We start from the raw sequence: 132,069 nt of genomic DNA, 5'->3' as shown, positions 1-132,069 counted from the left end.
GCGAGATGCGCCCATGGTTCTGGGAGCCTACCATGATGGAGCCGGACACTTCGGATGGAGGAAGCTGGAGAAGCTGCTCCGAGGGAGGTTCTATTGGATTGGCATGAAGAGAACCATTGAGAAGTGGTGTCGGGAGTGTGGTCCATGTAGTCTGCGCAGGAAGGACCGTGACAGTCAACGGGCTCCCCTGCGGCCTATCATCACCAAACGGCCGCTCGAACTGGTCGCGCTGGATCATGTGAAGCTGACACCTAGCCGGTCGGGCTATATCTACGCCCTTACCATCGTGGACCACTACTCCAGGTTTTTGGTGGTGCCTGTCAAGGATCTAACAGCTAGGACTGCCGCCAGGGCCTTCCAGCAGCACTTTTGTAGGCCCCATGGCTACCCAGAGAAACTACTGACCGATCAGGGGCCTGCATTCGAAGCGGAAGTGTTCCAAGAATTCTGCCAGTTGTACGGGTGTAAGAAGATCAGAACTACACCGTACCACCCTCAAACCAACGGGATGTGCGAGAAGATGAACCAGGTAGTAATCGATTTATTGAAGACCTTGCCTGTGGAGGAACGGAACCTGTGGCCGACAAAGTTGCCTGACTTGGTGGATATGTACAACCACATCCCAGTAAGTTCCACCAACTGTACTCCAGCGTACCTGATGCGAGGAAGGTCTAGTCGGTTACCCGTTGATCTGGACATGGGGGTCCTAGTACCCGAAGATACCTCGCCGGATGCAGATTGGGATGCAGAAAGGCAGCGAAGGTACCGCGAAGTACAGGAGTGTGTAGAGAGAAGTCTCGCCCAGGCTAGGCAGAAGCAAGAAAGGGACTACAACCAACACGCTCCTGCGATTCCCCTGTCACCTGGTGAGCAAGTACTTAAACGAAAGAGGAGATTACACAAGCTCGATGACCAATGGGAAGCAGAACCGTATACCATCCTGCCATCCGACTTCGACAACACAAAGGTCTGTCTCATCAGCAAGGACAGAGGGGAGACCTCGACAGCGGTATCCAGGGATCACCTTAAGGTCTGCCCCGATAAGTTAAAAGAGAGGGGCACGGCCCCAGAAATCTCCCCGCCGGTGGAAAAGGAGAAGATGTTCCATACTGTCCTTGGTGACTTTCCCCAGTCCTGGACTCAGATAAACCAAGCCGTCGTGGTACCTGTCATAATGTTTCAACAGCCGGACCCGCCAGAAACGATGGTGGTACCAGATCATCTGGCCCCGCTACCTCAACAAGCCTTACCTGATGAAGCCATGCCAACCATTGAGCCGGCAAATCCTCCCTCTGCTATCAGTGAATCTGCTGTACCCACTGTTGATAACCGCAGCTCTGAGAGCCCCAACCTGCCAGTGCTACCCAGACTCACTAGAAGTGTAGTTAGAAGACAGTGCACTACACCAGCGGTAACAAGCATAGCGGGCCCTGTTAGGCCAATAGCAACCCCTGCGCTGCGAAGGTCCACACGCAGCACTCAAAATCAAACTCCCCTCCGCTACAAAACTTGGAGGTATTGATAAGGGCTGCTATTTAATTGAAAATGTTTGTATGCATATCTTTTTGTTACAGGTTTTTAAATGGACACTAGAGTAATGGACGGTGAATTGCTCAAAAACTTTCATAAGGGGGACCCCTTTGTTTACCCGGGGTCCCCGCTGTTTCAACCACTGAACTGAGAGTCATAAACTGTGCATGACCTAACTTTTGCAACGTTCAAGAATCCTCACCTCCCGTAAAGGGAAGCATAGTTATGTTCAATTGTTATGCTATTTCAAAAATTTGTGTGTTTCCTGTTAACATGTATTATTGTTCTTGTTTTCCCAGTCCCGGAGTACTGGATTTAACCGGGGGGGAGTGCAGCACCCCAGAGTCCTGGTTGTTGCAGTACTGTGGCTCCGCCACTATGGGGAGCTATGGTACGTCTGATTGCACTAAGGAGTTTCTCTGACCAGGTACACTCACACCACACTTCACACTCCGGCCACCAGGGGGGGTGGTCCTATCTAGTAGGCCACTCCTCACAACTCTGGTAAAACTGGGGGTTGGACAGGAAGACAGGGAGAAGTAGCTGGGAAGAGCTAGTGAGAGGACCTGTCAGGGATGGGATCCTGGCAGACTCCTCAGAGCAGAACAAACCAGTGAACAACGGGAATACAGTAAAGAGGAATTAGAACCAGAAGGAGTCGTGCTGTTAGACCGAGGCAACATCCTTCTGAGGCGCAAACAGTCGGTGGCCGGAACGCCGAGCAAGTAAGAGACTTTAAGTACTACTGCAAACCACGGCCGGACAGCTAATTACAGGTTGGCTGTCTCACTTAACACCTAAGCAGACAACGGAGGCAGCTGTGGGAGAGGGGCGACTCTAGGGTCCCGGAAGAACTCCAGGCCTACCCCGTCATACGGGTGCGTCCTACCATATCATCTGGGGGACGGAGAGAGCGAACATCAGAGACAGACAGAAACAGTTGTGAGGACTATCCCGGGAGCTCAGCAGGGAAGAACTACAACACATAGCGCTAGAAGGTAGACACTGATTCCCACCTGTAAAGAGAACTCCTGATGTGCCTTTGGACCGGCCGGTCTCTGACAACCCAGTTAACAGCGCTCTGGACTGAGGTCTCCAAAACCTTCAGTAAAGAGGTAAAGAGACTGCAACCTGGTGTCCTCATTATTTACCGCGACCTGCACCCCACAACTGCACCGTTACAACACCACTTATTGCACCGGACGTCCCCCACTGACAGACAGGGCCACGGACCGGGTCTAGCCACCGTGACAACCCCAGAACTGAGACTCAGAGGCCCGGCTCCGGGTACCCCTCGGCCCTGCGGCGGTGTGGGGGCGCTCCATAATAACCTGCAAATATTTTTATGTCGTAAAGCTGTGGGCGTATTGAGACATTCAAGGTGAATATTTCTAAAGATTGGCCAATGTTTCAGCAGCAGCACCCATTGCAGGTCAGCTTGTCATATTTACTACACACACAGTTGGTCACATTGTATTGGGCATTACTCTTTTATTCCTAGCAGCTTAGCAGGGGGATCACTGTCTGCAAACATCTCTGAAAACTATTGAGCAGTACACCTGCTTTATACATAACTTAAATAGATTTTATCAATTTCAATATTATCCCTATGGAGTGTAAAACACGAGTGTAACTATAGTGTGAAAAAGAGTTTCTTCAGAGCCTAGAGCGTACCAAAATGTCTCTCCTCAGGTAAGGAGGGGGCACTACCCAGGACTCTAACACCGGCATCTAACAACTCATCACTCCAGTCAGGGCACCTGGGCGCACCCTATGGAAGGATGGCCTCATCCCAGTTTGGAGAGGGCAACTAGATAGAGGGTGTGGGTGGAGCCAGTAGTTAGGGGAGGAGCTAATTAGGATGGAAAGTGAGCAGTCTGTGAGAGGAAGTAGATGGAGTGAGACATGCAGAAAGGAGCTCCCTGTTAGAGGGAGCTAGAGAAAGAAGAGTGAGGAGAGGGAAGCTCCAGAAAAGAAAGAAGGGGTCCTAGGAGCACGGGTAGTGAGCAATCCACCCGTGGGGCCCGTATCCATGCCGGCTCTAGTTGGCTGGAGGGACCAGGTTGCAGTGGCGAACTGGCCCCCCAAGACTAGTGGAGAACTACAAGACTCAGCTAGCAAGCCGGAGGCTGTGGTATATGTATGTGCCGGAGCCACATCCACACACATTCGCTGAAAAGGCAGCCATATAGGAGCAAGGGGACTCAGAGGACGTCACCCGACAAGGTCCGCGGCTGCTGGTTTGGACCACTGTGTGTGAAGGTGCAGGGCAGGAGAGGTGGGAACCAGCACAGTGAGACGGCCAGGAAAGGAACATAAGAGAGAAGTCCTGGAGAAGTGTACCCCAAATCATCTGGGGGTTTGCTGGACCACAGACCCGGAGGATACAGCACAAGGCTTGAGACAGTAATCTGCAGAACTGTGAGTAAAGTGTTGAAAACTGCACCCAGCTGTGTCCTCTGAATTATTCCTGCATCACTTGCCCTACATTACAACTACCACAACCACCATCATCACAATTAACACCTATATCTGCCCTGGGGACTAGGTTTGCCCATGGAGAGCTGAACCATCTTAGCTGTGTCACCAACTGCCCCAGTGGATCTGAACTGCAGCGTTGGTCATATTGACCAAACACCACGGGTGGCGTCATGAACTATCCCCCATAAACTTTATTTTTCCTTTTACTCATTTTCATTGGACGCCCAGGGCCACAGACCGGGTCACTGCTGCCGTGAGATCCCTTTAAGAACTGGCCCGATATCGAGTATCCCCACGGCCCTGGCAGGCGCTCCACATACAAGAAGGCATTAAAGGGGTACTCCGATAATGAGCTGAAATAGCATCCCTGATACAATTCAAACAGCAGCCTGTCCTAGTCATGTGTCTGTACAGGCTGCAGACTGAAGACATGCAGCTCCAGAGACCCAGGTCTCAACTGACAAAAGCTGTATAGCAAATATCACAGTTGGCAATCAGGAGCACGGCTGTCATATATGATAAAATATAGCTATTCCCCAATGTTTATTTGTTTTCCAGTTGGGCGTAGTCAGTCTCTGTGCACTGCTATACACCATGCTTCAAATTGTTATGCAAATTACATTTTTCTCGGATTTTCCTAAATGGTTGGTGCAAATGACAGTCAGTCTAATAAAAGTCATCACTGGTTAGATTATACATCAAATTTTATTGAAGAAACCTCCCAATGATAACAGTTTATCAACAACTTTCTTCCGTGGTCAAGAATTTGGTGCAGAATTTGCACTGGAAATAATAACAAATTACAGTACATATATAGGTGTGCAAAAATAGCACACACTAACATGATAGTAATAAAATAAAGACTTTTAAGCCCCACCACCTGGACCACCTAGGAAATAGCCTTTAAATGGCCACTTACAAGCATTTAGGCCCTGATCCATTAAGAATGGTTATTTGTATGTCAGTATTAATGGAGTGTCTGCTGTAGTAAGATGTGCCAAATTCGTTAAGAGGCACATCTTTTAAGTACTGTGCGGCACCGCCAAAAATATATGTCAGTGGAAGAATGCAGTACGCTTGTCTTACTTTATGGCGCTTTTGTTAAGTAAATTATGATGAATTTGATGGGGGAAAGCTTGGCTACTCTCCTTCACGCCCAAGCTCTAACCACTTTTCAAAAAGTTAACAGAACTGGCCAAAGCAGGATTGTCCTGGCAAAAACAGAAAAAAACAGGACTCCTGGCAAGTACGACAGTAGAAAGAGTCATAGAGGGCCTTATCATTACTGCAAAACGCGGAACAGTGACCCACAGCAACAAAAGGAATAACCATTTCAGGTATCTGATTGGTACCTGTTGGAAAATGCTGCTCTGTTGATGTGAGGATAAATGAAGCAGAGGAATCGCCAACAGATGTCAGTAACCGCCCTGTGCCGACACAGATTGGTGTTGGGACGAACAGGCAGGTAGTTAGCATGGTTCTTAGCCCCATAGCAAAAAATAAACAAATTCTTGGATAACCCCCTTTAATTCTGAAACTTGCAGAAAACTCATGAAAGATGGAAAACATTTTATACAAATAAGGTAAAGTTTGGCTACAAAATCAGTGTCAATTTATTGGCAATTTTCAAAGCATCTTTGACCCAGTACAATGCAGTGTGAAATCTGCAACAAGATCCTGCCTATAAAACATGTAAATGCCAAGCGTTCCTGTGTTCTCTATGAGAAACCTGCTGCCAGACTCCTCCGACAGAGGCTTATCTCACAGAACAAAAGCACTTACAGTCCAAAATCGGACATGTACGGTCTTCATCTCCCTGATATCACCTGTCAGGGGAGAGTTGGGTGGCCCCATAAACATTCCTGACATCATTTGTCACGGTGGGGCGAGTCAGGTGGCCCCCCATGTTGGCTGAGACCACCGATTCCTTAAGTCTAATGTGTATGGGGGCCTTTAGGGGAACTCTAGTGGACGATAGACTTTTGCATGGATGCACGTTTTAACCTCACAACAAACACTTGCAAAGCAACTGCCAGCAGCTCTATTGTATGAAGGGGAAAGAAGCAAAGCAGTTCTCCTGGGGAGCCCTATTCTCCTGTGAGGAAACAACTTGCCTCTGACATAATACCCATTACTGAAGCCGGGCTGCAAAGTGACCAAGGGAGAGAAAGTCATACTCTTGGGTAAAAAGTGTAAGGGGATATTCTCAGTAAGGGGTGTCCAGCTCTGGAGCAGCAGTTCTAGATGTCTGACATACAGTATACACCCCATAATTTAGGGCTTAGAGGAAGTAGATTAGATAACATGCATCGCTATTCTATTTTATCATAAAGCCACATCTACTATATAATTGTCTAAGGGTCACTTCCGTCTGTCTGTCTGTCTCGGATATTTATTGGTCGCGGCCTCTGTCTGTCATGGACTTAAAGATAGAGCAGCTGACCGACAGCACAACAGATGGGTGGATGCACGTCCTAGTTCCACTGGACCCCCATGGAAAATAACATACCGCATAAGAAAGGAAGGACAGCATCCAATCCAGGTGAAAGTGTTCAAAAGCAAGTTCCTTTATTAGCACCGTGGCTAATAAAGGAACTTGCTTTTGAACACTTTCACCTGGATTGGATGCTGTCCTTCCTTTCTTATGCGGTCTGTCTGTCATGGAATCCAAGTCGCTGATTGGTCGTGGCAAAACGCCCACGATCATTGCCACGACCAATCAGTGACGCGCACAGTCCGGAAGAAAATGGCCGCTCCTTACTCCCCGCACTCAGTGCCTGGCTCCCGCATACTCCCCTCCGGTCACCGCTCACACAGGGTTAATGCCGGCGGTAACGGACCGCGTTATGCCGCGGGTAACACACTCCGTAACCGCTGCTATTAACCCTGTGTGTCCCCAATTTTTTACTATTGATGCAGCCTATGCGGCATCAATAGTAAAAAAATGTAATGTTAAAAATAATAAAAAAACAAAAAACCTGCTATACTCACACGCCGTAGTCCGCTGAGCCACTCGCGGCGGCCGCCATCTTCCGTTCCCGGCGATGCATTGCGAAATTACCCAGAAGACTTAGCGGTCTCGCGAGACCGCTAAGTCATCTGGGTAATTTCGCAATCGCAATGCATCCTGGGAACGGAAGATGGCGGCCGGCACGAGTGGCTCGGCGGAGCTTCGGTGGATCCCAAGCGTCGGTAACCGCTTCCTGGATCCAGGCGCCAACGGAAGGTGAGTATATAACTATTTTTTATTTTAATTCTTTTTTTTAAAAAAAGGATATCATGCCCACATTGCTATATACGTGGGCTGCGCAATATACTACATGGGCTGCGCACTATACGTGGGCTGCGCAATATACTACGTGGGCTGCGCAATATACAATGTGGGCTGCGCAATATACTACGTTGCTGCGCAATATACAACGTGGGCTGCGCAATATACTACATGGGCTGCGCAATATACAATTTGGGCTGCGCAATATACTACGTGGGCTGCGCAATATACAATGTGGGCTGCGCAATATACATGGGCTGCGCAATATACAACGTGGGCTGCGCAGTGTACAACGTGGGCTGCACAATATACTACGTGGGCTGCGCAATATACAACGTGGGCTGCGCAATATACAACGTGGGCTGCGCAATATACTATGTGGGCTGTGCAATATACAACGTGGGCTGCGCAATGTACAACGTGGGCTGCGCAATGTACAACGTGGGCTGCGCAATATACTACATGGACTGCGCAATATACAATGTGGGCTGCGCAATATACTACGTGGGCTGCGCAATATACTACGTGGGCTGCGCAATATACAATGTGGGCTGCGCAATATACTACGTGGGCTGCGCAATATACAATGTGGGCTGCGCAATATACAACGTGGGCTGCACAATATACAATGTGGGCTGCGCAATATACAACGTGGGCTGCGCAATATACAACGTGGGCTGCACAATATACATGGGCTGCGCAATGTACAACGTGGGCTGCGCAATGTACGTTGGCTGTGCAATATACTACGTGGACTGCGCAATATACTACGTGGGCTGCGCAATATAAAACGTGGGCTGCGCAATATACAACGTGGGCTGCGCAATGTACAACGTGGGCTGCGCAATGTACAACGTTGGCTGTGCAATATACTACATGGACTGCGCAATATACTACGTGGGCTACGCAATATAAAACGTGGGTTGCACAATATACTACGTGGGCTGCGCAATATACTACGTGGGCTGTTATGATCTGGTGGCCTAAGAGCAGCATGAGACGTACTCTGGAGAAGGTCATACCTGTACTGACCGCAGACCCTGAACTTAACACCGCAACTAGAAGTAGCCGTGGAATGTACCTATCACTCCCTAGACATCTCAACACAGCCGGAGGACTAATTACCCCTAGAGATAGAAAAGGGAAAACTATCTTGCCTCAGAGAAAATCCCCAAAGGATAGACAGCCCCCCACAAATATTGACTGTGAGAGGAGAGGGAAAAAACATACACAGACTGAAATCAGAATTTAGCAAAGGAGGCCACTTCTAGCTAAATAGAAAGGATAGGACAGAGTACTATGCGGTCAGTATTAAAACACTAGAAAATATCCACCACAGAAAATACAAAATCTCCACAGCTAACTAAAGATATGGAGGGTATATCTGCATCTCCAGAGATACCAGCTTGGCTAAACAAATCCTTATACAGACCAAGCTGGACAAGACAAAAACATGGAAAAGAGCTGAACAATAAGGCCACAGCATGTGGAAAGCAAAAAATCAAGGCCAGAACTTATCTTTGTTGAAATGAACAGCAAAGCAGGAGAGGGCAGGCAGGGATGTGAATCCTCCAGGAACAATGGACAACTGGCACTGACTAAAGGGTCAAGCAAGGCTAAATAGCCCAGTCAGGATTGCAAAAACTTGACACACCTGATGGTTGCTGCGATCCAGAGACAGCAGCACTACCACTTATAACCACCGGAGGGAGCCCAAGAGCAGAATTCACAACAGTACCCCCCCCCTTGAGGAGGGGTCACTGAACCCTCACCAGAGCCCCCAGGCCGATCCGGACGAGCCAAATGAAAGGCACGAACCAAATCCTCAGCATGAACATCGGAGGCAACAACCCAAGAATTATCCTCCTGGCCATAACCCTTCCATTTGACAAGATACTGAAGCTTCCGCCTCGAAAAACGAGAATCCAAAATCTTCTCAACCACATACTCCAACTCCCCATCAATCAACAACGGGGCGGGAGGATCAACAGAGGGAACAACGGGCACCACATATTTCCGCAACAAAGATCTATGAAAAACATTATGGATGGAAAAAGAGGCTGGAAGGGCCAAACGAAAAGACACTGGATTGATAATCTCAGAAATCCTATAAGGGCCAATAAACCGAGGCTTAAACTTAGGGGAAGAAACCTTCATAGGAACATGACGGGAAGACAACCAGACCAAATCCCCAACCCGAAGCCGGGAACCAACACACCGACGACGGTTAGCAAAACGCTGAGCCCCCTCCTGAGACAACACCAAATTGTCAACAACATGAGCCCAAATTTGCTGCAACCTGTCAACCACAGAGTCCACCCCAGGACAATCAGAAGGCTCAACCTGCCCCGAAGAAAAACGAGGATGAAAACCAGAGTTACAAAAGAAGGGTGAAACCAAGGTAGCAGAACTAGCCCGATTATTAAGGGCAAACTCGGCCAATGGCTAGAAAGCCACCCAATCATCCTGATCAGCAGACACAAAGCATCTTAAATAAGTTTCCAAAGTCTGATTAGTTCGCTCGGTTTGGCCATTTGTCTGAGGATGAAACGCGGAAGAAAAAGACAAATCAATGCCCAGCCTAGCACAAAAGGCCCGCCAAAACCTAGAAACAAACTGGGAACCTCTATCGGACACAATATTCTCCGGAATGCCATGCAAACGAACCACATGCTGAAAAAACAACGGAACCAAATCAGAAGAGGAAGGCAACTTAGGCAAAGGTACCAAATGAACCATCTTAGAAAACCGGTCACAAACCACCCAGATAACCGACATCCTCTGGGAAACCAGAAGATCCGAAATAAAATCCATAGAAATATGCGTCCAAGGCCTCTCAGGGACCGGCAAAGGCAAAAGCAACCCACTAGCGCGGGAACAGCAAGGCTTGGCCCGCGCACAAGTCCCACAGGACTGCACAAAAGAATGCACATCCCGTGACAAAGAAGGCCACCAAAAGGACCTACCAACCAAATCTCTGGTACCAAAAATCCCAGGATGACCAGCCAACACAGAACAATGAACCTCCGAAATCACTTTACTAGTCCATCTGTCAGGAACAAACAGTTTCCCCATTGGACAGCGGTCAGGTTTATCAGCCTGAAATTCCTGAAGAACCCGTCGTAAATCAGGGGAGATGGCAGAAAGAATCACCCCTTCCTTCAGAATGCCGACCGGCTCAAGGACCCCAGGAGAATCAGGCAAAAAGCTCCTAGAGAGGGCATCAGCCTTAACATTCTTAGAACCCGGAAGATACGAGACCACAAAATCAAAATGGGAGAAAAACAGGGACCATCGGGCCTGTCTAGGATTCAGCCGTTTGGCAGACTCGAGGTAAATCAGATTCTTATGATCGGTCAAGACCACAATACGGTGCTTGGCCCCCTCAAGCCAATGTCGCCACTCCTCAAATGCCCACTTCATAGCCAACAACTCACGATTGCCGACATCATAATTGCGTTCCGCAGGCGAAAACTTTCGAGAAAAGAAGGCACGCGGTTTCATCAAGGAACCATCAGAATTCCTCTGAGACAAAACGGCCCCTGCCCCAATCTCAGAAGCGTCAACCTCAACCTGAAAAGGAAGAGAAACATCCGGCTGACGCAACACAGGGGCAGAAGTAAATCGGCGTTTAAGCTCCTGAAAGGCAGAAACAGCCGCAGAGGGCCAATTCGTCACATCAGCGCCTTTCTTCGTCAAATCGGTCAGGGGTTTAACCACACTGGAGAAGTTGGCAATGAAACGGCGATAAAAATTAGCAAAGCCCAAAAATTTCTGAAGGCTCTTCACGGATGTGGGCTGGATCCAATCATGAATGGCCTGAACCTTAACCGGATCCATTTCTATAGATGAGGGAGAAAAAATGAAGCCCAAAAAGGAAATCTTCTGTACTCCAAAGAGGCACTTAGACCCCTTCACAAACAAGGCATTATCACAAAGGATCTGAAATACCATCCTGACTTGTTTCACATGAGACTCCCAATCATCTGAAAAAATCAAAATATCATCCAAATATACAATCATGAATTTATCAAGATAATTCCGAAATATATCATGCATGAAGGACTGAAACACAGATGGAGCATTAGAGAGTCCGAATGGCATCACAAGGTATTCAAAAGGCCTTCGGGCGTATTAAACGCAGTTTTCCATTCGTCACCCTGCTTAATACGAACAAGATTATATGCCCCTCGAAGGTCAATCTTAGTAAACCAACTAGCCCCCTTAATCCTAGCAAACAGATCAGAAAGCAAAGGCAAAGGGTATTGGAATTTGACCGTGATCTTATTCAAGAGGCGATAATCAATACAGGGTCTCAAGGAGCCATCTTTTTGGAAACAAAAAAAAAACCTGCTCCCAATGGTGAAGAAGATGGCCAAATATGCCCCTTCTCCAAGGACTCCTTAACATAGCTCCGCATGGCGGTATGTTCTGGCACAGACAGGTTGAAAAGTCGGCCCTTAGGGAACTTACAGCCTGGAATCAAGTCAATAGCACAATCAAAGTCCCTATGCGGTGGAAGGGAACTGGACTTGGGCTCATTGAATACATCCTGGAAATCTGACAAAAACTCAGGAATTTCAGAAGAGGGGGAGGAGGCAATTGACATCAAAGGAACGTCACCATGAACCCCCTGACAACCCCAACTAGTCACAGACATAGATTTCCAATCTAATACCGGATTATGCATCTGTAACCATGGGAAACCCAGCACGATAGCATCATGCAATTATGCAACACCAGGAAACGACAATCTTCCTGATGGGCTGGCGCCATGCACATGGTCAGCTGTGTCCAAAACTGAGGTTTATTTTTAGCCAACGGTGTAGCATCAATGCCCCTCAAAGGAATAGGAATCTGCAAAGGCTGCAAGGGGAAACCACAACGTCTGGCAAATTCTAAGTCCATTAAGTTTAGAGCGGCGCCTGAATCCACAAATGCCATGACAGAAAATGACGATAATGAGCAGATCAGGGTCACAGATAACAGAAATTTAGGTTGTACAGTACTGATGGTAACAGAACTAGCGATTCTCTTGGTACGCTTAGGGCAATCAGAAATAACATGAGCAGAATCGCCGCAGTAAAAACACAACCTATTCTGACGTCTGAATCCTTGTCGTTCAGCTCTAGACACAATCCTATCACACTGCATAGGCTCAGGACTCCGCTCGGAAGACAATGCCATAGTGTGCACAACTCTGCGCTCGCACAAGCGCCGATCAATCTGAATGGCCAGAGACATAGAATCACTCAGACCAGCAGGCGTGGGGAACCCCACCATAACATCTTTAACGGATTCAGAAAGACCCTTTCTGAAAATTGCCGCCAAGGCATCCTCATTCCATTTAGTCAGTACAGACCATTTTCTAAATTTCTGGCAATATGATTCTGCCGCTTCTTGACCCTGAAACAGGGCCAACAAGGTCTTCTCAGCATGATCCACTGAATTAGGTTCATCATACAATAACCCAAGCGCCTGAAAAAAGGTGTCTACATTAAGCAACGCCGGATTCCCAGGTTCCAGGGCAAATGCCCAATCCTGGGGGTCACCACGCAGCAGAGATATAACAATTTTAACCTGCTGGATGGGATCACCAGAGGAACGGGGTTTTAGAGCAAAAAACAGTTTACAGTTATTTTTAAAGCTCAAAAATTTTCTACCTGTCCCCAAGAAACAAATCAGGAGTTAGAATTCTAGGCTCTAAAACCGGAGTCTGAACGATATAATCGGAAATACCCTGTACTCTAGCAGCAAGTTGATCCACACGAGAAGCCAATCCCTGAACATCCATACCAGCGCCGAACTCCTGAGCCACCCAGAGGTAAAGAGGGGGAAAAAAAAAACACAACAGACTACAGAAAAAAAAATGGCTCAGCACTTTCCTTCCCTTCTTCTGAGATGCGGTTAACTTATTGTTGGCCAGTTGTACTGTTATGATCTGGTGGCCTAAGAGCAGCATGAGACGTACTCTGGAGAAGGTGGTACCTGTACTGACCGCAGACCCTGAACTTAACACCGCAACTAGAAGTAGCCGTGGAATGTACCTATCACTCCCTAGACATCTCGACACAGCCGGAGGACTAATTACCCCTAGAGATAGAAAAGGGAAAACTATCTTGCCTCAGAGAAAATTCCCAAAGGATAGACAGCCCCCCACAAATATTGACTGTGAGAGGAGAGGGAAAAAGCATACACAGACTGAAATCAGAATTTAGCAAAGGAGGCCACTTCTAGCTAAATAGAAAGGATAGGACAGAGTACTATGCGGTCAGTATTAAAACACTAGAAAATATCCACCACAGAAAATACAAAATCTCCACAGCTAACTAAAGATATGGAGGGTATATCTGCATCTCCAGAGATACCAGCTTGGCTAAACAAATCCTTATACAGACCAAGCTGGACAAGACAAAAACATGGAAAAGAGCTGAACAATAAGGCCACAGCATGTGGACAGCAAAAAATCAAGGCCAGAACTTATCTTTGTTGAAATGAACAGCAAAGCAGGAGAGAGCAGGCAGGGATGTGAATCCTCCAGGAACAATGGACAACTGGCATTGACTAAAGGGTCAAGCAAGGCTAAATAGCCCAGTCAGGATTGCAAAAACTTGACACACCTGATGAATGCTGCGATCCAGAGACAGCAGCACTACCACTTATAACCACCGGAGGGAGCCCAAGAGAATTCACAACAGTGGGCTGCCCAATGTACTACGTGGGCTGCGCAATGTACAACGTGGGCAGCCCAATGTACAACGTGGGCTGCGCAATGTACTACGTGGGCTGCGCAATGTACTGTGTGGGCTGTGCAATGTACTGTGTGGGCTGCGTAATGTGCTGCGTTGGCCGCGCAATGTACTGCGTTGGCTGCGCAATGTACTGTGTGGGCTGTGCTACACACTACGCATACATATCCTAGAATACCCGATGCATTAGAATCGGGCCACCATCTAGTTTGTAATATAACCTTTATTTATTTCTGTCAAATCAGCTTACAATGTTTTTATTCGTAAGGTGAGTGAACTTTATATCCTCCATTCATAGCATATGGACTGAAGGTGTAACCTTTATTATTGTTTCTTACTGACTGCTCTATAGTTACATTGTGGCCACATTGTGTGTTTATATGTGACTATTTATACTGTACATATGTTACCTTTGCTTTGGAGACGTTACAGACTGTGATGGTTGATACCTTGTGGCACAACAATGCCTAGTGGATGATAAATGATGATCTATTTAGGTGTCAGATAGAGGATGAGGTGCCGATAATGGAGTCTGCCTAAGAAGATCCTGGTGATGCTGGGAAAATGTTTGTAGTGGTCTTGGTGCTCTGTGCCACCATGCTGAAACAGATTTTTACTTCAGAGAAGTTTGTTAAATACTTCTATATTGATGTTGTATCCTTAGAATAAGGTCTAAAAGGTAATGTTTCTCCTTGACATACCAGCTATGGCATGCCAAGGTAAGGAGGCTTGTTCACCGTGCAATGCTCCTCTGGGAAATTTAATATGCAAATTGCCTCTTCAGAGAGGAAGAGGACTTGAACTCTACAGCACCACCTGTTGGATAAGTCATCAATAGAAGATCAGTGGGGGTCTGATATCCGGCACACCCACCAATCAGCTGTGATCACGTCCTGCAGTGTCCAGGTGGAAACAGCAAACAGACTGGAACAGCACAGCTCCATGCAATGTGTAGAATAGGAGCAGATCGGCATTAAACGACTGTCACACAGTGACAATATTCAGTACGGAAGGGGGGTCCTCAAACTGTCCCTGTAACTGGGGCCCTAACTATCCCTGTCCTGCAGGTACTCTTAAAGGTAGATAGTCTCAAGTCTCCGACCTAACTATGCTCCTGTTAGTATCCTAAGCTGTCCCCTCCCCCAGGACGCCTGGGACAGATATGTTAACCCCTTAATGACAGCCAATACGTCTTTTAACTGACCTGAGATATAAGAGAATAGCCTCCCCATACAGGTGACAATCCAGCAGCTGTTGACTGTACACTTATAGCTGACAACTTGCTGTATCAGCCACAATCAGTGTTTGCACCTTCCAAATCTGTTTAACCCCTTAGATGCTGCTATCAATAGTGACTACATCATTATAAATGGTTAACAGTGTGTTTGGGCTTCCTCTTTATCCAAATTGGTGCCCTCAGATCATGATTGTTTGGTCCTGATGTTTGCGATGACAATTCACGACCAAATAGCGGCCTTACAGTCTGACAGCTCTAGTAATCTGTTCAGAAGTTAGAGGCATTTAGGTGGTAAAAATACACATTTTCATTTCTGTCATACCACTTTTCATTAATTGCTGTAAAGCACCTGAAGGGTTAATAAACTACCTGACAGCAGTTTTCAATATGTTAGGGGGTGCTGTTTTTAAAATGGTATCATGTTTGGGGGTTTCCCAATATATGGGACCCCTAAAGTCACTTCCAACATGGATAAGTCCCTAAAAAAATAAATTTTGCAAATTTCCTTGAAAAAATTAAAAATTGCTGCTACATTTTTAAACCTCCTAAAATGCTAACAAAATAAAATAACATTTTACAAATGGTGCTAATGTAAAGCCGACATGTGGGAAATGTTATTTATTAATGGTTTGCTGTGGTATGACCATCTGGATTACAGGATTAATCATTAAAATTTTGAAAATTGCTATTTTTAAAACATTTTTCTCAAATTTTTTATATTTTTTATAAATAAACACAAAACATATTGACTTAAATTTACCATTATCATAAAGTATAATGTGTCACGAAAAAACAGTCTCAAAATCACTGGGATTTGTTGAAGCGTTGCAGAGTTATTACTACATAAAGTGACACTGGTCAGATTTCAAAAATTTGGCTCCGTCACTAAGGGGTTAATGTATATACACGTAAGACAAACAGGGATAACAAAAAGCAACTAACATACAAAAATATTCACCAAGGGTAAAAAGGAATAAAAGGAAGGATAAGAAGGTACAAACCAAATTGTAATAGGATAATGGAGAAAGCATACACCCAAAAACAGCAGACAACAATCTCCAGCAGCAACTAGGAACTCCAACTTCAGCACACCAACTCCAGCAAGCCAGGAAGCAAAACTTTCACAGGCATGGATGAGAAGGTCTGGCCAGGTTTTATAGAGAGAGAAAACAAGCAGGTCAAGAGCAGCTGTGATATGGAGCTGCATGTCTCTAACCAGCATACAAAAAGTCGTTAACCTCTTCAGCGCCAATGGAAACAAAACCCATTTAATGAAGAACAAAACACACAGGCTAAATGGAAGACCTGTGATTTACAGTACATAAAGATTGCCTAATCCCAGATCGACGTGATACACTCATTGTGACAATGGCTCCATACACTGTTTACATCCGGCCATAATAATAATCTTTATTTTTATATAGCGCTAACATATTCCGCAGTGCTTTATAGACATTATCATCGCTGTCCCCAATGGGGCTCACAATCTAAATTCCCTATCAGTATGTCTTTGGAATGTGGGAGGAAACCTATGCAAACACGGAGAGAACATACAAACTCCTTGCAGATGTTGTCCTTGGTGGGATTTGAACCCAAGACTCCAGTGCTGCAAGGCTGCAGTGCTAACCACTGAGCCACCGTGCTGCCCAGAGGTGATAACAGCTGATCGGTGGGGGGCTGTGTGTCAAACGCTCACCAATCTTAAATTGATCACCTATCCAATGGATAGGTCACCAACATAAAAGCAGTGGACAAACCCTTTAATCTGTAAATTGTTTTTCTTTGAAGGAAAAACATTAAAATAAATGCCACATTACGTATTTATTTATGCATGAAGTGAAGTAGTAAAGCAGGCCATAGACGTAGTTTTTAGGACCCATCACCTAACAATAAAAGTATTTAGTATCTATGTATTATTCAAAAAACTTAAATCAGCAAAACAATAACCCTCTACTTCCCCCCAACCTATTGATCATCACCTAAATTAGGATAAATTAGACATGCAAAGGATTAATCGAGTTAAAAAGCCTTGTTTTCTCTTTTTGGGAGCCTTTAAAGATGTTGGTCAGATCCTGTCTAAATTGGTGCTGATGAAAACTAACTTTTTACAGCCAGCATCAAAGTACTCCAACATTCGTGGAGTGGGGGATCTTCTCTTAGGAACAGCTGACAGATGTGTTAGGTATGGTCTTTTAGACTAGTGTCACACGACTGTATTTTCTCTCATCCGAGAAAATTGGTCTGATTATGTTAATCACACCCTGATCAGAGTTTGATCAGACTGCAATCCAATTTTCTCGGATGTGGAGATGTAAAAAACAAATTCTCCATCTTCTACATTCTGTCAGTCCTTGAAAATTGGACTACATTGAGATATCATCCGATTTTTTTGACGGACTCACTGACTTGTATGGCCAAGTGCGATCCGATTTCCGAATGCAAGTCATGCAATTTTTTTCTTCACACAGACTCAGTCTGAGGGAAAAAAATGACATGTGAACAGCCCAACAGAATTACATTTGTCCAAGCGTGATCCGATGTTTTGTCGCATTGCACTTGGACCAAAAAGACAGTTGTCTGCACCATCCCTTACTAAGGAAAATCACTTGCTATATGTTTAATCAAAGGGTGTCTTTATTAAACTTTTGACTCTCTTTCTTAATGAGCCCTGGTCCTCACAGATCCAGCTCCAGAAACTTCTGGGGAATCACCAATTGGCCCTGGTTAGTAGATAGGGATTCTATATGAAGGAAATACATAAGTGATAAGGAGGCAGTTGTAAATCTTGGAGGTGTTGGCCATGCTCATTAATATTTTCATTTTGATAGGACAATCCATTCTAGCTGCTCTTCAATGCGGTCATACAATAAGAAAAGGGCTGTTTGGGACCCTTGTTCTAATGGCTATTGGGCCCCCAGCAATCTGACACTTCTCTCCTTCTTTGTTGGAAAACCAATTCTCTCCAGAGTTTAGGAACATTGCCTGGTTCTTGGAATGAAGGGACGTCTTTTTTTGATGGTCAAGAGTTTTCCTTGTCTTGTTGTTGGGTGATGGTCTCCGTCTCTGGTCCTCTTTGTCTTTGCTGTGGAATCTCATTGGCTGGTGTCCATGGATCAGGTTTCCTCGAGCAGACAAAACAACAATGGCCATCTAGAAGTCTCCATATGTCCTTCCATCTAAGCAATGTAGTTCTGAGGATAAAATACTCAGTTCGGGACTGATGTGCAGAATGGTAAATCTTACAGTGCCATAGTGCCATGTCAGCTGTTTACTCCATTGTGCAGCTATCTGGCTTACATTATAAGGTGTCAGCTTTCAGCTTCTTGACTTCTTTGTTGGGCAGCACTCAGATGTCAGTACAATGCACTGCTTATTCCAGCAGATCCTGCACTGTACTCACTAGACATAGTGTAGATGAAGGTGAATGGCTTTTTGGTAGTCTCTGATGTGGTGAGATGGAGGTCCCATCATATGGTGAACTGGGGGTCTCCTCATGGATCTCCACTTCTACTCTGCACTGACTATATTCTCTCTGGTTACTATATGTATTTGTTCCATCACTTCTCTTTATCTCGCCGCCTGCTGATTGGCTGGATTCTGTTTCTAGCCCCTGTCGGCCAATCACATTCGAGCACTGTTTTTCTCAGAAGCTCCGCAATAAAAAGGACCCGAATAAAGAGCAATGAGAAAACAACTCGGTCGGGCCCGAGAAAGGCGAGAAGAGGCTGCGGCACCGGAACCGATCCGGTCCAAATAAGGAATAAAGGCAGCCCCGGGACCCGCACCTCCGGGATCAGCGAGAGAAAGGACTGCACTGTCCATGATCCCGGCCAGCATCCACTGTCATCAGAGTCCACTGCACCGGTGAGTACCGAGTCCTGCCGGGCATGACAGCTGATGCCCGGACCGTACACGGAGGGGCAGCGCTGCCGGGGCATCGGGGAGGCCGGAGAGATGGAGGCAGGCGGTGTGCGAGAGAAGACACAGTGTCCACTATCACTGCACGGTGCCCACTATCACTGCACAGTGCCCACTATCACTGCACGGTGCCCACTATCACTGCACGGTGCCCACTATCACTGCACGGTGCCCACTATCACTGCACGGTGCCCACTACCCGCGCGGGGTCCTGCCGGCAGCAGGATCGGAGTTGTGCTAGTGTGAACAGGCAGAAGACTGAGCTGTCAGTAATTGTGCAGGATAATTGGGAATAATCTGTGGGATAGTGGTGGTACTACCATGATATATATACTGCCCTGTATATACTGTGCTTATCTATGTACTGTACTTAGCTTTGTACTGCCCTATATATACTACCCACATCTATATCTTGTCTTCATCTATGTACTGCCCTGTATATACTGTGCTTATCTATGTACTGCCCTGTATACACTGCCCCCTGTATATATTGTTCTTACCTATGTACTGTCCCCCAGTATATACTGCCCTCACTTATACACTGCCCCCTGTATATACTGTGCTGATCTATGTTCTGTCCTGTATATACTGCTGTCCTCACTTATATACTGCCCCTGTATACACTGTCCCCCCCTGTATACACTGACTCCTATATACACTGTCCCCCCCTGTATACACTGCCCTCTGTACACACTGTCCCCTGTATACACTGTCTCCCCCTGTATACACTGTCTCCCATATACACTGCCCTCTGTATACACTGTCCTCTGTATACACTGTCTCCCCCTGTATACACTGTCTCCCATATACACTGTCCTCTGTATACACTGCCCTCTGTATACACTGTCCTCTGTATAAACTGTCCTCTGTATACACTGTCCCCCCCTGTATACACTGACTCCTATACACACTGTCCCCTGTATACACTGCCCCCCGTCCCCCTTGTTTTCTGCGCAGTGTAGTGCTGCTGGCACCATCCGGAGCCCGTGTCCCCTCTGTAGCCGCCATCACACGTCCCATCCTTGTGTTCTCTGTGCACTCTCTGACACACTGGACGTTTCCTTTGTCCGCGGCCTCCGCTCCTCGCACCGTGGCGCTTCCTATGTGCCCGTTTTTCGGTATGTCACGCCATGCCCCGGAGCCCGGTTTATTGCTCCGTCCTGTCCTTTCCTCTCACGCCTTTCCTTATCTTGTTCCTTTTGTCTCTCCCATTATCAGTATCGCCGCTGAGCTGACTGTACACCGGCAGCCCGTTCCCGTACGTCAGTACTGACACCTGTGCACTGTCCTGTCCACAATGTTCCGTACTATTTGTGTTACAGCTGCCCGCCGAGCTGTCGGTCCATGGCAGCGCCCCTGCCCCCTCTCCTTCCTCCCTCAGTCCCAGCACACACCCTCCCTCCTCCGCCGTGCCCAGCCGCGCTCTCCCGTCTCCCCTCACGAGCACTTCTTCCGCAGAACCGCAGCCTCGCGCCTGCCGGTTCAAACCGGCTGCTGTGACACCTGTCCCCCCTCCCCTTGCCCGGCTTCAACTGACCGACCAATCACAGGAAGCTCTCAAGTTTCGGTCGACCAATCGGTGTTCTGGAGGCGGAGCCTGTCCATCAGGAGCGCGCCTATTTGCTCTTTTTTAGCAAAGCCGGGCGCTCGTCCGGGAAGTCATCCGACACTGAGTGTGTCGTGTCCGCCACAGGTGACAGCAGGGTGGTCCTCGTCCTCCTGTGAGCGGCTGCGGCGCCGGCATCTCGTCACGTGTAGTAACAGGCTGCTTCGTGTGAAAAATCATTCCCCTCACACCGAGTGCACCAAAAAACTCCCCCAAACCAACAGAAAGCGTTGTTTGTAGATGTCTGCAATGTCAGTGCTGCCGTACAGTGTTAGTATTGCTGTACAATGTCAGTGATGCTATATGGTGTCAGGTCTGCTGTACAGTTAGAGCTGCTATACAGTGTCAGTGCTGCTGTAGTGTTAGAGCTGCTATACAGTGTCAGTGCTGCTGTAGTGTTAGAGCTGCTATACAGTGTCAGTGCTGCTGTAGTGTTAGAGCTGCTATACAGTGTCAGTGCTGCTGTAGTGTTAGAGCTGCTATACAGTGTCAGTGCTGCTGTAGTGTTAGGGCTGCTATACAGTTTTGCTGCTATTCATCGATAGTGCTGCAATTCAGTGGTGCTGCTATATGGTGTCAGGTCTGCTGTACAGTTAGAGCTGCTATACAGTGTTAGTGCTGCTATATGGTGTCAGTGCTGCTGTACAGTTATAGCTGCTGTACAGTGTCAGTGCTGCTGTAGTGTTAGTGTTACTGTACAGTGTCAGTGCTGCTATACAGTGTTAGTTCTGCTATACCGTACAGTGTTAGTTTTGCTGCACAGTGCTGCTGAATAGTGTCAGTGCTGATTTACAGTGTTAGTGTTGCTGTACAATGTCAGTGATGCTGTACAGACAGTGCTGCTGCAGTGTTAGTGCTGCTATAGTGATCAATCATTCAGCTGCCGGGATGAAAACTAAATCTCCGCGCAGTCATAAATACTCGGAGACCACATGAGCGTGCTCGGGAAAACCCGAGCAACGAGTACACTCGCTCATCACTAGTGCTATACAGTGTCAGTTCTGCTGTAGTACTAGTGCTGCTATACAGTGTTAGTGCTGCTCTACAGTGTCACTGCTGTTCATTGTTAGTGTTGCAATGCAGTGTCATTGCTGCTGTAGTGTTAGTGCTACTATACAGTGTCAGTGTTTTTGTATAGTTTGTGCTGATGTAGTGATATTGCTGCTGTAGTATTAGTGCTGCTGTACAGTGTTCTGCTGTTCAGTGTTAGTGCTGCTGTATAGTATTAGTGCTGCTATATAATGTCAGTGCTGTAGTGTTGGTGTTGCTGTACAGTGTTAGTGCTGCTGCTCCTTGTCAGTGCTGCTGTATAGTTTGTACTGTTGTAGTGATAGGGCTGCTGTACAGTGTCAGTGCTGCTGTAGTGTTAGTGCTGTTGTACAGTTTGTGCTAATGTAGTGTTAGGCTACTTTCACACTTCCGTCTTTAGGGATATGTTGCAATGCGTCGTTTTGGAGAAAAAACACATCCTGCAAAGTTGCGTGCAGGATGCGTTTTTTCTCCATAGACTTGCATTAGCGACACATTGCGATGTATGGCCACACATCGCATCCGTCATGCAACGGATGCGTCGTGTTTTGGCGGACCGTCGGCACAAAAAAAGTTCAATGTAACGTTTTTTTGTGCGTCGTGTCCGCCATTTTTGACCGTGCATGCGCGGCTGGAACTCCGCCCCCTCCTCCCCGGACATTACAATGGGGCAGCGGATGCGTTGAAAAACTGCATCCGCTGCCCACGTTGTGCTACATTTAGCACAATGTCCGTCGGGCCGACGGTTTGCGACAGCCCAGTACCGACGGATGTGTGAAGTAGCCTTAGTGCTGCTGTAGTGTTAGTGCTGTTGTACAGTTTGTGCTAATGTAGTGTTAGTGCTGCTATACAGTGTCAGTGCTGCTGTACAGTGTTAGTGCTGCTTTGCAGTGTCAGTGCTGCTGTACGGAGACTTGTCTGATGTTGATCCGAGTCTCAGATTAATATCACCAGAGCAAGTCTATGGGGCTGATACAATCAGACAGTATTCAGATGGCGGACTGTCCGTTTTTCAGAGACTGATAGGAGAAGCTGCAGAAACCATTGAGATTTAATTTTCATGAGAAAAACTGATGAAACGCTGATAATAAAAACTGACCAAACATTGATGAAAATCTGATCGAAAGCACAGATTAAAAAATCTAAGGACTCATTTAGACATTAGTTTTTTCACGTATGAGAAAATCAGACTGATACTAATCAGGATTTTATCACAGTGTGGTCCTAGTGCTAACCGGTTTTCTTTTACGTGGAGAAATTGTAAAAAAAAAATTCTCCACCTTCTCCATTCTGACAGTCCCTGAAAATCCAACCACAATTGGATATTATCCGAGTGCGTTCCGATTTTTTCACGTAGCCTTTGACTCACATTGCTGATTTTGTATCCACCCTTGGATCAGAATCGGACATATCTCCACTATTTTCCATTGACCTGTTGGTCCGAAAAAAAACATCAGACATTTGCGCAGCCCCATAGACTATCACAAATACGAGGGCTTGCTGTGAAAATCATGGACAGCACTCGTACGCAAATATCGGGCGTCTGAATGAGCCGCAACAGGGTGTAACGTAAACACCGTTAGAATCCGCCTTCTTGTCATTTTGAGCGGTTATAGAAGTGGATGAGAAGCACATGACATGGCGAAAATGTACAGTAAATCACATACTTCCAGCACACAATGCCTGCTTGAACTGGTAGCAGATACTAATGATATGTGCACACGACGTCTTTTGCACGGCCAGTGGTGTTTTTGCTGAAGTGGATTTTTTGGCATCTTTTCGCATTTTTTTTACTTGTACGTATAAAATAGTGAGATTTATTAAAGTATCATCCACTTTGCTCTTTCTGCCAGTGTAAGTGCACATACATCTTTTTAAGGCAGATTCTACCTATAAACTGCCTGAAAAGACGCCACAATAGAAGGAACATAATTCACAGCAATGTAAATTAATTGCTGTGCTCATGTTCAGTCTTTTTTACCTTCTCTTGGCTGCTTCGGGGATCGGAAACTGTGATGCGGTTGAAAGAGGTCACTTGTTTATTTTTCGGGTGTCTTCCATTTGGAAGCTCCCTGCTCGTTACAGTTGGAAGTATAGACTAAAGCCAGCGCCACAAATAACGATAGCAAAACCACTAGCGGAGCCTCTTCAGGTAACTACTGGCTTTTTCTGGAAGTGGCTCACCTTAGAAAGCTCGGCAGTTCCTAATACCGTGCAGATTTTTTTTTACCTGGAAAATCCATGTTGTTCCTCATGTGAACATACCCTTTTGGTTCAGACATTCACAATTTTGCTGAACATCTTCTGAAGCAGCAGACAGGCTTGAGATCAGGCACAAGGCTGAGCTCCAATGATTAAGTGGGATAGCTTTCTATATCTGATTAATAAGCAAGTGTACATAGGCCGTGTGTAGACATTGAGCCAGGAGCTGTGCCAAGAGGTTTTAGATATTAAAGGGGTAGTTAAGTCACCGATGTATCCTGAAGACATAGGAGCTGATCTGCAGTACCCAGCAGTGGCAACTACACCTTGAATGGAGCTCCTCAGTACTGCTCCGGATAATGTGTTTACATCCGGAGATAATTACAGCTGATCGGTGGGGGTGCTGGGTGTCGGACCCCCACCAATCTGATATTGATGACCTATTCTATGATGACAAATCCCTTTAGTCATTAGATATTTGGAATGCAGTTCTGGATCATAGCACAGGCTGCATTCACAAACATGACAATGGCATTGATAACATTTCTCAACACTTTATCAAAAGAAATCTTCATGATCTCAAAAGATAGACATGTGTTTTGAAAAGGTTCGTCCACCAAAATCTAATTTAGAAAATTAGTAGTCCTGAAGCTGAGCAAGACCCGAGTAATCTGATGACCTATTGCTAACAGACATGTACGGCTTTAGATGTTAGCCTTTACGTCAAGCAAGAAGTCTCACGGGATCGAGCTGTTTAACGAATCATGATTGGCACTATGCTGCCTGCAGAAAAGGAGCACCGCGCCAATTATTAGCAATCACATTCTCCATTATCCCCGACATTCTTAATCAGATTTTTCTAACCTGGAATTAGTTTAGAATATCTATTTAAAATGTGCATAAAGCAATGTCATATTTTCCTGGCCCTTTGTATTTTTATCATTCATTACCCTGGTAAAAAGCTTCAGTATATACAACCGTGGTGCCTGGTATATAAGACTTCCATGTCATGTCATCCCGTTTGATTTTTCCTGGCATGAAGTCTGTACCTTTGCTGAGCTGCTTGTTCTGGTAAATAAGTAAAACCTCTCCATTTTTTCTGGATTTGCTCTTAATAAACATCTTAGAGACACAGTGATTCAGCTTTTTAGTAACAGAGAATGGAAGTTTAATAAGTAGTTTAAAAATTCCATTGGAGGCGTAGGAGCTGTCATTTTATTATCGTGGTAGCAGCTAGATATTGTTTCTGGTGGAGGCCTATGTTGGGATTATGTTAAAACGTTTCTTATTTGTCTTTTTTCATGAAGTAAGCCATAAAGTTTTGGACAAATCTTTTGTAAAAATGAGTAGATTTGATTATATTTGCTTTTTTTTTTTTAAAACTACACAAGTAATACTATAAAATTTACATAAAAAGGGAGATTAAAATGATACCTAACGTATAAAATCTTACTATGAAGTGTACATATTTAATGAGAAATACCAGAACTGAAGATATGTGAAATAAAGTACTGATTATGGCACATATGTCAAACTCTGGCCCGCAGGGTGAGTATATCTGGCCTGCGACACCAGGCAGGTACCCTGAGTATATTTGGCCAGCGACATCACTTGTTCAACTATATTGACATCCTAGATGCTGATATAGTTGAAAATAATTATGGAGGATGGAGCATTAGCTGACGCTCCCTCTCCCATCTTTCCCTCTTTGAATCTGACGTCTCAGCTCAGTAAGCACGATAACATCATTACAACGTGACCGCTGGGGAACGGACAGAGGTGAGTATTTATTTATCTTTTTAATGTGAGGCCATTATACTGTCTGGAGGACTATGTGGGACTATTAGACTGTACGGAGCACTATGTCAGCCCATTATACTGTATGGAGCAATGTGTTGGGTCATTATACTGTACAGAGCACTATGTGGGGCCATTATACTGTATGGAGCACTATAGGAGGTTATTATACTGTATGGAGCACTATTTGGGCTTATTATACTGTATGGAGCACTATGTCAGCCCATTATACACTATGGAGCACTATGTTAGGTCATTATACTGTATGGAGCACTATGTGGGACCATTATATTGTATGGAGCACTATTTGGGGGCATTATACTGTATGGAGCACTATTTGGGGCCATTATACTGTATGGAGCACTATGTGGGGCCATTATACTGTATAGAGCACTATTTGGGGCCATTATACTGTATGGAGCACTATAGGAGGTTATTATACTGTATGGAGCACTATTTGGGCTTATACTGTATGGAGCACTATGCTGGGTCATTATACTGTATGGAGCACTATGTGGGGCCATTATACTGTATGGAGCACTATTTGGGGGCATTATACTGTATGGAGCACTATATGGGGGCATTATACTGTATGGAGCACTATTTGGGCTTATTATACTGTATGGAGCACTATGCTGGGTCATTATACTGTATGGAGCACTATGTGCGGTCATTATACTGTATGGAACACACTATGTGGGGCAATTATACTGTATGGAGCACTATATAGGGCTATTATATTATTATACTGTATGTAGCACTATGTCAGCCCATTATACTGTATGGAGCACTATTTGGGGCCATTATACTGTATGGAGCACTATGTGGAGTCATTATACTGTATGGAGCACTATTTGGGCTTATACTGTATGGAGCACTATGTCAGCCCATTATACTATGCACTATGGGGTCATTATGCTGTATGGAACACACTATGTTGGGCAATTATACTGTATGGAGCACTATTTGGGGCCATTATACTGTATAGAGCACTATATGGGGTCATTATACTGTATGGAGCACTATTTGGGGCCATTATACTGTATAGAGCACTATATGGGGCCATTATACTGTATGGAGCACTATATGGGGCCATTATACTATTATACTGTATGTAGCACTATGTGGGGCCATTATACTATATGGAGCCATTATACTGTATGTAGCACTATGTGGAGCCATTATACTATATGGAGCTGTTATACTGTATGAAGCACTATTTGGGGCCATTATACTATATGGAGCACTATTTGGGGGCATTATACTGTATGAAGCACTATTTGGGACCATTATACTATATGGAGCACTATTTGGGGGCATTATACTGTATGGAGCACTATTTTGGGCCATTATACTGTATGGAGCACTATGTGGGGTCATTATTCTGTATGGAGCACTTTGTTGGGCCATTATACTGAATGGATGACTGTGAGGCCCATTATACCGTATGGATGACTATGTGAGGTCCATTATACTGTATGGAGCACTATGATGGGTCATTATTCTGTATGGAGCACTATGTGGGGCCATTAAACTGTATGGAAGGCAATTCAGGGCCCCGTTATACTGTACGGATGACTATGTGGGGCCCACTATACTGTATGGTGCACTTTTTGTGGCCATTATACTGTATGGAGGGCTTTGTGGAGATTACAGTTGGAGAATCATACTGTGATGGGATCACCATTCTTTGCCAAGGGGATGGAGGGAGGAAGGGTCATCATACCATGCATGTGGAGGGAACTGTGGAGGAATTCACTGTGGGGGTATCATACTTTGTTTTGGGGCCCCTTTTTGAATCTTACTTTATTATTTATATTATCCAAGGTTTTTATCCTTTGTTATTCCATATATAAATTAGGCTGTTGGGCCATATGCTTTTTACCTCTCTTACATACACTGTAATATATTATAATATTCTAATATTTTATTCTAAGATCTATTAATATGTACTTTGTGGGACGAACCCTTTAAGTTTGTTTCCACGTGAAAAAAGTTACTTGTTATGTTTGATAAGGAAAACGTCTTCAATTGTAGAATTTTTTAAAATAAATATCAAGATAGGTCCGAGACTATGTCCAAGATGTATTTGAGTTTGACATCCCTGGATTATGGGATGATATTTTTGTAGACTTCCAGGCAGTAATCACATTGACAGACTCTACGCTCAATCTGAAATGGCTTCTTACAGGAAACCCACAACTTTGTAGCACAAGTAGATAAGATAGATTTAAAGGATACCCCTTCCACTGAGGACACATCCACAGGATATGCTATAAAAGTCTGTTAGATGCAGGTATCCCCTGACGGCTGGCAGCTGCCACATCCAGGAGGAGGATGATGGAGCGGTAATCATTCTTATTCTATGGGAGTTATGAGGACAGAGGCCACATCTGTCTGATATTTATGGCATATTCTTTGTCGCATCCAACAGGGAGTGATTGAAAAGGTGGCTTTGCATGTGTTTGGCTCTTTCTACTCAAGTATGGGAGTTAGAAGCATGTATGTGTCCAGCAAGCCTTTCTGCTTCTTCATGTGATGACCCCTTTGGCCAGAAAACAAGACTCCAAGGACCCCTGTTCTCCTGATAGATGGAGGTCAGACACGTGCGATCAGCCATAGCGCCATCTGGTCTCCCCATTGATCTTAGCGGTGTCTGGTTAATGAGATGTTCCTATAAATATGTTTAGGTGCTATTGGATGGGTCAAAGTATGTTTGTCACTTTTTTATATCATATTTGTAGAAAAAGAAAGAGATATCAGAATGGGAAGCAATTGCGCTTAGGTAAAGGATTCTTATCTGTAGCCAGGTTGTTTGTTGGCGAGGAGTCGGTTCTCTTATCTGGGATTTTCTTTTAGTTCCCACTCCTATAATCTTGAAACTTTGTGAAGGAATTAAAGCAATAGATCTTTGCCCCTCTTAATATCATGAAGGTGATAAGATTGAACTTGTTTACTTGCTAACTGCTTTCCTGCCTGTGCGTCGTGTGCCTCCTCTGATCGTTGTGTGCCTCCGCTGATCCATGTACATGGTCGTGTTGTATAAACAGGCGCTTAGGTGTTCACAGCTACCTGGCAGAGACTCGGCAGCGGGCACAGGTGAAGACTTTAGGTGGTAGAATTACTATTGGAGAAGGACTTTCAGTAACAGGTAATTATCAATTCAACCGAATTATACTATTCTACAGAATGATTATGTATGAAAGGGTGGAGATGTTTTGTAGATTCTTTGTCTTACTTCTCTAGTACCACTTTTTAGTCACATCACATCACATTGACTGTCCAGACAGTGTAGTAGATTCTGAATTTTGCACAAATCCTCGGTGAAGTGCAATGTATGAATTGGGTTTACAGTCAGGGGCAAAGTTGAAGGCGGATAAGAAATTGACCCCAAAGGCCCCTCTGCCACAAGAGAAGGCATTGGTTTTGTAACTAATACGTGGCAGGTAAGGGTCCCTGTTACAGATTTTGCATTGGTGCACAGCAGCTTTGACCTTATGATGACAGCTATACACTTAAAGGGGTTATCCAGATCTTTTATATTAGAACGTAGGATCAGTGATCAGTATCAGATCGGTGGGGATGACTTCAATGGGAGCAGAATGGCCACTGCGCAGAGTAGGAAGCCGAGGTGTCCTGTCTCCTTACACTATCAACAGCTGATCGGTGGAGGTGCTGGGTGTCCGACCCTCACCAGTCTGATATTGATGACTTGGTCACAGGTCAGGTAATGTAATACTAGGAGAATTGTGACCAGGAATCATAATAATCTCTGCTTGTGAATGGAGAAAATAACATAACTTACAGTAAATGGACTAGAACCGACAGAGAACTAAGTGTATACCCCTCCTTTCAAAAGGGAAGGGTCACTCACATCACATACCGGAATAATGAGTACGTCCAGCCATCAGCAGCAGAATAAGCAGCGGTGAATACATTGTCACATGCGCTACTAGGACATGTGGAGGGGGTCACTCTGACTTTTGGCTATGGAGGACCGGCATCCATAGAAACCACTGGAAATAAATTGATCTCATTGATTTGTGCAGGATTGTATTACAGCAGAAGAGAAACGAGCATTTTATAGTGTTTCTCTACTAATTGTATCTTGCTTCTTTCTTTATTTTACAGACTGACAATCACTAGAAGAAAAGAAAATGGCTCCTACATTGGCTACAGCGCACCGGCGTCGGTGGTGGATGGCATGTACTGCTGTGGTGGAAAATCTCTTCTTTTCTGCAGTACTCCTAGGCTGGGGATCCTTGCTGATCATGCTGAAATCTGAGGGATTCTACTCTTACTTGTGCAGCTATCCAGGTACGTCATCATTTAGGATTAGTTAAGCAGTGTTCTATGCTTTTATCATGACATCATTATTGTAATGATTTTTGGGGGGGCCTAAACAGTGATGGCCTTCGCTGCTTACCGGCTACGTATGTCTTGTACTGCAGCTCAGTATTATGAGCGCCCCCTCCTGCTGCTGCTTAACAGCAGAGGTCTCAGGGGTCTGACCACCACATATGACAAATGGCGTTTACTATGGATTGACCATTAGTTCGTCACCACTATAGATGTCATGTAAGTAAGGAGCAAGCCATCATTCTGTGAATATGAAGCGTGATGGCTTGCTGTTTGGATGGGATGTATGTAGAGCTCACCCACACAGTGTGACACATCTCTTCATTATGGCGCAGTTACTCAGGATATTTTCTAAGCCATTATTGATTTAATGAAGGATTTATAGTGACATCAGTTAGAGAATTGACTAAAATAGCAAATGTGGTGTTAACAGTTCTGCTTATTAGTAGCATCACTGGTTCATCGTAGAAGAAAACACTTATTTCATTCATTCATTTATTCGCTAACAGAGGCCTAATCGTATACACCGCCATGCAAATCCTCATGTAACCTAGCTAATATGCCATAAGGGAGTTATTTATTTTCCATTTTTGGATAAATTTGGGCCTTCATAGTAAGGACAAAAATATCCTCACTTTATGTTTTTTCTTTTTTTTCTATTTTGTGTTTTTCATTTTTTTGTGTTTTTTTTTCATGGGCAATGGGTGTAGTGGGACATATTTTCTACCATAGGGACATATAGGGACAGAAGGGCGAGTCGCCGTTGAGTGGGGGCGCCTACCGCTGAAAATTAGGGTGCCAACCTCCACTGTCAGGTAGGGCTTATTTGAGTATTTTCACAGGGCCCAATAGGACATATTGTGGTTATTTACCTGACTCCCCGTGGCAATTTTGTAGTTTTAAGGTACTTGTCTTCAAAATTTGGAATGTTTTTAAAACTTTATATATTAAAAGTTATATTTTAGGAGTCCTTTTTCTTGTGTTGGTTTTTCGGTTGATAAATTAGGATCCCCAGAGATTTGTTTGTGGTTGAGATACTAATCGTATACACCGCCATACAAATCCTCATGTAACCAGGAGATGCGCTGTCGATAACATGATCCTGTACGGGGGCAGAATGATCGCATCAATGATCGTTCTGTTCCCATCAGTTTTTGTTGGCCTGTTTAAACCCACAAGTAAAGGAACGCCAATTGACTTGTATGCAGCCCTTTGGCTCTAATTAATGGGCAGAGATAATGTAAATGCATTTTTACTGATATAGGAGCAGATTTGGTTGAATACTAACTCTCAGCAGGATGCATAAGCATTGGATGTACTCTACTTTTAAAGTCAGTATCACTGGTGGGCCCTTGGCACTCCAGTCCGACACTGGATGAGGGGTATGGTGTATATAGAGATTTCATCCATACAGTCAGCTCCATAGATCTCTGCCTACATATAGTGCCTTAGTAATACAAGGGGAATGTACATGGATAGGCTGGATCTACTAAATGAATGTACATGGATAGGCTGGATCTACTAAGGGAATGTACATGGATAGGCTGGATCTGCTAGGGGAATGTACATGGATAGGCTGGATCTACTAAGTGAATGTACATGGATAGGCTGGATCTACTAAGGGAATGTACATGGATAGGCTGGATCTACTAAGGGAATGTACATGGATAGGCTGGGTCTGCTAGGGGAATGTACATGGATAGGCTGGTTCTGCTAGGGGAATGTACATGATAGGCTGGATCTGCTAGGGGAATGTACATGGATAGGCTGGGTCTGCTAGGGGAATGTACATGGATAGGCTGGGTCTGCTAGGGGAATGTACATGGATAGGCTGGTTCTGCTAGGGGAATGTACATGATAGGCTGGATCTGCTAGGGGAATGTACATGGATAGGCTGGATCTACTAAGGGAATGTACATGGATAGGCTGGATCTGCTAGGGTAATGTACACGGATAGGCTGGATCTACTAGGGGAATGTACATGGATAGGCTGGGTCTGCTAGGGGAATGTACATGGATAGGCTGGATCTGCTAGGGGAATGTGCATGGATAGGCTGGATCAGCTAGGGGAATGTACATGGATAGGCTGGATCTGCTAGGGGAATGTATATGGATAGGCTGGATCTACTAGGGGAATGTACATGGATAGGCTGGATCTGCTAGGGGAATGTACATGGATAGGCTGGATCTGCTAGGGGAATGTACATGGATAGGCTGGATCTGCTAGGGGAATGTACATGGATAGGCTGGATCTGCTAGGGGAATGTACATGGATAGGCTGGATCTGCTAGGGGAATGTACATGGATAGGCTGGATCTGCTAGGGGAATGTACATGGATAGGCTGGATCTGCTAGGGGAATGTACATGGATAGGCTGGATCTGCTAGGGGAATGTACATGGATAGGCTGGGTCTGCTAGGGAAATGTACATGGATAGGCTGGGTCTGCTAGGGGAATGTACATGGATAGGCTGGGTCCACTAGAGTAAGAGTCACTATTTGTGAGGGGCTCTTTGCTGTGGGTAATAGTGGGGGATCTTGATATCTTTGTACCCTTTTGAGACATATGGAAAGGAGACTTGTCTAGTGAAAAAGAAATGTTTTTCTCTATATATGATTTTACATTTTTGTAATAATCTCAAATTTTATTTTGACCTAAAAATTATTGTTTGCCAGCAGGATATTCACTGGTTGTTAAGGCCCCAAAACACAGAATAAAGGCGGCAGTACCTGCTGATTTTGGGGAGACTGGCCAACCATTTAATGTGCATGGGTGAGTCAGGAGAGATAGATGCCAGCTTTAGTAATGGAAACAGAAAAAGGGGAGGAAAGCAATCAATCACACAAACATGACCGCTTTAAGAGTATGTGCACAAGACTTCTTGAGCTTCCATAGCTCTCATTACCCAGCAAAGCTCGTATTCTTGTGGTCGGTAAACACAGAGATGGAAAATCTTCCAATATGATGATGGCCATTCATCTTTCTATTGTGGATATAGGAGATTTTTGAGTCTGCTCAGTCTCTGGGATCAATACTGATTCTGTTAGTTTTAGATCTGCAAACACAAACTCCGAGGATGATTAACAGAACATTAGATGACTGGTTCTGCTCCGCCGTGCTCTGCTCATCACTAAGCATGCTCCATTAGATTTATTGTGCCGGCCATTCGCATCCATGTGTGACATGCAGAGTTTTATTGGTCTTGCCCAGTTCCTTTTGTGGCTACAAAGCATTTAAAGAGGATTTATACCTTTGATAAGTACGTTATATTTTCATATATTTTTTACCACACAGGAAAATGCTCCAGCTGTCGACTCCAACTATGCCAATAGCCTCTGGAGCAGAGGTCCCCAACCTTTCTGACCTTGAGAGCCACGTTATGCTCTGAGAGAGGGTCACGAGCCACATCCGGCTCCTGCCCCATCACAGTAGTGACACTCAGAGCCCCCTATTACTGGTATAACGACAGCCAAAGCTTTTCCACTGAAATCAGTATGCCAAGCTCCACGGTTTCCTATCTTACCCCCATTCATATCTGCTCTTCTGTGCAGGACTACTCAAAAGTCACCATCTAGAGACCTGCTCTTAATACCTGTTAGCTACACCTGGTGCTAATGCACAGAGCTGGTAGACTGCCGCGAGCTACACATCACGCGTGTGTGAGCCTCATACACATGTGGCTCTCAAGCTACAGGTTGGGGACCTCTGCCCTAGAGGAACGATGTGTCCTATTGACATATGGTCCCCAATTCATCATTGCCTTTGCTTATGATTTTTGTTTAGTTTGTATGTTTTGCCCCTTTTTTTTGGTTTGCACCCAATTCACTATTCTGTTTGCGCTTCTTACATGTGCTCGCCTTTTTTTGTTTGTATTCTTTTCCACTTTGTGGGCAGAGTCTAGCAATTCCAGATGTTTTTGACTGATTCATCGATTGCAACTTTTTAAAAAGTTGCAAAATGTTACACAATTTCACTCCAGTCCATCCGTGATGTATTTTTGAGTATGCCAAAATTTTGGCCCAATTTTTGTGACTTTTGACACCAAAAGTTGCAAATACAGTTCAAGACAGGAAGAAAGCTTATTTTTGACCTTGCACAAAATTAATGAATCATGTGCGCCATTTTGATGGATTTGACATAAAAAATATCAACTAACACCACATGGCAAAAAAAAAGAAAGTGACTTTAAATACCCCCACGAATGACGAATTGGGGCCATACTGTGTTTTGGTTAGACTAGGTGATGATGGGGATATCCCACCTCTCCCAGATGGTTTGTGTATTAGAAGGTCTGTTGATTGAACAAATGTTTGACCACCATATAAGCTTTAGTTGTGGTACAGATATAGTTAGAATCGTTTAGCCAGAGTTGCACATAATATACTGCAAGACAGCACGTCTTCTCCATCATTCATTTAGGGCTGTCTCATATATTACATAGACTCCAGTTAGTATGACCTCTTTATTCCATAGTCAGCAAATGTACTTGGAGCCAGGTAAGTGAAAAGCCTACTGAATGTCAGATCATGGAAGACCGGGGTAATTATACCTCCTGCTTGGTAATAGATTCAGTCAGGAGATTTGTGCCTCGTGAGTCAGGTACACACAGTGGATAAGTTAGTGTGAAAGCCGTGATCTTGAAACTGCGAAGTCTTTATGTCGGAGTCTTTTTACCTCTAACAATTCTAGCTAAATTTTCAGAATGAAAAGTCACTTACACAACCAAGTAATGCAGTAACTTACCTACGAAAACTTATATACAGGAAAACTCGTTATCACAGCTTTCATTTTTCCAAAAAACTGAGCTCTGTCTTTGGTAATTGCACACAGGTGACATAGATTTCACAGTCCATGTGTCCTCTCATTCTCACAGTGGAAATGATTATCTGTCAAAGACCATTTATTACAAGTGTTGGTGCAAATGTATACCCACGTCCCACTCCATCGGCCATGACTGTGATCTATGGCCACTGGACGGGCGAGGGAGTACCGCCTCTTTTTTTACAACGTCAGCGGCTCTTTTTTTGATTAGCCAGCCTGACCTGACGTATGTGTGATGTTACACCAGGTTAGCTAATCAAAAGAAGAGCTGCAAACATGGCTCCCTCTCCCATCCAGCGGCCACAGACCACTGTCATGGCTGATGTACTGGGACTGGGGAATTGATTTTCATCGACTCTATTTATTACCTATCCAAAGGACAGGTTATGAATGAATGATGGCTGGGTGTCTCAACTCTCAGACCCTCAACTATCATGATAATTAGGGGCATGTGTCCCTTTTGTTAATGCAGCGGTATGTGCAATTGATGCTTGTTCACTGTCTATGGGAGAGGAGATCATGCTTGTGCTCAACCGCACCCATACATTCCTAGAAGTGGATGGAGCAGTGGTTGTGAATGCAAACTACAGCTGCATTTGGCTAAGAGACGCAGGAATCCTGGCAGTACATTTATCGAGGATAATAGAAAAAATTGGAGTCCGGCTCAACAGGACTGGATTTTCCTTTTCTTTTTATTTTTCAAAAGAAATTATAGTACAACAGAAGAAAAATGTACATGGTCGACATGACTCCGTCGACGCGTTTCAACTGCACTAAGCAATCTTACTATGTCTCCTATGGATAGATGATTTATGCTTGTGGGGTAACTACTTAAATAAAATCAGGTTGTCTCCTGAAGACAACTCCTGTTCATGTGTCCTATTAAGATTATATTGATGTCATAAAGGGGGACTCTCTCCTCTATAAAGCAGCACAGAGCCCCTTTTGATACATGCAGCATTATATGAACGGAAATACGAGTCCTGCATACAAATCTGACCTCGGGTTATCATCCTCATGGATTTAGTATTCTCTATTCATTCTTGCATTTACTCCAATTTCCAATAAAAACCTGTGTGGTATTGTCTTATAAACTTTCTTGCATCCGTTCAATGCTAAAAGTATTATTTATTAGTACTCTTTTCTTGTTCTTGGATCTGTGGAATCATTTCTCATGTGCATTTTAATGCTACATTTTACCTTGATGTCTTTGGATAAAATTGTTCTAGTTGTAATATTTATGGCTCAAACCTTTACACTCTGTCCCCACGTCATATTATTTCATTAGCATTTGACTTTACCACACGGTCAGAGGGCAAGAACATTTCTCTGACATTAGCAATCCAGTAAGTAATTCAGACAACGCCTCAGCCATAACGTGCTCCAAAAGCTGCTGCCACAGGCAAGAAATTGAGTAGATGTAGCATAACAAAGGGTTATGAAAGGAGGACTCTGATCACATCTGCATGAAGTGTTGCTATCTTTACTCAGTCCAGAAAAAGCATCTCAGCACTCCTGGAGCCGCCCTTTGGACTGCAAAGTAAACCTCAGCTGTCAGTCCTTGGAGCTCCCGGATCTGCTGAGTCCTCCACTGAACTTTGGCCAGAAAGAAGTCCCTTTCATCCAAGTCTGTCAGTTCAGTGGAAACATGAATCAGCTCATTAGAGTTGCTCAGTCTCCTGATGCCACAGTATTAAGTGCACAAGAAAGCACAGTAAAGCTGTAAAGTGTACATGCCAGAGACACGCGGCATTGTGGCTACCTCACAGAATAGGGGATAACTTGTTTTCACTGGAGAACCTCTTTAAGGCTACGTTCACATTTGCGTTGTGCGCCGCAGCGTCGGTGACGCAACGCACAACGCAAATGTAAACGCATGCACAACGCAGCGTTTTGTGACGCATGCGTCTATTTTTGCATGGTTTTGGGCGCAGAAAAAACTGCAACTTGCTGCGTCCTCTGCGCCCTGACGCATGCACCACAGTGACGCATGCGTCACAAAACGCAAGTGCAACGCATGTCCATGCGCCCCCATGTTAAATATAGGGGCGCATGACGCATGCGGCGACGCTGCAGCGCCGAACGCTAATGTGAACGTAGCCTAAGCTGACTATACACAAGAAAAGTTAGATGTCCAAAAAGGGGACTGATATAGATCAATTTCTGCCGACCGAATGAGAATGAGACATTACATCCAAAGTCAAATATCTGTTGAAATACTACTGTGATGGATTTTGGGACTGCTATTAGATGCTGTAGTTAGAAGGCCATTAAGGGTGGTTTCACACTTGCGTTTTGATCTGCAGCGTTTTAGCGCTAAAAAACGCATGCGTTTTTTCCCTAAAAAACGCATGCGTTTTTTCCCTATACTTAACATTAAAAACGCTTGCGTTTTTTAGCATGCGTTTTGACGCGTTTTCGGCAACGCATGCGTTTTTTGACGCGTGCATTTAGTTGCAGAAATGCAACCTGTGGTAATTTCTAGCGGCGTTTTTTTGCCGCAAAAAAAACGCATGCGTTTATTCGCGGCAAAATTTTTTATTGCTGTCTATGTAAACGCATGCGTTTTTAAGCACATGCGTTTGCTTGCGTTAAAAACGCATGCGTTTTTACCGAAAAACACAAGAAAACACAAGAAAAAACAAGAAAACCCTAACCCTAAACACAAGAAAAAACAAGAAAACCCTAACCTTAACCCTAACCCTAAACACAAGAAAAAACAAGAAAACCCTAACCCTAACCCTAGGGTTACTAGGGATCCTAACCCTAACCCTAAGGTTAGGATCCCTAGTAACCCTAGGGATCCTAACCCTAGGGATCCTAACCCTAACCCTTAGGGTTAGGGTTAGGATCCTAACCCTTAGGGTTAGGGTTAGGATCCCTAGGGTTAGGGTTAGAGTTAGGGTTAGGGTTAGGATCCCTAGGGTTAGGGTTAGGATCCCTAGGGTTAGGGTTAGAGTTAGGGTTAGGGTTAGGATCCTTAGGGTTAAGGTTAGGATCCCTAGGGTTACTAGGGATCCTAATCATAACCCTAACCCTAGGGATCCTAACCCTAACCCTTAGGGTTAGGGTTAGGATCCTAACCCTTAGGGTTAGGGTTAGGATCCCTAGGGTTAGGGTTAGGATCCCTAGGGTTACTAGGGATCCTAACCCTAACCCTAACCCTAGCTATTTCTATTTATAGTGGGTTTTCTAGTTGATTTTGATGATTGGCAGCTGTCACACACTTCTCAGCATGCGTTTAAAAAACGCAAACGCAGGAAAAAACGCATGTAAACGCGGCAAAACGCCGCATTTTTTTCTGCATGCAAAAACGCATGCGTCTATAAAACGCGGCGTTTTGCCGCGTTTACATGCGTTTTTTCACCACATGCGTTTTTTTTAAAAACGCTGCAGATCAAAACGCAAGTGTGAAACCAGCCTAATCTCAACAAACAGACCTCCATCTCTACATAGATGGAAGCTCAGACCATGACACAGCTCATGGCAGAGATCAATTGTTGATGTGTTGTTTTAGCTTTGGCCAGAATTAAAACCTTCACAGAGAACCATGAAGGACAAATAACTCTGAAATCATGTGTATGGTCAGCCTAAGATATACGGTATGTTGGCAGAGCAATAAACATTACATTATTCCTGTGGGATCGCATGGTCCAACGGGGCAGAAGCTAGATGGCAGAGATGTGGCCACAATGGTGTAATCTCTGCAGTTGTGTATGTCTGGTGCTATGCTCGGACATATTCATGGAAAAGTATTCATAAATGATTGATAAATGTTAATGGCTGGGCAGTATTGCAGGTTACCTTGAATACCACATGGCCATTGACATTCAACATTCTCCATTATTATTAATGTTATTGGCGTAATTTGTCCCCGTCTCTGCCTCATTCTTTGGAAGTCTGATCTTCTGTGTCCTTCCTCAGCGATTCACACTTTTTTTTAGAATGGCTGTCCTATGTCATCCATGGCTTCCATCTTAGATAGGGCGAGTAATGGGGGTCCCATATTCTAGAGATCCTGGTTGCAGAAGTGGTGTCTTTAGTTAGTTAAAGCTTTACATGTGTTTTATATTCATGGCTATGATTAGGTGGAATGTACTATACTCTCCTATAAGTGATACAAGTCTGCTCAGACACGTAATGCCTTCATGCTCTGGCTTCATGCTCTGTGTGATTTTGTAGATATTGTTATCTAAAGCCAGACAGAATTCCTGATCCTGTGATAGAGTAATGAACTTCTGCACATAAAAGCTTTTGTTAGATGCACTTTGGTTTTAAAAGTGTGAAGGTAAAGTCAAACTGCAATGACAGCTCATACTTAGAGCACTTCATACTATTCTCCATGGTCTTCAAAGCCATACACATAAAAAAGGTGTCCAAACCCACCAGGTAGATTTCATCAATATATATAATGCATTGATTCCTTGGTGCATGGGGTTGATAATTATTGCTAACATGTGTTGACTGATTTTCCAAGTATTTTTTGGCAGGTTGAACTAAAGGCCCAATTAGACCGGCTGGTTTATGCACTTTAAGGGCACAAGTCAGACAGCCGAATAAATCAGACCGAGATCAGAACGCAGTGCATGAACTGGCTGGCAGCTCTCCCAACCTGAGTGTGACAGCTGCATAGAAATACATAAGGCTGTCACGCTCGGGTCAGGAGAGCCGCCAGCCAGTCCGTGTACTGTGTTCCGATCTCGGTCCAATTTATACAGCCATCTGACTGCACCCTAAAGAGGAGCAATTGACTTTATACAAATCGATTGGTGGATCCATTCGCATTGGGCTGATCAAACCGTAAGGAGACAGAGCAGTTGTTATTATGCTCTTTCTGTCCACATACAACATGCATGTTGTCGACAGCTTGTTGCGCAGGGCGATGTGCTGCCGGCAAGGATACTTAAATGCAGCCCAGCAGACCCTTGACTACAAGAAGGGGCATCCTATATATCAGCATGACAAATTCTTTTCCCCCTTATGGTATGTGCACAGAGTTTTCAGAAGTGCCTTCACTCCAAAAAAGACTGAAAAATAGCTCAAAAACTGCATGACTTATTCGTCCTATTCATTTCTGTGGTAAAACCACTTTTTCGTTCATATGTTCAGTGGTTTGAGCATTTTTTTTTACAATTCACTTTTTGAAAAACGCCTGGTGGGAGAAAAGAAAATGCTCGTCACTACTTTAAAGCAATTCCTGATGGAATCAGCATTAAACTATGCACTGTCACTATCAAAAGTCTGAAAAAACATGTCAGGAGAAAAAGAAAACTCCTCCAAAGAAGGAACGTTATGTCAGACTGTTTCCACTAAAAAACTCGTATTTTTTTACCGCTTCGAAAAAAATTCAATATGCACAAACCTAAAAATTATCCACCTTTATCGTTTTTTTCATCACTGGTGAAGTCGAGTCACAATAAACACGGTATAGTATATCTGCCTTTGTTTCCCTTTGTTAGTATTGACTTTGCTTTTTACCTCTCGTCAATACATTGCAAACATTTTTCCTTTGGGTTTCTTGCCTGGTTTTGAACAAATATTCCTGAGTTGAACTTATGAACCCAAGTACCCCAAGTCATCAAGGATCTAATCTTTACAAAAAGTACATTTTTGTCAGCATTTGTAACAGATGGAAACTGTTGAGTCACGTTGGAGCTGAAGGAACACTTCTTTATCGATGTCCATGAGAGCGAGTTTCAGCGGCTTTTCATTGTGCAGACAATACCAACATTATGCTTCTCATACTGCCCCCTAGTTATCAGGAATGTGTTCTTGAGAGCCAAGGTGATCGTCTCAAAATTTGGACACTGTTTTCTAGTGCTGAAAGATTGATTCCAGAAATTGGGGAAAGGGCAGTCGGTCGAGATCGTTTAGATTATATTTATACTCCTTATTAAATGAATGTTTAGAACCAGCCAACTGTCCGTAATAAACTTTATAGTAAATTTACAAGATCAATGCATTGGTGTGACATGTGCTGTCTCCTTAAAATTTAGGCTACAGCATAGATTGGGTTCACATAGCACTTGCCACTACATTCAGTGACCCCATTGGCGCCTGCGTCAGAACCATTGCAAAACCGGGTTGGGTCAAATGCCCCAATAGGGCTATTGGCTCTATTGATGGAGAGGAAGTCATGGGGAGCTCTATTGTGCATCATTTTTGGCCGTATACACCTAGTTGATGCTGGCAGCAAGATGCAGTTGACTATGTCTTGTTGCCCACCTCCGTGTACAGCTGAAAATGATGTGCAACAGAGCACACAGTGACGTCCTCAGCATCTTTACAGTGAATGGTCTCATCAGCGTGTACGCCCAAATCCCATTTTCTGTGGTTCGGATGTAAGCCCCAATGGGACCATTGATCAAACGCTATGTAACCCCTATGAACGCTATGTAAACCCTATGAACACTGTGTAACCCCTATGAACGCTATGTATTCCCTATGAACGCTGTGTAACCCCTATGAACGCTATGTAAACCCTATGAACACTGTGTAACCCCTATGAACGCTATGTATTCCCTATGAACGTTATGCAAACCCTATGAACGCTGTGTAACCCCTATGAATACTATGTAAACCCTATGAACGCTGTGTAACCCCTATGAATACTATGTAAACCCTGTGAACACTGTGTAACCCCTATGAACGCTATGTATTCCCTATGAACGTTATGTAAACCCTATGAACGCTGTGTAACCCCTATGAATACTATGTAAACCCTATGAACGCTGTGTAACCCCTATGAACGCTATGTAAACCCTATGAACACTGTGTAACCCCTATGAATACTATGTAAACCCTATGAATGCTATGTAACCCCTATGAACACTATGTAAACCCTATGAACACTGTGTAACCCCTATGAATGCTATGTAAACCCTATGAATGCTGTGTAACCCCTATGAATGCTATGTAACCCCTATGAACGCTATGTAACCCCTATGAACGCTATGTAACCCCTATGAACGCTATGTAACCCCTATGAACGCTATGTATTCCCCATGAACGCTATGTAACCCCTATGAACACTATGTAACCCCTATGAACGCTGTGTATCCCATATGAACGTTATGTAACCCCTATGAACGCTATGTAACCCCTATGAATGCTATGTAACCCCTATGAATGCTATGTAAACCGTCTGAACGCTGGGTAACCCCTATGAATGTTATGTAACCCCTATGAACGCTATGTATTCCCTATGAACGCTACGTAACCCCTATGAATGCTATGTAACCCCTATGAACGCTGTGTAACCCCTATGAACGCTATGTAAACCCTATGAACACTGTGTAACCCCTATGAACGCTATGTATTCCCTATGAACGTTATGTAAACCCTATGAACGCTGTGTAACCCCTATGAATACTATGTAAACCCTATGAATGCTATGTAACCCCTATGAACGTTATGTAAACCCTATGAACGCTGTGTAACTCCTATGAATACTATGTAACCCCTATGAACGCTATGTATTCCCTATGAACGTTATGTAAACCCTATGAACGCTGTGTAACCCCTATGAATACTATGTAAACCCTATGAATGCTATGTAACCCCTATGAACGCTATGTAAACCCTATGAACGCTATGTAACCCCTATGAACGCTATGTAAACCCTATGAACGCTGGGTAACCCCTATGAATGTTATGTAACCCCTATGAACGCTATGTATTCCCTATGAACGCTACGTAACCCCTATGAATGCTATGTAACCCCTATGAGCGCTGTGTAGCCCCTATGAACGCTATGTAAACCCTATGAACACTGTGTAACCCCTATGAACGCTATGTATTCCCTATGAACGTTATGTAAACCCTATGAACGCTGTGTAACCCCTATGAATACTATGTAAACCCTATGAACGCTGTGTAACCCCTATGAACGCTATGTATTCCCTATGAACGTTATGTAAACCCTATGAACGCTGTGTAACCCCTATGAATGCTATGTAACCCCTATGAACGCTATGTATTCCCTATGAACGTTATGTAAACCCTATGAACGCTGAGTAACCCCTATGAATACTATGTAAACCCTATGAATGCTATGTAACCCCTATGAACGCTATGTAAACCCTATGAACGCTATGTAACCCCTATGAACGCTATGTAAACCCTATGAACGCTGTGTAACCCCTATGAATGCTATGAAAACCCTATGAATGCTGTGTAACCCCTATGAACGCTATGTAACCCCTATGAACGCTGTGTATTCCCTATGAACGCTATGTAACCCCTATGAACGCTATGTAACCCCTATGAACGCTATGTAACCCCTATGAACGCTATGTAACCCCTATGAACGCTATGTATTCCCTATGAACGCTATGTAACCCCTATGAACGCTATGTAACCCCTATGAACGCTATGTAACCCCTATGAATGCTATGTAAACCCTATGAACGCTGGGTAACTCCTATGAATGTTATGTAACCCCTATAAATGCTATGTATTCACTATGAATGCTATGTAAAACCAACGAGTACTGTGTAAACCTATGAACGCTGTGTAAACCCTATAATCTTCATTGTTAAGAAAACTCATCTAGTAGAAATACCCTTGGCTGATGATTGCTAGGTATGCATTATAATTAAGTATTTGCCTCCAGGATATCCAGGAGAGTTGTATTGCATCTATACCCTTCACTCTTATCTCTGTGGGACCGGACATTTCACATGTAGAGTAGCAGGAGGCCTTCTCTCCGGAGAGTTGTCATTGCTTTTCCTTGTATATTCATTGCAAAGAATGAAAATGGGTCCTATTGTATATGGTTTCACTATAGTAAAGGTAGCCTTCCACCATCAGTGTCTCTATTGGAATGCAAACTAGTGGAAATGAGGAATCCATTAGAATCTAAAGAGCGACATTGGAATCCTATACGTGTACTGTTCCCACAAAGCAGTTTCCACTAATGGTGTGGATGTTATGTTCCTGACTAGTATTTGTCAGTTGAATCATGTTATAGTACTGGTGAACTGCATTCATTAAACTAATTTAAAGGGATTTTCTGGTTTTAGAAAAATGCTATCCCCAAGCTGTAGTTTGTTTTAAAAAGGAAAAATAAAACTTTTCTGTACTCATCTTCCCCAGGTCCAGCGCTGAGTCTCGGCTGCTTTTTCCAGATTCTGCTACTGCCTGCAGCATTGACGTCACGTGGACAGCGCTGCAGCCAGTAACTGTGCTGAGCAGCTCTGCCCGAGTCTATGGTACAATCTACTCAGAGCTGCTGAGCTCAGTGTTTGTCTGCAGCGCTGTCGACTTGACAAAAAATGGCTGAGATGTGAACCTTTAAAAATGAGTAACATCACTGTTTCCGCACATTATCTGTAACTAGATGCTCTACATTTACAGTATAAAGCAATGATTTGTTGTTGGCTATGCCTGGCAGGGGGTAAGCACCTAACAAGCAAACAGCATTAGTTCATTACGCAAAATGTTCTGGATAATGTGGTGAGGTTATTTGGAATAGAGATCATATATCCTCATGGGGAATCTGTATATTGGAATTATGTATATACTGTATATATACATTCTTACTGCACAGCCAGAGGAGTTCAAGGTACAGTAAATTACTAGTGTGGAATTTGCTCCTTTTTCTCTGTGATAATAAATTAAGGCTTGTAAAATGCACATATTTTACTCTCAGAACACTGAGAATCTAGTTTTACGTTTATAACATTATGATAATTACATCTAAGCAAATGGATCCATAACAAAATCAAACTTGTTCTGAATTTCTCAAAAGTTTTAGATTCTGGTAAATCCAAAATTTTGGGTATTCGGTTCATACTTATCCAGCAAAATTGCAGCCAGTCGGCCTTGGTGTCTTCTTTTATGGGCTAGGTGTGGGTAAAAATAATAAAATAAATTATACTCACCTGTCCTAGGCCACCTCGAATGCTGCTCTCCCCAGTCCTCCACGCCATTCTTCATTTTTTCCAGTGCTTCCTTCATTGGGCAAGAAGGGAGCCTCGGATGGGCCCAATACTGGCTTGGCGGACTAAGGAGCAGTGGAGGTGGTGTTAGGATAAGTGGGTATAATGTACTTCATTAATTTTGATGTCTTCTCTACCCTTAGTTTATTATGCTTTGGGGTCTGGAGAGTCCTCAAACTATAGGGGCACAGCTGACCAAATTGAGCTAATCTGCCCCTAAAATCATTTTGGGAAATTTGCTTATCTCCACTTATAATCTAAATAATCTAAGTAAAAAATCCTTTTTTTGACAACTCTTTCATACTTTTTCCATATTTCTGGATGGACCAAGAGATAAAATGTCCTGCAAGTATCAATGATCAGGGGCGGATTATAAGAGGGTCAATCTGGGCGGTAGCCCAGGGCCCAGTGGTGTGGGGGGCCCTGGGCTACCGCACAGATTGCCCGCCGCCATCAGGGCATTACTGCCCGTGCCTTGACTGGCGTATCATTTATGGGCCCGGTGGGCAGAGAGAGGGGGCCCGCATCGGGCCCCGTCTCATCTGCTCACCGGGCCCATACCGGCGCTGCGGCGGTTTCCTATTGACGTGCGGGCGCGCGCCTGCACGTCAATAGTTAACAACAGCCGCCAGCCAATTGGAGGCTGGCAGCTGAAGTTGGCCGCAGGCGCAGCTCACACGTCGCCGGCGTCTGACGTCATTGTCAGTCGCCGGCGAGTGTGCGCTGCTGGAGGGAGCTCGCCGCTGGAGCGCACAGGTCAGGTGAGGAGAACTCGTTTGTTTTTTTTTGTTTTTTGCGAACGGCAATCCGGGGGGCCCGGGGCAATATGCTGGACACACTGGGGCAGATTGCTGGAGACACTGGGGCAATGCTGGAGACACTGGGGCAGATTGCTGGACAAACTGGGGGCAATGCTGGAGGACACACTGGGGCAGATGATTGCTGGAGACACTGGGGGCAATGCTGGAGACACTGGGGGCAATGCTGGAGACACTGGGGGCAATGCTGGACACACTGGGGGCAATGCCGGACACACTGGGAGCAATGCTGGACACACTGGGGGCAATGCTGGACACACTGGGGCAGATGATTGCTGGACACACTGGAGGCAATGCTGGAGACACTGGGGGCAATGCTGGAGACACTGGGGGCAATGCTGGAGACACTGGGGGCAATGCTGAGGGACACACTGGGGCAGATGATTGCTGGACACACTGGGGCAATGCTGGAGACACTGGGGCAGATTGCTGGACACACTGGGGCTATGCTGGAGACACTGGGGCAGATTGCTGGACACACTGGGGCAGATTGCTGGAGACACTGGGGCAGATTGCTGGAGACACTGGGGCAGATTGCTGAAAACACTGGGGCAGATTGCTGGAGACACTGGGGCAGATTGCTGGGGACACTGCGGCAGATTGCTGGAGACACTGGGGGCAATGCTGGAGACACTGGGGGCAATGCTGGAGACACTGGGGGCAATGCTGGAGACACTGGGGCAATGCTGGAGACACTGGGGCAGATTGCTGGACACACTGGGGGCAATGCTGGAGGACACACTGGGGCAGATGATTGCTGGACACACTGGGGCAATGCTTGACATACTGGGGCAGATTGCTGGACACACTGGGGTTAATATGCTGGACACACTGGGGTTAATATGCTGGACACACTGGGGTAATATGCTGGACACACTGGGCAGATTGCTGGACACACTGTCTGGGGGCAGTGCTGGACACTCTGGGGCAATATGCTGGACATGGACATACTGGGGCAGATTGTTGAACACACTGTCTGGGGGCAATGCTGGACATAGGGGCTAATTAAGGGATATTATTACTGCAGTGATGTATTTATTTTATTTTTTGAGGACATTGTTTTAAATGGGCGGCGGTCCTGTTTCTGTGTAGAGTGACACTATGTCGCCTCTTTTTCTTCATGTGGTGTAATGTAGAAGTTGGGAAAAATTAAGTAATGTGTTCTGCAAGCGGAGCTCGAGATAACTGTGTTATTTCCTGCAGAGACAAGTCCTGGTTGGAAGAAGTTATGGCGGTCTGTGCTGGATGAAAGATGAAGGACTTCACCTAGAGACGTCACTGGTGAGTCAGTGTTACCTATACACTGACACTATACACTGTATACTGTATACAGAGCTCCTGTATATAATGTCACAAGTGATCACTGTATTACCTATACACTATATACAGAGGTCCTGTGTACAATGTCACCAGTGATCACTGTATTACCTTTACACAGACACTGCATACTAAGTACAGATCTCCTGTGAATACTGGCACTTATGGTGATAGTATTGTGTTTTTTTGTTTTTTTATTACTGATCAGTATTGTAGTATTCAGTCACTATGTGGTGGTAATATGTGGTCTGGAAATGGTGTTGTGGTATTTGTCCCTTGTATGTGCTATTTGGTCATCAAGTGGTGGTAATATGTGGTCTTGACATGGTGCGGTGGTATTTGTTCCTTGTATGTGATATTATTCGATCACTGTGGTTGTAATTTGTGGTCTGGTCATGGTGCGGTGGTATTTGTTCCTTGTATGTGATATTGGTCAAAATATACCTAAATTGTATTGCATATTTTAACAAATATTTAATAGGTTACAGTAGAGTAGGGCCCGACCATTTTTCTGGAATAATCTGGTTCAGTTATCACATGACCCCCCCGTCACATGACCGGGGGGGTGCCCCACAGTGTCTGAACAGCCCGGGGCCCTGGCTACCCTTAATCCACCCCTGTCAATGAGCATTCATTGCAATGTAAATCTTGTATGAATCGGTATCAGAACATGTACTCCCATCTGCACAGATATTTTTCACAGCATATTCATGAGTTCATGAGCCTTCTTTCCATTAATAGTTCTATCCGCTGCATAAATCTGAACTAGAGATACTGTGAACCCAGAGGCTGAGTGATTCCCAGCTATGGAGGATTGCAGGAGTTATGTAAATCTATAGCTATCCAGTGCATCTAAGCCAGAGCCTGACATGTCTAATGAGATCAATAGGAGTCTGCAGATCCAGATATTGGGGCCTATTAGGAACTAAGGCCAAAAATACTGGTTGCTGGGCAATAGCACTGCTCTGTGTGTTCTATTACTTCCAAGTAGTCAGATTTTATCAACCTCAAATTACACTTAATCTAAATTTAGATGGAGACAACAACGTCTGTTTCCTCTTCGGTGAACTGCCAACAAATGTATCCCTGGATCTGTACTTATAGGAGCGGACTAATGGTTCCTGACCATGACGCTCATGGAAATCTGCAGTAGTAGCAAGACAATGAGCTTCTTTATGGAACGATATTTTTTTTCTCACTTTTGGCAGATCATGCACGCAAGGTCACTTCCTGCTTCAGATCTTCACTCATCGCCCCCCCAAAAAATGAAAAATGTGACCTCTCTGTGGCATCATCTCGTTATCTGCCATTACTTTTCTGCATGATTATAAACCACGTGTTTCTAGTTCGGTACTTGTGAAGGAGCATAGAGCGTGCAATACAGCTGTGGGCATATACATTATATCCCCGGCCTAAGATATAGCATATGTGTATCCTCTAGGAAGACAAACAGGAAGTGGCAGGACGGGATTTCGACATTAAACACAGCCAATACGGTACGGCACTTCCTATTTTCCTGGAAAATACCCAGGCTACATAGTATGGGTGTATGCTAATGTTTCTGGCACATGGGTCGTCTGTTTCAGTCTTTTAGGGTATGTGCACACGTTGCGGATTTCCTGCAGATCCGCAGCGTTTTTTGCGGTGCAGAAACGCTGCAGATCCGCAAGTGATTTACAGTACAATGTAAATCAATGGTAAAAAAAAAATGCTGTGCTAATGGTGCGGAAAATTCTGTGCGGAAACGCTGCAGATTAAAAGAAGTAGCATGTCACTTCTTTTTTGTGGATCTGCAGCGTTTTTGTACCCATTCCATTATAGAAATCCGCAGGGGTAAAAAACGCAAGAAATCCACAGCAAATCCGCACAAAAATGCGTCAAATCCGCAGGTGCGTTTTCTGCCAAGAGATGCAGAATCCACACCAAAAATCCCTAAGCCTAATCCGCAACGTGTGCACATGGCCTTACAGCTTAGCATACAAACACAATGTTCACTCAGAGTTTTTGAGGCTTTCAAAAATGCTTTTTTTCCCCTAAAATGTTTCCTAAGGCTTTGTGCACATTTTTGAAGCAGTTTTTGGTAAGGATTTTTGGGTGGATCCCCTCAATAAAGCTCCACAAAAAACCCTGTGTAAACATAGTCGTGTGTCGGGAACCCTCTCTAGGCTGCAGCAATGTAATTTTTCTCGGACGTAAAAGCACAGACCGTTGTTCATCAGTTTTGGTTCCGTGTTTCATCAGTCAGTGATTTTCATTGATGAAAAAAGAAGTAAACTTCAGAGCTTCTATAGACTGCAATGTTAATAACGGATGGCTTCCATGTACTGTCCGTGATTTCCACAGACCCTTTGACATGTATGGGTAATTTTGATCTGTGACGCTGTTCAAAAACAGATATATGCCCCAAAAAACACTGATAAGTGAGCAGCCCCATAGATTATCAGGAATAAAACATGTATTTCAGCATTTTCCCCCTGCTGTGACCGACCATGTTTGATTCTGCCAAACTTTGCCTGCCTTTCATTTACTGTCGGCTTTTACTAATAGCATCCTTTTTTGGTGTAGCTGTAAATTCACATTTCTCATTAAGTTCTTTGTAACTATAGAGGTCACATTCTTAACATGTTATACCATGAAAAAGCCAACTGTGGTTACAGATTAACTAGGAGGTCATCCCAAATGTGAGTCACCATAGAAAGCCTTTCATTATGTTGTGTCAACATGGCCAACTCAACCAGTAAGGTGTATGGTCTGGTATTTCCTCTATTGGGATAGGTGACACTGTCATCTCAAAAGCTTTTGCATTCCCTCTTGGGGAGGCTTCCTATCGATATAACTATGTATATGATATAAGTTAAAAAATACTAATACAACATTGTATTTTGTTTGGTCTACGTGGACATAATTGCAATATGAGCTAGTCTTATCTGTTTTGAGTGCTAGTTTCAATTATGCTGAATGGCACATAGCATGTACGCCCATCCACAATGCACTTTTTTTTTTTGGGGGGGGGGGGGGAAGCTGTGTGTCATTACCGCAGCCCACTAATTGGCAGTAGCAGTTATATCATGTGATGGTACTGCTGCAGCCATATCAACGAAGACCGGAGACCACAGCGGAGAGCTGGAACTGGAACAACTGTGGGACAGTGCAATAGTATTTTATTTTTAGGTAGAATACCCCACACAAAGATGATTAGAAGGCAATGTGTACTAATCAAAAATTCAATTTTATTAAAGTATTGCAAAGTTTAAAAACCATATTGACAGCTTTGGGGAATAGGACAGTATCCCTCTCCCATTACCAATGTTGACATGCGGCAGCAGGTGAACAAACGGGGCACATCCCATAAAAGACATTATCATAGGAAGCATTTACGTCACTATTAATTTGATCCATAATAACATCATATAATTCTTCTATGACAGATATGCATCACTATATTTGTATAACCTATCTCGCCCCACTCAGTGAAAAGTCCACACCGCTACAATAAATGAAGCACTAACTATGTAAGGTGTTATCATATAACACATAGGCAGTCAGTGGACCGGTATAATTACCTATTCAAAAGTGGAGACTGGAATGTAGGTTCCCCGCTGTCACCTGGACCCGCACGTCTGCCCCGACGCGCGTTTCGGACTCCTTTTTCAAGGGGCCCCTTTTAAACTTTGCAATACTTTAATAAAATTGAATTTTTGATTAGTACACATTGCCTTCTAATCATCTTTGTGTGGGGTATTCTATGTAGTAGTTGATGATAGGCTATTTATGTCCTGTTGTTTGCATGGCTAGGAATTCTTTGACATACGTGTATTTTACCATGCTTCGCTGTCATCTGTGTATATTTTTATTTTTAGGTGCAAGAACCCGATAAAATAAAATATTTATGATGACAACCCCTTCAAGGGTGTTTCCAAGGTCTTAGATATTGATGACCTATCCATAGGATAGGTCGTCAATATAAGGCCGGTGGGTGTCCCAGTGTTTGGCCATGGTGTTAATAAGATCCATAGGTCAGCTGTTACCAGGTCCCACCTGTGCCGGATGTACACAGTGTATGGAGTGGCGCACCACAGATCTGTACACTGTGTAGTTGCCGCTCCTGGGTACTGAAGATCAGTGAAGTGAATGGCATCTGAGCTGCGGTACCGGAGAGTGGCTATACGCTGGTGTTCTCCATACACTCTGTACATCCAGAAGCTGCAGGACCTAGTAACAGCTGATTGGTGGCTGTGTCAGGTGTCGGACCCCCATCTATCTGATACTGATGACCTATCCTAAGGATAGCTAATCAATACACAACCACTTTTATAAAGGTTACATTTTATACTGAGGAATCTGGCTGCCAGATACTGTTTCAGCTATAGAAGGAATGTTAGGTAAAGCGAGGGCACAGCTAAAGGGAGCTGGCAGGGAATGCTCCTCAGGTGCTGAGTGCCAGGGGGTGCATATGAGGCACTCGGCTTTGGCCAGGGTATTTAGTTACAAGTCTAAGGCAGAGAAGTTAAACTTTCCACTTGGTTAGATCAAGACCAGTCACGATGCAGGCTAAATCAAGCATTAGGTAAGTATTCGGAATAACAAGTTATACCCGTGTGTTATTCAGGCTGGAGAATGTTTACGTAGTGTTTGGAGCACATCATGAATTGGAACAGGTCTCACTTGAATTTACAGTCTAGTATGTTCCCACATGTTGAAAATAAGCAAATATATCACTGCTCACAATAAACAATTACTGGCAGATGAAGAACTGCAGAAACGGCCATGGCCACACCTCGCATTTCATCACACACAGGCACGTCGTCCATAGCAGGCCCTGAAAGTGCATAACATTGGACGACTCTGTGACCAAACAACGGCGCTGCAGATGCTGAAAATGGCTGATGTATCTCTAAAGGAGGCAGAAGAGGTTAAAAGCAAAAATTACTGACAAAGGAAGAAATCTCAGTACAGTCATAGTGCAAGATCTCCCGGCTCAGCTATTATTTTTATTTTATACCTAATCACTCAGACTGTTATTGTTTTTTGTGATTTTTTTATTTTCTTATCAATGTTGAGTGAACCTGCCAAGTTTTTCAAAAGAAAGAAACTTCAGGAAACACTGGCGTTTTTTCCTGGAGCATCTTTTTTAGCATTTTTGGGTCATTTCCGGAGCACTTTTTCAATGTTTTTGGCCTCTGGCATTTTTCTTTTCTGTGTTTTTCAAACTTCTTAGTGTTTTTTTTTCTTGCTATACATTTTTAACTTTTTTAAAACTCCATTCAGCAATGAAGAAACCACTAGTGTTTATTAAAGGGAACCTGTCATTAATTTTTTTCATGTCAGAACTAAGAGTAGCATCTTAGGCTACGTTCACACTAGTGTTGTGCGCCGTTGCGTCGGTGACGCAACGCACAACGCACGCAAAAACATGTCAAAACGCACGCAAAAACGCTGCGTTTTGCGACGCATGCGTCGGTTTTTGCCGAAAATCGGACGCAAGAAAAATGCAACTTGTTGCGTTTTCTTGGTCCGACGCTTGCGTCAAAAAAGACGCATGTGTCGCACAACGCAACAAAAAAAAACGCATGCGTCCCCCATGTTAAGTATAGGGGCGCATGACGCATGCGTCGCCGCTGCGTCGCCGACGCAAACCCGACGCACATTAGCTTAACGCTAATGTGAACGTAGCCTTAATCAGCACCTGTGCTGCATTCCATAAAGGGGCATATAACCTCCTGACTCCCCTAGTACACCTCCAAAAAATCTTTTGAAATTCTCCCTCGCTTTATGTAAACCCTGCCAGTCCGGTCCTGATAGGCGTCCTTGCTGAGGCGTCTACCCCTCCTCCCGGCTTCTGATTGCCGTCCTTCTGCTCTGGTTCACTTGGATGACGCCTCCTGCATCAGCCACACAGCCAGGTGAAATATCGCCCCTGCACAGAGACATCGGCTGCCAGCGCACAGGGGTGATATTTCGCCTGGCTATTTTGATGATGCAGCAGACGTGATCCACGTCAATCAGAGCAAGAGGACGGCGATCAGAAGCCAGCAAGGACGCCTGAGCATGGGAAAATTTCAAAAGGTTTTTGGGGCGTATTTGTCACTGGAAGCAATGATCACCAAGCTACGACTTGCCTACTTGGCCACATCATACGAAGAGAGCAATCACTGAAGAAGGACATCATGGTCAGAAGAATAGAAAGAACAAGGTGAAGAGGAAGACCAGCAACTCCATGGCTTGATACTATCAAAATAATGGGAAGAAGACCCTGGTGGACCTATGTAGGCTGGCACAAGATCTTCCTACAGAACGTTCATCCATCAAGTTGCCATGGCTGGAGATCAAGCCGGAGGACGTTAACTAAATAAACAATAATGGTTGTATTATTTGAGCACTATACTGTATGGTGATATTTGCTGTGTGACATTACCTAGTCACTGTACAGTACATTACTTTTCTATTGTTTGATGATGATGGGGTGGCACTATATCATTTTTATTTTGACAACTTCGGTATGGGATGGAGTGATACCATGCCGGACACTATACAGCCCATGGCGGCCCTGCCTGTAGGAGCCATATAGGCACATTGTATTTGATCAGTTTAGATTATTGGTGCAATACATTTTCTATGGGGCGTTACACTTTTTTGAAATGTTACAGAAGTCCTCATGTCGCTCCAGTCTCATAGACAAAACGTGGGTGGAGGTATGAGTATCTGTGGTAGATTGCCTCTTACGTCTGGGTGAATGATGTACTAAGATATAAATTATCATGCCTTGTAATACAAACAAACCCTTTTCTGTTTTGGGAAATGAGCCAGGATCCTTCAAAACAGTCTGAAAGTACCGAGGACATGGGTGAAGACCTTTCTGCAAGACAGCCTGTTCCATTCCAGAGCTAAAACAGACTTGTTTACTGTCAACTTATACCCGCACCTCCAAATGACTATCTACAGATCTCACATAATGGAATAGGTGCCAGGCAAACCCTAAAATATAATTTACTTTATTAATTAAATGTTAAAACGACATATCACGTGCTACAATATATAAATGTTTCATCCCGCTAGTCTTTTTTTTATTGTTCCTTTTTATGTCATTTTGCCTCTTCTTGTATTTTTTGTGTCTTTATAATGATTTTTTTTATTGATGAATTAATTAATTAAATGTTCTTTTTTAGTGATGAGTGAATATACTCGTTACTCGAGATTTCCCGAGCACGCTTGGGTGTCCTCTGAGTATTTTTTAGTGCTCGGAGATTTAGTTTTCATCGCCTCAGCTGAATGATTTACATCTGTTAGCCAGCATAAGTACATGTGGGGGTTGCCTGGTTGCTAGGGAATCCCCACATGTAATCAAGATGGCTAGTAGCTGTAAATCATTCAGCTGCGGTGAAGAAAACTAAATCTCCGAGCACTAAAAAATACTCAGAGGACACCCGAGCATGCTCGGGAAATCTTGAGTAACGAGTATATTTGCTCATCACTATTCTTTTTGTTTTTGCATTTCATTGACTTATTGATTGTGGCTATAGGTGTTGTATCTACAGATCTCATTACACCCGGCCAACCACTGACTGCTGCTAAGAGAAAATGACAGTAAGAGACAGATAATCAGTGGCAAGTGCCATGATATTGCATTGTTTTCTACCTTTCACATATGGCCCAAACACCCGTGGTTGCTTATCTGACTCTTCACCTACATCTGTTTCCTGTTATATTACCCCTGACATATAGCCTGGGGGGATGGGAAGGAAAGGAAGATAATATGTGTGCTTCTTCACTAACATACCGCCTGCAGTATGGAGATCCTTAAGTGTACAACTACATTGTATTTTTTACCTTATTCTTTTATAGTAATTTTATTCTTTTTTTTGCATACTTGTCCTTAAATAGTTGTCTCATAAAATAACTCACATATGGTTGATTTGTTGCAATTTTCTAGGTTTTCCACAGTATTATGGTTTATACATTTGCCATAATAATTTCCATATAAGCTGTTCCATTACTGCTTAGGACTGGTCCTAGAAAAAAAAGGCAACCATTCTGTGGTTGTGGTGAACACAGTGCAAATACTATGCCCAATCATAGCGGGTTCCCACTAATAACGCCACATCGCCTACAAGTAAAGTAATTAGTGGCATCCCTATAACTTAAATGTACCACTATCTCATTAAAGAGGTCTCCCTATGTATGGAGAGTAGAGATGGGAGAATCGGGTCTCATGATTCCAGTCCCATCCGTCTGGGAATCTCCTTACCTCCTGCCATTCCTGGCTTTTCTTTTCATTACCCGGGCTGGCAAAACGTCATCAATTCAGCATGACGCACAAATTACTTTATGCAGGACCGGCTAATAAAAAGAAGAATTGGGAATGGCAGGAGGTATAGAGATTTGTAGGCCTCCAATCCAACAGTTACACATTACTGCCCTGGACGATGGATAGGAGTCCTGCAAATCGATTCTGGAGTCCTGGAGACTTATTTTCAAGCACCAAAAAAAACCTGAAAAAAAACAGGGCAGCTCACATTTCATAGTAGTAAATTAAACACTATATGGCCAACATATACATACACGATGCGTCAGCACACTGCTATTAATTAATTACATGAATTCCGCTATTGGTGTAAATGTTAAAAACGTAAAGGTACTTAGTTTTTTATCAAAATGCACAAAAGCCATCCAACCATGTCAAGGTGTAACTAAATATGGATGTTCTCTCTCTATCACTAATTTCCTACTTCATGTGTGTGCCAAACCAGCCTCATCTGAATAAGGGTTGAAGGAAACCCAGGCAGAGCTCACAATTAAAACTTTGTCTGGGAGATATGTGTAGATAAGGGGGCTTAGACCTGAAGGGGACCTCCTATGTATACAACAAAAAAATAGGGTCTGCACACCTTCACTTGGGTGGACTGGCTTTTGCGCTCTTTGATAAAAAAAATGCTAAGTACCTTACTTTTTTAATGTTTACAGCAATATTGGAGGTCATGTATTAATTAATCACAGTGTGCTGACACATGGTTATTTTTATTAAGACAATCACCATGGGAAAAAAAAGTGAAAAATAGCTGATATAATTCAGCCAACTGTAACGTACATGGTAGTGGAACCACAGTGCCGTGGATCGAGGAAAGCCTGGAGGCTCATGACTAGGTGATCACCTAACTCTTCACCAAAGCCCCTGATGGTGGGGTTAGACATGGCTCCAGATGAACGCCAGGTGCTGCTCCAGGACAGACCACGGACAAATGGCACTTGACCCCCAAAGTGGCAGGAAGCTGGAACGTCCAGGAATGGGAAGGATCGGCTGGTACAGGCAGGCATGACAGGTGTAGAGGAATGGCAGGTGCTGCCATGCTTGGCTGGTATTCCCGAAAGGCACAACAGAGGCAGGCAGGGCTGGTATACAGGCACATCAGGTACTGGCAGGTGCAGGCAGGAATAGGTAGTAACTTGGAAACAGGGGACCTGACAACTAGCAGGCATGCAGACATACTGACAACACATTGCTCAGGCACCTTCTAACAGGTGGAGGCGCCTAAAATAATAAGTGTCTCCCAGCCATTGGCTGGGGACACTTTAGGACGGTGCGCGTTGCATCTCTAAGAGACCGGGATCGTGCTTGCACCCTAAGCACAGTGCCTGGGGATCTGTCAGACTGTGCAGACCCCAAAAGACTGCAGGAGCAAGAGGAAGCGAGGGCCAGGGTGGTGAGTGAATTGGCATCTGCTGTGGGAGAGGAGGATGGGAACCACACAGGGATGGCAACTCTACACCAACCAATACCCTTCCCTGTTCTGATGAGGCGCAAACCCCCTAAAATAGTGCTGTTTACAGATTGGTCTCTAGTTTGGCTGATATGAGCTACTTGGAATATTTCCGTAATCATAAATGTTATTTGTACATCTAATGGCCCAAGTATCATTTAAATGCCACAAAACACAGAAGAATAATAGTCTTTTTTAAATTCATAAACTTCAGAAATTCAACACCTTTTTTAATTGTAAACATACTTTTGTCTAGAAAAGTCCTGAAAAGCACTAAGCACATATGGCTGTCAACACACCACCATTCTAGTAGCAATCCTAAGAAAAGAAAAGCTAAAGGCAGCAAGGTTTTGTTTAAAATACATTTTGTTTGCGTTCTGCTCTTAAAGAAGGATTGGATATCTGTTAATCATTGAACCGCTGGTGTGCGGAGGAATGCACCTGATGTTATCAATGTACTGTTATATCTGTTATATATATTCATGATTTTACATAGGCGGCAAATCATAAAATCGCCTAAAGAAGAAACAGGTTATTTGTTAAAGATGCATAAAAATAAACTGTTTACCAAGGATTTTATCACCTTGAAGAGGCTGTCTCGAAATGACAATCCTCATCCATCGGCTCCAATGCCGTGTATAGATATAATAGACAAGGTTACCTGCTGGTATCCACTTCCATAAAGCCAGAAAGTTACTATGCATGGGTATGTGCACACTGAATCTTTTTTTTTGCTGCATTTTTGGAGTAGAAACTGAGGAGAGATTCCATGAGGAGTTTTGCGTTTTTGAGGAGGACTTGGAGAGTTTTGGCTCAGTTTCTGCTCTAAAACCTCCCGAAAATTCTCAGTGTGAACATGCCCCTAGAGTGGCTTTCACTGACTCCATTAGAACTGACATCCAGGCCGGCCTCATAAATGTTGCATTTGTCACTGCAAAAATCTGAAATCTATGGGCAGCTTTAATTTTAGGATCAACACGTTACTTAATTGCTTACTTTATGTTAGATAAATAGACATTTGCTTCCCAATCAATCGAAGCTCCTTGACCATGACTTCTATACAGAAGATTAGACACTTCTGTCACTTTGTGCTCAGTACAAGTTTATACATGCATTTAGTTTATATTCGGATTATATTGTTGATTTAAAATATTTGTCTGATATTATAAAGTGTCCCAGAAACAATGCTGCCACTTTTGTCCATTGACTATTACATATCAGCGCCATTCACTTCAATTGGGGGATTAAAAGCAATACCAGACATAGTACATGGACCAGAGTGACACTGTTTCTGTAAAGGGGCAGACCCTTTTTATTATGGTGGACAACACCTTTAAGGATTTATGTGGCATTTGAGAGGCAGCTTACATTTGATAAAGGGAACCTGTCACCAGGTTTTTCCCATATAGAGTACTAGCATGCTGTATACTAGTCCCCAATGAGCTCTGCATAACACAAAAACTGCTTTTATTATACTCATCTGTGGCTTGGTCTGATGGGCGTCACTTGTCTTAATCCAGCGCCTCCTCTCTTCTTTCTTGTGAACGCCGTCTTCCTTCTTGCGTACTATGTCATCCACACAGTGTCCTCTGTTGCGCTCCTACACAGGTCTACTGCTCTGCCCTACCAAGGGCAGAGCAAAATACTATAGTACGCATGCGCCGGCGCTCTTGGCCTTTCCCTGCGCATGCGCATTACAGTATTTTGCTCTCCCCTCAGTAGGGCAGAGAGAAGAGCGCCTGCGTAGGAGCGCAACGGAGGACACTGTGTGGATGATGTAGGACGCGTCATCCACACAAAGTAAGAAGAGAAGAGGCGCTGGATCAAGACCAGAGATGCCCATTGGACCGGACTTCGCCATAGGTGAGTATAATAAAAGCTATTTTTTGTGTTGCGGACATATATACAGCATTCTAGAATGCTGTAACACAGGACTTACAGGTGCTGATCCTAATTTTTATGGGAAAAACCTGGTGACAGGTTCCCTTTAAGGGAATGTGCCTTGAGAAAATGACCTATTGTTTAACTCAAACTTTGTGATAAATCCATTTAAATAATGTGAAAAATTTATTTTATTTGTTTATCCATATCACAACCCTTATTAAAAATTAGAAATTTTGCAATTTTCATACTGGCCACTGGGGCTTTTAAAGAATCTAATTTCAAGGTTTTTGGTGGAAATTTACATGTACATTAGCAGCAATACACTGACTCAGACCTTATTTTATGTATTGAAGCATCAAATAAATGTGTGCAAGGGTCAGCTGTGGCATCACCTGGATCCTGTGTTATCAGCTGTTTATTCAGGTGTTATCTGTGATTGTAACCCTGCCTCTGATGGTAAGGAACCTGCTGGAAACTCTTCCTGAAAGGACAGGAAATATGAGACTATGGGTTTGTTCACACGGCAGTGTTTTATCAGATAGCGCTCGGCTCAATGCTATACTATGGGACAATGTAGATACTGTATCTGAATATTTTCTCATGCCGATGCAGCATGCGAGTGGCTCTGATATTCGGATCACGTGCGCCCATACAAGTCTATGGGTGCGTGGGAAACATTGGACTGGACTCTTATGTAATCCCAGTACTGTCCGATGTACGCGCATAGAGACAATGGAGAAGATGGAGAAATTATGTTCTCCTTCTTCTCCGCACCTGTGAGAGAAAATCAGATCACACTCAGATGACGCTTGGATCAATCTCTGACAGAGTTTGATCTGAGTGTCATTAGTATAATTGTCCCAATTCTCTCACATAAGAGAACATGCATCAGTGTGAATGAGCCCTAAAGTAACCCAGTGGCCAGTGTGTAAATGGCAAAATTACTATTTTTTCTTTTTAATAACTATCATGATATGGAAAAATAAAAAAACATTACCAATTTTTTTCAAAAGTACATGTAGCACAAAACCCAATTTAAACAATAGGTCATTTTCTGATGATAGCTTCCCCATAACTGGATATTGCACATTCTTTCATATTTCCAATTTTGTTAATTATGCTCATTTCTTACCCATCTTTCTTAACCCTAGATAACTATACATGGGACAACTCCACCAACGGCAGCTCCCAGCTTGGGAATAACACAAATGAAGAACAAATCATTAAACTGAATGGCTGGCTGGTGTGCAAAGAGCAGGATGAGATGCTGAACCTGGCCTTCACAGTGGGGTCTTTTCTTCTCAGTGCCATTTCCCTGCCTTTGGGAATCATCATGGACAAGTATGGGCCCCGCAAGCTGAGGCTAAGTGGAAGGTGCGTGATGTGTTATACTGTAGTTTTATTATTATGGCTTCACTTTATATGTGATATAATATAATGTAACAGCTTGTTTTCTATTTTTCAGTGCCAGTTTTGGTGTTTCTTGTCTTCTAATTGCCTATGGAGCAAGTAATCCCAACTGTAAGTAAGAGCCATCTGCCAATACATTGCAGTTCTTTGTGCCATTGGTTTATGAGTTGTGTTATGTACATGGTATACTCTATATCAGAGACCTAAACCGGCAAACTGTGACACCAGAGAGGAGCCCTATTGGTGAGTCAGCTGTATTCTTCCAGGAAGCCACATGGATATGCATACAGGAGCATGAAGGCCTTTCAAACATAAGTCAAAAAATAATGTTTTATTCCACATGCAAATGAAGCTGAAGTGCTCTGGGTGTGGTCAGAGAAGTGCCTGAGCCTCCGCCTCCCGGCTCTATTTCCCGCTTAGCGCTACCTACTTCATGTTGACTCACTAACCTGACAACACAGGCAGTGAGCTGCCAGACAAGCAGAAGAAGGGTGCGCTAGGTGGGGAATGGAGCCGGGGAGGCAAAGGTTCGGGCATTTCTCCAGTCACAACAACCCGAGCACTTCACTCTCACTTTCATATGGAATAAAATAATGTTTTTTTCAGTAACAGAACAACGGATCGGTACAGGTACAGATTGTTTTATATTTCAAAGCCCCACTTGTACACATGTGCAGTTTGGGGGGTGGATCATGCTGATTGGATTCCTTTAAAGATGACCTGCCTACTCTCCTGACATGTCTGCCTTAGTTAATACTTGTACTCACCATAAAATAGTAATGTTGTAGATGTTTTCTTAGAACTGTGTCTTGCTGTTCCTCTGTTATTCCTACTTGAAATATATGAATAAATTGAAAACTGGTTGGTACCATTCGTCTGGTCAAAGAACATGTCCGTTCACACTCAGATTGTGAGAGGACATCCCCTAAAGAGTAACACCCAGTTGTCAGTTTATTCTTATTCTTCCAGGAACAATAACTGAAACACAGCAGAATGCAGAGTTCTAAGAAACAAGATTCCAAAATTGGTCTTACAGAAAAATTCTATTCGAGAACACACATCAGGAGAAGGTCTCTTAAATGCGAAGTCTTCACACATCTGTGTTTCTGTGCACTGTACATATTGGCCACAGGTCTTCTGACCCAAACTCAACACCCTCATAGGCATAAATCAGGTTGTCAAATTTGTGTCAGGAGACCCCGAGCCTACCATCATTTGTGGACATGTGAAACGGGGCTTATATCTAGTACATACCAGTGGGCATAAAGTCCTCTATTAACCGTGTTTGCCAGCTAGTTAAAAGGTGAGGACGTCACAATAATATGTCAGATTGTAACCCTATGCTTTTCTTCCCATTACAGCTCTGTCTGTGCTGATTTTCGTAGCCTTATGTCTGAATGGTTTTGGTGGAATGTGCATGACCTTCACTTCTCTTACAGTAAGTCCAAAATTAACAAGTACTGTGCCACAAAATGTACACTGTCATCTACAACTGTTGAACAATATCCTCCTTCAAAGTAATTTTAGATAGCTGGGTCCTTGTCATGAAATGCCAGTCTGTGGTGGTCTAGCAGCAGGAGCACCCACAGATACCAAGCTGGTCTTCAACATTATTATGTGGAACCAAACATATGTAGCCCAGTATGAATAAGAAACCTATAATACACATTAGACTAACTTTGTCCGAACCCGCCGAAATCAGCAGACTAATGTGTATGGGGGCCTCCAGATTCTACCCTGACAGATGATGTCAAGGAAGACAAGGATCTGGAATGTCCCACTTTGGAATAACAATCCTTTCGTCTCGGTGACATACAGTTAGGTCCATATATATTTGGACAGAGACAACATTTTTCTAATTTTGGTTATAGACATTACCACAATGAATTTTAAACAAAACAATTCAGATGCAGTTGAAGTTCAGACTTTCAGCTTTCATTTGAGGGTATCCACATTAAAATTGGATGAAGGGTTTAGGAGTTTCAGCTCCTTAACATGTGCCACCCTGTTTTTAGAGGGACCAAAAGTAATTGGACAATTGACTCCAAAGCTATTTCATGGACAGGTGTGGGCAATCCCTTCGTTATGTCATTCTCAATTAAGCAGATAAAAGGCCTGGAGATGATTTGAGGTCTGGTGCTTGCATTTGGAAGGTTTTGCTGTGAACTAAACATGCGGTCAAAGGAGCTCTCCATGCAGGTGAAACAAGCCATCCTTAAGCTACGAAAACAGAAAAAAACCCATCCGAGAAATTGCTACAATATTAGGAGTGGCAAAATCTACAGTTTGGTACATCCTGAGAAAGAAAGAAAGCACTGGTGAACTCATCAATGCAAAAAGACTTGGGCGCCCACGGAAGACAACAGTGGTGGATGATCGCAGAATAATCTCCATGGTGAAGATAAACCCCTTCACAACAGCCAACCAAGTGACCAACACTCTCCCGGATGTCGGCGTATCAATATCCAAATCTACCATAAAGAGAAGACTGCATGAAAGTAAATACAGAGGGTTCACTGCACGGTGCAAGCCACTCATAAGTGTCAAGAATAAAAAGGCTAGACTGGAATTTGCTAAAAAACATCTAAAAAAGCCAGCACAGTTCAGGAAGAACATTCTTTGGAGAAATGAAACCAAGAGCAACCTCTACCAGAATGATGGAAAGAGAAAAGTATGGCGAAGGCGTGGTACAGCTCATGATCCAAAGCATACCACATCATCTGTAAAACACGGCGGAGGCAGTGTGATGCTTGGGCATGCATGGCTGCCAGTGGCACTGGGTCACTAGTGTTTATTGATGATGTGACACAGGACAGAAGCAGCCGAATTAATTCTGAGGTATTCAGAGCCGCCATACTGTGTGCTCAGATCCAGCCAAATGCAGCCAAACTGATTGGTCGTTGTTTCATACTACGGATGGACAATGACCCAAAACATAAAGCCAAAGCAACCCAGGAGTCTATTAAAGCAAAGAAGTGGAATATTATTGAATAGCCAAGTCAGTCACCTGATCTCAACCCAATTGAGCAGCATTTCACTTGTTAAAGACTAAACTTCAGACAGAAAGGCCCACAAACAAACAGCAACTGAAAACCACCGCAGTGAAGGCCTGGCAGAGCATCAAAAAGGTGGAAACACAGCGTCTGGTGATGTTCATGAGTTCAAGACTTCAGGCAGTCATTGCCAACAAAGGATTTTCAACCAAGTACTAGAAATGAACATTTTATTTAAAATTATTGAATCTGTCCAATTACTTTTGGTCCTTTTAAAAACAGGGTGGCACATGTTAAGGAGCTGAAACTCCCAAACCCTTCATCCAATTTTAATGTGGATACCCTCAAATGAAAGCTGAAAGTCTGAACTACAACTGCATCTGAATTTTTTTGTTTAAAATTCATTGTGGTAATGTCTATAACCAAAATTAGAAAAGTGTTGTCTCTGTCCAAATATATATGGACCTTACTGTAAGCCACTGCCAGAGGAGTCTGGCAGCAGCTCTTTTATATAGCACACAGGAGCGCTAAGCAGAGTGAATCATCTCTTTTGTAAAGGTAGTTGGGGGATATAGCTGCCTGAGGAATGATCATGTAGTCGACAGTGATCTAAGAGGATGTGCACACTGACTATTTCTTCTAAGTCTTTGGAGCACACTCCCAAGTTTTTGATGAATTTTGAGTTTTTCAGAAGGATTTGTAGAGTTTCCTCCTAAAAAAAACTCCCTGTGAACATCCCCTAATGTGTATGAAGCCCCTAAGTGAAAGCCTTATAGGGTCCCCAACCATCCACTCATTTCATTGGAAAGAAAACAGACAAATACTGTCATCTTCTCACTGAGGATCTGAATCTGGAATTGTTCATTGTCCAGAATGGTTGGGGTCCAGTCTCGAAAGCATTCTGACGATTTGGACATGACATAAAAGCCTTTTTTTATGATACTCCTGTAACGTAGCCTAGTTGCTACAGCTGTGCTGATTTATTCATACATGTCCATGCGATCAAATGACGATTATAAGCTGATATCAGCCTAATAGTCCTAGTGATAAGATGCCAGTAGGAGCTTTGGCTGCACCACCAGCAGGTCTAGTTGCTCGGAGAGGCAATGGGTCGCACTCACTGCTGTAATGTGCCTTCTGTGTCACTGCCTAATGCACAAATGGGTTTGCTCATGTGTGTGATCCTTGTTTGCTTTTCAGTACCCGCTCTCTTCCTTGTATAAGTGTTCTGTTTATGGAACACTTACACTAATCCCTTTAGGGCACCAAGTCCAAATTGTTTTGTTACTTTATGGCTTATGACAGTTTTTTTCTGTGTTGTATCAGTACATTGCTATAAATGATACCAGTTAACCCCAATAAATACCATTCCACTTACTAGCTAAACTGAAAACAGCATTAGGCCAGTTTCACACGTCCAACTTTTTTTTTAATGCGAGAAAAGAGAATCGATATTCAGCAGTGTTTATTATCCAATTTTTGGTCCGCGTGCCTGATTTTTGCTGTCCGTGTGGCATCTGTTTATCTGTTAGTAAAAAATAGTTTCCAAGATTCTCCTTCCCAATCCATATAAAAACGGACAGCACTTGGATGACAGATTCATGGACCCATTGAATTGTCTGGATGATTTTATTCTCACATCGGATCAAAATCAGCAAGTCTCCATTTTGTTTGATTTTGTTTAAGTCAATGGGTCTGCACAAAAAAATCTGTGTGAATATGTACATAGATAATAATGGGTGCAAGATCCATCCATACAGACATGGATAAAGCATGTATATGACACAAAGTCGTCTGAGTATAGCTTTAGGGTGGCTTCACATCAAGACTTTTTGTAAGAAAAAAACATGTTTCTTTAACAGTGTTTTTTTTATTTAAACAAAACCAGAAATGGGTTCAAAAGGAATGATAAATATGTTAGGTCTAGTACTTTTCCTTACTACTAAAGCCACTCATCTTCTAAAATACCGCATCAAACTTATTCATAGGATCTTTATTTCCTATGTAAATATATATTTTTTCAGCTGTACGGAATAACATAGCCAACGATGCTATTCTACATATAGTTATCCAGTAAAAAAGTGTATACTGCCAGTAGATAAATACTGTGGCATCCATCGGAGGTAAAGCTTGGGAAATCGTGTCTGCGTGTCCACCCAATGTGCAGTGCAAGCATACAGTGATTGCACGATTATTCATTTGCCACCACTGTTATATAGAATAGGGCCCTCATATTAAAACAACAAGTCCCCCCAACATGTTTCACCATATGCAAGGCTTCATCAGGGGAAGTACTACTTTTGTCCCTTCCCCTGATGAAGCCCTGTACATGGTGAAACATGTCAGTGGGACTTGTTGTTTTAATCTGAGGGCCCTATTCTGCCTAACAATTGTGTGATAATCAGACGCTATAGCTTATTTAAAATGTGCAATGCTAGAAGATTAGGGGAAAATCTTCTTTAATCTTTCATCTGCAATACCCTTATTATTTTGATATTAAATAAAAGTTAAGTTTTATGGCCTACTAGAGAGGTCACGCCATGGAGTTCTCCTCTTTTGTTTTCAATTAGCAATATATCCCTCCCAGGTCATGTGTACCCCACTGGTTTTTCTCTTTTTACATATATTCACTTTATAATTTGGGTACATCGTAGTAAAGGCTCACAGCATTTAGATACATGTGATGAAAGTCTCCGTAAACTATCAGCAATATTGTTATTAAAGTGGCTGTCTCATTAAGGAGATTATAGGCATATCTTTAGGATAATCCACTGATCTCCGAATCATTATGACACCCGCTGAAGGTGACAGCAGTGCTGGGAAAACAACGTGCCCTTAATCTCCATTCACCTTTTTTCCAGGAGGCCACATGGATGCCACTTAGGGTTCGTGCACATGACCGTAATTTCGGTTTAAGCGCTGTCTGTTGGCACTCAGATCAATGTTGTTCCATAGGGCAGTGCAGATGACCAATTTTTTTCCCTGTCTGAATCATCGTGTGATAAAAAAACACAGCATGCACGTAAATCAGATGAGCCATTCAAATCTAAAGGTGTGAGAAAAAAAGCATTGGACGCCATACGGAGCCACATTATAGCATCCCATTTTTATGGATACACTAGCTGAAGAGCCCGGCGTTGCCTGGGCATAGTAAATATCTGTGGTTAGTTATAGCACCTCCCTTCTCTTATTTTCCCATCACGCCTCTCATTTTCCCCCTGACATCTTTCATTTTCTCCCTCACATCTCTCATTTTCTCCCTCACACACCTCTCATTCCCCTTTCACTCCTCTCATTCCCCCCTAACACTTGTCATTTCGACCTCACATCTGTCATTTTCCGATCACTCCACTATTTTCCCTCACTCCTCCCATTTTGCACTCACACCTTTTCATTTTCACCTCACACCTCTCATTTTCACCTCACACCTCTCATTTTCCCCTCAGTATATACCTGTGTGTCATCTCCCTTATATATAGTATACACCTGTATGTCATCTCCTGTACATAGTATATACCTGTATGTCATCTCCCCTGTATATAGTATATACAGGTCCTTCTCAAAAAATTAGCATATAGTGTTAAATTTCATTATTTACCATAATGTAATGATTACAATTAAACTTTCATATATTATAGATTCATTATCCACCAACTGAAATTTGTCAGGTCTTTTATTGTTTTAATACTGATGATTTTGGCCTACAACTCCTGATAACCCAAAAAACCTGTCTCAATAAATTAGCATATTTCAACCGTCCAATCAAATAAAAGTGTTTTTTAATAACAAACAAAAAAACCATCAAATAATAATGTTCAGTTATGCACTCAATACTTGGTCGGGAATCCTTTGGCAGAAATGACTGCTTCAATGCGGCGTGGCATGGAGGCAATCAGCCTGTGACACTGCTGAGATGTTATGGAGGCCCAGGATGCTTCAATAGCGGCCTTAAGCTCATCCAGAGTGTTGGGTCTTGCGTCTCTCAACTTTCTCTTCACAATATCCCACAGATTCTCTATGGGGTTCAGGTCAGGAGAGTTGGCAGGCCAATTGAGCACAGTAATACCATGGTCAGTAAACCATTTACCAGTGGTTTTGGCACTGTGAGCAGGTGCCAGGTCGTGCTGAAAAATGAAATCTTCATCTCCATAAAGCATTTCAGCCGATGGAAGCATGAAGTGCTCCAAAATCTCCTGATAGCTAGCTGCATTGACCCTGCCCTTGATGAAACACAGTGGACCAACACCAGCAGCTGACATGGCACCCCACACCATCACTGACTGTGGGTACTTGACACTGGACTTCAGGCATTTTGGCATTTCCTTCTCCCCAGTCTTCCTCCAGACTCTGGCACCTTGATTTCCGAATGACATGCAAAATTTGCTTTCATCAGAAAAAAGTACTTGGGACCACTTAGCAACAGTCCAGTGCTGCTTCTCTGTAGCCCAAGTCAGGCGCTTCTGCCGCTGTTTATGGTTCTAAAGTGGCTTTACCTGGGGAATGCGGCACCTGTAGCCCATTTCTTGCACACGCCTGTGCACGGTGGCTCTGGATGTTTCCACACCAGACTCAGTCCACTGCTTCCTCAGGTTCCCCAAGGTCTAGAATCGGTCCTTCTCCACAATCTTCCTCAGGGTCCGGTCACCTCTTCTCGTTGTACAGCGTTTTCTGCCACATTGTTTCCTTCCAACAGACTTACCATTGAGGTGCCTTGATACAGCACTCTGGGAACAGCCTATTTGTTGAGAAATTTATTTCTGGGTCTTACCCTCTTGCTTGAGGGTGTCAATGATGGCCTTCTTGACATCTGTCAGGTCGCTAGTCTTACCCATGATGGGGGTTTTGAGTAATGAACCAGGCAGGGAGTTTTTAAAAGCCTCAGGTATCTTTTGCATGTGTTTAGAGTTAATTAGTTGATTCAGAAGATTAGGGTAATAGGTCGTTTAGAGAACCTTTTCTTGATATGCTAATTTATTGAGACAGGTTTTTTGGGTTATCAGGAATTGTAGGCCAAAATCATCAGTATTAAAACAATAAAAGACCTGACAAATTTCAGTTGGTGGATAATGAATCTATAATATATGAAAGTTTAATTGTAATCATTACATTATGGTAAATAATGAAATTTAACACTATATGCTAATTTTTTGAGAAGGACCTGTACCTTTATGTCATCTCCTCTGTAAATAGTATATACCTGCTGTATGTCATCTCCTCCTGTATATTGTATATACCTATGTGTCATCTCCTCCTGTATATAGTATATACCTGTATGTCATCTCCTGTATATAGTATATACCTGTATGTCATCCCCTGTATATAGTATATACCTGCTGTATGTCATCTCCTCCTCTATATACCTATGTGTCATCTCCTCTTTTATATAGTATATACCTGTATGTCATCTCCTCCTGTATATAGTATATACCTGTATGTCATCCCCTCCTATTTATAGTATATACCTGTATGTCATCTCCCCTGTATATAGTATATACCTGTTGTATGTTATCTCCTCCTCTATATACCTATGTGTCATCTCCTCTTTTATATAGTATATACCTGTATGTCATCTCCTCCTGTATATAGTATATACGTGTGTCATCTCCTCTTATATACAGTATATACCTGTATGTTATCTCCTGTATATAGTATATACCTGTAAGTCATCTCCTCCTGTAAATAGTATATACCTGTGTGTCATCTCCCCTGTATATAGTATATACCTGTGTGTCATCTGCTCCTGTATATAGTATATGCCTGTGTGTCATCTCCTCCTATATATAGTATATACCTGTATGCCATCTCCTCCTGTATATAGTATATACCTGTGTGTCATCTCCTCCTGTATATAGTATATACCTGTGTGTCATCTCCTCCTATATATAGTATATACCTGTATGTCATCTCCTCCTGTATATAGTATATGCCTGTGTGTCATCTCCTCCTGTATATAGTATATACCTGAAAGTCATCTCCTCCTGTTTATAGTATATACCTGTGTGTCATCTCCTCCTGTATATAGTATATATGTGTGTGTCATCTCCTCCTGTATTAGACCTTGTTCACATGTTATTTGGTCTGTATTTTACCTCAGTATTTGAAAACTAAATTGGCAGCCTGATAAATCCCCAGCCAACAGGAAGCCCTCCCCCCTGGCAGTCTATATTAGCTCACACATACACATATTAGACAGGTCATGTGACTGACAGCTGCTGTATTTCCTATATGGTACATTTGTTGCTTTTGTAGTTTGACTGCTTATTAATCAGATTTTTATTTTTGAAGGATAATAGCAGACTTGTGTGTGTTTTAGGGTGAGTTTCATGTGTCAAGTTGTGTGAGATGAGTTTTGTGTGGCGACATGCGTGTAGCAACTTTTTGTGTGTCGAGTTGCATGTGACATGTTAGTGTAGCAAGTTGTGTGCAGCAAGTTTTGCGAATAGCGAGTTTTGCGCGTGGCGAGTTTTATGTGTGGTGCGTTTTGACTATGTGCAACTTTTGTGTGAGGCAACTTTTGCATGTATTGCAACTTTTGTGCATGTGGCAAATTTTCCACGCGTGCAAGTTTTGCGTGTGGCGAGTTCTCCATGAGGTGAGTTTTGCACGTGTGGCGAGTTTTCCATGAGGTGAGTTTTGCGTGAACCTAGTTTTGCATGTGGCGAGTTTTGCATGTGGCGAATTTTGCGCATGGAGAGTTTTGAGCTGTGACTTTTGTGTTTCGACTTTTATGTAGCGAGGTTGGTGTATGTGTGGTGAAATGTGCGCTGAGGGTGGTAAGGGTGGTATATGTGTTCAAGCACGTGGTAGTGTGTGGCGCATTTTGTGTGTGTGTTCATATCCCCGTGGTGGTGTGGTGATTATCCCATGTCGGGGCCCCACCTTAGCAACTGTGCGGTATATACTCTTTGGCGCCATCGCTCTCATTCTTTAAGTCCCCCTTGTTCACATCTGGCAGCTGTCAATTTGCCTCCAACACTTTTCCTTTCACTTTTTCCCCATTATGTAGATAGGGGCAAAATTGTTTGGTGAATTGGAAAGCGCGGGGTTAAAATTTCACCTCACAACATACGCTGCAAAAAGATCATGAAAACAGCGAGCACTCACCATCCTCTATTGTCCCATCTTTATTATGGCATATTTTCAAAAGCAGGCATAGTCAGGGAGAAATGTGTTTCGACAAGACGACGGCCGTTTCGCGCTCCTGTGCTTCCACGGGTCTTGATCAAAATTGCTAAATTTTGTGGCTGTAGCTGCGACGGTGCAGATGCCAATCCCGGACATACACACACACAAACATACACACTGTTGTGAATTCCGTCTGGGCTCCCTCTGGTGGCCTTTAGCGATACTGCGGGTCTGGAGCTGGGCTCAGCTGCCTCATTTCCTGCTATGCTGGTTCCTATTTAACTCCACCTGGACCTTTACTTGTTGCCTGCTGTCGTTGTATTCAGTACTGGTTCTGACCTCTCCTGGATCTCCCTGGTGACCTGTCTATTTCTGAGAAGCTAAGTCTTGCTAGTTCTTTTTGCTCATTGTTTCCTTGAATATGTTTCTCAGTATATGATGTGTTCAGTCCAGCTTGCTTATATGTGATTTTTCGCTTGCTGGTAAGCTCTGGGGTGCAGAGTGCGCCCCTCACATCGTGAGTCGGTGTGGGGGTTCTTGTACTTTCTGCGTGGATAGTTTTTGATAGTTTTTGTACCGACCGCACAGATTCCTTGCTTTCTTCTGTCTATTTAGTGTTAGCGGGCCTGATTTGCTTAAACCTGTTTTTCATTCCTACGTTTGTATTTTCCCCTTAACTCACTGTTATTATTTGTGGGGGGCTGTCTAAACTTTGGGGTTATTTCTCTGAGGCAAGTGAGGCTTTGCTTTCTCTCTAGGGGTAGCCAGTTTCTTAGGCTGTGAAGAGGCGTCTAGGTTTTTAGGTAACGCTCCACGGCTGCCTTTAGTGTGTGTGGATAGGTTCAGGATTGCGGTCGGTATAGTTCCCACATTCCCGGAGCTAGATCTACTATTCAGGTTTACCTATCAGGTCAGTTTGGTGATCCTACCACCGGATCATAACAACACACACACATTCAGCTTTATATATTAGATTGCAATTCTCTAACATAGGAAACTGTAAATTGTCTTGGAAATCATTTATAGCTGCTGCTGTAATAAAACGGATTGTATACGGACTGCACACAGATGACAAATGAGAAAATGTTTTTCCAATTTTCTTTGATGAAACTGAACGATTTTTATACACTCGTGTGAACCTAGCCTTATAGTCAGTGGTTGGTTGTTCATATCCGGAGAAAGGCGAGTGTGCCATTTTGTTCTGGGATGTGAGAAGTTTCAGAACTCTAACCACCACCAATTGTTGTGTGGCATTAAAGGGCTTTTACCACAAACAAATTACATTTTAATCAATTGATCTTGGAATAATGATAATTTCCACAATTTGATATGATTAAATAAAATGTTCCTGTGCTGAGATAATCTTATAACTGTGCCCCTGCTGTGTACTGTGTAATGGCTGTGTCTGACCGTACAGGGACATGGTCTGATCATACCACAGCTCCTGGGCAGGGAAGGATATATACCTTTTTGTAAACAGACAATTCTTTCTTTGAGGTAAAACATTGTTTAAAAACAGGCAGGGAACTGTTTTACCACACAAATAATCAGCTGGCATCCCATACTGTCCTGTCTGAATACTCTTTTGCTTCCTCCCCTACCCAGGAGCTGTGGAATGATCAGACCATGTTCCTGTACGGTCAGACACAGCCATTACACTGTACACAGCAGGGGCACATGTATAAGATTATCTCAGCACAGGAACATTTTATTTAAACACATCCAGTTGTGGAAATTATCATTATTCAAGATGAATTGATTAAAATCTTTGCTGAAAAAACCCTTTAAGGATTGTTCAGATGAGCGTATTATTTTGTCATTTTGCACACGTAGAGCACAGACATCCATTATAGCTAAAGTGCCAGTGCACAGGGCCGATTTTCCAATTGGACCGATGGTCTGCTTGGAAAAAAATCGCAGCATGCATCACTTTACCCCATTTTATGGGCCAGGATAATGCACACAATGAAAGGCACCTGTCTGCAATAAAGAGCTGCAGACTGATCCCATCATGTCCACATGTTTGCTCCAATGTGTTTGATGAAACAACCTCTTTAACTCTATAATAGGACAAGGAAAATGTTCCTGTATGTTCATCTGTCATCACAGAGTTAATAATTGCACGTCTGCAGATTCCTGCTGAGAAGTTCCTGAATAACATGCTGATAAATTAGGAAAGGAACCCGGGGTCATTTCTGCACACACCAGGTCTCTAAGGCCGGACATTATGGTGATTATTTTTTCTAGAATGCTTTATGTAAACTGGAGCATTCAGGGCATTCTAATTACGGTAACCCTTTTTTGACCAGGATTTGTTTTGGGTCCTTTTCCAAAACATCCTCAACCAGCTTATAATTCATTTTTATGGGACAGGTGACACTTTTGAGTTTGGTGAATGAGAGCCAGAGTCCCTTTAGTATTGTCTTATACCAAGTGAGGGCTTTGTATTTTTGTAAAAATAAGCCAATGACAAGCAGGGAGGTGAGGTTTTCCTGCTTCCTCTGATAATATCTCCTCCCTTTCTGACAATGAGTGAATTTGGTGTCATGCAGACGTCCGTGCAAATTCGTTTGAGTTGAGCATGGACCCCTAATGTACAGACTGTTGCAGTTCTCCCGAACCCAGCGTCAAAGCCTTATAGAAATATATGAAGCTGTCCCGCTTGGGTCGGGAGAGCCGCGGCCAGTCTGTAAATTAGCAGTCCGTTTTTAGATCGATTTGCACCTACCTCTACATGAGTCCTAAAGCCTAAGCCTGATATATTAAGAAAATAGACAAACTTAAGTAAAAGTAGTAAGAATCCTAGAATGGTAGAGTTGGAAGGGACCTCCAGGGTCATCGAGTCCAACCACCTGCTCAATGCAGGATTCACTAAACCATCTCAGACAGATGTCCATCCTTTGTTTATAGACCTCCATTAAAGGAGAACTCACCACCTCTCGTGGCAGCCTGTTCCACTCATTGATCACCCCCACTGTCAATTTCTTTTCCCCTAATATCTATTCTGTGTCTGTACCCCAATGTATTCTCTATCACAGAATGAAATACCTCATAGTCCTTTGGTCAGTGATGGAAAATTTGTACTTGTAGTTCTTGTGATTTAGTCTGTGAAATAATATGGGATGGCGATATGCCTTACGTATATTATCTAAACATATAGAAAACCTCTCCACCATATCTCAGCCTCAAATCTTGTTTTTCTTGTATATTCATACCTGAAGATGACGAGTACAATGAAAAAAATAAAATGTGATAAGTGATTCAGCGCCACTCCCAGGGGACTGACTCCTGACAATAAGAGGAGTCTCTCGAGATCTTTAATCTATAGGCAGACAGCGAGGAAAAGTTTGTCCTAATTTGTTTTGTTTACATTCTCCCTAAAATTTCACATATAAAAACGAATATAACTTTCCCTTATTAGATGGAGCCTGTCATCACCTTTTTACGTGTGGATGTTCAGATGTGGAAATAGAATTGCTCGGCCTTAAATAAAAATCATACCTTTTTTTGTAGAGATCTGATGTGCCCGTCATGAGAAATCTAGTGTAGAAGCCAAATGCAACACGAGGGGCGCGCTGATGTCTTGGACTGCATCTTTGAAGTGCATGGGCACGCCCCAATGCACTTAAAGCCTGATTTGCATATGGCTTCTATGCTGAATTTCTCTTGACTGACAGATCTGATCGTCACAACAAAGGACTCATTTGTATTGAGGGACAAGCATCTATACAGCCATATTACTACTTCCATATTTTAAAATGTGCTGACAGGTTCCCTTTAACATACAATACAGGACAGGAAACCCATTGAAAGTCATACCTTAGTCATAGAGACCAGTTGTATGCTGGGCGGACCAGCTGCTTTACCTGGACTATAACTGCGTTATGTTACCGGCATAGTAAGTAGAAATACTTATGAAAATGAAGTTATACAGGAGACTATAGCGATTCTGGACATTAAGGCTATGTTCACACAGTGCAGATTATTTGCGGTTTTTTAGCGTTTTTGCGCTATAAAAACGCTATAAAACCGCAAATAATCTGCATACATTAAGCATCCTATCATTTTTAATGAAATCCGCAATTTCTGTGCACATGATGTGCGTTTTTCCGCATGAAAAACGCATTGCGGTAAAAAACCGGACATGCTCATTAATTTTGCGGTTTTTTCGCGGTTTTCCCACTGTCTAATGCATTGGGAAATGTTTGGGAAAAACCGCGTCAAAAACGCGTCAAAACCGCGTCAAAAACGCGCAAAAAAACGCATGCGGTTTTTATGCGGAAATCTGGCAGAAATGTCCGGATTTTCACAGGAATTTTCTGCATCAATTCCTGAACGTGTGTATGGGGCCTAATAGTTGTGAAATAGTCATACTTTAATCACATAACTCCTAATCTGTAAGTTGAGAACCGTAGTGAGCAGTGTCCACCGGCTATACATATTAGAGAAATGGTGGCCAAATGATAGTTTGGTGGCAGCGATTTCCCCTGGCTTCCCCATCCGTAGGATCACTTGTCTCCTGTGTTCTCTATGAGAAAGACGCCTCCGCCGCACCAAACAAAAGGATTGGCTGCTAAAATTCAACAGGCCAGATTCTTCTTTCCTCAATATCATCTGGAGGGGTATAACCAAGAGACCCACATATCAGATGGTCAGTCAAGCCTGCCGAATTTAGTGGGTTCGGTTGACTTTTTTTCCAATGAGAGCCTTTAGTTTTATCTGTGGTACAGTGGTTAGAACTGGGGGTACTGAGTCCTAATTTGTCAAAATTGGGCAGAATCTCCATGGAGTTTGTATTTTCACCTTGTGTTTTACTTGGGTTTCCTCTTGGTACTTGGGATTCCAGATGATAAACTCGTATCAACCGAGAAACCAATGTGATATAAGGATCACACGGCATTTAGGGTAAGTCCTGTCTATATGCGGTGAAGAAGTCCGATGTTACCTAGTGAAGTATCCCAGAAGGCCAGAAATAAAACCAAACTATATATCAACGACACCTTCTCCCACGTCAGAAGGAAATAGATCTTTAATTTGCAGAACAGGTAAAAAGAGCAGAGAAGGCCTCACCTTCCGGCAATGACAACCGTCCTTCTACAGGTGACGTCTTCGTCCCAGTGTGTATTGTCAGAAGCTGAATGCAGTCCAACTTGTATAGATGATTGTGTGTGGGGAGCCGGTGCTGTATTACTGCCTTTTGGTGGCGGGGGCGGAGGGACGTACTCCATGTTCTCAGTTTTAGGAGGTCAGACAGAATGTACTTGTTTATTATTACAAAGGCAAAGCTGAGAGATTTAGGAAGGACTCAGGGAATGTGCCCATCTACAGGGGGATTTGTTCACAGACACAGGTCATGGAGAACTGATAAGAGTCTCTCAAAAGGGAAAGGAAGGAATAACACTGGGCAAGGCCAACAACTTCAGGCTGTTTTTAGAAAGAAGCTTGTGAAGAGGCTGGTAGTCCAATCCTCTAGCTGTCAGCACAATTAGAACCTGGAATTAACTTTCTTAGAATTGAACTTCCTTTGATAGTATATGACCGGCACTCACAGTCCTGCTTTGTCAGCAGCATTCGCCTGTGTTTTCAGCATGGCATAGGTGGTGGATGAGCTGGCATGAAAGATCTAGTGGGACTGGGAATGTACCCTGCTGGCAAACGGCACAGTATTTCCTCAAGTGAACTTTTAAAAGAAATAAAAGTGTTTTATGGAAGGGATTTTTATTGTTATGTATTATTCTGCCACCTGGTAAAATGAACTACATAGTGTAGTAAAATGAAGCTGAATAGAGCTCACCGTGCTTGGTTGTTATTAACGAGGAAAATTCTGGTAGGCGCTCCCGATTCAGGAAAAAATATCCAGAGCACTTTTGTTAATCCAACAGGATAACTTCATCAATTAAAGTTGGAATTTATTGAAATAATATGAAAAAATATATCTAATAATTTTTCAAAATATGCCTATATATGTATATTTCCACACAACGCGTTTCGGCTTAACAAAGCCTTCATCAGGTGTTGCGCTTGCTTGTTGGACACACAGCTGAGAGTATCAGGCCCAATGGAGGACAGATCCACAGCAAACTAGAAGACAGAAGAGGGGAAATCAGCGCATCCATCCAGTAAAATAAGAATGCTTTATTAGAAGTCCATGAAAACGAGTAGAGCCATGCAAAAATGTTAAATACTGATGTGTTTCAGGCCCAACAACCACCCTTAATCTAACTTAGTGGGTTACCTAAACATGTCACATCCACCTTATAAGGCTAGGTTCACATGCCAAATATTTGAATAACAATGGTCCGAGTACTGTCAGTTTTTTTTTCGAAGACAGCGTTTAGACCGGACATGATTTTCTTGGTTAAACACTGCCCATGGAAAAGATCAGGCTGAGCTCAATTGTCCTTGGGTCCAAAAGTTACCGCAGGTTCCAGCTCAATGTTATGTACCGTACACCCATAACACTGGTAATTTACAACGAAAAAAGAACCTGAACAACTATCCAATATTTTAAAAGAAAAAATATTTATTTAGGGATACATAAACCATAAGGAGGGGTGGGAAAGTACCAAGGAAAGAAGAGGGGCAACGTGGGGGACACTGATTGTCTGGAACTCTATATAAATACATAGAATATTTAGCAGCAGGTTAAATAGGTCTTGTGATAATCTCCTGCTGATAAAACACTGATTTTATCAGTGCTACAGCAAGCAGCCCAGTAAGTGATATATCACTGGAATCAGGGCCTATGTCCCTACATCATGCTGTTCTCAGATTGGGAGTCAAAAAAACTTTTAAGGGGAAATGATTAAGGCATAGTCTAGTACAACATTAGAAGTTATTACCAGGTGGCTTAACAATAAATTGACTTTAGCATTACAAGGGACCGAAGGAAATCAGTTTGCTGGTGTTTATTAAACAGCTGTTTGCCCCGTGTGAGGATGTTTTGATCCATGTATGGCAGGATTATGGCGTCTGACTCCTTGAGGTTGTACGCTTACATTCCTCTCCTGCAGATACTATTATTCCGCACCGCTGCCGCTGCTCTTGTTATGATCCATGCTTGACAAGACCAGGTGCAGTTTGTTGGGTTAGTGAGCTGCTCATGTCTGTCATTATACACAATGGAGGAATTCCTCTAGAGCTTTAAATAAAGCAGGTGAGACTGCATTAGATTGGAGGATTAGGAATGGGAAGAGCTGATTACAAACCCTCTTGAACTGATCCACAGCCTCACCTAGTCTGTCCTCGTGAGACACGGTAAGCACTGCAGGTGTTTGGGCCACAGGGAAGCAAACGCCAATTACCTGGTTAATGTTCTGCCCATCCAGGGGGTACATACAGGGGGTGCATACAGGGGGGTGCATACAGGGGGGTGCATACAGGGGTTCATACAGGGGGGTGCATACAGGGGATGCATACAGGGGTGCATACAGGGGGTACATACAGGGGGTGCATACAGGGGGTGCATACAGCAGGTGCATACAGGGGGTGCATACAGGAGGTGCATACAGGGGTGCATACAGGGGGTGCATACAGGAGGCGCATACAGGGGGCGCATGCAGGGGTACGTACAGGTGTGCGAACAGGAGGTGCGTACAGGTGTGCGTACAGGAGGTGCGTACAGGGGGTGCATACAGGGGGTGCATACAGGGTTGCATACAGGTGTGAATGCAGGAGGTGCATGCAGGGGTGCATACAGGGGGTGCATAAAGTGGGTGCACACAGGGGCTGCATACAGGGGGTCCATACAGGAGGTGCATACAGGGGTGCATACAGGAGGTGCATACAGGGGTACATAGTGTCCATACAATGTCTATTCATATTATTTTGTATTATTGTAAGTGGATAGCTAGACGAGGTCTGGTTGAATGGCCACAATGGTCGCCAGACGTTACCCAAATTGACTTTTTCTTCCGGGGATCGTACCAAAGATTGGGTACATTCAAGAAAACCATGCTCATTATCATTCCACTTATATATACTGTAAACCTATTTTTGCACCACATATATACAAGAACATAATTCATAGTTACTTATTAACAACTGTATGTGTGGAGTTTATGACCGATGGCTCTGGGCTACCCATAACCCGAGCACATTACACTACTGCTTCTCCCATAATGTATGCAGCTCATGTAAGGACATTCCAGAACGCCAGTCTGAGGGTGAGGAGGGTGTACCCCACACAAGCGCTCACAGACCCCACAAATGGAATATCACCCTATGTGTCCACTACTATCAGAACAGTCCCCGGGCACGCTCCTGGCACCACTGGTACACAGCTGGTTTTGCTTGTCGAAGCCATGGCCATCCAGCTATTTTCTTTGAAGACATTGCTGCAGGGTAAATACAGTATAAAATCATATTCCCACGTAGTGTAAACCCTGTGGTTTTTTCACACTTTACACAAATGGTCACACCAAAATATGCAATAGCAATCTGCTGTTCTTTGCATTTGTTGTGTGGTTTTTTTTGGTGTGGCTTTGACGGTATTTTTTATTGCATATTTAATGCATTCAAAAACACAACTGCAGTGTTACATGTGTTTTTTCAGGCTCCCCATCGAAGTCTGTAGGGGAAAAAATGCAGCAAAAAACACACAGTTCTACAGAATCCTTAAATGCACAGAAGACATGAGTTTTCATGAAATCCCATCCACTTTCCTCTAACTGGTCAACACAGCATATATACTGCAAAAAAAAGAATGTGGCAAAAAATGCACTATATGGGAAAATGGCCGTACATGGCGGTCATTGAGAGAAAGGGCTATCCTTGGGATACATGGTGGTGGCAGTCAGTCTGAATAAGAGGCGCTCGTACTGTGTATCTCTCCAGCGTGGCTCATAGATGGAGGCCATGATCCAGATAGGATGTCCATATGAACTAGTTGGGTGTATGGACCATGGTCGTCTTCTTGTGACAACCCCTTGGATATACAGCTAACACCAGAAGTTTACATACACTATATAAAGATACACATGCATGTTTTTCTCAATATCTGACATGAAATCAGAATTAACCTTTCCCGTTTTAGGTCAATTAGGAATACCATAATTATTAATATTTGGCAAATGCCAGAATAATATGAGAGAGAAAATGTTTTAAGGCATTTTTATTACTTATTGCAAAGTCAAAAGTTTACATACATTTCATTAGTATTTGGTACCATTGCTCTTACACTGAATGACCTTTTAAAATTTTCTGTGTTTTTATTAATTTTTTGTATTGTCGACTAATAAAGATTACTATATTGTTAGAATCTCTTGTATCTTCTGGTTCTTTCGTACAATTCTTTCTATATGATTGCAAGGTAAAAAAATGGTGTGTGCATGAAACTTCAGAAATCTCATTCACTGTGTGTTTTCACTCCAAAAACGCTGCAAAAACGTAATGTGTGAACAAACCCTTATCATGAAGAATCAGATTCACAGGCCCCAAAAAATCATCTTGAAAATATAACGGTAATATAACCTGACTAAATTGCCAGGTCTGCACGGAGAACGTGCGGTTACTCCCCCAGGAAAATCAGATAAATGGGACATGTAGCTACAGCTCTCGGTTAGGTCCTTACTGGTGGATCTCCATTGATTGAACACCGTGGCTTTACCCATACATATGCCATATGGGTTTGTGATGGTGATAACCCCTCAAAGGAAAAATCAGTATCTGCTGGACAAAAGCCAGAACCCCTATCTATAATTTAGTCCCTTGAATGGAGAGTTTTGTGGTCAGCGATGAGGATACACAGGTATGTGTGATTCCACATTCACTAATATTGGCTCCTTTCAGAAGCAAAACTAATTAAACATGGCCGTTCTTGTATGCGTTATATATCAATGTCTTATCAGTGGAACAGATACTTCCAGTATCAAGAGAAAAATCCTGCTTAAAACTGAGAAAGTCTTCTGCAATGTCGGGAAATATCAGCGGTGTGTATTATTATGGGCTCATGCGGTGCGCTATACCCCAGGACAATACCCACACGATAAAGACTACTCTGTAATCATTCATCTGTCACACAGAGGCAGATAGTATCTTTTCATTTCCGCTTTGGACAGATAAAATATAATAATTTCTTATGCCTTTGTGAAGCCATTGTGCTCTGCTGCTCCTGGTGAGTTTATGACAGCGTTCATGGCTCCATATGGTCCCTTTAACTGTCTCACTTTCCGTTTACAGCTCCCCAACATGTTTGGCGACCTGCGCTCAACTTTTATTGCACTGATGATCGGGTCCTATGCTTCCTCTGCAGTCACCTTCCCCTTCATCAAGGTGAGGACTAGTAGTCAGTGATTGAGAATTACATGTCCCAAAAGAAAAGTATACATTATAGGCACTAAATCAGATTTTCTCAGCAATAATCATGTGTCCTGGGACCTACCGCAGAATGAGCATTTGTGGCGATTAGTAACAAGAGGCATTAGGCCATGTTCACACAATCAGTATTTGACATCAGTATCTGTAAGCCAAAACCAGTAGAGGAACAATCTGAGGAAAAGTATAATAGAAACACGTCACCACTTCTGTATTTATCACTTGCTCCTGGTTTTATCTTAAAAATACTGATGTAAAATACTGACCAAATACTGGCCTAAAAAGGTGAAGAAATAGAAGTATAATGTATGGCAGCACATGAACTCTCTGTGGGCACCTTAGGTCCATAGGCCATATTGTGCTCTCAAAATGCACTGTGTTCTCCTTTAGAGGCAGAGCTTCTAGGGAACGATTCCTCCTTAATACATGGAATGTAACTTGCCACCATCTTTTACTTGTGGAATCTCATGGAATCCTAAAGAAAATGTGTGAAATTAGTGGCACATGGAGCAACAATAGGCCCCATACCAGACCATGGTCTCAGAGCGCATTTGTAATAATCCGTGTATCATCCTCAAAGCTAATAGAACCAAGAGGCGACATAAAGGCACGATAATATGGCCCGCTGTGCAACGTGCGAGGGGCTTTTCAGGCATACAATCCACTTAGCCTATGCCCTCTTGCACTGGATTTGACTTCAGGAGGTGCTTTCTAGTACACTTCTTAGTAAATAAAGCAGAAACCTTATTTTATAATATTTTATTATATTTTTCTGATATTTGTATCATTCAAGTTAAGAGAGAAACATGACACTTTATTTTTCAGACAGTTAAAAACAGATTTGTTAACAGAACACAAACCAGAATTTCCTAGAATGATGACTTTCTATCACAAGAATGTGAAATTGAATTTCTGCCTTTGTCTGCAGGTTATCTATGACCTCGGCGTGACTTTTGTAACTATTCTGATTGTCTGGGCTGCTTGCGCCGGACTCGTTTTATTCAACTGCTTCTTCAACTGGCCTCTAGAGCCATTCCCCGGACCAGAGGACATGGACTACACGTAAGGGCACCACCAGTACTAGCAAGTCCCTGCCACCATGATACTACTCGGAGTCACGCTAATGCTGTTTGTTATGTCCACAGTGTGAAGATAAAGTTCAGCTGGTTGGGATTTGACCACAAAATTACAGGAAAGCAATTCTACAAACAAGTGACTACGGTGGGCCGACGGCTGAGTGTAGGGGGCTCCATGAAAAATCCCAAAGAGCTGTCAGCATTACAGGAAGGCAATAAACTGTGCCTGTCTACAGTAGATCTGGAAGTGAAATGCCAAGCTGACAATGCAGGTAAATGCTTAGTCTGACATACCCACTATACAAGGGCCGTCTAAGTGGCAACTTATTGGGAAAAGTAATGGGTAGCATAGCTAATTTTCAGCCCCTGGGGTCCTGAAATGGAATCTGACCACAGGGGTCCCGGTTTCCTCCCGCACTCCAAAAACATACTGATATACTAATTTGCAATTAGGTTAAAGCCAACAACTATATTAGAAACCTTGCAACTTACTTGTTATTATATATCCTCTCTGCTCTCAAGAAGGGAGAGAATTTTAATTTTATTGTTTAGGTTACCGCCATCTCTGCTGCCTGTCAGCAGTGGCCGTTGTTGTAATGATGGAGCGAAGAAGTACTTACAAGCTCTTTTCTACAGAGCTTGGAAGAGTATGATGGCCTCCAGACTTTTACACACAAGTGAGTTTTAAGCGAAGCTATCAGTAGAAAACGACCTATAGCCTAAATCGTGTCTTTGTGTTACATGTTCTTTTATTTAAGTTCGCTAATGTTTTTTTTCCCATATAACGATCTTTATGAAAAAAGCAATATAGTAAAATTCACACTGGCCACTAGACTTTTTTTTAGACTTTCTGTTCTTTCAAGAAGATTTTTCAGCAGACGCCTTATCATCAGAGTCAGGATTAGAATGCCAGGTAACATCTCTATATATAACAGAGGATAGGCGATGTCACTTGCTTCCTTCACATGCTCTTTGCACAGACTCATTACTTACTTTCATACAAAAGATAGGGTCAGGGGACTGACCATTGTGGCTATGTACATGTGTTATTTCCTGAAACAAACAGGAAGTTAGGGTTTAAAAAAGCCCCAATGGCCAATGTGAAAATTTGCAAGATTCCTATTATTTATTCATAATACAGATTGTGATATGGAAAGAAAAAAATACAACATTGCCAAAGATGTTCAATATATTAATTTAACACAAAGCATGATTAAAGAATAGGTCATTTTCCGATGATGGCTTCCCTGTAATAACAAGAGAGGTAAGTGATGTCTGGCGGCATCGTTAGGTTTACTGTCTCATTAAAAGTTCACTTTAGACTTATCCGTTTAGGCAACTTACTTATTGCAGCCGAACAAGAAATGAAGTATCACTTGAAGAACTGCAAGGAAAGAGCTTCTTTGTGTATTTCTATAGGTAGTCACACAGATGATGGAAGCGATCACCGCGATATTGCTTCCCCTTCTGCATTAATTACGCGTAGTTAGACATTTGCTTTTCTGCTTCGAATGATCTCAACCTCCCGTTAAATTAGATCAATAATTTCCTGTCCTGTAGTTTTATGTTCAGGGTATGAAGATGTAGATTGATTATGGCCTTTCTACAAACACAGGATTCTTATCACAGTAGTTTTGTCCATATGACATTTGCTTTGCGGAATATATTTTAGTCTATTCAGAAGCTACAACCCACACTCTTCTACCGTACAATGTGAAAGCCTTCCATGTTTTATCTCTATAGCGCTTGATTACACTTCGCTTGTACTCGCTCTAAATGCCAACCTGTAGGAGTTTGTATTGTGACTTAAAGCACCGTTTCAACATTTTTTTTTTTCAGCGCTGGAGTGGTGCTTCTAATCTAAGGTCCTTACCTTGTAGTCTTATACTTACCCGCTACCGTATTTACCTTTTGGTCCCTCTTGTGACCACAACTTCTGAATGGCCAGAAGTCAGAAATAACGGTCTCAAGCTCTAACTTTAAGTCTGATATCCAGAACGACGGTCCCATAGACTTGCACTGAAAAGTGACCTCTGGCTCTCTCCAGCAAACACTGGAGCGTTCCGGCAGGTCACAAACTGCTGGAGACCGAAGGGAGCGGCGGCGATAGCAGGGGAAGACTGGGGGCAGGGACCTGAGATTAGAAGCACCACTCCAGCAGAAAATAAAAAAATACTGGAGTAGTGCTTTAATTTGTATCGGATGAAGTCTACAGCAAAGAAATCTGCTGAAAGCATTACAGGGCATGCATTAAGAGATCAGTCGAAGAAGGCAGGAGGAATGCCGCACATCCAGCTGGTAAAATAAAAGTAATTTATTCAAATTCCATGAAAAACAAGTTGATCCATTCAAGAGCATTAAAAACTGACTCGTTTCTGGTGCAATAAACGCCGCTAGTCATAGTATATGGTGAGTCCCTATCCTGCCTCCCATTAAAATCAGTACTTGCCTATTTATCTTAATTATCTTACTTAATGATCATCTATCCATATCTTACCCCTTTAAAATGAATATAAACCCTTAGAAACAATGTTGGTAAATGTAAAATTGGTGCAAAATTAGGTGCTTATAAGTCTCAATATTACAAAAGTAATAGCCACTAAAAGTGCTGTAAGCTTGCCATATTCTGGCTGACATGGACATGCATTTGGTGGTGTGGGAGGTAAAATGTTCCCTTTTTGCTGGTACAAAGCTTTGAATTCTCTGCAGAGTCATAGGGTTATTGGTAGGACTCTGGCTGCTTGCTTGCTTGCTTGCTTGTTTGCAGTGAGGTTTTAAGCTCCCTCTAGTGGTGGCTGCAGGCAGTCAGCGTTGTATCAGTGAACTCAATGCAGAGAATTTGACACTTTGTACGAAACAAATAAAGCTATAAAACTATATAATTAAATAAATCAGCACAAGATGTGGTACTTTAGTCAGACATTCACATTAATTGAAATACGTGTCATCTTGTTTTGTTCTAATATTATAAGTAAGGCATTCTGTACCCATATAGTGGAAATATTCAATGTGGTTTTGTGCTTCTTCCTTGCAGCAACTCCTTCCTTCATGAAGAGTGTTTTCAGCCCCATATTACTGCTCAGCCTTATCACAATGTGTGTCACCCAGCTACGTCTCATCTTCTACATGGGGGCCATGAACAACATACTGGAGTTCTTGGTGGATGGAAGTTTGGAGACCGGTAAGTGCTTTTCTGCTACTATTGCCATTATTTTGCAGAGTCACTGACGCGAAGACTTGTTGGTGTCCCTGACATATCTGGTTTAGTAAATACTTGTATTCCTATAAAATCATGATGGAGCATCTATTCTCAGAACTCTATGTTGTGCTGTTCCCATTATTCCTCCTATAGAATTTGCTGAATACATTGATAACTGGGCGTTATTATTATTTCACTTGTTAAAGGGATGTGTCTGTCACTGACAACACTGATCGCACAGACATACACCCCAACAGAATGAACATGGCCGTCAATTACTCATCATTTTCTAGGAGCGCATGCAGGTTCTTTTTAGCACATTTTTGCCCTTTGCATTGTGTAAGAAGATAGACAGTACACACCGAGGCGTTATTGATCACCATCGTCATATTTATTGGCACACGGATCGATGTATGTTGGTGAATGTTCTATGACAGAACACATAAGACCCCAGAACACTCCTAGATGTCGGGCTCTCCTCCATTCATGAGCCCTTGGGGTTGTTATTTTCTGCTTGCTATGGTGTTCACACACAGATAATGATTCAGAGTAAAAGTATGTGTTGTCTCGCACCTGAATTATTCACAGGTCGTCATTATACACACAACTTTACCCTGAAGCAAACTCAGCACTGTCTTAAGTTTACACCTGTTTCATGTCTTCAGCCTTTCCACGAAAGGACTGGGGCTACACGGCTACTTGGGACGATACACGCTACTTGCCAGATATCGCAGTATAGCACCGCTACATTGCATCCAAATGATTCTGACTTTGTACGACTTTCTTGTCTTGGTCACGGTATCTTGTAGGTCGCCATGTGACTGCATTAAAAAAAAAAAGAAAAAGTTGTAATCCGGCACCAAAAATTGTATTTAAAAATCTATTTCATAGATATCCATTAAAATAAAATAAAAAAATAGTGCATTTAAAAGAAAAGGGAGGATCATCACCTCTTTCGTACAATCCCCCCCTTCTTTTTTTTAAATACACTGTTTTTTATTTTAATGGATAGTAATAAAATGGATTTTGAATACATTTTTTGGTGCCGGATTACCACTTATTCTCATCTATGATTAGCTATTGGGGACACCAATCCTGAGATATCCGAGCATCAGTTTGGAATTCATGTATATGGCCCGTGGTGTGTGCGATAAGCGGATATACTGTATTTTTCTTCCTTTTTCCCATTGCATTTATTTGCAATGTAGCGGCAGCGTAGAGTGATCTTTGCTCACGTGGCTAAAGTCGCAGTGTAAAAATTAAAGGGGTTGTCTCAAGCTGAGTGGTTAAATTGCAAAGGGCTTGTGAAAACAAGCAACTTTGTCGTTTATCTCTTTTAAAAAATCCTCCTTGTTCTTATGGACTGAGATATTTTTTTAATGTTCTTTTGTACATCTCGTTGCCTAGGTTACCGGTCACCTCTGTGGTCTCGGAGTGACCAAGGAGTGTGCACGGCTTGCAGTTTTTATCATTTAGATACGGCAACCATTGCTCTGAAGCTGGCTGGATCGCCGGATCTGGCCAACTTCAGGGCCCCTGTGCTTCTCCTGTGTGCAGTGGATAATCACTGAGTTTGGACCATCGGTGCTGCCACAACAGTGGTCCAAACTGTCAGTATTCAGGAGCACAGCATCCCTGGTAACCCGGAGGCAGGGGAGCGGTGCGCTTCTGAAGATAAACAGAGACATAGCCTTTCTGTGCTTATAGGCCTAAGGCCATGTTCATATACCGCAGTTCGGTGCAGGTAGTAATTCAAGATATATACGGTATATATATTTTTTTGCTATGTGCAAAAAGAAAAAAAAAAAAAAAAGAAAAAAAAAGAGCATGAACCGCACATCCCAAAATCATACGTTGATCTAAAGCCGCTAGGCAAAAATTTAAATACTGAACATGAGGTTTTCAGTTTAACATTCTGATCAGACTGTATGAAGCCCACTGCCCCTTCACGGCAAACCTCGTAGTGGGTCCTAACGCCCTAACGGAGCGGAGCCGTGCGGCGACCACCACCGCAGTGGCCATGCACCAGCAGGGCGGACGGCCTGTTGCCCCACAGCACCCATGCTGCGAGACTGAGTCCCCAAGACTCCAGACTGTGCCGCCCCACCAGCACAAAGCCACAGCAACAATGGCCGCCACACAGCACCAGCACCAAAATGAAGGGAGCATTTAATCTCACCTTCCTCCAGCGGTCTGGAGTCACGGGGGCTCAGTCTCGCAGCATGGGTGCTGTGGGGCAACAGGCCGTCTGCCCTGCTGGTGCATGGCCTCTGCGGCAGTGGTCGCCGCACGGCTCCGCTCCGTTAGGGCGTTAGGACCCACTACGAGGTTTGCCGTGAAGGGGCAGTGGGCTTCATACAGTCTGATCAGAATGTTAAACTGAAAACCTCATGTTCAGTATTTAAATTTTTGCCTGGCGGCTTTAGATCAACGTATGATTTTGGGATGTGCGGTTCATGCTCTTTTTTTTCTTTTTGCACAAAGCATATATTTTTTTTTTTAAACGCATTTTTTCTACAATCCAATCATCATCAATATGGTGATGTATTATGGTCTGTTGTATGGCTGCTAGACTGGGACATTATGTGGCCCTACTGATCGGATCGGAGCTCACCACAGAGCTCTATGGGAATCACGGTTCCATCCGGTAGAACGTCCGTTATTACGAGCCTTATCACAGGCACATATTATATTATTGGCTGCGTCATGGGATCGCCACCTTCCAGAAGAGCGAGCCCTCTCGCATACATCCATGACCTTTACAGCATTTCTCCCATCTGTCCATATCTGATACACGGTACAATAAGGAAGCTTCCATGATGCCGCAGCGCCCCCCGATGTAGGAACTATTATTAGCATGTGATACATTCATGTGCTGTTCGCCTCCGTTACTCATCCCAGATTGCAAAATGATTTGTGGCAGAAGTTCAATGAGGGAAATCCAGTTTGAACCTGATCTATCAGGAACGATGAAACCACAAGTGGAAAGTCATGTAATGAGACAGGCTGGCAGGCGTGCAAACATACGCATATAGATCAGACCTGGGCACGGGAGACGAGGGCGCAGAGGAGCCCAGCAGAGCGGGGACGCAGCCAGGCATATATAGGACCTTACTACAGATACATAGCAGATACATGAGGTTGCCTTATTGATTGCATAATGTCCATCGGCAGACGCTTCCATTATGGGAAGATTTCAGAAATGATCATTAAATTGTAACAAAAGATACGGGTTTCCATACGTTGCCCCCAAATATCCCAGGGCGGCGATAACCTGCGTATCTCCGGCTGTTGTGCTGCTACCGCTCAGAACACGCTGTGCCTGTTCTATCCAGAGAGCTCATATTTCCTAATATTGCCCTGGAGTGTTGGTGCGAGGAAAGACGTAATGTGTAAGGTCATGTGAGGAGAATGCATCCTGTGGGATCAAGTCTGGGGAAATTACTTCACGAAACCAAAGCATGAAATGAGCGAAGGGATAAAAACAAAGTGTGTATAAAGAGCGCATGTCTGCAGCAATGGTGGGGCTCAGCTCCTGTACATCAGAGTAACGGGAAGGGAACACGGCTGCCCAGGCTTCGTTTATGATGCTAATGACTAATCTATGAAAAATCCTAATAACCTGTCATTACCTGATAATGGGACTGTACGTGCCAAGCATGTACCCGAGAGGTGCCTGCACGGTACATAACACAGTGGTCTGCAATCAATCCACGCTAGAATGGAAGCATAGGGGAAATTATTCATTTTTTTCCCCCCAGAATTGTGGAATTAAAGGGGTATTACCACAAAAAAAACGTATCACCTGTCCTCAGTTTTAATTAAATGAATGATATTTTTCGCAGCAGCACATTTCTACATTTCTAATTCCAATATTTCACATTTTTCACTTCCCCTTCTGGGTAATAGACGCAAAGTCAGCGTAGGCAAGCAGAAGACGTGGTGGTTTCCTTTTTTTCTGGGAGGCTGAATCCAGTTTCATGTCAGCATATTCGTCATCCGTTGTACCATTGTATGTGTTTGCTGAAACCACTTTCTGCCGTCTGTGCTAACCTTGTCCTCTTGTATTGCTTCCTCTGCTGTCACATGCTGCCTTGCTTTCCTCATACAGTGATGCACACGGGTAAGATGTGAGAACTGTGTGTGTGTATATATATATATGTGTTACACCCCAGAAGGAGAACATAGTTCAGTCATTTTATGTTCTCTTTGCCATTGTTGCACCACATGAAACTGAATTTCTGATATTCATCTTTTGGCTCCATGATTTGTGTATAATTGCTCACAAAAAAGGTTAAAAAAGTGACATAGTCAGTCACCATCATGGCTGTACAGACTGGTGGCAAGTCCGGATGTTTGGTTCAAATAATCACTCCTGAACGAGGATAGAGAACAGAACGAAGTGGAACCCAACAAACATGATTGTATTCTTATCCTATAACTAAAATCCTCTGGGTGTTTAGTGGCTGGTAGGGATGAGCGGACCCATGGAGGGTCGGGTTCGACCACACTTTAGTCCAAAGTTCAGTTTGGGTAACAGAACTGCATCTGAACTAGAACTAGAACCTGAACCCCATAAAAATCAATGGGGAACCAAACTTTGAAGCTGGAAAATGTTCTCTCTCTCTCTCATTCTCTCTCTTTCTTTCTTTCTTTCTTTCTTTCTTATTTATTTCTCTTTCTCTGTCTCTCTTTCTTTTTCTCTTTCTCTTTTTTCTTTCTTTCTCTCTTTCTTTTTCTCTTTTTCTCTCTCTTTCTTTTTCTCTCTCTTTCTTTCTCTCTTTTTCTCTCTCCTTCCTGAACTGTGAAACGGAAATCCAGGAGAAGTCTGTGTTCGCAGTTCAGCATCGGAGACTAGGTGTCCGGTACAAACCCCGAACTTTACAGTTCTGGTTCGCCCATCTCTAGTGGCTAAATAGTGTACAGAGCTGTGCTTTTATGATCCATACATCCTGCCGCTGCCTGGTGTGCAAAGATCTGACCGGTGGGGGTGCCGAGTATCGGACAACCTTTCTGATATCGATGATCTAGCCTAACAATAGTGCATAAATATCATAGCATAATAGTAAGCTTTTACCTGTTTTCCATCTGAATGTACACTAAAAGATCTTACTTCTGATAAACCTCCTATAAAAATTTCCGTAAGTGCCATAGACTGGGAGTAGCCGGGGGCACTTTTGACCACCACTCCATTTATACTCTTCCTAGACCTGGTCTTACAAATAGGGGTAAAAAGATGAAATGAAGAGGGTCCCAGCAGATATAGCCCTTATCCAGTGGATAGGCGCTGAATGCTTCTGGCTAGATTGCCCCTTGAAGAAGGTCTTCTCCACTATGGCCGACAGGTGCAGTCTCATCCTCAGCTGCTGGTTATAATGCCCCTTCTAGGAAGAACATTTGCTACATGGCAGAATGGTGTGATGGTCTTTTTACCATCCTGTTAGCCAGCAGCTTTCTATTCCCTGTTCTTTGTACCTATACTTGTGATAGTCTTACCATACTGCATGTCTTCTTGTGTCACAGTGCAGTGATACTCAGATGAGTTATTACATATCTGGAACTAATAGCGGTGATTTCTGTTTTGCAGTCAGCCTGTATACCTCCATCTTTGGTGTGTTACAACTTCTGTGCCTGATGACAGCCCCTGTGATCGGCTACATTATGGACTGGAAGCTTAAAGACTGTGATGATGGCAGCGATGATGAAGATAAGGACGCTGCTCCGTATGTGATCTTTTTCTTAATTGATCTTGAGATTTTAATATTTATTTTTATGTCCAGAGTCACTAACACAGTCTTTAGTGTTTTAAGGCCCCAACACGCCAACCTTCTTTTAGAGCATATTCAGAATAGTGATTTCTTCTATGTTCTTAAGAGCAGAATGTGAAATGTATTATGTCATGTATCCTATTATACCATATAGGAATCCTAGATGCCCCCATCTGAATTGGGTGATCCCCCCGATCACCCAATTCAGACTCCCCTCTATGAGACAGAAGGGAGCGTTGTTCTGTGCCATTAAACACATGAGAATCAAGGGCTGTCACATGAAGTCAAGCCCTACAGACGTATCCTATTAATGAGTAGGGGTGTAATAGAGAGGGGTCATCTATTTGTAACACCTCTGTAGGTGACAGAGGAGAGAGAGACGCACTGTAATAGCTTTTACTTTTCATTCTGGAATAAAAAAGAAACTGTTGTTTTAATTATTTTTCATAAATTGGTAGTGTAGCAATATGTTATATGTTCATGTGGCCTCTAGGGGTCTCACTACTTTTATGTGTGTTCTATATTCTGTGTTGGGAACTTGTTGGATGTTGTTGTACAACAAATTCATGTAATGGAGGTTGAGACTTGATGTGAATAAAGAGCCTGGAGATACTCAAAGAGTGTGATTCATGACAGGATTCATCAAACAGAACATGGTGGCAGCCGGGCACAGAACCTGCAAATTCTCAGAGCTTATATGAGGCTGGAACTGCACAGATCACTGCAACTGTAAGTACAGATTCCCTGACAGTACAGCAAAATGGAGACTGGTCTGAAGCCCCCTCAGAGACTGGATGTCACTTCATGTAATCTGTCCCAGACCTGGAGACATTGGAAGGAAGAGTTTACACTGTATGTGGATCTGACTGTGGGCCCCACTGACGACAAACGGAAAGTAAAGCTGTTTTATTACCTAATTGGGGAAAATGGCAGAGAATTAGCCCACACCTTGCTCCCAGACACAGACAACCTCCTCCTAGCAGACATTGTGCAGGCATTTGATAAACACTGTGACCCAAAGAAGAATAAGACAGTGGAAAGATATAAGTTTTTCACAAGACATCAGGAGGATGGTGAAAATGTGGACAGATATCTGACAGAGCTGAGGAGATTTGCAGAAACATGTGGCTTTGGAGAGATCAGGGACAGTCTAATCAAGGACAGAATGGTGTGTGGCATAAAGGACAGTCATCTCAAAGAAAGATTACTGAGAGAGGAAGCCATGACTTTAGAGAAATGTATGCAAATCTGCAGGGCTGCTGAGCTCACACAGCACAGCCTGAAGATGATGGCAGGCACCAGTGAGAATGATGATGACAAGGTACATGCAGTATCTATGAAAGGAAAGACAGGACCAGACTACCCTATAAACACTGTCCACTGCAAGTATTGTGGGAAAAGACATGAGAGAGACAAAACCAAGTGTCCAGCATATGGGGAAACCTGCAGGTCATGTGGCAAGAAGAATCATTACACTGCTGTCTGCAGGCAGGGAAGAGGTAAACAGTACAGACAGCTCCACGCTGTGACACCAGACACTGACAGTGCAGAGGACATTACATGGCTACAAATGCAGTCTACAACAGAGAAAGTCAATATAGTCGGGCAGTCAGTAGTGAAGGATGCCAAGCAGCTTTATGCAACATTCTTGTTGGATGAGAAGCCCATTAGATTTCAGCTGGATTGTGGAGCAAGCTGCAATGTAATTTCATTTGATTTGCTAAACAAACAGTTTTCTATTGAGCCAACTGACAAGGTACTGGTGATGTACAACAAAAGTGTTCTGAAACCAATGGGGACATGTAAGCTAAAAATACGAAACCCATGTAACAGAAAGAGTTATAGAGTTGAATTTACCGTGTTAAGGGGTGGTAACCATGTACCATTACTGGGAGTAAAAGCAGTTCAGGCAATGGACTTAATAAAAGTACAGTCTCAGAACATTATGTCTGTTGAAGTTGCCCAGGATATACAAAATCCAAAACTAAATGCAGAGCACAACTTGGACATGCAGAAAATAAAAGCAGAGTATGCTGATGTATTTGAAGGTGATGGGTGCTTTGAAGGTAAATATAGGCTAGAAATTGACAACACAGTGCAGCCCACCAGATTACCCACAAGAAGAGTGCCTGTAGCTTTAATGCAACCGCTGAAAGTAGAACTGCAAGATCTACAGAGAAGAGGCATGATAGCACCAGTCCATAAGAGCACAGATTGGATCAGCAGTTTGGTCATAGTGCAGAAACCATCGGGCAAGTTAAGAATATGTATTGATCCTAAGCCACTCAACAAGGCGCTGAAACGAAACCATTACCCAATGCCAACATTAGATGATGTCCTACCAGATTTATCAAAGGCTAAAATATTTTCTGTATGTGATGTAAAAAATGGATTCTGGCATGTGGCCCTGACTGAAGATTCAAGTTTATTGACAACATTTTCTTCACCATTTGGACGCTTTAAATGGCTGAAAATGCCCATGGGACTAAAACCTGCTCCAGAGATATTCCAGCAGAAATTGATGCAGGCTTTGGAAGGACTTACTGGAGTGAAGACAATAGCGGATGATATCCTAGTAGTGGGAGAAGGTGAAAATATGGAATCTGCAGTCAAGGATCACGATCAGAAGATGATACAATTTTTGGTCAGATGCAGAGAAAAAAACATAAAGCTGAATTTGGACAAATTCAAATTGAAAATGACAGAAGTGGCCTATATTGGTCATCGACTGACTTCAACTGGGGTCAGAGTGGATCCTGAAAAGGTGAGAGCAATACAAGATTTGCCTACCCCTACTGATGTTTCTGGAGTACAACGATTTTTGGGCATGGTGAATTATCTCTCAAAATTTTGCAGACATCTGTCAGACATGTGTGAGCCACTGAGACAGCTAACCCACAAAGATGTGCGCTGGGAATGGACAGAAAGCCATGAGACTGCTTTCTGAGCAGTAAAGAATGCCATTGCAGATACAGCAACCCTAAAGTATTTCGATCCAGATCGAGAAGTGGTGGTACAATGTGATGCTTCGGAAAAAGGCCTTGGAGCCACATTAATGCAGAACAAACAGCCAATTACATTTGCAAGCAGAGCCCTTACAACAACAGAGCAGGGATATGCGCAGAATGAGAAGGAACTACTGGCTGTGGTATTTGGGATGGAGAAGTTTCACCAGTACACCTATGGTCGACGGATAACAGTGCAGTCGGATCACAAACCATTGGAGAGCATTACAAAGAAACCATTACTAAATGCCCCAAAGAGACTACAGCGCATGCTGTTGCGACTTCAGAAATATGATGTTGACATCGGGTACTGTCCAGGAAGAGACTTACTGATTGCAGATACGCTAAGCAGAGCTTACCTTCCTAGCACAAAGGATGAGGAGGAAGCAGAGGCGTAGCTAAGGGTTCAGCTCAGGGGGGGCGAACCATCTGAGTGGGCCCCTAACCCTTGATTACAACTATGGTGGCACACTTTAATCAGGGGTATAAGGGGAACCTCAGCAGATGATCCTGCTGTAATCGAAAATGTATAATGGCCCCCGCATTAGCCCCCACGTTGTATCTCCCTTGGATTCTGGTCTCTGTCCCTTTCTGTGGGCTGCAAATTGCAGAAAATAAAAACAACTAAGGCTACGTTCACATTTGCGTTGTGCGCTGCAGCGTCAGCGACACAACGCACAACGCAAACAAAAGGGCAACAAAACGCACGCTAAAACGCTGCGTTTTGCGACGCATGCGTCTTTTTTTGCCGAAAGTTGGACGCAAAAAAAATGTAACTTGCTGCGCCCAACGCTTGCGGCCAAAAAAACGCATGCGTCGCAAAACGCAGCACAACGCATGTCCATGCGCCCCCATGTTAAATATAGGGGCGCATGACGCATGCGGCGACGCTACGGCGCCGAACGCTAATGTGAACGTAGACTAAATGCGCATAGAGTCCATCATATGGGAATAGGTCCCTGAATGAATCCAGGTAACCCTAAAAGGAATACTCTTGTCTGGACAAGGCCCTAAAGAGGTGAATGGAAAGAAAGAGGAAAGCAGAAGAAAGGGGGGAGATAAAATATCACACAATGAAAGAAGAAAGTGCACCCCCCTGTATGTCATCTCTTCTTTTTTTCCCTTCTCCCCATTTGCGGGCCATGTTATTCAGACTGAGTATACATATGCATCTACACTCACCGGCCACTTTATTAGGTACACCATGCTAGTAACGGGTTGGACCCCCTTTTGCCTTCAGAACTGCCTCAATTCTTCGTGGCATAGATTCAACAAGGTGCTGGAAGCATTCCTCAGAGATTTTGGTCCATATTGACATGATGGCATCACACAGTTGCCGCAGATTTGTCGGCTGCACATCCCAAAGATGCTCCATACAAGGCAGGATGGATCCATGCTTTCATGTTGTTTACGCCAAATTCTGACCCTACCATCCGAATGTCGCAGCAGAAATCGAGACTCATCAGACCAAGCAACGTTTTTCCAATCTTCTACTGTCCAATTTTGATGAGCTTGTACAAATTGTAGCCTCAGTTTCCTGTTCTTAGCTGAAAGGAGTGGTACCCGGTGTGGTCTTCTGCTGCTGTAGCCCATCTGCCTCAAAGTTCGACGCACTGTGCATTCAGAGATGCTCTTAGGCCTACCTTGGTTGTAACGGGTGGCGATTTGAGTCACTGTTGCCTTTCTATCAGCTCGAACCAGTCTGCCCATTCTCCTCTGACCTCTGGCATCAACAAGGCATTTCGGCCCACAGAACTGCCGCTCACTGGATTTTTTTTCTTTTTCGGACCATTCTCTGTAAACCCTAGAGATGGTTGTGCGTGAAAATCCCAGTAGATCAGCAGTTTCTGAAATACTCAGACCAGCCCTTCTGGCACCAACAACCATGCCACGTTCAAAGGCACTCAAATCACCTTTCTTCCCCATACTGATGCTCGGTTTGAACTGCAGGAGATTGTCTTGACCATGTCTACATGCCTAAATGCACTGAGTTGCCGCCATGTGATTGGCTGATTAGAAATTAAGTGTTAACAAGAAGTTGGACAGGTGTACCTAATAAAGTGGCCGGTGAGTGTATATGTGATTGTGATTATCTATACTCAACTACTGGCTGTTCCCATTTTTATTCTATTTGGCTCTTCATCATATACAGTATATTTGTCCCCAACTTTATGGGGATTCTTATTGTTTATATAAATGGCATTTTCATGTTTGTTACCTTGCATTTACTGATATGAGATCACACACACTGGACTGCTAGGACCCTGACCCCAGCTACAGGACCACATTACAAGAGATTGTCTCTCTCTGTCTCTCTCTCTCTCTGAGAGATAGACAGAGAGAAAGACAGAGAGCGAGACAGAGAGACTGAGAGAGACAGAAACAGACTAAGAGACAGAGAGACAGTCAGAGAGAGACAGAGAGAGACTGAGACAGAGACTGAGACAGAGAGACTAACAGAGACAGAGAGACTGACACAGAGACTGAGATCGAGACTGAGAGAGAGCAAGACAGAGAGAGAGTGAGACTGAGACAAACAGAGAGTGAGACAGAGAGACTGCCAGAGTGACAGAGACTGAGAGTGACAGAGACTGAGAGTGACAGAGACTGAGAGAGACTGACACAGAGACAGAGACTCAGAGAGAGACACAGAGAGCGAGACAGAGGGGGCGAAACCTTGACTGAGAGAGACAGAGAGACAAAGAGACAGAGACTGAAGAGAGACTGACAGAGAGAGAGAATGACAGAGAGACAGACAGAGATTGAGAGACAGACTGAGAGAGACGGAGAGACTGACAGAGACTGAGAGCGAGACAGAGACAGAGCGAGACAGAGAGTGGGACAGAGAGAGAGACAAACTGAGAGGGAGACAAAGACTGGGCCAGAGAGAGACTGCCAGAGAGTGACAGAGAGACTGACAGAGACTGAGAGAGACAGAGACTGACAGAGAGACAGAGACTGAGAGACAAACAGAGAGAGAGCGAGACAAAGACTGAGACAGAGAGACTGACAAGAGACAGAGACTGAGAGAGAGACAAACTGAGAGAGAGCGAGACAAAAACTGAGACAGAGACTGACAGACAGAGAGAGACTGACCCTGAGAGACAGACTCAGAGACTGAGAGAGAGCGAGACAGAGCTAGATAGAGCGAGACTGAGAGAGCAAGATAGAGAGTGAGACTGAGAGACAGAGAGTGAGCGAGATTGAGAGCGAGACTGAGAGAGACAGAGAGCGAGGGAGACAGAGAGACTGACAGAGACAGAGCAAAACGGATGCAAGAAACCTCAGGGACATGTCAGGAGGGGAGCAGTGTCCTGCCTCCTCCTCACTGCACAGTGCAGTCACCTCCAGCCCCCTGAAGCCTGAGCTCCTACGTCGTTCTATCTCCTGCCCTGCTCCTGTAAGCAGGGCTCAGGGAAGAAGCAGCGTCCTAAAGTCTCTTCAGCAGACACCACACAGCCGGCAATGTGTGCATGTCTGCAGTATGCTGGAAGCAGCAGGTACAGTGCCGGCACCCTGCGTCCCAAGGTACATGCTCCTCTACAGGACAGACCGTGGCAGTGCAGGGAGATTCTGTCCCTGGTCTACCGCAGAGCTCAACTATATTGGCGTGCACAGCAGGCTAATGTAGTTAAGGGTAGCGAGGCTCCAGGTGGGCCCCCTCTGAGCTCCGGGCCCGGGGCGACCGCACCCTCTGCCCCCCTGGTAGCTACGCTACTGGGAGGAAGACATTGAAACCATCAACATGTGTAACTACCTTGCAGTGTCAAAAGAAAAGGTCAAGCAAATCCAGATTTTTACAGAGAAGGATAAAAGTCTCCAGAGTTTAAAAACTGTCATCTTGCAGGGCTGGCCAAAATACAAGCAGCATGCTCCGAGGGAAGTCTCACCATTCTTCCACATAAGAGATGAATTGGCAGTGCAGCAAGGAATCATCTTTAAAGGAGACAGGGCTGTTATACCTGAAGTTCTCAGAAGAGACATATTGAAAACATTGCACTCTTCTCACTTAGGCATGGAAGGATGCCTACGTCGTGCACGAGAATCAGTTTATTGGCCAGGAATGAATGACCACGTAAAAAATTACATAGCACAATGTGAAATATGTGCATCCTGCAATGATAAGCAACCAAAGGAGACATTGCAACCTCATGAAATTCCACATAGGTCTTGGTCAAAAATAGGAACAGACTTGTTCACATGGAATGACAAAGAATACCTGATTACAGTGGACTATTTCTCTAACTTCTGGGAGGTTGATTTGGTGCAGGACACAAGGGCGAGAACAGTGATTAAAAAACTCAAGGCCCATTTTGCCAGGTATGGCATTCCAGATATCGTTTTCTCTGACAATGCGGCACAGTTTACGTCGGAAGAATTCAAAACTTTCAGTAAGAAGTGGGAATTTGAACACCAGACGTCTTCTCCGAGATATCCTCAGAGTAATGGGAAAGCAGAGTCAGCAGTAAAAACGGCCAAAAGACTCATGCAGAAAGCAAACCAGGCGGGTGCTGATGTATATCTGTCTATACTGGATCATAGAAACACACCCACCCAAGGCCTAGACAGCAGTCCGGCACAGAGGCTCATGAGTAGGCGTACAAAGACACTCGTACCAAATGCGTGTCATCTGTTAGAGCCAAAGCTGCTGGGAAACATCGAAGCTAAATTACAGAAGAATCAAATGAGGCAAGCTTTCTATTACAATAAATCTGCAAAGGATCTGCCTGAGCTCCAGAGAAATGACAACATTCGGCTGCAGCCAAGCAGCACATTTGACACACACTGGCAAAAGAAAAAGGTTGTCCAGAAACTGGGACCTCGGTCCTACGAAATTCTAACAGACGACGGAAGACTAAGGAGGAATCGGAGATATTTGAGGAAAACGCGAGAAAGATATGATTCATGGCCTTTTGAACAGTATCCATACACCCAAGACAACGAGGCAGAAAGTACAAGTCAGGCACCAACAGTGACAGCTGATCATCAGGGTGAGGACTCTGGCCAGAGACAGACAATATCAGAAGAACTACCAGATATACCAGATGTAGAAAGGGACACATCTTATATTACCAGAGCTGGCAGAATTAGCAAAAAGCCGGCGCACCTCAAAGATTATATCTAACTGGACGTACTAGGTTAATTTCTAACTTTGTCATAGTATACTTTAGTTTAGTATCTGTTATTGTTCCTCCAGTTAAAAGAGAAAGGATGTAGCAATATGTTATATGTTCATGTGGCCTCTAGGGGTCTCACTACTTTTATGTGTGTTCTATATTCTTTGTTTGGAACTTGTTGGATGTTGTTGTACAACGGATTCATGTAATGGAGGTTGAGACTTGATGTGAATAAAGAGCCTGGAGATACTCAAAGAGTGTGATTCATGACAGGATTCATCAAACAGAACAGGTAGTACATGTGAAAATAAGAAACTTTGTAATATACCTTATCAAAGAAATTTGCTTCTTTCGCCTCCTAAACTCATCATTCATTCTCAAAATTCTCAATTCACAAGTAAAGTCTGTGTTGAGTGAATATAGATTTTCCCATTACTGAGATAGAAGATGTGTTTGTTGGTGTTTTTAAAGTTATATGGAGAACTGTAAATGTCATTTGAGGACCTTGCAGCAGAAAGTCTGTGTGTTTTTGGATCTAGTTCCTCCTTCCTTCTCCATAGAATTTTCAAAACACCAACTGTCTTCTATCTCATTAATGGAGAAATCTGTCTTCACTGAATACAGATCTAGCAATTTTACCCATGAATTGAGTGTGAAAAATTAATCCAGAAGAAGAAAGAAGCATATTTCTCTGGTAAGATATATTACCCAGTTTCTTAGTTTCATGTGTGCTATTGAATTATGAAATACAAATTAAAATGATGGCTACTCTTTAACTCGTTCTTGGGTTACAGGATCAATTATTCAAGTATTTTACATTTTATGTTCTGGGATGCTTGAATGTCTGTGATGTCCATTGGTAAAATCAGGTGCTGCCGCATTCGGAAAGGGGTTGTCTCTGATGTCCACATTTTAATGTTATCTACCGTATTTTCCGGCGTATAAGACGACTTTTTAACCCCTGAAAATCTTCTTAAAAGTCGGGGGTCGTCTTATACGCCGGGTATTGCCTTGCCGGGTGTATATGGTGGGTGGGGGGGAGTGGGCCTGATGACGACGAGGGGGCGTCTCACAGGAAAGTGAGTATCCCCCATTACCTCATTGTATCACTGCAGCGTGGGGTCTCTGCTGGGAGCGGCGGCGGCTGTGCTGTGGGGCAGCGGCTCCTCTACTTCAGTGTGGGGCCTCTGTGCTGCTGGGCGGCGGCTTATCTTCAGGCAGTCGGGGCTCCTCCGGTATCTCCTTAAAGCCCGGAGGCCCTGCCGGCAACTCCATCGGTGCAATGCAGTGGCCTCCGGGAACATGGCCGCTGCTCAGATTCAGATCTGAATCTGAGCATGCGCCGCCCCCAGCGGCCATTTTCCCGGAGGTCACCGCATAGCAGCAATGGAGCTGTCTCCGGGAAAATGGCCGCTGCTCAGATTTAGATCTCGTCTCCCGAGATCTCGGGACGAGATCTGAATCTGAGCAGCGGCCATGTTCCCGGAGGCCACTGCATTGCACCGATGGAGTTGCCGGCAGGGCCTCCGGGCTATAAGGAGATACCGGAGGAGCCCCGACTGCCTGAAGATAAGCCGCCGCCGCCGCCCAGCAGCACAGAGGCCCCACACTGAAGAAGAGGAGCCGCTGCCCCACAGCACAGCCGCCGCCGCTCTCAGCAGAGACCCCACGCTGCAGTGATACAATGAGGTAATGGGGGATACTCACTTTCCTGTGAGACGCCCCCTCGTCGTCATCAGGCCCACTCCCCCCCCCCCCCAAAAGGCACAAAAGTCACCGGCCCTATAAGACGACACGGTTTATAAGAAGACCCCCGACTTTTAAGAAGATTTTACATTTTAACTGGAAAAGTTGGGGGGTCGTCTTATACACCCAGTCGTCTTATACGCCGGAAAATACGGTAATATTAAATCTTTATCCTTAATGTATTCATTTATTTATGCAGAGATGCAAAGAAAAAGAAAAAACCAGATCGTCAGATTCAGAAGATCACAAATGCCACAAGAGCTTTTGCTTTTACCAACTTTTTATTAGTGGGATTTGGGATCACATGTCTCATCCCTAACCTGCCATTACAGGTATGATAAAGTCCCTCCGGAGTTTCTATTGCCTATGTTATACTCATTGTCTCACCGCCACTTCAGAATAAATACTTGTTGTTTTCTGCTGTTGTTTTTATCATTATTATAACATCCATATTATGTTTGCTTCTACAGATTCTGTCATTTATTTTGCACACAATAGTGAGAGGATTCATCCATTCTGCTGTTGGAGGGCTCTATGCTGCTGTGTAAGTATCTGCAATACAGGTCACTACATTTTGGTTTTAACGGCCTTCGGCTCGATCTCCAGCCATGGTGACGTGATGGGCGAACGTTCTGTAGGAAGATCGATCTTGTGCAAACCTAGATAGGTCCACCAGGTTCTCCTCCACCATTATCTTGATAGTATCAAGCCATGGAGTCGCTCGTCTTCCTCTTCACCTTGTTCCTTCTATTCTTCTGATCATGATGTCCTTCTCCAGTGACTGCTCTCTTTGTATGCTGTCTACAGTAGGCAAATCGTAGCTTGGTAATCCTTGCTTTGAGTGTCTGGCTTTATTTGTTCCAAAATTGATTTGTTTTAGTTAATACCTGTACTTTACTTAAAGGAAATGTTTCATCAAAATAAAACTAATATTTAAAGGGGTTATCCACTACTCTGACAAACCCTTCTCAGTTACAATATTTCCCCACATAGAATACAAGCACCTTCGGTGCTGGTAACGTAATCGCCAGGTCTCCTGGGGCTCGCGTTACATTATGGGATGTCAGCATCGGCCAAAAGAAGTGATGTGGCCCATTAGCGGTCAATGATTGGCTGCAGGGCTTACATGAGCGTCACGCGAGCCCCGGGAACCAAGACGGTGAGTATACTGTGTTTTTATTCTACGTGGGGAAATGTTGTAATTGAGGAGGGGTTGTCTGAGAAGTGTGCAAACTTTTTAGATCAGATTTTTTTTTTTTAATATTGGATAATGCATTTCTTTTTTATACTTTCCATGTCACAATCTTTATTAAAGAAAATTCAGAAATCTTGGATTTCTCACAGTGGACAGTAGACCTAATATTAGACTCATAATTCTGTTCTTTTCAGCAGTCTCATAGATGTAAGCAGCAGGAGACTGGCTTTGACACATTGACTTGTATAGAAGTATATTTTTGGCATCAGGGCTGTGGAGTCGGAGTCCTGGAGTCGGAACCCATTTTGGTGGAGTCTTAGTTGGTGTCATGGAAATTGAGGAGTCGGAGTCGGAGGTTTGGCTTACCAACTCCATAGCCGTGTCAGGGCTGTGGAGTCCGAGTCGTGGAGTCGGAGTCAGAGCCCATTTTGGTGGAGTCTTAGTTGGTGTCATGGAAATTGAGGAGTCGGAGTCGGAGGTTTGGCTTACCGACAGGGCCGTATTTGCCACTAGGCACTTGAGGGCACGTGCCTAGGGCGGGGACAAGCGGGGGGGGCGGCACCTGAGCAAGTTTTTTTTTTCTCTCTCTTTTTTTTTTTTTTAAATACTAATTCTGTGCGTCCCTTCCTGAAGACAGGGGGCGGCAGAGCGGCAGCCAGAACACGTGGTGCTGGTGCCGACTCTCCCTACTCCCCCTGCTGAGACACAGTGACCCCCTGCTCAGTGCTCACAGTCTGGTGCCCGGCCGGAATGTGAGTGACTGCTGAGGTGGAGGGGCGGCGCCCTGTGTCCCGACCCTGGGTCCTGTCCTGGACTCACATTGCCTGCCTGGAGGAATCGCAGTAGAGAGCAGTACATACACGGTGAGTAGTGTACTGTCTCTGTAATGATCAGCCTCCTTGCTCCTGCCCGCGCGCTGCCTGCTGCACGGCTGTCTGTGACTCACCTCACGGTCCTCACTCCTTCCTTCACATTCCTCAGCCTCGTTTCTTCCTGTAGTGCCTGAGGCTGGAGGAGCCGTGCAAACACAGCAGCCCTTGAATGTATGATATCTGTTCGTTCTTTCCTCCCGGCAGACGGACCCAGAGAGTGAGTGGTGGGGGTGGGGTATAATACACCCCCACTCACTCTATCTGTGTGTGTGTGTGTCTGTGTGGTGCTGGCTGTATGTGTGTGGGGCTGTATGTGCGTGTGTGCGGGCAGCGGAGCTGTATGGGCATGTGTGCACGGGCAGCGGAGCTGTATGTGTGTGTGCGGAGCTGTATGTGTGTGTGTGAGGACCTCTGTGTGTGCGGAGCGGAGCTGTATGTATGTGTGCACAGGCAGCGCAGCAGAACTGTATGTGTGTGTGTGCGGAGCTGTATGTGTGTGTCTGTGTGTGAGGACCTCTGTGTGTGCGGAGCAGAGCTGTATGTATGTGTGTGTCTGTGTGGTGCTGTATGTGCGTGTGTGCGGGCAGCGGAGCTGTATGGGCATGTGTGCACGGGCAGCGGAGCTGTATGTGTGTGTGTGCGGAGCTGTATGTATGTGTGTGTCTGTGTGTGCGGACCTCTGTGTGCGGAGCTGTATGTATGTGTGTGTCTGTGTGGTGCTGTATGTGCGTGTGTGCGGGCAGCGGAGCTGTATGGGCATATGTGCACGGGCAGCGGAGCTGTATGTGTGTGTGCGCGGAGCTGTATGTATGTATGTGTGTGTCTGTGTGTGTGCGGACCTCTGTGTGCGGAGCAGAGCTGTATGTCTGTGTGGTGCTGTATGTGCGTGTGTGCGGGCAGCGGAGCTGTATGGGCATGTGTGCGGGCAGCAGAGCTGTATGTGTGTGTGTGCGGAGCTGTATGTGTGTGTCTGTGTGTGTGCGGACCTCTGTGTGCGGAGCGGAGCTGTATGTATGTGTGTGTCTGTGTGGTGCTGTATGTGCGGGCAGCGGAGCTGTATGGGCATGTGTGCACGGGCAGCGGAGCTGTATGTGTGTGTGCGCGGAGCTGTATGTATGTGTGTGTGTGTGTGTGCAGACCTCTGTTTTTGCGGAGCGGAGCTTTATGTATCTGTGTGTCTGTGTGGTGCTGTATGTGCGTGTGTGTGGGTAGCGGAGCTGTATGGGCATGTGTGCACGGGCAGCAGAGCTGTATGTGTGTGTGTGCGGAGCTGTATGTGTGTGTCTGTGTGTGTGCGGAGCTGTATGTATGTGTGTGTCTGTGTGGTGCTGTATGTGTGTGTGCGGAGCTGAATGTATGTGTGTCTGTGGTGCTGTATGTGTTTGTGTGTGCGGAGCTATATCTGTGTGGGGCTGTATGTGTGTGTGTGCGGGCAGCGGAGCTGTGTGTGTGTGCGTGCGCGGCTCGTACGTGTGTCTGTGTGTGTGTGCGGAGCTCTGTGTGTGGAGCTGCATGTATGTGTGTGTCTGTGCGGTGCTGTATGTGTGTGTGCGGAGCTGTATGTGTGTGGGGCTGTATGTGTGTGTGCGGGCAGCGGTGCTGTATGTGTGTGTGTGTGGGAAGCGGAGCTGTATGTATGTGTGTGTCTGTGCGGAGCTGTTTTTTGTTGTCTGTGCGGTGCTGTATGTGTGTGGGGCTGTGTGTGTGCGGGCGGCGGATCTGTATGTGTGTGTGTGCGTGGGCAGCGGAGCTGTATGTGTGTGTCTGTGCGGAGCTGTGTGTGGAGCTGTGTGTGTTTGTGTGCGGAGCTGTGTGTGTTTGTGTGCGGAGCTTAATGTGTGTGTGTGTGTGCGTGGAGCTGTATGCATGTGTGTGTCTGCGGTGCTGTATGTGTGTGAAGAGCTGTATGTGTGTTTGTGCAGAGCTGTGTGTGTGGCGCTGTATGTGTGTGTGCGGCGCTGTATGTGTGTGGAGCTGTATGTATGTGTGTGTGTGGAGCTGTATGTGTGTGCGGAGCTGTCAGTGCCAGTGTGTCGCCCCATCCCGGACCAACTTTTTACTATTGATGCTGCCTATGCAGCATCAATAGTAAAAAGATATAATGTTAAAAAAATTAAAAATTGTGCTATTCTCACCTTCCGCCGTCCACTGATACGCACGATGCTGCCGCCAGCTTCCGTTCCCAGTGATGCACGGAAGCTGGCGGCAGCATCGCGCGCATTGGGACAGCTTCGGTGGATGCCGGATGGTGAGTATATAACTATTTTTTATTTTAATTCTTTTTTTTTAACAGGGAAATGGTGCCCATACTGCTATATATTACGTGGGCTGTGTTATATTCTACGTGGGCTGTGTTATATTCTACGTGGGCTGTGTTATATTCTACGTGGGCTGTGTTATATTCTACGTGGGCTGTGTTATATTCTACGTGGGCTGTGTTATATACTATGTGGGCTGTGTTATATACTGTGTGGGCTGTGTTATATACTGCCTGGCTGTGTTATATACTACGTGGGCTGTGTTATACACTACGTGGGCTGTGTTATACACTGCGTGGGCTGTTATACACTGCGTGGGCTGTTATACACTGCGTGGGCTGTGTTATACACTGCGTGGGCTGTGTTATATACTGTGTGGGCTGTGTTATACTACGTGGGCAGTGTTATATACTACGTGGGCAGTGATATATACTGCATGGGCTGTGCTATATACTGCGTGGGCTGTGTTATATACTGCATGGGCTGTGTTATATACTGCATGGGCTGTGTTATATACTGCGTGGGCTGTGTTATATACTGCGTGGGCTGTGTTATATACTGCGTGGGCTGTGTTATATACTGCGTGGGCTGTGTTATATACTGCGTGGGCTGTGTTATATACTGCGTGGGCTGTGCTATATATTACGTGGGCTGTGTTATATACTGCGTGGGCTGTGCTATATACTGCGTGGGCTGTGCTATATACTACGTGGCTGCTATATACTACGTGGCTGTGTTATATACTATATAATACAGCACTGAGGGGGTATAGAGCTGGCGTAACAGATCTACTCCCTCATTTGCATATGTATGCAAACCGATTTCAGATAAGTGGACTGAGCATGTAAAAATATTGATGGAATTGTCTTTGAAAGAGCTACATGGGCATATACATAGATTTGGACCCCTTACTGATTCCCTATGGGACTTGCGAACATGTGCAGCACTTGTGGTTTTACAATTACGATGAGACAAAAAAACACTGCTAGCAGCGTTTTTTTTCTGTTGCTGCAAGTACCGCATTTACCGGATCGCGGCAAAACTGCAAGTGCAGCACATGTCTGCAAGTCCCACAGGGAATGAATGAGACTGAACGCAGTGATGCGTTACGTGGCAGATGCAGAAAAACTGCCGGATCTGCCACAAATGGTAAAAATCGCTGATTTGTAAGTAGCCCAAGTCACTGCCGACAGTGTCTGCATTAGTCATACTCACCAGTGGGGGAGGCAGCACGAAAAGTGCCTAGGGCAGCAGAAACTCTAAATACGGCCCTGCTTACCGACTCCACAGCCATGGTTGGCATGATCGGCTTTGCAGGAAGGGGGAGGAGTGAAGCTGTGAGTTATTGTGAATGGTGGCTCCTGTTTTATCTACTGTATATAGAGGTGTTACCTTTCATTGATATCCTGTCTGTGATGATAATGCGAGTGCTGAAATGTCTTCCGTACTGAACAGGAAGTGTGAGTCTAGTATTAGGCCTATTGTTCAGTGTGATAGTGGCCAGATTTCTGAGATTTTTGTGGATAAAGATAGTGATAGGAAAGATGGGAAAAAATTATATATATATATATATATATATATATATATATATATATTAATTTGAATTTCTTTTCCCCAATTTTCCTATCACTATATTTATTCATCCTAATTTATCAACATTGAGTTCAGTTGTAAAGTCTGTATAATGATCATTTCAGTTATCAAAATGCCATATACTGTATGTAGATAACAATACATTTTACAGCAAGGAAATCAATATGAAACATAGGAGCTAATTGGTACATAGACTTTCCGCAATCCCAAATAGTCTCACCTCATTGTTGCCGCTTATAAACCAGAGTCATCACAGACGTTGTATACAACCTATTACTACACTGAAGACTATTGACATTTAGCAAAGCAACATGGCTTCAAATCGTGTGACAGAGGCGACAAACCCAGCTATTTGCACATGCACATTCCTATAGAGTTAGTGGTTTCATCAGTCACACTCCAATGTAGCGTCTGACAGTAACCTCACCAAGCCAGGGCTCTGTACCCGAGCAATCTCATGCGCTAGGTGCCGCTTATGCAAGTAAGTTAACGTTTGTTGCAGTGGACATATAGTTCCTTAATTGTAGGTATTTTTGCCTATTTTTGCAGATATCCATCTTCACATTTTGGCAGTTTAACAGGACTTCAGTCTCTTATCAGCGCTCTCTTTGCACTTCTTCAGCAGCCACTCTTCTTGGCTATGATGGGACCCTTGGAAGGAGATCCACTTTGGGTAAGGATTCATTTAATCAATAATAATGTAATATTTGATATGCTTGATATCTATGGGTTTTCAAAACATGGAAAATCAGCCCATCAGACACTGAGAATTGTACTTATCCTTGGCGCCTAGGCTGATATTGGTTTCAGTCATCTGATCCAATGTGATAGTTATTGCATCACGTCTGTCCCTTTTACCCCACTAACTGATGCTTTGGTTTCTCGCTGCAATGACAGGTCAATGTCGGACTGCTGGCAGTGAGCATGTTCGGGTTCTGCCTCCCGCTCTACCTCATCTTTTTCAAGCGGAGCCTGGAACGCCAGAGGAAACAGAAGATGGAAGACTCGAAACTGTATCTGAAAATAAACGGCACCCCTGATCATGAAGCCTTTGTTTAAGTGACGTCAGGTAGATGCTAGGTCTGTATCCTCACAATGCTCCTTTCCACTCGATCTCTGGAAAGGTATCACTCCAGCATAAAAAGTCACCATCTTAGAACATATCTCCAATTCCAGCATCCCAACCACCGGTGAACCAGCCTTCTCCTCAGAACAGGAGGCTGAATCTCTTCATCATAGAAATCCAATAAATCCTACTGCGAAAGAAAATCCAAAGTTGATCCTGTATCCTGGGGAATGATGTGAATTAATTTGAGTGATTGGACCGGAGATTCTTCCTCTGCGGTGACTCTCGGTGACTTGAGATCGCTGTAGTGAGTTGCCATAAGGCTGGAGATTATCTGGATTGATTTTCGTGGGTGCTCAGCAGAGTGGTAGCAGGATTTATCATTCTACCCAAGATTACTTCTATGATGATCCAGTTAGCATGATCTCTGGCTCTGATGATGCCTGTTATGTAACTGGCAATACCTGATAAACTACATTCTTAGGGCATTCTCCAATGGGTATTGTGAAAGCCAAACCTTGTCAGCAGGGCACAGCCGAGAATTTCCGCCCCCTGGAGGAGTTCGTCTCTGTCCTGCAGCATGATGCCTGTGGTATTTCTGGTGCATTACGATGGAGAATATGCACCTGTTCCTTGAACTTTCTCTTTCTCTGCACTAATGGAACTCGCTGCTTTCCACATATAGTTATAGTAGACAAAGGCAGGCATATCACTTTAAAAGGGATAACGCATCCATCCTCTATGTCCATATAGGTGATGATATATATGTGATGCATATATAATTGTTGTGCCATAATATCCTTCTACCTGGCGAATGCTCACAAGCCGGGAATTGATGATCTGTGACCCCCCCTAGTCGTTACTACACCCCTTTTCCCATGAAGCTGGGGTTGCAGCATCCAGGGCTGTGTCACTGATTTCTAGTCTGTGTTCTAAGCAATACCTATGTCTATTTCTTCTTTTTTTTATTTTTGTTTTTATTTCTTTTTATATATAAATTACTAATATGATGTTTTATGTTCCTTGCATGATATAATTAGATATTTTTTATATTTGAGACATAGAAATGTCTGTGTGAAGTGCTTTCTGATGAACGGAGCTGGAGAAACTCCTTGTCGCAAAACCTTTTATCCTTGACAACCAAATAAGTAAGGTGAAGCAGAAAGCCGAAGTCTATCCTCCCTACGTTGATTTTTTTTGTTCGTTCTTATAATCACTCCAGCTAATATCATTGATGTGTGCTACATTTTCTTCTCTTTATTTTATCTCCTCAGTTGTATTATTCCTCTATCATTTAGTTCCAAAATGTTTATATGTCTCCTCGTTCTCGATAGTTTCTGATTATATTTGTGTAATAATTATATTCAGATTTCTGATATTTTGGGGGACATTTATGAGAACTGCAAACAAATATGGCGTTTTATTTTGCAAACCACTAGAAGGTGATAAAATCTGCTTGGTTGCTCGTTACATCATCTCCTATTGTAATACTGACATACTGGGTGTACAATTTCATAGGTGCCCTCCAATATATTGGGAGATTTGCCGTTACCTCACTCCAGTGCACCCTTCTGTAAGACTTCAGTGTAACTCTCCGGTCACCCCAATAAACCCGTTGTTGTGCAGAACAGGGTGTATAAGACATGATTACTGTCAGGTCTACTAGTGATTTGTTGCACTCAAAGTATATCGATTATGTTAGTATTTCCTTTATTCAATATGTTCATTTTATTCCAGATTAATATAAAGTTTCCAAAACAAAACACATCTACAAACACTGTTTTGTAATGGAGGCTAGCCTAAAAGTCCCAAGAGGTAAAGATTAAAAATCAGCGAAAATCAGATCATTCTAAGGTGATTGCCTTAGAATCAGTATTTTGACTCTCCAGGTTATAATGAGAAGACCCAGTTAGTATATTTTCATGCGCCTATCACCTACATGCACTAATTATCTATAACATCATGAAAAAAATAAAGCTAGGAATCAGCATTGTAGAGGCCGGACTTCCCACTGAAAGTAGGTAACAGGTGCATTTTAGTATCTTCTCGTGTTCCTTTTTTCTAGTGCTGTCAAATCAAGTAACTACAGAAAGTTTTAGTTAAACTCGATGAGTGGAACCACAGGGAAGCACCAGTATTTTTCCTAAACTGCAATCAGAATGGCGGGGAATATAGAGTACAAAAGCAATACACCATTTTCTCCCAATGTCTAGTGCTGAGCTGGCCTTCAGGAGAAGACACCTTGATATTCCATCTCTATATGGAAGCAGTAAGGCCGATGCTGTGCAACCTTGAGCAAATCACTGTATCTCTCAGTGCCTCAGGTGCAAAAAAAGATTGTAAGCTCCCATGAGTGGGTATTTATTGTGCCTGTACTATCTACATACAGTGCTTGTTGTTACTATAAAAAATAATAAAAATAAAAAAATAAACCCTTTTTTATAACTAATTGCTTCTCAAGACTCTTGCATTATTTTTTCTATGCATGCAATATGCGTGTTAGGTAAGGAGCATGTGATGACCGGTATGGGACATTTGTAAGATTGTGATTCAGAATTTAATGAAACAAAGAGTGAAAAATTTAAAGGGGTCTGAATACTTTCCATACCCACTGTACACCTTCGGCCTGGGACAGCTCATAGAATCTCACGGTTTACAATATCATCTCTACGCTGATGACACGCAGATCTACCTATCTGGACCTGACCTCACTTCCTTACTGACCAAAATCCCAAAATGTCAGTCTGCTATTTCATCTTTCTTTTCTTCTCACTTTCTAAAACTGAACATGGACAAAACAGAATTCATCATCTTTCCCCCACCTCACTCTACCCCTCCACCCGACCTATCCATCAATGTCAATGGCTGCTCACTTTCCCTGGTCCCGCACGCTTGCTGCCTGGGGGTGATACTCTACCCTTTCTTTCAAGCCACATATCAAAGCCCTTGCCTCCTCTTGCCGATTCCAACTCAAAAACATTTCCCGGATCCGTGCATTCCTTGACAATGAAACCACAAAAACACTAGTACATGCCCTTATCATCTCCCGCCTGGACTACTGCAACCTCCTACTCTCTGGCCTCCCCTCTACCACTCTGGCACCACTCCACTCCATCCTACACTCTGCTGCCTGACTAATCCACCTGTCTCCCTGTTATGCCCCAGCCTCTCCTCTCTGCCAGGCCTTTTACTGGCTTCCTATTGCCCAGAGGCTACAGTTCAAAACACTAACAATGACATACAAAGCCATCCACAACCAGTCTCCTCCATACATCTGTGACAAGGTCTCCCGGTACCTACCTGCACGCAACCTCCGATCGTCTCATGATCTCCTTCTCTACTCCTCTCTCATCTCTTCCTCCCACAACCGCATCCAAGACTTCTCTCGTGCTTCCCCTATACTCTCGAACTCTCTACCCCAACACATCAGGCTCTCGCCTACCACGGAAACCTTCAAAAGGAACCTGAAGACTCACCTCTTCCAACAAGCCTACAACCTGCAGTGATCCTCAGTCTACTGAACCGCCACATGACCAGCTCTACCCTCTCCTAGTGTATCCTCACCCATCCCCTGTAGACTGTGAGCCCTCACGGGCAGGGTCCTCTCTCCTCCTGTACTTGTGTGTGCCTTGTTTTACTCATGTTTATTGTACTTGTCTATATTTGCCCCGTTCACATGTAAAGCGCTATGGAATAAATGGCGCTATAAAAATGTATAATAATAATATTTGGCATCTTCCAAGGATCCTTGTCATTTATTGGTCTCTAGCTCACTGCCTCTCTTCTTTCTATAAACAAGCTTCCCAGCCATGCTTCTTGATGAGCAAGCTGGTCCATCCTCCAGCTCACTGATGTACCACCGATGGATAGCCTGGGCATAACTGGTCCAGTCACTGGTCTTGTAGCCACCACACTGTGGACCATCTGGACTCTCTTACTGCCAAACCATTCCTTTTATCGGCTGTTTTCTGTCTCGCCTATCCACTGTGGCACAGTGTTTAACAATGCTGACAGCAAGCACCATATTCGTCCCACCAGGTCATATTGGCACCACCATATAGGACAAACCACCATATCATGAAACCAGGGACATCTCAGAAAATATTTTCTGGAGCTATGAATATCCACACACATTAGAGTTTAGCATAAAGCCGATTGCTAACAGCCATTTAACTCCGCTGAAGTCAGCAGATCAAATCAAACCTATTCATTTTTCACCAGATGTCTGCCAGACTCATCAGAATGTTACTATGAGTCTAAATAACGTGCTGCTTTGAAATTCATTGCAATGTGTTTGAGGGCCATGAACAATTACTGTATATATTCACTGCTGGTGGCCTAAAAGCATCTGAGGCCCCGTCTCACACAGCGAGATCGCTAGCGAGATCGTTGCTGAGTCACAAGTTTTGTGACGCAACAGCGACCTCAGTAGCGATCTCGCTATGTGTGACACGTACCAGCGATTAGGCCCCTGCTGCGAGATCGCTGGTCGTGTCGGAATGGCCTGGACCTTTTTTTGGTCGTTGAGGTCCCGCTGACATCGCTGAATCGGTGTGTGTGACACCGATCCAGCGATGTCTTCACTGGTAACCAGGGTAAACATCGGGTTACTAAGCGCAGGGCCGCGCTTAGTAACCCGATGTTTACCCTGGTTACCAAAAAAAACAAACAGTACATACTCGCCTTTCGGTGTCCAGGTCCCTTGCCGTCCGCTTCCTGCTCTGACTGCCGGCCGGAAAGTGAGAGCAGATCACAGCAGTGACGTCACCGCTGCGCTCTGCTCTCAGTGTACAGCGGCACTGTCAGAGCAGGAAGCGGACGGCAAGGGACCTGGACACCGAAAGGCGAGTATGTACTGTTTGTTTTTTTTGGTAACCAGGGTAAACATCGGGTTACTAAGCGCGGCCCTGCGCTTAGTAACCCGATGTTTACCCTGGTTACCGGGTGCTGCAGGGGGACTTCGGCATCGTTGATGACAGTTTCAACGATGCCGAAGTCGTTCCCCTGATCGTTGGTCGCTGGAGAGAGCTGTCTGTGTGACAGCTCCCCAGCGACCACACAGCGACAAAACAGCGACGCTGCAGCGATCAGCATCGTTGTCTGTATCGCTGCAGCGTCGCTGTGTGAGACGGGGCCTTTAGTCTATTGCATTTCAATCCCAGGCTCTGTGTGTTTACTACACTGCAGTGTTATTGTGTCCATTGCAGAATTACATGGACTACATTGTCCTGTGGATCCTTCACTATTGCCCAAATGCCCCAGCAGCTTATAATCACCGGCCAGGAAACACGATGCACTATCTTTATAAAATGCAACATCAGGGAGAACAAGTACACAAATAAAGTGTCTACATCAAGTCTAAAGACCCCAACCATATTAAATAGCAGTTAGCCGACAGCTATCTTTCCCAATTCCACCATACAAAAGAAGGTTCTGGAAGTTCATGTGTTGCCAAGGGGGAAAGTGGAGATCTGCTGCCAAACGGCCCTGGAAGCAGCTTATCTCCTGAATGATAAAATTGTCAGGCATTAGTCAACTGTCCAATCCTTATCTCCCCCAACATCATCAGCCAAGGCAGTCGAAAGGCCCCTCTCCATATTAGACTGTCGATTGATCCACCGATGTCAGCTGGTTTGGATGATTTTAGCTTTAATATATGGGGGTCTCTAATTTTTAGATAACGATTTAAATCATACCCTTAGTTCACATGAAAATAATTGACAACGCTGGACATGACAAGGAGAAAAGACGAGAAAAAAAAAGTATTTGTAAAATTGATGATGGGAAAAAATGGCGGAGAAATGGGCAAAGAAGACTGACTGTCAGCCTGACAGAATATTGACTGTAAAGCAATGGGTATTATGTTTTTCTATCCATCCTGATCCAGAGCAGTATCTCTCCCAATAGAGATTAGTCTTGACAATCCTTCTGTACAATATTCACTTGAGGAAGAACTCGGATCCCCGACATAGAAATGATAGATGCTTTTTATTTTTCTGCAATTCAAGATAAAATGTAACCTGACGTTTCAGTCCACTCACTCGAACCTTCTTCAGACAAAATGGCAGAGAAACAACCAGTAGGAAACAAGATAACAGGTATAGATGCTTTATGTTGCGCGACATCCGATGCTATGTGAACATTACAAGGTTTCATTTCTCAAAGATCCACTTTTACTGTAGAATGGGGTCCCATTATATGGCGTCCTCTGTAATGTTCAGTACTGTCCCATTATTACTTACTATCATCTTTTGTTATATATAGCACCGTTGTCATGTCGGACACTGTTCAGACCAGGTCGTCTGACAGACAGCGGTAATTCCGCGTTTGACCACTGTTTGCTCATTGGCGTCGGCTAGTTTTCGTCTGGCTGCTCCGGGGTTAATTTATCTGATCCTCGGATTGGAAGCTGGGCCATGCCCATTTCCTTTAAATGGTACTCCTGATCTTTGGGCGTCGCCGATTATAGCTTCTGTCTTATCCGTAGTTATCTCGGTCCGGAATGGAGAGCTGGTTGTTGGAGAATCGTTGCTGGTGGTGTATTTTCCTTTGTCTTATTTACTCCTTCCTATATTTGTATTTATTTTGCCCTGCACCTTTATAGTGTATTCCTGATTGACTGCGGCATGGTGTATATTTTCCTTTATCCTTGTTTGTTATAATTGTGGGTATTGGTCTATTGCATTCACTGGGTGGTGGGCCGTGGTGTTCAGTCTAGGGCTGAATCAGGAATCAGGGTGAGGGTGGAGGCCTGAACATGCACACCTTCAGTGTAAACTTCAGGTAGAGGGTCAGACAGGGTTACCCTAGTCTGAGGGAAATTGCAGGGGCCCGGGTTATTAGCTCTCGCCCTCCTTGTATCCCCGTGACATTATAATCGGCCTAACAAAAAAAAAAAAGGGGGGGTTCCTTTTTTTTTTTTTCTCTTCTCTGTGTTTTCTCATGGATCCCATGACTTCCATAATCCGCCAGTTGGAGGCGCTGTCCCTACAGGTCACTGAGTTGAGGGGAGCAGTGCAGCAACAGGGACTAGCAGTATCTAATATACAGGCTGGAGCGACAGGAGGAGTTAATGAGCCCAAGTTTCCTTTGCCTGAAAAATTTGCTGGGGAACGCAGTAAATTTGTTTCTTTTCGTGAAACTTGCAAACTGTATTTCCGTATGCGCCCGATCTCCTCTGGTAATGAGGCTCAACGTGTGGGCCTGGTGTTTTCATTATTAAGTGGGGATCCCCAAGCATGGGCATTTTCGTTGCCGTGTGATTCTGCTGCATTTAACTCAGTGGAGGGTTTCTTTTCTGCTCTAGGACACATTTACGACGATCCAGACAGAATGGCTCTAGCAGAATCTAAGTTACGCACTATTTGCCAGGGGGAGCGTGTTGCAGAGGATTACTGTTCTGAATTTCGCCGCTGGGCGGTTGACACTCAGTGGAATGAGCCAGCATTGCGGAGTCACTTTATTCATGGAGTTTCTAATAGGGTTAAAAAAGCCCTCCTGATGTACGAGACTCCTGCTTCACTAGATTCCGCTATGAGTCTTGTTGTCCGCATTGATCGCCGTTTGCGTCAGGGGAATCATGAGACGCCGCCTGTGTGTGAAGGTTTAGGTTCACGTGAGGTTGCTGCAGGTGAGCCCACGGAATCTATGCAAATCGCAGGGGTGTCACATGTTAAGAATCGTACCCCTGTACTCAGGAAGCAGGGAGCCTGTTTTTTCTGCGGTAAAACTGGTCATTTTATTAATATCTGTCCTCTGCTGTTAAAGAAAAACGCAACGGCGGAAAACTTTTGAGCTCAGAGGGGGTGGAGGAGTCCAATCTGAGCTTATGTATATCCTCCATGATGATTTCTCAGTGCATGCTCCCTGCCAAAGTTGTTGTCGCTGGCAGAGAGATACCAATCACTATTTTTGTGGATAGTGGTTCCGCCACAAATCTCATTGATGAGGAGTTTGCGCGCACTGCTGGTTTTAAGATTGAAAAACTGCCTCATCCTATCCGTGTGGTCACCATTAATTCTGCTCCTCTTCCACAGGGGGAGATTACTGAGTTCGTGGCTGAGGTTAAACTCCACATTGGGGTTCTTAATTTCGAGCAGTTCACATGTAAGGTGCTCAAGAGTCTTCCGGCACAATTGGTTCTGGGTTTTCCATACTTGTCTACACACAACCCGGTGATTGACTGGAAAACTCAGGACATAATCCAGTGGAGTGATTTCTGTCAGGAGAATTGCCTGGCCACATGTGTGTCCGCTGTGACTTCAAGCGTTCCTGAGTCACTTGAGGATTATGCGGATGTGTTCTCTGAGAAGGGTTGTTCAGAGTTGCCGCCACACCGCTCCTATGACTGTTCTATCAGGTTTAAACCAGGGGCCGAGTTGCCTAAAGCAAGGATGTTCAACATCTCCGGTCCGGAGAGACAAGCGCTCAAGGATTACATTTCTGAAAGTTTGAGCAAAGGGCACATCAGGCCGTCATCCTCGCCGGTGGCAGCAGGGTGCTTCTTCGTGAAGAAGAAAGATGGCGGATTACGCCCGTGTTTGGATTTCAGGGAGTTGAACCAGATTATGGTTCGTGATCCATACCCTATGCCACTGATACCTGACTTGTTCAACCAGGTGGCAGGTGCTAAGTGGTTTACCAAGCTTGACCTCAGGGGGGCGTACAACCTCATAAGAGTCCATCAAGGTGATGATTGGAAGACGGCTTTTAATACCCCTGAGGGTTATTTTGAAAATGTGGTGATGCCTTTTGGGTTAACTAACGCACCTGCAGTGTTCCAACATTTCATCAATGATGTGTTCTCGCATGTTTTGGGGAAATTCGTTATCGTGTACCTAGATGACATCCTCATATATTCTTGCGACCGTGATGCTCATTTAGATCATGTCAGGCAGGTGTTACAGCTTCTCAGAGAGATTAAGCTGTATGCTAAACTTGAGAAATGTGTATTTTTTGCTCAAGAGTTGCCGTTCTTGGGTTATATTGTGTCTGCTTCTGGTTTTAAAATGGACGTCGCTAAGGTGCAAGCGGTGCTGCATTGGGAACGTCCTGATAACCTGAAAGCACTTCAGCGGTTCCTTGGGTTTTCTAACTACTATATGAAATTTATCAAGGATTTTTCTATCATTGCTAAACCGCTAACTGACATGACTAAAAAGGGTACCAATTTCTCCGTTTGGCCTGAGGCGGCTGTTCGCGCATTTGAATTTCTCAAGAACAGTTTTGTTTCAGCCCCCATTCTTGTGCAGCCAGACGTATCTAAACCCTTTGTCATGGAAGTCGATGCGTCTGAGGTTGGTGTGGGGGCGGTACTATCTCAAGGCTCATCCTTGAGTGGTTTGCGTCCGTGCGCCTATTTCTCCAAAAAACTGTCGTCCGCTGAACGTAACTACGATATCGGCAACAGGGAGTTGTTGGCTATTAAGTTGGCCTTTGAGGAATGGCGACACTTCTTGGAGGGGTCGGTACATCAGGTCACTGTTATTACCGACCATAAGAATCTGCTGTATTTGGAGTCTGCCAAGCGTCTGTCTCCCAGGCAGGCTCGCTGGGCATTGTTTTTCACGCGGTTCAACTTTGTTGTCACTTACAGACCAGGGTCTAAAAACACTAAGGCGGATGCTCTGTCCAGGTGTTTTCCGGGGGGAGAACCTCGGGAAGACCCAGTACCCATTCTCCAAAAGGGTGTTGTGGTTTCAGCCCTCACTACCGAGGTTGAGGCTGAGATTGCCGAGGCTCAGGAGGAGGTACCATCTGAGCTTCCCATCAACAAATCTTTTGTACCGCTTCATCTCCGCCTAGGGGTGTTGGCGGAGCATCATGATACTGTCCTGGCTGGCCACCCAGGGGTTAGAGGTACTTTGGAGTTGGTGTCACGTCGGTTTTGGTGGCCCAAAATCCGACAGGACGTGGTCTCATATGTGTCAGCTTGCACCACGTGCGCTAGGGCAAAGACGCCCCGCTCCCGTCCTGTTGGCACACTACTTCCTCTGGAGGTACCTAGTAAGCCATGGACGGAAATCTCCATGGATTTCATCATGGATTTGCCTCCCTCAGCTGGGAACACGGTCATTTTGGTGATTGTGGATCGGTTTTCAAAAATGTCGCACTTTGTGTCTTTGCCTTCTTTACCTAACGCTAAGACTCTTGCTCAGGTGTTTGTGCAGGAGGTGGTCAGGCTTCATGGAGTTCCGTCTGACATCATGTCAGATAGGGGTACTCAGTTTGTAGCAAAATTTTGGAAAGCATTTTGCTCATGGCTGGTGATCAAGTTGTCTCATTCGTCTGCGTTTCATCCCCAGTCAAATGGTCAGACCGAGCGTATGAACCAAAATTTGGAGCAGTACTTGCGCTGCTTTGTCTCTGATAACCAGGAGGAGTGGTCTACCTTTCTTCCTTTGGCTGAGTTTGCCATCAATAATCACCGCCAGGAGTCGTCTGGGGAGTCTCCGTTTTTTTGTGTTTACGGGCTACATCCTCAGTTTTGTACGTTGAGCCAGAGAGGCTCTTCCGACATTCCGGAGGAAGACCAGTTAGGAACACAATTGTCATCAGTCTGGAGGAGAGTGAAACAGCGCCTGTTGAGTGTGGGTGCTAGGTACAAACGTGTGGCTGACAGTAGGCGTGTGCCAGGTCCGGACCTGAGTGTGAATGACTGGGTGTGGTTATCCACAAAAAACATAAGACTCAAGATACCATCCCTTAAATTGGGTCCACGGTTTATTGGTCCATTTAGGGTCACCGCCGTCATTAACCCAGTAGCGTACCGACTTGAGCTCCCTACGGTGTATAAAATACACAACGTGTTCCACAGGTCTCTTCTTAAGAAGGTGGTGTGTTCTGTGGACGCGGCGCCTATGCCACCTCCAGTCTTGGTGGATGGTAACCTAGAATTTGAAGTCTCCAGGGTGGTTGACTCTCGTGTGGTGCGCCGCACTTTACAATATTTGGTACACTGGCGTGGTTATGGGCCTGAGGAGAGGTCCTGGGTACCAGCCTCGGACATTCATGCGGATCGGCTGGTCAGGTGTTTTCATCGTCGCCATCCAGACAAGCCGGGTCCTAAAAGCCGTGAGGGCCCTGGGGTCCCTCGTAGAAGGCGGGGTACTGTCATGTCGGACACTGTTCAGACCAGGTCGTCTGACAGACAGCGGTAATTCCGCGTTTGACCACTGTTTGCTCATTGGCGTCGGCTAGTTTTCGTCTGGCTGCTCCGGGGTTAATTTATCTGATCCTCGGATTGGAAGCTGGGCCATGCCCATTTCCTTTAAATGGTTCTCCTGATCTTTGGGCGTCGCCGATTATAGCTTCTGTCTTATCCGTAGTTATCTCGGTCCGGAGTGGAGAGCTGGTTGTTGGAGAATCGTTGCTGGTGGTGTATTTTCCTTTGTCTTATTTACTCCTTCCTATATTTGTATTTATTTTGCCCTGTACCTTTATAGTGTATTCCTGATTGACTGCGGCATGGTGTATATTTTCCTTTATCCTTGTTTGTTATAATTGTGGGTATTGGTCTATTGCATTCACTGGGTGGTGGGCGGTGGTGTTCAGTCTAGGGCTGAATCAGGAATCAGGGTGAGGGTGGAGGCCTGAACATGCACACCTTCAGTGTAAACTTCAGGTAGAGGGTCAGACAGGGTTACCCTAGTCTGAGGGAAATTGCAGGGGCCCGGGTTATTAGCTCTTGCCCTCCTTGTATCCCCGTGACAACCGTCCCTTACATAGCGTATTCTCGTTATTTTTGTTATTCATAGCACCCTCTTTCTATCACATTGTCCTCTATTGTTAGATATAAAATGACTGCTGATGGGGCAGCATCTGACCAGAAGGCCAGTCCATCAGCTCCTCCATCAGAAAAGTAGCTTTCCCATGCTCCATCATTGCATTATATAGCCAACAAGACAGGACGCTATGTAATAAAGAGAGAGCACTATAAATATAAAAAATAAGAGAATATTAAGGACAAGAGAGTGCCCTATGTGAAATTATATTACATATATGTATCGCCACAAAGGAGGTGGGGCCCAGACATATTTCTTGCACAGGGTCCCCAAGCACTCAGCGCCTGCCCTTGACACTATCAGAACACTGCTATGCGGCTAAATACGATATCTATGCAACATCCTATAATATACACTGTCCTTATTATCTAGCAGTTAAACGATGGTTGGTACCTAATGCTTAGCCTTTATGTTTCAGCTTAATGGGCATTACTTTCACTGCTAGGCCCATTACTGTCTTATTCTCTTAAAGCGACTCTGACCATTACACTGACCCTAACGGGGGTCACTGGTCCTGGATAAGTGGGTCACTTGGAGCACAGTGTGCTCGTCACACTGGCCGTTTTCATTTCCCTGAAGCATGGCCCCAGCCCACACCCTATACCATACATCTACGTTGGAAGTAACTGCCCGATTCTTTTAAGCATGACAGGAACTCCTCACTATTTGAAGATCAGTGTCTAGCCTTCAATGCTTGTCCTGCAAAGTTAGGTATCACACAACTTGTTGTCGGAATACCTGGGGCCTGTGGCTCCTTACCTCTCCCTAACACTAGGGGTGCCCAAGTTATCGTTGCTTCTGCGGATTGCTTCTGATGGTGAAGACGTCGGGGCTATGTGCCTTGCTGATCTCCTGAATAAGCCCTATATCTGTTCCTGTACACCACCCAGGGAAGTAGGGAGTAATAGTGTGTGTATATACACAAACCAGACTAATAAGGGAGGGCGTACTGGGATAAATTAAATACTAAACATACAAATATGCACTCACAGTCAACAGAGGTACACTGGCAGGAAATGAAGGAAAATCAAATAGGAGAGGATTAGGATTTGCACACAACTAAAACACCATGCAATAGTCACAGATCAACACTCCAATTGCCTCTACCAACAACCGACTCCTCCACTCCACACCAGCCAGTACAAGACTAACACTGCCAATTGAGTTTGCCAGAGGTGAGTATTTATAGGAGAGAGGAGTGGCCAATACTGAACAGTTGAGATCATCCAAGCAGGAAGGCTTCAGAAACTCTATGCCACAGGTTTACCGCAATAGACAGGAGACAGAAGACTGCAGCGCCTGATTTCTCCTACTCCTGCACTGTTTGAAACTACTTCATCTTCATATTAAAGGGTGCAGATTTTTTTAACAGTGCAGGGGTTAACTGTCATGAATCCCCAATGGCTAGGGATAGCACAGGACAAACAAAGTACAAATAAATAACGGACGAGCTCTAGGGTGATGGAACCTGGGCTGACCGCTGCCCTACGCCTGACAAACGCAACTAGAGATAGCCAGGGAGCGTGCCTACGTTGGTTCTAGACGCCACGCACCAGCCTAAGAGCTAACTAGTACTGCAGAGAAAATAAGACCTCACTTGCCTCCAGAGGAATGAACCCCAAAAGATATAGTTGCCCCATCACATGTATTGACGGTGAAATGAGAGGAAGGCACACACATAGAGATGATATATATAGCTTTAGCAAATTGAGGCCCGCTGAAAACTAGAAAGCAGAAAGATACAAAAGGGGACTGAGCGGTCAGCAAAAAACCCTAATCAAAAATACCATCCTGAGATTACAAGAACCCATGTGCCAACTCATGGCACATGGGGAGAACCTCAGTCCACTAGAGCTACCAGCTAGCATAGAGACATAATAAGCAAGCTGGACAAAAAAACCAAACAACTGAAAATCAGCACTTAGCTTATCCTGAAAGGTCTGGGAGCAGGTAGGCAGGAACCAAACAGAGCACATCTGAATACATTGATAGCCGGCAAGGGAATGACAGAAAGGCCAGGTAAAATAGGAAACACCCAGCCTCTGATGGACAGGTGGAAACCAAAGGCCGCAACCCACCAAAGTCACCCAGTACCAGCAGCAACCACCAGAGGGAGCCCACAAACAGAATCCACAACAGTACCCCCCCCTTGAGGAGGGGTCACCGAACCCTCACGAGAACCCCCAGGGCGATCAGGGTGAGCTCTATGGAAGGCGCGGACCAAATCAGTCGCATGAACATCGGAGGCGACCACCCAGGAATTATCCTCCTGACCATAACCCTTCCACTTAACCAAATACTGGAGTTTGCGTCTGGAAACACGAGAATCCAAGATCTTCTCAACAACATACTCCAATTCTCCCTCCACCAGCACCGGAGCAGGAGGCTCAACCGAAGGAACAACGGGTACCTCATACCTCCGCAACAACGACCGATGGAACACATTATGAATAGCAAACGATGCTGGGAGATCCAAACGAAAAGATACAGGGTTAAGAATCTCCGAGATCCTATAAGGACCGATGAACCGAGGCTTGAACTTAGGAGAAGAGACCTTCATAGGGACAAAACGAGAAGACAACCACACCAAATCCCCAACAAGAAGTCGGGGACCCACGCGGCGACGGCGATTAGCAAACTGCTGAGTCTTCTCCTGAGATAACTTCAAATTGTCCACCTCCTGATTCCAAATCTGATGTAGCCTGTCCACCACCACGTCCACTCCAGGACAATCCGAAGACTCCACCTGACCAGAGGAAAAACGAGGATGAAACCCCGAATTACAAAAAAAAGGAGAGACCAACGTGGCAGAACTAGCCCGATTATTAAGAGCAAATTCGGCCAGTGGCAAAAAAGCAACCCAGTCATCTTGATCAGCAGAAACAAAACACCTCAAATAAGTTTCCAAGGTCTGATTAGTTCGCTCCGTCTGGCCATTCGTCTGAGGATGGAATGCAGACGAAAAAGACAAATCAATGCCCATCTTGGCACAAAACGTCCGCCAAAATCTAGACACAAACTGGGATCCCCTGTCAGAAACGATATTCTCCGGAATCCCATGCAAACGAACCACGTTCTGAAAAAATAACGGGACCAACTCAGAGGAGGAGGGCAACTTAGGCAAGGGCACCAAATGAACCATCTTAGAAAAGCGGTCACACACAACCCAGATAACGGACATTTTCTGTGAAACCGGGAGATCAGAAATAAAATCCATGGAAATGTGCGTCCAAGGCCTCTTCGGGATGGGCAAGGATAACAACAACCCACTGGCCCGAGAACAGCAAGGCTTAGCTCGAGCACACACTTCACAAGACTGCACAAAGGTACGCACATCCCTAGACAAGGAAGGCCACCAAAAAGACCTGGCCACCAAGTCTCTAGTACCAAATACTCAAAATGGCCCTCAGGCGTATTAAATGCGGTTTTCCACTCATCACCCTGTTTTATCCGCACCAGATTATACGCACCGCGAAGATCTATCTTAGTGAACCACCTAGCCCCCTTAATGCGAGCAAACAAATCAGTTAATAATGGCAATGGATACTGATATTTGACTGTAATCTTATTCAAAAGGCGATAATCTATACAAGGCCTCAGGGAACCATCTTTTTTTGCCACGAAAAAAAAAACCTGCTCCCAGAGGGGACAAAGATGGACGAATATGTCCCTTTTCCAAGGACTCCTTAATATAATTCCGCATAGCAGTATGCTCTGGCAGTGACAGATTAAATAAACGACCCTTAGGGAACTTACTGCCAGGAATCAATTCTATAGCACAGTCACACTCTCTATGAGGAGGGAGCGAATTGAGCTTAGGCTCCTCAAAAACATCCCTATAGTCAGACAAAAACGCAGGGATCTCAGAAGGAGTAGATGAAGCAATTGAAATCGGAGGTGCATCACCATGAACCCCCTGACATCCCCAGCTTAACACAGACATTGTTTTCCAGTCCAGGACAGGATTATGAGTTTGTAACCATGGCAGACCAAGCACTAGTACATCATGTAAATTATACAGTACAAGGAAGCGAATCACCTCCTGATGAACGGGAGTCATGCGCATGGTCACTTGTGTCCAGTACTGCGGTTTATTCATAGCCAATGGTGTAGAGTCAATTCCCTTCAGAGGAATAGGAACTTCCAGAGGCTCCAGACTAAAACCGCAGCGTTTAGCAAATGACCAATCCATAAGACTCAGGGCAGCGCCCGAATCCACATAGGCATCGACGGAAATGGAAGACAGTGAAAAAATCAGAGTCACAGACAAAATGAACTTAGGCTGCAGAGTACCAATGGCAAAAGATTTATCAACCCTTTTTGTGCGTTTAGAGCATGCTGATATAACATGAGCTGAATCACCACAATAAAAACACAATCCATTTTTCCGCCTATAATTTTGCCGTTCACTTCTGGACTGAATTCTATCACATTGCATAGTCTCAGGTGCCTGTTCAGAAGACACCGCCAACTGGTGCACGGGTTTGCGCTCCCGTAAACGCCGATCAATCTGAATGGCCATAGCCATAGACTCATTCAGACCTGTAGGCGTAGGGAACCCCACAGGGCCGGACTGGGACTAAAATTCAGCCCTGGCATTTGAAGTTACACAGGCCCACTTGTCACATGGTAACTGTATAATATCTTTGTACACTTGTAGGCAGGGCCGGTTTTAGGCAAAGTGGGGCCCTACGCCTAGGCAAAGATTAAAATGGGGCTCCAAATGCTAACATATTGCACATCACACAAAAGCATTTCGGTTGTATTTACAAGCGCTGAGTTCAGGCCGCTAAATGAGTTTGATCAACAATACTGAAGTTGTTCAACACTTGTTTCTCGGCCTCTTTCCACCAGCTGAGGATTAACGATGGGACAGAATGATGGGACAGATCCCCATACAGTATCATGTTATCAGCAGCACATCTACAGTTTACACCGGCGATGTGCTGCTGAGAACAAGGATTTTTGTTCCACCAAAAACAATCTGAATATGCAGCATTTTACTTGTTTAGTAAAATACACCCCATAGTCCTCCATATATTATAATGTGCACCACAGTCCTCCATATAGTATAATACACTCCCTATAGTCCTCCATATATTAAAATACACTGCTCAGTCCTCCATATAGCATAATACACTCCTCATAGTGCTCCATATAGTATAATGCATTGCCATAGTCATCCATGTAGTACAATTCACTTCCCATAGTATAATGCACCCCATAGTTCTTCATATAGTATAACGTATTGCCCATAATCCTTGATACAGTATAATGCAGCCCACATATAGTATAATGCAGCCACCACCCTACAGAATATAATGCAGCCACCCCAGAGTATAATGCAGCCACCCCAGAGTATAATGCAGCCACCCCATAATATATAATGTAGCCCCCATAGAATATAATGCAGCCCCCCATAGTATAACACAGCCTCCCCCATAGAATATAATATACCCCCACAATAGTATATAACAGCCACATAGTATATAACACGGCCTCCCCCATAGAATATAATATACCCCCCATAGTATATAGCACAACCCGCATAGCAGATAACACAGACCATGTAGCAGTATACAGCACAGCCCATGTAGCATTATACAGCACAGCCCACATAGTAGTATACAGCACTGCCCACATAGTAGTATACAGCACTGCCCACATAGTAGTATACAGCACTGCCCACATAGTAGTATACAGCACAGCCCACACAGTAGTATACAGCACAGCCCACATAGTGGTATACAGCAGAGCCCACATAGTAGTGTATAGCACAGCCCACATAGTGGTATACAGCAGAGCCCACACAATAGTATACAGCACAGCCCACATAGTATACAGCACAGCCCACACAGTAGTATATAGCACAGCCCACATAGTAGTATACAGCACAGCCCACACAGTTGTATATAGCACAGCCCACATAGTAGTATACAGCACAGCCCACACAGTAGTATATAGCACAGCCCACACAGTAGTATATAGCACAGCCCACACAGTAGTATACAGCACAGCCCACACAGTAGTATATAGCACAGCCCACATAGTAGTATACAGCACAGCCCACACAGTAGTATATAGCACAGCCCACATAGTAGTATACAGCACAGCCCCCCACATAGTAGTATACAGCACAGCCCACACAGTAGTATATAGCACAGCCCACACAGTAGTATATAGCACAGCTTACACAGTAGTATACAGCACAGCCCACACAGTAGTATACAGCACAGCCCACACAGTAGTATACAGCACAGCCCACACAGTAGTATACAGCACAGCCCACATAGTAGTATATAGCACAGCCCACATAGTAGTATATAGCAGAGCCCACACAGTAGTACACAGCACAGCCCACATAGTAGTATACAGCAGACCCCACATCTCTCCTCCCCCCTAGAATGGCCCCACAGTCCAGTAAAAAAAAACCACTCCTCACCTCCCCTCTTCCCTGCGGTGATCCCTGCTCCTGTCTCGGCAGCTGCCGCTGCACTGCCTGGGACACAGTGAGTGCGCGCGCATCCGCAGTGTCAGAGGCAGAGCGGGGAATGATGGGAGAGGGATCGTCAGGTGACGCTCTCTCCTCCATTATTGCATTCAACTGTACAGGCATCATAGACGCCAGTATAGTTGAATGCGGCAGTGGCGGCGCTGGGGGGGGAAGGGTGAGTCGGCGTGCAGCAGCCCACTACTGGCACCGGCCCTTCTGGCATTTGCCAGAACTGCCCAATGGCCAGTCCGGCCCTGGAACCCCACCATAATATCCTTAATGGCCTCAGAAAGACCATTTCTGAAGTTTGCAGCCAGGGCGCACTCATTCCACTGAGTAAGCACCGACCATTTCCGAAATTTTTGACAATATATTTCCGCTTCATCATGCCCCTGAGAGAGGGCTAATAAAGCCTTTTCAGCCTGAATCTCCAGGTTAGGTTCCTCATAGAGCAATCCCAATGCCAGAAAAAACGCATCCACACTGAGCAATGCAGGATCCCCTGGTGCCAATGCAAATGCCCAATTCTGAGGGTCGCCCCGCAGGAAAGATATTACAATCTTGACCTGTTGAGCAGGGTCTCCAGAGGAGCGAGATTTTAAAGAAAGAAACAATTTACAATTGTTCCTGAAATTCAGGAAGGTAGATCTATCTCCAGAAAAGAACTCTGGAATAGGAATTCTAGGTTCAGACATGGGAGTGTGAACAACAAAATCCTGTATGTTTTGAACTTTTGCCGCGAGATTACTCAGGCTGGAAGCCAAACTCTGGACAGCCATGTTAAACAGCTAAGATCAGAGCCATTCAAGGGTTAAGAGGAGGTAAGAAGCAGCTAGACAGCAATTAAGGGCTAGGCAGCAAAACTCTGAAGGGAAAAAAAAAAATAAAAATTTCCCTTAAACACTTCTATTTCTCCTGCTTCAGCCCAAAATATTAACACTTTGTGGGCCGGCTATACTGTCATGAATCCCCAATGGCTAGGGATAGCACAGGACAAACAAAGTACAAATAAATAACGGACGAGCTCTAGGGTGATGGAACCTGGGCTGACCGCTGCCCTACGCCTGACAAACGCAACTAGAGATAGCCAGGGAGCGTGCCTACGTTGGTTCTAGACGCCACGCACCAGCCTAAGAGCTAACTAGTACTGCAGAGAAAATAAGACCTCACTTGCCTCCAGAGGAATGAACCCCAAAAGATATAGTTGCCCCCTCACATGTATTGACGGTGAAATGAGAGGAAGGCACACACATAGAGATGATATATATAGCTTTAGCAAATTGAGGCCCGCTGAAAACTAGAAAGCAGAAAGATACAAAAGGGGACTGAGCGGTCAGCAAAAAACCCTAATCAAAAATACCATCCTGAGATTACAAGAACCCATGTGCCAACTCATGGCACATGGGGAGAACCTCAGTCCACTAGAGCTACCAGCTAGCATAGAGACATAATAAGCAAGCTGGACAAAAAACCAAACAACTGAAAATCAGCACTTAGCTTATCCTGAAAGGTCTGGGAGCAGGTAGGCAGGAACCAAACAGAGCACATCTGAATACATTGATAGCCGGCAAGGGAATGACAGAAAGGCCAGGTAAAATAGGAAACACCCAGCCTCTGATGGACAGGTGGAAACCAAAGGCCGCAACCCACCAAAGTCACCCAGTACCAGCAGCAACCACCAGAGGGAGCCCACAAACAGAATCCACAACAGTTAACCTGCTCAGTTGAGAGCTCTTGGAAGCTTTCTTGCATTAAGGCTCTCAGCTGTTCACTATTGGCCACTCCCCTCTCCTATATATTCTGGGCCCTGGCAAGCACTCATTGCCAGAGTAGCTTCATGCTGCATGGTTAGGAGATGGTGGTTTGTTGTTTGAGAATGTGTTTGGTGGATTTATCTGAGACTGTAGCTACTTTTGCTTTACCCTATCCTCCCCTCCCGATATTTACTTCTGTTTATGTGAGCATATTTGTATAATTGGCATCAGCATCTTAACCATCAGAAGTAATCCAGGGAACAGGGTGAGCTAGGCGCCCCTTGCGTTAGGAACAGTGAAGGAGCCCCTGGTCCCGAGACACCTGACAACAATATCATGACACTAAGCTGAACAGTTTAACCCCTGCACTGCTAACAGAAACCTTCACCGTTTAATATGAAGGAGAAGTGCTTCTGATCAGTGCAGGAGTACATGAAATCAGATAATGCTGTCTTCTTGCCCCTCTCTGTCATGGTAAATCCATGAGATTGGGGCTTTGATAGTTGACCTATGACGTCTAGTCTGCTCCGGGATCAGATCACTCTCAGGTACTTATGCTGCAGTGGTGGCCATGTCCATCTCAACTCTTCCTTGCCATCCCGGCTTTTTATATTAAGCAGTGCACCGCAGCTGTCACCTGACCCGGTGTCCCCTAAAAAATTCTTCCCTACTGGGAACACAGTCCCCGTCCTTCAATTCCTGCCTAACCAATTCAACCAGCAGATGGGAACTGGAGGATGGGTAGAATATTCCCAGAGCTTAAAGCACACGCCGGGTGAGGTGAAAGCTGTGGCGCAGTTGCTAAATATAAAAGGCAGAAAGTCAAAGCAGGAACTGAGTTGACAGCAAGACGTGAGAAGGAGAGGACGCATGAGCAGAGAAGAGCTTGTGGTCATTCTCATTCTCAGAGTAGAGTCAACTGAGAACGTCTGGATACCAGAGCAGGCGAGACGTCATTGGTTAAGTACTGAAGGCCAGACTTCACCGGTCAAGACCCAACGTCCATACTCCACCGGTTGAGGTTGGACGCTGATCTTTGAATGTGACAGAGCAGGCTAAGGAGAAGTACTGTGTAACAGGCCAGATTAATCCCCCCACCCAGAATATACCCGGTGTTAAAGTGGCCTAGGCCAGATTATACCCCGGGTATATTCTGGACTAGGCCAAACTATACCCCGGGGTATAAATTGGACTAGGCCAGTTTATACCCCTCTGGGCCAGAATATACCCCAGCTGCTGTAGATCAGATTTTTCAGGATTTTGAGAACCATTGAGTGATATACTTAATAACTGGGCCCCAGTCAGTGCACAGGGGCACCAGGCAGCACACAGGGGCCCCAGGCAGCACACAGGGGCCCCAGGCAGAACACGGGGGGGGGGGGGGCAGAGACAGCACATGGGGCCCCAGACATCGCACAGGGGCCCCAGACATCGCACAGGATTGAGTGATATACTCAAGAACGGGGCCCCATGCAGTGCACAGGGGGGCAGAAACAACAAACGGGGCCCCAGGCAGCACACGGGCCCCAGGCAGCACACAGGGGCCCCAGGCAACACACGGGGGGCAGAGACAGCAAATGGGGTCCCAGGCCATGCATGGGGCCCCAGGCAGCATACAGAGGCCCCTGGCAGCGCACGGGGCCCCAGGCAACACATGGGGGCAGAGACAGTGAATGGGGTTCCAGGCTGCGCAAGGGCCCCAGGCAGCACACATGGGCCCCAGGCAGCACAACTGGGGCAGAGACAGCGAACGGGGTCCTAGGCAGCACATGGGGCTCCAGACAGCCACGGGGGCCCCAAGCAGTGCACAGGGCCCCAAGCAGTGCACAGGGTCCCAGGCAGCACACTGGCCCCATGCAGCACACAGGGCCCCAGGCAGCACACAGGGGCCCCAGGCAGCATACAGAGGCCCCTGGCAGCATACAGGGCCCCAGGCAGCACATGAGGGCCCCAGGCAGCACACAGGGGGCAGAGACAGTGAATGAGGTCCCAGGCAGAACATGGGATTCCAGGCCATGCACAGGGCCCCAGGCAGCATACAGAGGCCCCTGGCAGCACACGGGGCCACAGACAGCAAACGGGGCCCCAAGCAGTGCACCGGGGCCCCAGACATCACACAGGGGCCCCAAACATCATACAGGGGCCCCAGACATCACACAGGATTGAGTGATATACTCAAGAATGGGTCCCCAGACATCGCACAAGGGGTCCCACACAGTGCACAGGGGCCCTGCGCGCTATCTCTTCCCCCCTTGTGCACTGTTTCTCCCCCTTGCGTGCTGTCTCTGCCCCCTGTGCGCTGTCTGGGGTCCCATGCACTGTCTCTGCCCCTGTCTACTGCCAGGGGCCCCTGTATGCTGCCTAGGGCCCTGTGCGCTGCCTGGGGCCCCCGTGTGCTGCCTGGGGCCCCGTGCGCTGACAGGAGCCCCTGTATGCTGCCTGGGGACACTGTGCGCTGCCTGGGTCCACTGTGCGCTGCCTAGGGCCCCTGTGTGCTGCCTTGGGCCCTGTGTGCTGCCTAGAGCCCCCGTGTACTGCCTGGGACCCCGTTCGCTGTCTCTGACCCCCATGTGCTGCCTGGGGCCACTGTGTGCTGCCTGGGGTCCTGTGCGCTGCCTGGGGTCCCCGTGTGCTGCCCATGCGCTGTCAGGGCCCCCTGTATGCTGCCTGGGGCCACTGTGTGCTGCCTGGCACCCTGTGCACTGCCTGGGGCCTATGTGCGCTGCCTGGAGCCCACGTGTGCTGCCTGGGGCCCCGGGTGCTGCCTGGGACTGTTCGCTGTCTCTGCCCCCCATGTGCTGCCTGGGGCCACTGTGTGCTGCCTGGGGTCCTGTGCGCTGCCAGGGGCCCCTGTATGCTGCCTGGGGCCACTGTGCAATGCCTGGCACCCTGTGCACTGCCTGGGGCCCCGTGTGCTGCCTGGGGCCCCGTGTGCTGCCTGAGACCCCGTTTGCTGTCTCTGCCCCTCGTGTGCAGCCTGGGACCCCGTTCGCTGTCTCTGCCCCCCATCTGCTACCTAGGGCCCCGTGTTCTGCCTGGGACCTCGTGTGATGCCCGGGGCACCGTTATTGAGTATATCACTCAATGGTTCTCAGAAGCCTGAAAAATCTGATCTACAGCAGCTGGGATATATTTTTGACTCATAGGGGTATAAACTGGCCTAGACCAATTTATACTCCGGGGTATAGTTTGGCCCAGGCCATAATATACCCGGGGTATATTCTGGCCCAGAGGGGTATAAACTGGCCTTGTCGAATTTATACCCCAGGGTATAGTTTGGCCTAGGCCAGAATATGCCCGGGGTATAATCTGGTGGATCGCCCCCAGGCACAGGGCAGTGGGGTACTCGGTACCGGGTCCCTTCTGTCTCAGTTCTGGGGATGTCACGGTGGCCCGACCCGGTCCGTGGCCCTGCTAAGGTCGCCCAATTAAAGGGGTGAAGTTTGTCTGGTGTTCGTGACGCCACCTGTGGTGTTCAGTCAGGGTGACCGACGCTGCTTAGGGGTCCGCTGGGGTGATGTTATGGCAGCTAGATGGAATTCCTTCCCACAGGTGAAGTATGTCCCCAGGGCTTCCCAGTAAGGTAGATGATGATGGTGTAGGTCGCAGTAAATAACGAGGACACAGGGTTGCAGTCTCTTTACCTCTTACTGTAGACTTCAGCATCCACAATCCAGAGCACTGCTAACAGGGCTGGCTGAATCCGGCCGGTCTGAAGGCACATCCAGAGTTCTCTTTGCAGGTGGAAATCAGTAGCCTTCCTACTTGCGCCTGTGTGTTGTAGTACTTCCCTGCTGAGCACCATGGGATAGTCCTCACAACTGTCGTGTATGTTTCTGATATTCTCTTTCTACGTCCCCCAGATGATATGGATAGGACGACCCGTATGACGGGGTATGCCTGGAGCTATTTTATAGGGACCCTAGAGACGCCCCTCTCCCACAATTTGCCTCCGTTGTCTTCATTAGGTTAAAGGTTGGACAGCCAACTTGGAATTAACTGCCCTGCCGTAGTTTGAAGTAATGCGTAGAGCCTATTACTCCCTCGGTGTTCCGGCCACCGGCTACGCGCCTCAGAAGGATGATGCTGATCTTAAGGCAGAAGTCCTCCCGGTATTGTCTCCTTGTGCTGTGATCTCGTTTCTCACTTCTCCACAATATACTTCGCTTCTTGTCCTTTCTTAGGATGCTGCCGCAATGAGGTGCAGGCGCAGCTCCGTAACGTTCTATCTCTCGCTAAGTCTCTGCCAGGATCCCACCCCTGACAGGGACCTCTGTCTGCAGCTCAGATGTTCCTCCTTCTCCCCCTGTCTGCCTGACAGGTCTTTCCTGGGTCTCACCCAGTAGCATTCTCTCACTAACTTCCTATCCAACCCCCAGTTTTACCCGAGTGTGAGGAGTGGCCTAATATTAGAACCCTTTTGCTCCCCCTGGTGACCGGAGTGTGAAGTGTAGTGTGTGACTGTGATACCTGGTCAGGTGAACTCCTTTAGTGCCATCAGAGGTACCATCACTCCCCCTGGTGGAAGAGCGACAATACTGCAACGACCAGGACCCTGGGGCGCTGCACTGGCCTAAGCCACTTTAA

At 44.6% G+C, this 132,069-nt stretch overlaps 1 protein-coding gene across 2 annotated transcripts; it reads left to right on the top strand.

The window, feature by feature from the left end:
- Window positions 1-18,922: 18,922 nt before the first annotated feature.
- Window positions 18,923-109,901, top strand: SLC43A2 (solute carrier family 43 member 2). Of its 2 annotated transcripts, none has more exons than XM_077294460.1 (14): window positions 18,923-19,132; window positions 29,952-30,137; window positions 59,867-60,089; window positions 60,181-60,236; window positions 61,487-61,563; window positions 80,423-80,515; window positions 81,486-81,619; window positions 81,703-81,905; window positions 84,668-84,814; window positions 90,420-90,555; window positions 100,668-100,800; window positions 100,939-101,012; window positions 106,936-107,059; window positions 107,284-109,901. In XM_077294460.1, the coding sequence occupies exons 2-14, from the start codon at window positions 29,978-29,980 to the stop codon at window positions 107,443-107,445; spliced, it is 1,722 nt and encodes a 573-aa protein (XP_077150575.1). In that variant the 5' UTR covers window positions 18,923-19,132; window positions 29,952-29,977; the 3' UTR covers window positions 107,446-109,901. The 2 variants fall into 2 exon arrangements, with proteins under 2 accessions (XP_077150575.1, XP_077150576.1); XM_077294461.1 differs by lacking the exon at window positions 18,923-19,132 and adding an exon at window positions 28,823-28,971.
- The last annotated feature ends 22,168 nt before the right edge of the window (window positions 109,902-132,069 follow it).

The sequence above is a fragment of the Ranitomeya variabilis genome, chromosome 3, assembly GCF_051348905.1.
Source record: "Ranitomeya variabilis isolate aRanVar5 chromosome 3, aRanVar5.hap1, whole genome shotgun sequence".
Lineage (NCBI taxonomy): Eukaryota > Metazoa > Chordata > Amphibia > Anura > Dendrobatidae > Ranitomeya > Ranitomeya variabilis.
The sequence above is the reverse complement of the archived record's forward strand: the minus strand, read 5'-3'. Positions and strand labels throughout refer to the sequence as shown.

Coding starts and splice junctions, on each gene's coding strand:
- SLC43A2 (XM_077294460.1), top strand. CDS start 29,978: ATGGCTCCTACATTGGCTACAGCGCACCGGCGTCGGTGGTGGATGGCA. Junction 81,906..84,667: donor ATGCCAAGCTGACAATGCAG/GTAAATGCTTAG, acceptor TCTTCCTTGCAG/CAACTCCTTCCTTCATGAAG. Junction 101,013..106,935: donor GGAGGGCTCTATGCTGCTGT/GTAAGTATCTGC, acceptor CTATTTTTGCAG/ATATCCATCTTCACATTTTG.